General features: G+C 39.8%; 11 protein-coding genes across 19 annotated transcripts in view; 5 read left to right on the forward strand and 6 right to left on the reverse strand.

Moving 5' to 3' along the window:
- Window positions 1-1,071: 1,071 nt before the first annotated feature.
- On the reverse strand, window positions 1,072-5,763 carry emx2 (empty spiracles homeobox 2). The gene is made up of 3 exons (XM_023277123.3): window positions 5,045-5,763; window positions 3,739-3,923; window positions 1,072-2,276 (listed from the first exon to the last, which is right to left on the reverse strand). Exons 1-3 carry the CDS (start codon window positions 5,433-5,435, stop codon window positions 2,109-2,111), a joined length of 744 nt encoding a protein of 247 aa, XP_023132891.2. The 5' UTR covers window positions 5,436-5,763; the 3' UTR covers window positions 1,072-2,108.
- A 2,525-nt stretch (window positions 5,764-8,288) lies between these two features.
- On the reverse strand, window positions 8,289-16,698 carry eif3s10 (eukaryotic translation initiation factor 3, subunit 10 (theta)). 2 transcript variants are annotated; one of them, XM_023277080.3, is made up of 22 exons: window positions 16,530-16,698; window positions 15,847-16,037; window positions 15,625-15,761; window positions 15,328-15,491; window positions 14,824-15,023; window positions 14,385-14,593; window positions 14,131-14,302; window positions 13,873-13,977; window positions 13,626-13,724; window positions 13,417-13,533; window positions 13,124-13,309; window positions 12,304-12,651; window positions 12,113-12,217; window positions 11,926-12,039; window positions 11,713-11,835; window positions 11,470-11,623; window positions 10,927-11,108; window positions 10,471-10,565; window positions 9,922-10,388; window positions 9,671-9,791; window positions 9,384-9,562; window positions 8,289-9,050 (listed from the first exon to the last, which is right to left on the reverse strand). In XM_023277080.3, the coding sequence occupies exons 1-22, from the start codon at window positions 16,576-16,578 to the stop codon at window positions 8,866-8,868; spliced, it is 3,702 nt and encodes a 1,233-aa protein (XP_023132848.1). In that variant the 5' UTR covers window positions 16,579-16,698; the 3' UTR covers window positions 8,289-8,865. The 2 variants fall into 2 exon arrangements, with proteins under 2 accessions (XP_023132848.1, XP_023132847.1); XM_023277079.3 differs by having other exon boundaries at window positions 10,471-10,568.
- Window positions 16,699-19,215: 2,517 nt separating this feature from the next.
- On the forward strand, window positions 19,216-27,812 carry dennd10 (DENN domain containing 10). Its single transcript, XM_023277121.3, has 10 exons — window positions 19,216-19,374; window positions 19,457-19,511; window positions 20,714-20,910; window positions 21,519-21,598; window positions 21,679-21,827; window positions 23,560-23,671; window positions 23,753-23,853; window positions 24,015-24,122; window positions 24,205-24,299; window positions 24,388-27,812. Exons 2-10 carry the CDS (start codon window positions 19,466-19,468, stop codon window positions 24,553-24,555), a joined length of 1,056 nt encoding a protein of 351 aa, XP_023132889.2. The 5' UTR covers window positions 19,216-19,374; window positions 19,457-19,465; the 3' UTR covers window positions 24,556-27,812.
- sfxn4 (sideroflexin 4) lies at window positions 27,811-34,840 on the reverse strand. Its single transcript, XM_023277136.3, has 14 exons — window positions 34,671-34,840; window positions 34,493-34,558; window positions 34,366-34,422; window positions 34,252-34,278; window positions 33,264-33,318; window positions 32,679-32,704; window positions 32,538-32,591; window positions 32,404-32,466; window positions 30,292-30,360; window positions 30,092-30,182; window positions 28,524-28,639; window positions 28,358-28,443; window positions 28,154-28,271; window positions 27,811-28,077 (listed from the first exon to the last, which is right to left on the reverse strand). Exons 1-14 carry the CDS (start codon window positions 34,707-34,709, stop codon window positions 28,000-28,002), a joined length of 945 nt encoding a protein of 314 aa, XP_023132904.1. The 5' UTR covers window positions 34,710-34,840; the 3' UTR covers window positions 27,811-27,999.
- Window positions 34,841-37,549: 2,709 nt separating this feature from the next.
- prdx3 (peroxiredoxin 3) lies at window positions 37,550-51,958 on the forward strand. Its single transcript, XM_023277139.3, has 7 exons — window positions 37,550-37,644; window positions 44,805-44,916; window positions 46,035-46,176; window positions 46,342-46,477; window positions 46,736-46,839; window positions 50,137-50,302; window positions 51,788-51,958. Exons 1-7 carry the CDS (start codon window positions 37,609-37,611, stop codon window positions 51,836-51,838), a joined length of 747 nt encoding a protein of 248 aa, XP_023132907.1. The 5' UTR covers window positions 37,550-37,608; the 3' UTR covers window positions 51,839-51,958.
- LOC111573123 (uncharacterized) lies at window positions 40,894-42,731 on the forward strand. Its single transcript, XM_023277138.3, has 3 exons — window positions 40,894-41,544; window positions 41,638-41,696; window positions 41,794-42,731. Exons 1-3 carry the CDS (start codon window positions 41,501-41,503, stop codon window positions 42,540-42,542), a joined length of 852 nt encoding a protein of 283 aa, XP_023132906.1. The 5' UTR covers window positions 40,894-41,500; the 3' UTR covers window positions 42,543-42,731.
- Window positions 51,959-52,454: 496 nt separating the features above from the next.
- tm9sf3 (transmembrane 9 superfamily member 3) lies at window positions 52,455-65,476 on the reverse strand. Its single transcript, XM_023277135.3, has 15 exons — window positions 65,292-65,476; window positions 64,100-64,295; window positions 63,879-64,001; window positions 62,095-62,255; window positions 61,882-61,959; window positions 61,277-61,408; window positions 60,924-61,090; window positions 59,918-60,012; window positions 59,670-59,800; window positions 57,985-58,124; window positions 57,386-57,454; window positions 57,156-57,302; window positions 56,928-57,011; window positions 56,728-56,804; window positions 52,455-54,135 (listed from the first exon to the last, which is right to left on the reverse strand). Exons 1-15 carry the CDS (start codon window positions 65,382-65,384, stop codon window positions 54,068-54,070), a joined length of 1,761 nt encoding a protein of 586 aa, XP_023132903.1. The 5' UTR covers window positions 65,385-65,476; the 3' UTR covers window positions 52,455-54,067.
- Window positions 65,477-67,394: 1,918 nt separating this feature from the next.
- si:ch211-117n7.7 (Monoacylglycerol lipase ABHD12-like) lies at window positions 67,395-79,030 on the reverse strand. Of its 3 annotated transcripts, none has more exons than XR_002746507.3 (13): window positions 78,695-79,029; window positions 74,561-74,676; window positions 74,363-74,468; window positions 74,097-74,216; window positions 73,921-73,951; window positions 73,777-73,822; window positions 73,339-73,468; window positions 68,611-68,648; window positions 68,440-68,519; window positions 68,266-68,348; window positions 68,091-68,165; window positions 67,824-67,945; window positions 67,395-67,705 (listed from the first exon to the last, which is right to left on the reverse strand). XR_002746507.3 is itself a non-coding variant. In XM_023277113.3 (13 exons), exons 1-13 carry the CDS (start codon window positions 78,775-78,777, stop codon window positions 67,684-67,686), a joined length of 1,056 nt encoding a protein of 351 aa, XP_023132881.1. In that variant the 5' UTR covers window positions 78,778-79,027; the 3' UTR covers window positions 67,395-67,683. The 3 variants fall into 3 exon arrangements, 1 of the variants encoding a protein (XP_023132881.1); XM_023277113.3 differs by having other exon boundaries at window positions 68,087-68,165; window positions 78,695-79,027; XR_008604385.1 differs by having other exon boundaries at window positions 67,678-67,705; window positions 68,059-68,165; window positions 78,695-79,030.
- Window positions 79,031-84,475: 5,445 nt separating this feature from the next.
- On the reverse strand, window positions 84,476-93,502 carry mocos (molybdenum cofactor sulfurase). Of its 3 annotated transcripts, XM_023277096.3 has the most exons (15): window positions 93,051-93,498; window positions 92,871-92,960; window positions 92,703-92,769; window positions 91,950-92,594; window positions 91,769-91,845; window positions 91,415-91,614; window positions 91,191-91,307; window positions 90,724-91,104; window positions 90,460-90,622; window positions 90,239-90,326; window positions 89,722-89,846; window positions 85,454-85,550; window positions 85,169-85,310; window positions 84,964-85,068; window positions 84,476-84,856 (listed from the first exon to the last, which is right to left on the reverse strand). In XM_023277096.3, the coding sequence occupies exons 1-15, from the start codon at window positions 93,160-93,162 to the stop codon at window positions 84,752-84,754; spliced, it is 2,514 nt and encodes an 837-aa protein (XP_023132864.2). In that variant the 5' UTR covers window positions 93,163-93,498; the 3' UTR covers window positions 84,476-84,751. The 3 variants fall into 3 exon arrangements, 2 of the variants coding, with proteins under 2 accessions (XP_023132864.2, XP_054874835.1); XR_008604426.1 differs by lacking the exons at window positions 84,476-84,856; window positions 84,964-85,068 and adding an exon at window positions 86,159-86,250 and having other exon boundaries at window positions 85,173-85,310; window positions 93,051-93,502; XM_055018860.1 differs by lacking the exons at window positions 84,476-84,856; window positions 84,964-85,068; window positions 85,169-85,310; window positions 85,454-85,550 and adding an exon at window positions 85,726-86,250 and having other exon boundaries at window positions 93,051-93,502.
- A 4,976-nt stretch (window positions 93,503-98,478) lies between these two features.
- zgc:110045 (uncharacterized protein LOC664755 homolog) lies at window positions 98,479-111,921 on the forward strand. Of its 3 annotated transcripts, none has more exons than XM_035951383.2 (14): window positions 98,479-99,046; window positions 100,320-100,348; window positions 102,673-102,783; window positions 102,943-102,966; window positions 103,090-103,122; window positions 103,905-104,021; window positions 104,226-104,357; window positions 104,779-104,907; window positions 106,688-106,777; window positions 107,395-107,436; window positions 107,849-107,924; window positions 108,887-108,939; window positions 110,132-110,301; window positions 111,553-111,921. In XM_035951383.2, the coding sequence occupies exons 3-14, from the start codon at window positions 102,706-102,708 to the stop codon at window positions 111,587-111,589; spliced, it is 981 nt and encodes a 326-aa protein (XP_035807276.1). In that variant the 5' UTR covers window positions 98,479-99,046; window positions 100,320-100,348; window positions 102,673-102,705; the 3' UTR covers window positions 111,590-111,921. The 3 variants fall into 3 exon arrangements, with proteins under 3 accessions (XP_035807276.1, XP_035807275.1, XP_023132836.1); XM_023277068.3 differs by having other exon boundaries at window positions 98,480-99,046; window positions 110,631-111,921; XM_035951382.2 differs by lacking the exon at window positions 100,320-100,348 and having other exon boundaries at window positions 110,631-111,921.
- A 3,956-nt stretch (window positions 111,922-115,877) lies between these two features.
- The window catches only part of vwc2 (von Willebrand factor C domain containing 2), a 35,073-nt gene continuing 10,401 nt past the window's right edge, over window positions 115,878-140,549 (forward strand). The window contains exons 1-4 of one of the 2 annotated variants that reach the window (XM_023277116.3): window positions 115,878-116,374; window positions 130,112-130,844; window positions 132,224-132,353; window positions 137,015-140,549. The exon at window positions 137,015-140,549 is cut by the window's right edge and continues 4,442 nt beyond it. In XM_023277116.3, the coding sequence (XP_023132884.2) occupies window positions 130,191-130,844; window positions 132,224-132,353; window positions 137,015-137,037 (807 nt within the window). In that variant the 5' untranslated portion in view covers window positions 115,878-116,374; window positions 130,112-130,190 and the 3' untranslated portion in view covers window positions 137,038-140,549. The remainder of the gene's footprint in view (window positions 116,375-130,111; window positions 130,845-132,223; window positions 132,354-137,014) is intronic. The other variant, XM_023277114.3, reaches the window with a different exon arrangement.

Here is a 140,549-nt window from a genome sequence, read left to right on the forward strand (position 1 = left end):
CGAGATAGGAGTAATGAAGTTGTGGAGTCCGGAGATACAAAGGGCATTAACCTCATTAGCATGAAACCTTTTCTTCTAACTATTGTGGGACCCTTTCAATCCTCTAATCCCCCCTATTTCAAAGCTGGGTTTGTAATAAAGCTTTTAGGGTTTTTTTTCCCCCCAAAGCTAATGGTATTCTCTATAGATTTTTATTGCTGTTATAATCTATGGACCGATTAAGAATTCCCTATATGCCATGCCCCCCAACCTCCACCACAAAACAGCTCTTTTTACTTTATGAAACAATTAAACAAACACATGCACCTCGCACCAAAAAAATCCCTGCAGTTCGGTTGCATTCACAAGAAAAAAAATCATAATCCAGTTTAAATGTGTCAGATTTTTTTTAAACTGAGCTGCTGTGTTTATTGTTTTGTTTGTGCGTAAATAGGGAATAATTTCCTGCTGTAAATAACATCTTCTGAGTTGAGCCCACAGGCTCCTAAAGAGTCCTGTAATGTTCCCGTTCAGTCCAAAGTAGCAGCTTGCAGCATGATGGAGCCTATAAGACAAGATTTTAAACAAAGATCCCATTTTGTGGCACATTGCAACCTTCCCTTATCGCGTCGTGAGGGGTAGTCAGATTGTACTAAATTATGTCCAACCAAGCCCCCTTGGATCCGTGGATTAAGAGATTAAAGTGGACCACTGGGCAATGCATCCCCTTTCCCCCTCATATTACTCGCATGATAATTGCCCAAACTGATTTGCACTTTCACAAAAGCTTGTAGGGACTCTTTGTAGCTGGAGCTGGAGCAGACGCTGCAAGCCCCTGAAAAAAATAAAGCCATTGCAGTCTGTGTCAGAAACAAATGCAAGAGCGGAGGACAACAAATTACAAGCTGCAGCATTTTTCTCTTCATGTTTTTAAATCAGCCCCAAACTCTGGTGTCCTGACGCCACATCAGCAAACCCTCACTCTGCGCCCTGAATCCAAATTATTCTGCGCAAAATACAGATCATTTTGTCAGAGGCCTCCATTCAGCTGCTCTGTGTAATCAAAAGCCTATACTTTTACTGCGCGCAACATATTGATAAAACTTTATTGACAAAATATTGACAATTACATACTTCTTGGAAGTATACTTTGTGTTAAAATTGTAGCAAACTTAACACAAACACAAAATTATTTACATTCTGTAAAAGAGGGTTTAACAGAAACATTAACTTTTAGCATTTCTGTACATGGAATACGCTCAGTGCTTGGAGTTTTTTTTTCTGTCAATTCTTGGATTTAGTCCTTCATAGCAACTTTCTCTGGAGGGTCAAGTCCTGACAGAAGGCTGCATGGGGCCACAGCGACACATTGGTAAAGCTTTAGGTTAAAGGAATGTCCTGATACCTTCCCTTTAAGTACTTTATCTGTGGTCTGATTCACTTTTTAGAAAGTTTTTTTTCATCGAAAATCCACTTTTTGTTCTCTTTTCTTTTAAAAAAAACACTATAACGCAGCACCGCTACTTCATATGTTTTCACAATCACTTTTACACGAGAATCATTAATTAAAGACTGCACACTTTGTAAAAAGGAAGAAGCACGACATCTCTCAGTTTGAAAATAGAGTTAAAAACAAAATTGATTCTTTTTTTCTTCTTCTTGGTTTGATAAAACGTGTCAAATTAAAAACAACTACCAGGAAAAACTATATCATGCAATTCAAGTTTTACAAAAAAAAGCAGTTTGGTGTTTTGGTATCTTGAGTGGAAACGTTTGAAAAAATAAAATAATTTGTTTTGAAAAAAAAAAAAACTTCTGAAGTGCAAACGTCCAATGTGAATTGGAGAAAAATAGAATTATGTGGTGGTAGATAGGGGATTGTAGTGGTGGTGGTTGGTGCGTGGAAGGGTTCAGGTAGGTGGACTGAGACGCTGTCAGTCATATTTTCCTGGGTCATTTGGACTGACAGACCCGCATGGTGACAGCAGTGCCAGTCGGGTTTCTCTCACCCTCAGCTGCCGATCTCCGGAGATCTGAAATGTGACATTGGCTTTGTACCCTCTCACTGTCTCTACACGGCATCCTTTATCCATGTCCTCCTTCATTCAGACGCCTAAATAGTCTTTCTCTTAATCGTCCGAAGTGACATCAATTTCCTCTGGGCTCGCCTGTTTTGTCGCCAGTCTCCACCGGTTTATGTGATGCGATCCTTTCTTCTTCTGCTGAGACTCCGAGCCCTCCTCCTCCAACTTCTGTCGCTTGAACTTCGTCCTTCGGTTCTGAAACCACACTTTTACCTGAAGAGGCACAAAAAAAGAGAGAGAAAGAAACGAGGGGGGAAACCCGTATCAGTATCACAAGATAAAGCGCTATTGGTCAGTGCGTAAAACCACGCGTAAAAGGAGAATAGCAGGGCTGAACACAGGCAGGCAGTGCGGTGCAGTGGAAATACAAAGCTAAACTGACTTGCATTCGAGAAAACAACAGTCACAATTAAGAAAGATCAATTGTAATTTCAAGACAGCGTGAATTTAACACTACAGAGGCTCAAATGTTAACATAAGAATAGTTACTCAAATTAATAATATTAATTCACTCCAAGAAAATGCGTTTTCACCCTCGAAAACTTTAATAATACAACAGTTCCAGTTATAAACAATACATGCAACATTAAACTTTACAATAAAAATGGAAATGAAGTAAAGACAAGGAGCTGCGATAATGTAAAATATTTTTTAAATGGGCTCATAAACATCTGATGTCTGGGGAAAATTAAACGCCTCCTCTAAACTAGGTCAGAACATATTTCCACAATATTTCTGTCAGCATGTGAGCGTTTAAAGCATTAAAGCCACGGCCTCTGTGTGGATTGTTTAACATATATTTTCACACACACTCCTCTAAATCGATTTGTAATAATCGGACCGCCCCATGGTGAATTAACAACATCTAAATCGATAAATTATCTTCTCCTGCTTTGTTACTCTGCAGCCCTTTTAGCTCTTAAATGGCAACTGAGGTGCACTTAATAAGCCTTCAGTGGGCTAATTGAAGTAGGTGATGGTTCATTTCTCCCTGCAGCTCCTCCAAAGGCCCCGCCGTCCAAAGGAGACACAGCGGACAAAAGACAGCGGCTGATGGGCTCAAACAGCATCTTAAATATGGCAGGGAGAATTCACTGAACCCGCCCGGCTCTTTGTATCGTCTATCCCATAAAATGGTTAACTGGTTAATTTGCCCTCCATTTTGAAAGGCAACATTCTCCTCCCAAAACAAAGTAATTCAACCCCTCCTAAAATGAGGTTAGGCCCATACAATGACGGTGGATTTGGTCCAGCAGAAAAGCCTCTATCTTCGATTGACATGCATTTATGGACTCCGATTTGTAGAAACAATTTGGTGGCTGATTATTTCAAATGATTGTTTTCCAAATGATTTTACTCTTCTTCAGTTTCGTGCGTAAATGTGCAGTGGTTTGACAGCCGCCTGGTTATAAAGGTCTTCATTACGCACGGTGCAACGTCAAAAAAGCCACATATAGTCCATTTTATATACATGATGTGAGGAATATATTTTTATGATAACAAATTACACACTAGGAAGTCCAAGCAGGTGTGTTTTTGTAGCCAGAACGTCGCACAACACACTGAGAAGCAGCATAAATATAAACCCAAAAGCAAGCGCATCGTTGCCGTGTCCAGGTGAAATAAAGAGACAAAATGTGAGCTTAAATGTTGAGTAAAATTCATCTTTTCTTACCTGAGTTTCTGTGAGGCTAAGGCTGTGGGCGAGCTGTTTTCTTTCTGCTCCTACCACGTAATGGTTTTTCTCAAACGCGTGTTCGAGCCGCAGGAGCTGCGAAGGTGAAAAAGCTGTCCGGATTCTTTTGGGCTTTCTGGCCAGCGCGTTGTGCAAAAGGAAGCTCTCTGGACTCGTTTCATTACCTGGGAACGAGCAGAAGACGTGAATCCTTAATGCCTTTTTTAAAATCTCTATTTTATAATGGATATTAACATTTCCATAACAAACAGCAGGCCTGAGCACAGCTAGCCCTGAAACAATAGTCTCCTGAAGGCAACACTGGAAATATGGAATCATAATAATGTCTGCGGTGAAGCTGCACACCACTGAATAAAAGAAGATCATTTATCGAAAACGTGTGCATTTTAAATTCTTGCTTATTTTCGACTTTCTTCAGCTAATATTTGTCAAACCCTCCGCATGAAGCGAAGAAGGAAGCAAAACAAAGCGAGGTATAATCCTGGGCTTAATTAAATTAGCTCAAAACCTGCCTTTGTGGACAAAAACTAAATAAACAGCAGTCAAGAAGCACTTCAAAAATTAATTAACATTAAATTGCTTTAAAATATAACAACACTGGCTTTCATTTCTTAGAAAAAACGAATAATCACAAGTACAAATGCCATAAAACGAGCAACTAAGGCAAAAAAATAAACGATTTAAACATCTCAGTTAATAAAATTGAAATTTAATCCAAATTTACCACACCTAGGCCTTAAAAAATGACCAACAGCAGAATTAAATAACCATCCAAAATGTATTTTTTCTTTAAATACAAAAATGTTTAGATCTTTGTAGTTAGAATGTAAAATAAGTCCAACCCGCAGAGCAGCTAGATGCATTGTTTGGTTTTTAGTCGTGAATATAGATCATGTGCTAAATATGACCTGCAGACTAACAGTGTACAAATATGTCAGAATTTCTAGTGGTCTTTTTTTTACCCCTTCATCAGACACGCCAAGCAGCAGGCGGCTTCAGAAACCAAGCAACAATTATTTCTGTTCTCGGGATTGTTTTTCTTTCCTCTAAAATAAAAGAAAAAAAAATCACTACAACGCCGTTTATAGAGCAGAATAACTCTTTAAATAAGCGTCTGTTTTGCCCTTTAAGGCGATGAGCTTTAAAACTGTTCTACTTCGCATATTTTTGATTCCATCTACATCCTGCTGTCTGCACTGATGGAGAGAGAAAAAAAATCACACCACAGCAACTCGGCGCGTTTCGTGCGTAAAACTGAGCCAAACGAAACACTTCGATAACTTACCTTGAAATCTGTGTCCCAAGTACCTATATCTGTGTAATAACCAGGGGTAGAAAGTTGAAGGGTCCCTTTGCTGGCTGGCGAAAAGCGGATGCGGACTGTGTGAGGATGAAAGCGGGTGAGGGGCCAGAGCGTGCGGCGGGGCCACCGGGTGCACCGGGACGGCGGAGTTTGGCGGATGAGAGACCGCCTCGGCGAACACCAAGTCCGGGTTAGAGTAGACGCCCCTGCCGCCGGAGTGAAAGCCGTTCAGAAATGGGTTCATCTGGCCGGAGTTTGCATAGCTGAGAGCCGCTGGCCTGATGGGCTCCTCGGAGCGGGACGCCGGTACCGGATTATCCTTCGCCACTAAAGACTCTATAGTGAAACACCTCTTGGGTGTAGGTTGAAACATGGTCTGATAGTCCAGATTCCCCAGTTTAAGTTAAAGTTGTCGTAGGCGCTCTTGCTTAAAAAATACTCCACACCCAAGAAAGGGGGAAAGTTTCTGCGCAGTAAATAAGTTGGGAAAAGGCGGCAGTGTCGAGAAAGCCAAAATAAAAAGTGCTCGGCTACTCCCAGACTAATCCATGGATGTGATCGTTTTCCTCGCCGGGTTCGTGCAGGCAGATTTGTTAGTTCATGAGCCTAATTAGCTCTGCAGCCCCATAAACAGCTTCCTCTGAAGGCTGTAATGGCATGGTGATTGGTCGCTGCCGCTGCTGCTCGCCTTAAGGTGGAGAAGGGAAGACGCTTAAAAAGTGCGTCAATGGGAAGCAGGGGCGCGGAGAGGCGGACTCGAACGCGCAACACGGAACGGATTCGTCCAGAGAGGAGCCCCCGCGTGCATGCGCGCACACACAAATACGCGCGCGCTTACACACACCAACGCGCACATATCTCCGGGACATTTAACACATTCATCCGAAGCAGTAGAAAAGCTCTAGGTAGTCTGCTTATTTGCATTTAAGGCCTGTGACAGGTTCAAACTGATTTTTTAGAGTGTGTGTTGGCAAGTGATTATTTGTAATTACGCACAACAATGTTGCGCAAACATCAAATCAGCTCTATTAAAGTCTATTTTGGAGGCTGTGTGCGTGGATGATATTTAGAAGCAGCAACTTCATTGCGCCATCAGTCAGTCGGACTTCATTTGTTTCTCTGTTCTCTTTTGGGTTTTTCTCACTGGATGTTTGTAGAGAAATTTATTCCCGTTTGGTTCCTGCTTGTTTTCATTTTTTCCTTGAGATTCTATTAGGATAAGTTCTAAATTGAAGACTCTCTTTTATTCCTTCTGGATGAGATGTCTTGGAGGAGCGGAGAGGCTGTAGCTTAGATTTTAGAGCTATTTTTTTCTTGTCAAGTGTGCGGGACGCGACGGGGGAGACTGACAGCCAACATTCAATAAGAGCGTCGCACTGATGAGCCGCTGTGTTCCGGTAGAAGGTGTGAATGCTCAGGTGTGAGGTGTAGCCGTGTACCTGTGCGGCTGCAGGCTGGATCAGTGGCTGAGGGCAGCGACGCAGAGCTGCAGTCGTGGCGCACCGAGGGCCTTCAGCAACACAACACACACTCAGAGCGCACAGGCAGCAGACATTAATTGAAGCAGCTCTCAAACTTGAAAATTATCTACAGATAGTTGTGTTTGTATATTTCTATGAATCATTTTTATTTCTTTTTTTTTGTTTTGTTTGGTCGTTTAATGGAACTATAAGGCGATTATGACTTTTTTAAAAATGGCCCTGAATTCCCAGAAAAACAATTACATTGTATTATTATTATTATTATTATTATTATTATTATTATTATTATTATTATTATTATTATTATTGTCGATAACTTCTAGGCCTTTGGGCTATATTGCTTATTATTTGTGCGGGTAAGTTAAGGATCTCTATTTAATCAAATGCAATTTAAACATTAAAACAATCATTGAAAAGCTGCCAGAACACCGGCAGATGTGTACACGCATGTATATTATGTATAATGGAAATATTAAAAATCCAGATCACATCCTGTTGTTTTCAACACATTGAAGAATCTCGGTTGGATGTTTTTATTGTAAGTTCAAATAAACGCGTTGTATCTCCTAATGTCAATGTCTCAACTGTGAGACACATTATTATTATTATTATTATTATTATTATTATTATTATTATTATTATTATTATTATTATTATTATTATTATTATTATTATGGACTATCGTTGCTCATAAAGCGGCCCACAGAGGCCAAATTCAAAAGTAATTTGTTGTAATGAGACAGGAAGTTCAGCAGCATGCTTGGATGTTTTTCTAATTTTACAGCTCCAGCAGCTCATCACTGGTTTTATAATTCGCCTCCATTGTGAGCATCGCCTGCGTGTTTATGTGTCCCTGAGTTTTATGCACTCAGTTAACTGCTCATCATGAACCAACACACTCCTGCTGCGCTCACATGGAGCCTGTCTGCCCGCTTCATGGTGCTTCACTGACCTCTACTGGTGGCAGAACTACAGCTCACATCCTGGACCACAACAACGGTTAGATTTACTGTGGTCCTGTCCTGCTGCCAGGCCAGCGCATATAAAGTCAGAATCCTAATAATAATAATGTGTTTTGGTCACTGGATATTTTAGCTTCACCGTGCATGATGATGTAGAGTTTGTTTGACACAGGAAGGCTGTTTTCAGATTCATCATAACTAGTTTGGAAGCTAGTGTTGCTCCAAGTATGATGTGGAAACGTGTAGCACATTCAGAGTTGTCTTTCAGTGATGTTGGAAATGTCTTATGTCTTAAAAATAACATATTTTAGTGTTTTTCCTGGCTCCTACAATGTCTTTGGTGGACGTTAAACATGTTGCATGTACAGTGAATCTGTTACTTTGACAGAAAACTGAGCAGTTGCATCTGTAATATCTCTGGCAGAAAAAGCTGGTATGCGCTTAATTGTTGCTTTTAATGGAAAAACCGTAAGACATAAAAGTTGTCTAGTTGCTCTCTACACACCTAGACTTGACAGGCCTCCAGCTCAACTTAATACTAAAGTGTATTTATAAACAGGCATTTTCCTTCTTTTCTAATAAAATGTGTTCATTTTCAGTGTTGCTTATACATAGATGTTAGCAGAATAAGCTGTTCTTAATGAGTTTTTAATGATGTTCATTTAAGATAAAATTAACAAAGCCCTGGTGAGCAAACATCTTTATTAATAAAGGCTTTATCTGTACACATGCAACCTGGTTTGATACCGTCGATTGCAGCAAGATAGAAGCACACACTGGATATCAAGCGAGACCATTTTAATACTCTAAGCATGCACATCAAATTATAATTTCCACTAGTTCTTAGAGGTTAAGAAGCATCTTATATTTGATGAAGAGCAGAAATCATTGAGGCAGATGACAGATTTCTTTTCACTGTTACAAGAGTAGTTGTAGATTTGTGCTGTAATATAACATCTATGGAAAGTATAATTATTTAAAAGAGGCAGTTGGTGATACACTGAGTTTGCATTGAGCGTTGGAACAGGTACATTTGTTTTGAGTTTAGTCAGTTTCACTTTGTCACATGAGGTTAAAAACACTCCTAACCACTGGGGGTAGTCATGCTCAGAATTGTTTGTATGCAGTGCATTGTGGTCATTCAATGATGGTGCTTTAGGTGATGAGGAACTGCAGGAGTTCAAAATAAAGATAAAACAAAATTAATTTGCAGGAAAACTAGTCTACGAATATTGAATTCAGAGGAATAACACACAAGTATCAGAAGCTTACAGCCATTAATTCAATATTGTGGCCAACTGGCTGATGGGGTACTGAATTATTTTATTCTCAATCCATTATCATTAACTGGAGTGGATGCTCAGCGGCGGACAGTGGTCCAGCCATCATCGTCTGTCTCGTTCTTGGTGCGACGAGGGTTTTCTTTGTCGGAGCGCCAACCCTTCTCTCCCTCACCATCGCGCTCCCGATCTCTGTCTCTCTCTCTGGGCCGTTCCCTATCTCGCTCCTCGCGCTTATCATCACCTGCACGACGCCAAGAGCCACCTGGGGAAACATAAATGTTGAATATGACATAGCCAAGCAAGAACATGTTGACTGGACAAGAATAGTGACAGCTCAGAAGTCTGTGCATGTATGTGGACTAGTAGTTGTCTTTAAAGGAAACCTTTACTAGAAGTAGCTGAACAGTGACATCTGCTGGCTAAATTAAACACCCCCACATAGTTGTCTTGTTTACACCAGTTTTAAAGTAATGTATACAATTTTGTATGGTTAACTGGCCAAAAAGGACTAGAAGTTAGTCTACGGTTAAATCCCACCATTACTGATCTGAGGATTAACTAAACTAACAATATGTATGAATCCCACTCCGCTTACCATCGTCATGATCTCTGGGTGGACCTCTGCTTTCACGATCATCCCGGCGGTCTCTATCACGTCGGTCACTACGGCGATCATCACGGTCACGCCGATCATCACGGTCAGTGTCGTCTCTGCGAGAGTCCCTCCAGCCGCTTCCTTCATCGGTGCCTCCTCTTCTCCAGCCACCCTCATCTCTGTGAATACACAGCGATACAGATTTATGAAACACTGACAACTCACTAAAAGGTATTAGTAAAATAAACCAGCACTCTTGAAAGCTCTATCGTCTATCTGTCGTCTACCTCTGTGGACGACGGTCTCTGTAGCGGTCGCTGGATCTTTCCTCTCCTTCACCTTCGTCATCTCCACCACGAGGAGGTCCCCAGCTCTCCTCTCTGGCTTTCTCCCGCTCACGCCAGCCACCTATAACAGAACCATTCACATATTAGCTGGTTAGATTTTACATTGAAACACAGAGCTGCTATCTGTTTCTTAAATAAACCATTCTCCACATACATGTCTATTGCAAACAGCTGAAAGGCCACAGACTTACCAGGTCTGCCCAAGGGCTTCCAGGGTTTAGCATCATCACCACCATGACGTGGTCCATCATCCATGCCTCTCCTTCCACCTCTGTCATCATCTCCTCCTCTTCTGGGACCCCAGTCATCATCAGCCCCACGCCTGGGACCCCTGGAGTCATCCATGCCTCTACGAGGACCTCTGTCATCGTCAAAGCCACGTCTTGGACCACGGTCATCATCGAAGCCACGTCTCATGGGACGGTCATCATCTCCACCCCTCCTTGGACCACGGTCATCGTCAAAGCCTCTGCGTAGAGGACGATCATCGTCCATTCCTCTGCGTGGAGGACGGTCATCATCACCACCACGACGTGGGCCTCGATCGTCATCAAAGCCTCGACGAGGTCCTCTATCATCTCTGCGAGGACCCTCTCCTCGTCTGAAGGGCCCCTCTTTGTCCTCTTTGTCTTCGTCTCGGCCCTCCTGTCTCCAGTCCCTACGGAGAAGACAGGTGTTGTTGTAGCAGCCACTCACAGCTGAATGCAGTTAACAAGACAAAAGGAAGTACCAGCACTCACCTGTCAGGGACAGAACGACGCCACTCTGAATCGCCTCCCTCTGTGCGTCTCCTCCATCCTCCTCCTCCTCCTCCCTCTTCCTTCTCACCCCAGTCCTGCTAAAAAGCAAAACATATTGTTTAAAACACATTGTGTCATTACAGTGTAATCATTCCCTGATCCCACCCTATAAGTTTGTCCCTACACAATAAGACACTTTAACGTAAATGCAATTGAGATAATAGACAAGCATGAGGGCGTTTAAACTCAGTGTGTGAACTTATGTGACAACATATATGAGTTCTCCTCCATTACGGCTAAGTGGTAAAAATGAAAAATCTAATTTAGCACAATAATTCATGGAAAATCATGTCAGATCCTCATACGTACTTTATACAACTTCAGCTGATTGGTTGACTCAATGTAGAGTGTGTTGGCTCTGACTATGAGTTAAAACCTAGACAATTTTATTTGTACCTTGGCTCTCTCCTCTGGTGGGCCCCTTCTCTCCTCCTCACGACGGCGTTCTCGCTCCTCGATCTCCTGCTGACGAGCACGCTGCTTCCTCTCCTGCTCTTCAAGCTTGCGTAGACGCTCCTGGTACTCCCTCTCCTCCTCCTCTCGCTGTTCTTGTTCCAGGCGTTCGCGCTCTTCTCGCTCTGTACCAAAAAGTAGGAAAGATACTGAATTATACTCTGATAGAAAAAAGTGTGTGGCACACTTTAAGCAGCTACCATAATCAGAAAACGGTACCAATGATTAAAGTAGAACACATTTCCTGAACCCTTTCATGACTCTTGCCATATTTCGTTTACCACAGGAGCTCGTTCTGCCAAATGGAAAGTGCTAGGTGACATTTATTAACACAGAAATACTTAAGTTCCTCAAAAAAAAGTACTTAAGTTCCTTAAAAACAACATTTTATTTACTACTGCTATCTCCTGCCAGTTTTCAAATGCATATGAAATCCTGTCGTCATTTTAACTGGAGCAGTTGGATGACATGTTTTTTGAAAAGTACCTTTCTTTAGTTGCTCCTCATGAATGCGCTGTGCCTCCTCCTCCTTCTGGCGGTAGTAAGCATTACGCCTGTCCTCTTTGCGCTGCCGCTTCCTTTCTTCCAAACGCTTCTTCCTCTCCTCGACCAAGCGCTCTTGGAATGCTTTCAGTTTTTCCTTGGAAGTCAGAAAAGTGATTCTGAAACCACCGTTTCAATCATACAGGTTGTCAGCTGAAGCTACTGGGATGGATTAAACTATCTTACCTCATAAATGAAGCTACGGGCAGCGGTTATTTTTGACAGGAAGTTTTCTTTATCCTCCATCATCCTGGACATGCGCTTTTTGTGCTCGAGAGCCTTCTCCCGTTCAACTTTCATGTTGCTAATCTACAAGATAAAAGCAAATTCTTATATTCCAGATACTGTGTTTGGTGTATTAAAATTCTTTGAGCTAAACTTTTCAACTTGTTCACATACCCTCTCCTCCTCTTGGAGCTCCCATAGTTCCATGTCCTTGATACGCTGCTCCTCATAAGCTTTTTTGATAAGTGGAATCTCTTCAAGACGTTTTGCCCTCTCGAAGTAGTCAATCTGGAGACAAATAAAAATTTGTGCTCAATCCCCATCTCGACTACTGATAATTTAACACATTTCTCTCATTTACCTTCTTCTCCTGGTTCTTCAGACGCTCCTGAAGTTCCTTCTTCTCTTTCTCCAGCTGCTCCACCTGTTTAGCCATGATGAAGTCGGGATCCAGTTCCTCCAGGTCCTGTAAAAAGCAAACTTGTTAGTGTTGCCTGAATAAATGCATTCTATAAGGAGTCAATCAAGTTTTTTTTTTGAGCAACAATTTACCTCAATGTCAATATCCTTGAAGGCCTTTGCACCAAGTTCAGTCTTCTTGATCTGCTCCAGGCGTTCACGGACTGTCTTCTTCTTGATCTGCTCATGCTCCTGCATGATGCGCTCCTTCTCCCTCTCTTTGGCCTCTTGTCGCAGACGCTCCTCCTCAGCCTTTCGAACCTTCTGCATCTCAGCTTCTCTCTGTTCTAGCTCCTCCTTCTCACGCTGAATGTTCAGGCTCTCCAGGCGCTCCTTACGCTCTTCAATGGTCTGTCTACGAGCAAGGATGCGCTGGTGATCCTTGCGGGCATTTTTCAGATAGGCAGCGATGGCTTGCTGGTTTTGTTCATCACGCTCTTGCTGAGAAAGGGCAAAAACACCCAAGTGCAATTTAGTATTGAAAAATAAAAGCAGACAAGAGACCACACAGGAACAAGATTTAACCCTTGTAATGTCCTCCCAGTTGCCATACATTTTTTGCCTTCTAGGGTCAAAAATGGCCCCGCCTGGTTTGACTGTTATTTAAAGCATGTACAGTAGTATAAATTGTCAATCAAATTTGTGTTACACCTTTAGTCTTACTTCAGTCCAACCCATTACCTCAAGTGTTTCCCTTCATTTTGGAATTTAAGGCCAAATGGACCTTGTTTGCATAAAAGTATATAACGCCAAAAGATTTTATTTGGTGTCAGAATGACCCCAGGACAACAGCAGGGTTAATACTACATTAAGATGTGTGCATATGCCTGTTAGTATTGTATGTTAGTATGTGAAAAGCTTAAGTTCATCAGCTTGCTCTGGGTTCTGAGTTTCAGTAAGAGGATGAACTCACCAGGATAGAGGCAGGCTTGATGATTTGGATGGCTTTAGCCAAAGAAGCAGACATGGCAGTCAGCTGGTTTCTTATTTGCTCTGATGGCATGTTCTGCAGGAAAGGACCAACAGGAGCATCCTCCTTCGTTGAGTAGTTCAGGTCAGAACCAAAGCTCAGAGTTCGAGAGGTGTGGTCTATTCGAACCTACAAGGCAAAACAAAACCAAAGGTAACAATGCGTACCTCATCACTTTTGTTAACCAATCATTAGTGTCAGTGTGTCCCAATTGCATCTACTGATTTTAATCTTACCTGCAGATCACAGTGCCGTGCAGCATCCACGATGGAGCGCTCCAGCTGGAAGGCGTCCACAAATGGAACCAAAGAGGCCAGACGGCTGAACTCAATGCTTTGGTAGATCTGTGCAACCTAAAATAATGGAGGCAGGAAAAACAAGAGATATTGCAACTATTACAGGGGAATAGTTATTTAAGGAAGAGTGACAAGAAGAAGAGGTTTACCTGTTGTAAGAGTCTTAGGATGGTATTACTCTGCAGATGTGGAACATACTGTTGCAGATCTGCCTCCTTCTCAGCCTGGTCTCTCACCCAGTTCAACACCTACGTGGAGAATATGTTTGTTACTATAAATTAGTACAACAAATAAGTAGCTTTGACAACAAAATGGATATTCTGTAAATTGCAACAAAAATGGTGTATGTTCCTTATTATTAAACTATCTGCTGTCAAATGGTGCTGGATGTTTTACCTTGGTCACTCTTCCGCTCAGCTTCAGAGGATGAAAGTCTACCTCCAGCCAGTTGTAAAGTTCCTTCACTTCAGGTACTACATACTGCAGCAAGTTAAATCTCACCTAAAACACAAACATTAAAACAGTCATTCACATGTAATTATTTCTTAGGAGTCTTAACCAATGTACTTTGAGAAAATTTTTTGTACTCATTGCAAAAGAAGAATTCATGGGCATAACATAAAGCAAGTCTCCTCTTTTGTTCTCATAATGTACCATGTCATTGATGAGACTCTGGCGAGTTGGTGGAGACTGCAGGCCCAGGAGGGTGGCCAGCCTGCGGTGTTTCTCCACAATGATGCCATCCATGTCCAGCAGTCGAGCTATGTCAGTGCGCTCAGGGGTGATGGGAATAGACAGCGTGGCCAGCAGGACTCTAGTGGACATCCTGAAGATCAAAAGTAAGTGTTATTAACTATTTGTCTACTACCAAGGAAAAACTTCACATCATTTATATACGAACAACACACCTCTGCATCTCATCCTGGGTCAGATTCTTACGCATCTCCCTGGACAGGTGATAGAGCCGGTGGAGAGTACAGGCGTGGAAGAGAGCATTTCCAGATTTCCAGAACACAGTAGAAACCTTGTTGTAGTAGTTGGCCATCAGCTGGGGTTTGGGAGGCTTTTTGGAAAGAGCAAACAGGCCATGGATGTCCTCAACAGCCTTAAAAGCTTCCTGTAAAAAAAGAAAAACTGTATCAGTACCAATAATATCCCCTTTAATGTATCACATACATAATTACTATGAAGGAAACTGGAAGGACATTAAAGGACTATACAGGTGTTTTGTTTTTGTACAAGTTTACACAAATACAGTAAATATTACCATTGCATCTTTTCAATTCACTCATGACTACGGGAAAATATGTTTTATAAATGAAGTATTCTAGCAATCGGTTTACAAACCTGCCAGAGCTCCATGCTTATGGCGCTGTCCAGCTGCACCAGACGTGTCTCCAGGTGCATGGACTGGCTTTCAGGGTTGTTCAGATTGATGGCAGTGCTCTGGTTGTGGTGGCGCTGGATCTGACCCAGATGCATGCGCAGGTTGTCACACAGCTTGCGAAATTCTGCTTTACGCGTATACTGCAGGCAGAACTTGAAGGCTGCAGGGAACATGTCCAGATGTTACTTTGAATAAATTGCTAACTACTAAAATTTTATCTCAGGCTAAAGACTTCTTTAACATTGAGAATAATTGTTCCGAAGAAATTACAAATCTTATTTACCTTGGTTTACCCACACAATTTATTTCATTTGTGGCAGCAAAATGTATTTACCTAAAGCTTAATCAAATACCCCTTTTTTTGGTATAGTACCTTTAATGCGGCCTGGACAAAATCCTAACTAACAATGACAGATCATATGAAGACAACAAAGTACTTCATTTATTTTACAATGTGTCACTACCTTGCTGGGCAATGTCATGGTACAGGCGCTCCACTTTGGAGTTGTTTCTCAGCAGGTCCAGGCACTGGCGGTAGGACTCCCACAGGAACTTCACCCAGGGAGTGAGCAGCAGGCGATCAGTACGATCCTGAGTGTCCTCTCCACTCACAGCACTCAGGAGCACACTAGAGTCACAACAAATTCCAGGTCAACAAACCCTCAAATTTAAAAGACAGCAAGATGTCAAGTCTGGCTTTTGTATAAAACTACAAACTGCCCTACAACATGGTTGAAATCATTTGTTAAAATGTAATTTGCCTTTCTGGGGTCTGGATGTTGTCCAGATCCTCAATGTCCAGGACCATCTGCTGGGACTCCTCCTTGGCTGTCTCAGTCTTCTCCTCAGCAAGCTTCAGGTAAGCCCTAACCACATCCTCCAGAGATTTGATGTTCACCTGAAAGCAAAGATAGATTACACTTAGACTGCAGTATAAACAACAGTCGGATATGTGGAAACATCACAGAGTTTAGCTCACAGACCTGCTGGCAGATGTTCTTGTACTGGTAGAGACCCTCCTTGGCCAGGTGGCTTTTGCGGAGATCCACACAGAGCTCCAGGTATTTGAGCATGATGGGCTCGTGGATCTTCTGCCATGTTCGATGTTTCTTGCTCTTGATGACATCGTACAAAACATCCAAGGCTGGCTGCTTCTTTCCAACCTCAAGAAACTCTGTGTCAACATGTTATTAGGATATAAATAAACAGAAACCACGACCATAAACACACAGAACCCCTAATGTTTAGCAGCAACACACAAAAAAATTCTACAGTGTGCTCAGCTAAACCTGTGTGACTTAGGTAGGCCGACACTGCTGCTTTGTGAACGTGACATTAGTATGAACATGTTGAACTGGTAATATAACAGAAACTACCAGGCTCATTCAGTAATATTAAAACGCTGCCGGTGGTGTTAACGACTATCTAACAAGTACCTTCTTTCAAACGTATCACTGATTTCCTAACAGCCACAAAGAAGGCCAAGCCGCTTAGCTACACACTAACGCAGTTCAAGGAAAGCGATACGGCTTCCCCGCCATTCCGGCTAGCATTAGCAGTTAGCCGGCTTACAGCCTGCTTGCACTGAGGGACGAGGCTGAAGTCAGCTAGCTGGTTAGCATGAATGTGAGACGTCTGCGAAACAACACCCTCCGTTTCTACTCACCGTTCGCTCGTTTCAGAGCATTCTCTGGCCGCTGAAAATACGCCGGCATGTTGGTGGCGTTTTCGTGAAACTCAAACTGTGCTGACTTGGGTAAATTTTGACGATTTTCACCAGTCCATCCAAACCACGCACTAAACCGCGTCAACGGTGCTGGCTGAGAAAGGAGGAACCTCGTGAGCGGCCTAGCTAGGGTTGCCAGGTAAGTCTCGCGATATTTCACAGCCACAGTGGGACCAACACCAACAGACAGTGAAGTGAAGGCAAATACAGTTATGTCTCAATCAAAAATTAGGATAAATCTTGATGATTAATTATCCACATTTAGGGTCAAATTCGGGGTCATCTTTGAGTCAGCACTAAAATTTGACAAATACATTTGTTCCTTTTTCTGTCTAAATGGCTTGAAGATTGTGATCACTGCATTAATTCCCTCAAATATAGACTACGACTCTGTTTCATCTGCAGCTGGAGCAGGATGCTGCAGCTGGATGTTTCTTTTATCTTAGAAATTGATCTTGCAACTTGTTAGCCTGTTTGTCCTGTAGGTTTTGTTTGCTTGTATTTATTGAGTTCACAATTCCTGTTTTCTGTTGACATATTTTTGTTGTTGTCTTTCTTGACCAGCGCCTTGTCAGCTGCTAAATATATTGACTAGATATAATTACATTTAATATGCATACAGTGTTTCAGCTCTCTAAGTAATCGTTGACCGAAGTATGTCATTTTTATTTTATTTTTCATATTCCACACTTAAAAGTGTATTAATGTACATCCTTACACACATTAATATCCCGTAGCAACCATTGGTAACTCTATGCACCATCTGCACTAGTTAAAATGTTAATTTGCTCTCTCCAAGCATGTATTTAGTATATTTGAGCCCTTTGTTGACATATGGTATCAGTAACTAACTGATATGTGGCCATGGATTTCAATTCAGAAGTTTTATATAAGCAGAGTATAGAAAAGAAAAAAAAAATCAAAGGATTCATGCTGAATACATTATTAAAATTCAATAACATAACGAATTCAGAAATAACACCTTCCCAAACGGGGTTTTTAACCAATCTGGCAGCACTGCCAGAGTAAAGTTCCCGTATGTTCTGCACCGATGGTATGTTCATGAACCCCTGGGAAAAAAGACAGTATTAATCTATGTTGGCCTCAGATTTAACTGCATCATCAAACCAAAGACACGCAGCTCACAAGACACCAATCCAAAGAGTGATTTAAATGGTGTTTTCAGTGGTCTTGACAACAAAATCAAATACTTATATTTCTGAAGTAATTGCTGCATTTTTCAAACACTATCCTACATAATTTTGTTCATGTAAAGATAAAGACATGCTGTCTAAATCACCTCCAAACCTTATTGCAACACTCCTATTACAGACGTGATGCTCTAACTTCCATCCATCCATTATCTATACACCGCTTAATCCTCATTAGGGTCACGGGGGGGGGGGGGGGGGGGGCTGACTCGGGCGAAGGCAGGGGACACCCTAGACAGGTCGCCAGTCTGTCGTAGGGCTACATACAAAGACAAACAAGCACTCTCACATTCACACCTACAGGCAATTTAGAATGACCAATGAACCTCAGCATATTTTTGGACTGTGGGAGGAAGCCGGAGTACCCGGAGAAAACCCACACATGCACAGGGAGAACATGCAAACTCCATGCAGAAAGATCCCGGGAAAGCCGGGACGCGAACCAGGGACCTTCTAGCTGCAAGGCGAAAGTGCTAACCACTACACCACTGTGCAGCCCATGCTGTAACTTATGACATAAAATAATCAAAGGAATCTGATGCAGTTTGTTGGCTGTATTTGAAAATTCACTGCAATTTTAAAGTTAGTGAATCTTGTTTCCTTTTTGATAAATCCAGGGATATCAGGCATTATTTGCAAAAAGGACTATTCTATATTTTATGATCATTGTTCATAATTCATTGTAGTTTATAGTTAATTAGTTTCAGGGTTATTAAAATTGCCAAAAAAAAATCCAAACCTTAATACTGTAATCTGGATTATTTTGTGTAAATCTCTGAGTGTGTGGGTGCCAGGAATATGTATATTAGTCTGTACAGCAATTGAGTTATACTGACACCCTATATTTTTATTTTTTTTATTTATTTATTTATTTTTTTAATTCGCTCCAGTGCTCTGGAACAAGCTACCCCTGACTGTCAGAGCAGCTGAAAGAGTGCCTCAATATAAAAGCTTAAAAAAAAAAAAAAAAACACCCATGCAGACTGGCAGTTATATAATATTTTATAATTTATTTACTGATGTTTTATTGTCACCATTATAAAACATTTTATTTACTCTTCTAGTGTTTTACTGACTTTTTTCAATGTTTTATTATTGCTTTTAATGTTTTACTGTTGCTCTTTTGTAGAGCATGTTGTAAAGCAACTTTCTGTTTTGATAGGGCGGGTAGAAACAAAACTTTACTATTATTCGACAAGAAATTGGTTTTAACAAATCTTATATTGTATGGTTATCACTGAGTGTATTAGCTGTTGTGCAAAGACTACAAATTTGGCTGATCCAACCAGAAGAACATGCTCTAGTGTTAGTGCCAGCATTTTTTTTCTGGTATTTTAAAAATCTGAAGAACCATGAATGCATCATCACGGCAGACGTATGGCGGGCTGTGATTGGCTGTGAGCAGCGAGTCTCCTCCCACAATCCCGGAATAAGGAAGAGATTTCGCAGAGAGGAGGAAAGTCTGTTGACAGCAGAAATCACACCCAGTTTACAGACAAGTTTGAACATTTTCTGTCTTATTGAACTCACCTCGGATCGCACTGTGGTGTTTGGACCTTGCAGGAGCTTTCAAGGTAACTCACAGCTGCATTAGTGTCCACAGAGGAGCAGGCTGCCGGTTGGTCTCCTGCTAACTTGTGTTTCGAACTCTTCCAGGTATGGAATATGGCAACGACTGAAACGCAGTTCATGTTAAGCGTCGGGTTAATCGGTAAGTTTCGGTTCTCGGCTCATTTCTCTTGCTCCTTGGTTGGTTGTGAGGTGAAGTTTTCGTCTCATACCGTCTGAACCATAGACTTTATATACAGTCTATGGTCTGAACGTGCATTAGAGTCACATGACAACAGTGTGACCTGATAGCAAGGCTTCACTGCTGCTGCAAGTGTGACCCGAAAGCATCCAGACCACACTGGGATGCTGATTTGCTCCCAGAAAACCTTCACTTAGACTGTTTCTGTCAGTCCCTTGATGTGTTCAGGTTCATATACACTACCAGTCAAAGGTTTAGGGTCACCCAGACAATTTCGTGTCTTCTATGAAAACTCACACTTTTATTCATGTGCTAACATAATTGCACAAGGGTTTTCTAATAATCAATTAGCCTTACAACACCCTTAGCTAATGCAATGTAGCATTAGAACACAGGAGTGATGCTTGCTGGAAATGGGCTTCTACTCCTATGTAGATATTCCATTAAAAACCGTCCGTTTCCAACTGCAGTAGTCATTTGTCACATTAACAATGTCTAGACCAGAGGTGTCAAACATGCGGGCCAAAACCAGCCCAGCGCCAGAGGGTCCAATCTGGCCCACAAGACGACTTTGCAAAGTGTAAGAAGAAGAGACGACATCAACTGCAAATTGTAAATTTGTAGAACTGTAAATTTGAAATATTTTCAAGATCTTGACAAGTTGTTTTGATCATAAACTAAAATACTAGATTGTTCAGTTCCAGATGCCTGTGACTAAATGTTTTGTGCTTTTGTAGATACACTGTGATCTGGTGTCATAATATTGTTAAAACTGAACTTATTTTTCTTAAGATTTTCAGGTTGTTTGTAGTCTTTTGTTTAAAAAAAAAAAAAAAAAAAAGATCCTCAAATAGTAACATTTTCAGAATGTACTTTTTTGCACTAAAACAAACGTGAAAAGTTTGAAATTGTTGTTATTTATAGGTTATTATGCTGTGATTTTACTGGTCTGGTCCACTAGAGATCAAACTGGGCTGAATGTGGCCCCTGAACTAAAATGAGTTTGACACCCCTGGTCTACTCTGTATTTCTGATTAATTTACTGTTATCTTCATTGGAAAAAAAGGCCTTTCTTTTAAAAAATAAGGACATTTCTAAGTGACCCCAAACTTTTGAACGTTAGTGTTTGTTGCTCCTCTTTCATGTATTTTTTCTTCAACCAGAGAAAGATGTGAATGGAGACACATTGTGGGTGTGGTGTTATCCATCTGTGGGCTCTGAACTGAGGCAAGTCCTGCTCAGCAAGTGTTGTCTGACACAGGATAGCCGAAATTTCCACACCTTTGTCTTTGGTCAGTTCTGTCGTACCTGGTACTACATCACCACAGCGGAGGTGCAGGAACCTACAGCACTGAACAAGGTACAGCATCGTCATGCAGGGAAACCGTAGTCATTGATAAGTTGCCTTCAGCTGCAGATGTTGTTAACCATTATTTCCACTATTGATTAATCTGCTGATTATTTTCATGGTTAATCAAGCAGTTGTTTGGTCTATAAAATGTCAGAAAATCATTTAAAATCTTGATCAGTGTTTCATAAATTCTAAGATGTTGTGTCCAGAACTCAAAGATAATTTACTGTTGTAGAAAACCAGAAAATATTCAAATTTAGGAACCTGGAGTCAGAATTTAGATTTTTTTTCTTGAAAATTACTTAAACCAATTAATGGAAACTGTCAGAGCAGCTGATGATTAATTTGTTAATTTGATTGTTTTGTCCAGTGAGCTGCCCAAAACCCAATGTTATTCTAACTAGAGAAAAACAGGAATTCCTCACATTTAAAAAAAAAAAAACTGGAAGAAGCAATCGTTTGGAATCTTCTCTTAATAAATGACTTAAAAAGTTACTAGCAGAATAGTCAGTTTATATTCTGTTTTTAATTAACTGCTTCAGCACTAACCGTTTGTAGCTGAACATATTTCTCTGAGATATTTGTATTGATTTTTGTCTCTACTTCTCCTTTTCTAGGTCACTCATTTTTCCATAGCTGTTACAGCAAAAGACTTCAACCCTGAGAAGTATGCAGCATTCAGCAGAATACTCTGCAGGTACAGGTGTTTGTGAATAAGGAACTCTTTAATGGTCATTGTACTTCAGACAGCACTTGTACACTGAATTTGTTCTCCAGGATGTACATCAAACATGGCAGTCCAGTGAAGATGATGGAAGCCTACATCACTGTCCTCACCAAAGGAATCTGTCAGAGCGACGAAAACGGCTCGTTTCTCATTAAGGATCATGATGTTCGGAAAGCGTACTTGGCAGGTTCAATCAAAGGTAAGACATCATGTTTGTTAGAGGGAAAGATTTTACCCACCTTTGTCTGATTTCTCTCTCATCTTTACACAATTAACTTTTCACTGTCACAGTTGATTTATTGGTCATCCGAAGCACAATCTACTGTTTCACCATTTTTATTAATGATTTCAGTCATTTTTAACCAATTGTTAACTGGCTTGTCAAATGTGAAGTGGTCTGGCTTGTTGTCAGCTATCGGGTTTTTCCTGCATAGGAGGAATTTTTGGCAACCCTCCTAAAGAGGTTTTGGTTGCGTTAAAGGCAACTCACCATTAAAAAAATGATCAGAATTGAGAATATTGTTTGAGAATATTGGCTTTGTTCAATGGAGTATCATTTAGTCAAGCACATTTGACATTTCTGTTTAGGAAATGTTCAGAAATAACAGGAAAATACATAGGTTTCTTTCAAATATGGCAACACAGTCATTATCTTTACTCTACGGAGGCCTATCAGGCTTTCTTTTGTGTTTAGTCACCCTCTAACGGCCCTTCTGAGTGAGGACATCCCTGTATAGATGATGGTAAATCAAGTATCTTCTTTCACATCTTTTTTTACATGTGAAACAAGAAAAGCACTCAGAGAGCGCAGTACTCCGCCAAGGCTGCTCAGTCATTGTATGATTTCCGACGGATAAGTCCCGATAAGTCTGCAGCAGTGGATTTGTAGTAGGATCACAATCGTGATTGTCAGCAGGCAGCTGACGTAGTGTTCACTTGTTGTCATAGTTATAGTGACGCCATGCCGCTATCTTGCAATGATACAGAAATCTTTAACAAATCTGTGGATCCAGATTATAAGCCGCATCACTGCCAAAATCCAATCACTTGGTCCGTGTGTCATTTCTGACCTTCCCTGAAAATTTCATCCAAATCCGTTAATCCATTTTTGGGTAATGCTGCTAACAAACAGACAAATATACGCCAATCCTCACATAACTCCTCTGCGTTCCTTGGCAGAGTAATAATTGATTAATCAAGAAAATATAAGTAACTGGTAAAATTAGTCATTAGTTGAGGCCTTAAATCATGGTAAAGTAAGTTGAGCCTACGAGAAAGTATCACTAGTATATGTGAGTGTCGGTAGAGCTGCATCTAGCATTGGTTTTCATTATTAATTGCTCTGCAGATTATTTTTTGAGTAGTTGAGGAAGCATTTGGCCTATAAAATGCCAGCAGACAGGGGCGATCAGAAAGCTGAGTGTTTAGGGTGCATACCACATGAACACAAATGTCCTCAGCAGCATTTCCCTGGTTCATTTCCTGGCTTGGGATCATTTGCAGCATTTCATTCCCCTGCTCTCTTTCTCCACATTTACTATCTCTCTCCAATGCCACTGTAAAATCAAGGTATAAAAAAACTTCTAAAAAATGTCAGCAGATAGTGAAAAATGGCTGTCACGGTTACAAAATGTTAAGTAGAGGAATGCAGAAAAAGCAATTTAACGTTTGTCCTCACCTGTGAGATATATATATATATATGTATATATATATATATATATATATATATATATATATATATATATATATATATATATATATATATATATATATATATATATATATATATATGGGGACCTTTTTGCATCCAAAACAGCCAGACAACACAAGAGAAACTGAAAGTGGTTCATAAAACTGCTCTTGGCACACAGCCCAGATTCCTCCAGAGATAAAAGCTGGTCATCCAGTTTATTGTTTCCGCTCTATCTCAGATGTGGTGTCTCAGTTTGGCATGGAGACAATCATCCTGTACACCGCTCTGATGCTGAAGAAGAGGATCGTCGTCCATCACCCTCGGATCGAAGCGCTGCTGGAGTTTACAAGGTGAATTTAAGACTTTCATCACTACTTGGTGGTGGAGTATGTTGTCATATGTAGGTAAGTCTTTACTCTGTTTCTCCTCAGAGTTCTGCCGGCGCTGACCTGGCACAGGAAAGACTGGTCCATCCTCCACCCGTATGTGCACCTGACCGATGCTGAACTTGAGGATTTAAAGAAATGTCCTGGTGAGGCTGCCTCCTGCTGTATTATCTTAATTACCAGGAAATCTTTGTGCAGAGTTTCCTCCTCACGGCTAGAGATTAGCCACCATCTGTGCTGCGATTTCTGTGATGTAATGGTGAGAAAATGAATAATTTATACTCCAATATGTTGGTTTTCTCCACAGGATACATCGCAGGATTTGTAGATCCAGATGTCAGCAACAGATCGGACTTGTTCGATGTGTTTGTGAACCTCTCAGACAGTGTCATCACAGTATCCCAGAGTGCCAAAGGTACAGTATGTTCAGACGGAGAGCAGTATGTTTCTGGGAGTGCTTTGATCCCCTCATACTGATGTTCAGTATGTCACCACAGAAGCCATGGCGATGGGGAAGTTGCATAAGGAGATTGGGCAGCTGATCGTTCAGTCTGCAGAGGATCCTGAGAGTTCAGACAGTCAGGTCATTAAGGTGAGAACACTGAACTGTACTGTAGTACTCATTGGCTGTAAGAAATATTGTCCTAAATCTAACAAGATGTCCACATGTTCATTTACAGGACATTTCTGTCAAGACAAAGGAGATCCTTGCCAACCTGGTTGCCCTGGCTAATGAGTGTGAAGACTCTAAAATCACTCTGGAAGGTTTAAAGCAGCATCATTTCCCTCCGGCCACAGAGAACTTCCTCTTTCATTTGGCAGCTGCCGAGCAACTCTTAAGGATATAAACATGTTTTCAGGTGCTCCACTGCAGGGTGACATCAGTGAGCATCCTCTTCAGTGTAGAATTTTCGATCATTACGGTATGCTGAAAGCCACTTCCTTACAGCGATCTTAAAGAGAGGAAAAAAAAGTGTCACTGGCATCAGGTTTGATCAAGGTAGCTCTTGTAACAACACCGGGACCACAGAATGAGAGGATAAGCTTGACAGTATTCAACAATTTTATGGCTGACAAATTCCATGAAAAGACCAAAACCAAATGCATCCAAAGCATGATCTTCTCCGTACCATAGAGCTTCACTGTTTCCATAAGGTTGCTAAAGCACAACAACAAGCAAATGGCACATCTGTCAGTGTGATGAACTGGCCTCTGGACAAAAAGAATGAGGGTGAAGATTCGAGAACTCAAGGACAATACACAAACCATAGTGACCTGTCAATCACATGGTAGCTCTACCAGAAAGCACACTCTGAGTCAGTTTTACTCTAAACACAACCGTGATTTATTATATTCATAAAGTCTGGAAACAAGCAACTGAGACCATAAACTCATTGGGAAAATGTTTACGTAAGTAACAAATCAAATGAAAAGTAGGTTCATTTTCTCATAGGCTTCTATACAATCTGACTCCTTTTTGCGTTGTGAAGAGTCGCCTCCTGCTGGCTGTTAGAAAGAATGCAGGTTTAAAGGGATAGTTCGGGATTTTTGACATGAATCTCTATGGCATCCCTATCATTAGTAACGTACACTCTCACTGTCTTACCCCCGACAGTGTCCCGTGAGCCGAGTTCTGGTCCGGTTCTGGTCGCGGCGAAAGTAGTCCGGCAAGTTTCCAGGGTCACTTAAATAAAACGTATTTCTTCTAAAAACAGCATGTGTTCAAAAGAGTGATTTATTTGCATATCAACACATGTATCAATGCGCGCTGTCCTCCAGGCAGCGCGCATTGATTGCGCATGTGTTGTTGATATCAACACATGTACGCAGCAGTCAGCTGGAGGACAGCGCGCATTGATACGACGGGACAGGAAGTAGTGCCAAGTGATTACGTGGTGTGACTTTTTCGTGGAAATGGGTTTTGTGATGCAAATAAATCACTCTTTTGAACACATCCTGTTTTTAGAAGAAATACGTTTTATTTAAGTGACCCTGGAAACCTGCCGGACTACTTTCGCCGCGACCAGAACCGGACCAGAACTCGGCTCACGGGACACTGTCGGGGATAAGACAGTGAGAGTGTACGTTACTAATGATAGGGATGCCATAGAGATTCATGTCAAAAATCCCGAACTATCCCTTTAAGGCACTCATATTCAATCCACTTTTCAGACCTTGTCCATATGTAATCTACTTACCAGGCGACTCTCCCATAGCACTGTATTAATACGCAACTGAAAGTAGTTCCCTACAAATGCACTACTGGTTACTGTTTGGGTAGTGTTTTCTGAAGTCCTCAGTGCCCACCTGTTTAAGGAAGCTATAAAGCCTGCATTTTAAATCGCATATTTTTTCCCTTTCGATACATATTGCAGCTTAAAGTACACACAGATGCATTAATACAATTGGAACATATTACTTTGTCATAACATTGTGCCTTGCTCATATCCATTGCAGTCTCAGCAGCTCAAGTTCGTTACACCATGATGTGACTTTTCTCTGCTGCACAAAGGATTGTGGGTGAGAACAGACAGAAAAACATGCCGTCTTGTATACTGCAAAATGTGATGGGATGTCACAGGACATCCTGGTGTAGTTGGGATACTGTATTTGACATATTATGTACTGGGACACACTAAATCTTTATTTGACATGCTACATAGAGGCACCAATGTAATGGATTAATTTCAGTACTCATAATACCAGACTGTTTTCAGTAGGGTCCAACAGACTTTCTTTGGGCTGACTGCTGCAGACATAAAGATGAACCAGCGCAGTCTTGGTTGTGGTCTTTTCATAGGATTTGTTGACCAAGCTACAAAACAATGCAAGTGTCATCCTCCAACATGGGCAATAAGGAGCTACAGTTTTTGTCTGCAACATTGTGAAGTAAAGACAAATGAGCTGATCAGCTGGTACATCTGCCAGTGTTTTCCAGATGTTCTCTCCACAGTGCAAACCTCCAAACATCACAAATCTTGGATGAAATCAGTGGGTGCTCACTGTGAAGAGTCTCACCCTGATGCACCACCGTTCAAAAGTTTGGAGTCACTTAGAAATGTTTTTATTTTTGAAAGAAAAGCAGTTTTTTTTCAATGAAGATAACATTAAATTAATCAGACATACAGTCTAGACATTGTTAATGTGGTAACTGACTATTCTAGCTGGAAACGGATGATTTTTAATGGAATATCTCCATAGGGGTACAGAGGAACATTTCCAGCAACCATCACTCCTGTGTTGTAATGGTACATTGTGTTAGCTAATGGTGTTGAAAGACTAATTGATGATTAGAAAACCCTTGTGCAGTTATGTTAGCACATGAATAAAAGTGTGAATTTTCATGGAAAACATGACATTGCCTGAGTGACCCCAAACTTTTGAACAGTAGTGTATATCTGAAATAACCCAAATGTGACAAGCACTTACTATTACTGAGTTAGTTGATAGAAACTGCGTTGTACGTGGTTATCGGATCACAACTGCAATAGACATTGCACACGTGTTTTTTTTGCTTTGTTTTTTCTACGTGTCACATCTGTATTGTACTAATGACAGTGCCACACAAGTGAAATACAAGGAAACTGTGTTGTGCTATGAGACTTTTTCAAACACTTTTAGAAAAAGGTTCAAATGGTTGATGTTTCACTCATCAAGCTTCACTCACCAGCCTCTTTAATAGGTGTGAAATGTATTTCAGTCCAGTGGAACAGCTGTGCCACAAATTCGACTTTGACTTTACTTTTTTGTTATTATTGAGGCCATGGTGGGTGGCAGCAGTGTACTGGACTGTATTACATTGAAAAGTGTTCCTAATATTTTTAATTTCATAAGTGTACCTATTAAATTGGCCAGTGAGTGTATGTTGCATTATATGTCTCACTGTTTAGGGTCTGTTTTTTATTCAGTTAGATTCCTGTTGAGTACATTTTCTGCCACATTGCCAAACAGATGGTTTTGTGCCAAAGTATTTCAGATCTCAGCAAGAATATTACAGAGAAACGCTCATGTAACTTTCAAACTAAATGTATTTTCATGATGTAAGATTTGCTATATCTATAAATACATCTAATGTTCCAACTAAATAAATTTACTATCAAAAGTAGCCTCTCCCTTGTTTTATTAGTTAAATATCTTTTACACAAAATATCTCACATGAATACTACATCTGATGTTTGAGTCTGTTACACATATCAAACTTTTTCAGCCGTATGATGTTACAGGAGGATTTTACTGTCATGCTATCAGTAATTGCAGCATGTGTTGTGGTTCATTGTGTGTCTGGCTGCTCCTCATAGTCCTCTGTGGTAGAATAACCGTCCACCAGCTGCTCTGTCCTGCAGCTCCTCCTCCAACATTTCCCTCTTTATCTGTAAAACAAGGTCAGTGATAACTGAGTTCATCATGAGGAAAACATAAGAGGCGAGCCGAGGACCCTGAACTCACCGTTCCCAGTTGTGGAAAGAGACTGAATGAGACAGGAACCATCAGGCCCAGGACCAATGCAACACTTATATGCCGGAAAGGAGCAGCCAGCAAGGAGTTCCTCTGGAAAAGTCTTGTTCTGCAAATGAAAACATATTCAGTCCAACCTGACAGGGATTTTTAAACAGGAGGTCTTACACTGAACTAAGTTTAACAGTCACCAACCTCTTTAGGAGCAAAACCAGCAGATTAGGAACAGCAGCAGTCGTACCAAACAGCGCCGCTCTAGATAACGCAGTTTCCCTCACAGCCTGATAACAGAAAAAAAAAACTTAATATGGCAAGTTTTTAAAGACAAGATTTACTGCTGTCCATTTAGTCCATTTGAAACCTTTTCTGCTGCTGCTTTAGAGATTCCCACAGGATTTCCATTGCGGTCGAACACTTGGATCCCAGTTTCTGACTCCTCACTTCTGATAGTGAACACACTGAAGAAGGCCAGAGCAGCTGCAGAGTTGCACAACATGTTAGTGATGGAAGCTTGCCAGTTAAGAAAGGAACAAAAGTTAACAAGAAATGCACTCAGAGAGCGCAGTACTCCGCCAAGGCTGCTCAATCTTTGTACCATTTCCAATGGCTGAAATCTTGAAAAAATTTGTGACGGGAAGCATGGCACTATAGAATGTGGCCATTTAATATAGATGTACCCACAAACAAAATGACCTTACGCTGAGCACAAGCATGTGTTATGCATGTGTATGTTATGTACGGATACCGAATCGGGTGACCTTAATATGTAGCGGGCGGCAGGAATTGATGGGACTCAGAAACACCCCCGCAATTTAATCAATTGTTCCTTGTATCATTTCCGATGGATAAGTCCTGATAAGTCCACATCGGTCGATTTGTAGTAGGATCGCAATAATGTGATCATCAGCAGGCAGCTGATGTAGTGTTCACTTGTCATAGTTACACTGACTTCGTGCCGCTATCTTGCAATGATCCAGAAATCTTGAACAAATCCATGGATCCAGACTATAAGTCGCATCACTGCCAAAATCTAATCACTTTGTCCTTGTGTCATTTCTGACCTTCCCAGGAAATTTCATTCAAATCCATTTGTCCAGTTTTGAGTAATGTTGGTAACAGACAAACAGATGGACAAACGTGCGCCAATCGTCACAAAGCTCTGCAGCGTTTCTTGGCAGAGTAATTAAACACTATATTTTTTTGACATCAGGGTGAATGTATAATGTATAAACAGGGGTATTTACAACACTACTTATGCCGCAGTATTTTAGTTTTTATGGCACCTTATTGGAGAACTTATATAAAGAGCCTAGGTGTTTTGGATTCTTCTTTTCAATTATATGTGCAGATCAAATCAGCAGTCAAATCCAGATTTTACCTAAAGTCAAAGCCTTTCCTTTAAAGATCTTGAGAAGCCACTCCCAGTTTTATTACATCCAGGCTAGACTATTGCAGTTTGTTGTCTTATCAGAGTGAGTCAGGTATTAATATCCAGGTTACAGATGGTTCAAAATGCTTCAGCTGGGATCCTGACTGGAGCACATTTCATCTGTCCTGACATCCTCACATGGCTACCTGATCAGTCCAGGACTGACTAGAACATTTTGTTACTCGTTTAGAAGTGCTTGAATGGATTAACTCCAGCTAATCTGTTAGATGTGTGGTACTGTGATGTCTCAAGTTTAGATCAGTAGACCAGCATCTCCTCGTGGATCCTGGATCCAGACTGGCATTTAAGGTTGACCAGATTTTCTCAGTGGCTGCTTTTTAAATTTCCAATCAAAAGCATGTTTTTACTTTACTAGTTTTCTGGTTTAAGAAGCAATTTCAATGTCTACCTAGGTGTACTGGTCAGCATTATGTTGTTTAAATGATCTCTATAAAAATAACTGCCATAACTTGACCTGCCTTTCTGAATAAAAGCCTTACCTGAAAGTGGGATTGGAAATAATGACCTGAAGAATGTCTGGACTGCTGGGCTTCTTATACCGAGTCGGTTAATGAAAATCTGAGGAAGGGCCTGAAACACAAAACACAGGAAATTTACAACAACAACAAAAAGGCAACACTTGGCAAAGTCATTACTTGAAAGATTGCAGTAAATATCAGCACAACCAGGTCACACACACCCCTGCACATGACGTGTACGAAGCTGTTCCAGCGATCAACAGAAGCTGCTTCAAAGACGCTTTCTTGTCCTGGTGGTGGGAGACAAAGACAGATACAGTGAAGCACAAACAGGAGGAAAACTTTACATTAAGGACAGCAGCAAATGGAGAGTAATGAAGCATTAGGCCGAGGGACACGGACGGAGAAAAAGTAAAAACAGCACAATCAGTATTCTCAATTAATCAGGAATAAAAACTATTAACAGGTTCAAGAACTTTCATGAAGCTACAGACTCAGTGTGTCTGAGTTCAGTCAGCAGAGAGTTCTATAGTTTGAGGCTCTAACAGCAAAAGTCCAATTTTTGTTTATCACGAGCTCAGTCACCTGCAGGGATCCATCTGCAGCTCTCAGTGATGGAGAGGACACATAATAGAGATGTATTCAGGAGCACAGCTGGTTGAGGCCTTTTAAAATCAATTCAAAATCTAACAGGGAGCCAAGAGCTGATGTTTCCTCTGGTAATGAGTAGAATATCGGTGTGCTGGATCAGATGGATATAGTGACGAGTTCAAACAAAGAATAAATAAAAGGATGTACAACTTTTGATAGATCACAGAAAGAACCTAATGTCAGATGTAATCTTAAGCTGAAAAAAGCAAGAGTTAATGTGTTTGACTTATTACCACAAGTTTACTGGCAGTCTCCTTAATGTGTTAACCATCTCATTATCTAACATCTTGATGTATGCTGCCTGTCCAAAAAAGAAGTCGCACATGCTAATATTTCATTGGACCACTTTTAGCAACACAACACTCATACGCTGTGGCATCGTTTCGATAAGCTTCTGCAATGTCACAGCATTAATTTCAGTCCGGAGTTAGATTAATTTTCTACCAAGATCTTATATTGATGATGGGAGAGTTGGAACGCTGCACAAAGTCTTCTCTAGTACATCCCAAAGATTCTCAGTGGGGCTGAGGTCTGGACTCTGTGGAGGTCAATCCATGTGTGAAAATGATGTCTCATGCTCCCTGAACCACTCATTCACAATGTGAACCCCATGAATCCTGGCATCATCATCTTGGAACATGTCCATGCCATCAGGGAAGAAAAACTGCATTGATGGAAAGACCTGGTCATTCAGAATATTCAGGTAGTCAGCTGACCTCATTCTTTGGGAACATATAGTTTGCTGAACCTGACCAACCTCAGATCATAACCCTAACCCCCACAGGCTTGTAGGCACTAGCCATGATGAGTGCATCACTTCATCTGCCTCTCTTCTTACTCTGATGCACCCATCACTTTGGAACAGGATAAATCTGGACTCATCAGACCACACGACCTTCTTCCATTACTCCAGAGTCCAATCTTTATGCTCCATAGCAAATTGAAGCCATTTTTTTCTGATTAGCCTAACTGATCAGTGGTTTTCTTAGAGCTACAGAGCTGTTTATAGTCCAATCCCTTGAGTTCCCTTCGCATTTTGTGTGGAAATGCTCTTACATTCACTCGCTATAAACATAGCTGTGAGTTCTACTGTTGATTTCATATGATCATCATCATCTAAGAGTTTGTTCTGACCACGTTTGTTCTGTCTTATCATGCATGTATCAAATTGTGTGTTTTATGGTCCTTACCCCCCACCCCCCACCTCTCTACCTCTTCCCCTCTACCTCCATCCCTCTATCTCTACCTTTCTACCTCTTCTGTCCCTCTCAACCCGCCCGGCCAGCAGGCAGATGGGTCCCCCCACATTAGAGCTGGGTTCTGCTCGAGGTTTTTTTCCCTGTTAAAAGGGTGTTTTCCTTGCCACTGTCGCCTTTTGGCTTGCTCTGGGGGTCAGGCATATGGGTTCTGTAAAGCGTCTCGAGACAATTTGACTGTAATTGGCGCTATATAAATAAAACTGAATTGAAATGAATTGAATTGAATTGAATTGAATTGAATTGAATTGAATTGAAAAAATTGTTGCAGCTGAAACATATCCATCACTGCAGTAATTATCCAATGGAAGGCTTTTACCTATTTGCTTCGTTAAATTCAGGTGACGATTTTTTTTTGGATAGGCAGTGTATTTGGGGATTTCGTTTGTATTTTTATGTTATTGACATGTTTTGAAGACATCTTACCTGCTCTGTTGAAGAATTTCTGTTGGCGTGGTTGAACCCTGCACAGTAACTCTGCAGCAAAAACTGGAAGAACAAGTTATTATATAACATTAATGCTTCATGTTTTCGTTAATATGATGAATGTGCTTCATTACCTGCCAAAACAGAGCCGGTTTGACGCTGCTTTGTGGCAAAAGGCTGGCAACAACCTAGAAAAAAATGTTTTGTTTTTTTTAACAACCACTATTGAGGACAAAGGATAAAAGTGACGCTTACGTAATGGATAACACACATACCAAAGGTGCAGCTATTGGCAAAAATGCTGGATAGAAAAGGACAGACATAGAGGCATTAAAATCATAACTCTACTTTGAACTGTGACTGTGATACTACATGACACAGTTATGAAACACATTATACCCTGTGTGCTATGTACATGTTTTGGGGTTTTTCCTTGTTCAGAATGGTCCAGAAAGAATAACAGAACTGACAGGATTCTATTCATTTTCTTGGTAAATTCTCACTGATTTTGCATTTTGGCACTGGTGATATTCTCTGGCTAAAACTTCTTGTGGGTGGCTAAATTACTCTATGCAGGAAAAGCTTAAATTGAATACATAAGTAATTTCTTATTTCGATAGGAACACATCTGGCAAAAGCAGCTCTTTGCTAACTGAACACAGCTGAATAAACCTGTCTTTAAAGCTCTTAAGATGCTTTTCTAAAGTCCTGTTGACTCTACCATTATAGTTTCTATAACAACAGTTTAAACAGCTGTAATACTACACAAGCTGCATGAATTCATTGTATCCTAAGTTCATTTTAATAATGAATGAAAACTATTAAAACATTTGGAAAAGCCTTCATGTTACAGATGTTACCTGGAGGGCGGAAAACTAGTGGAAGTGCAGCACCAGAATCAGCGTGGACAGACGACTGTAAACACAAAGTAGCTTATTAAACTCTGTCAGATCACATCTGAACAACACAGCTGTTAGAGAATCAACATCAGAGGAGGAGGAAGTACTCCAGTTATGTACTCATGTAAAAATACCAACACCACTGCATAGAAATACTCTGTTACATGCAGGTTAATGTCATGCAAGTAACTGAAAGTTACATTTGTTTACAGCCCTTGTGTCAATGTTGCTTTACTTGACTACAGAAAAATATCTGAATAAATACACTACTGTTCAAAAGTTTGGGGTCACTTAGAAATGTCCTTATTTTTGAAAGAAAGGTAGTTTCTTTTCAGTGAAGATAACATTAAATGAATCGGAAATACACTCTAGACATTGATAATGTGGTAAATGACTACTCTAGCTGGAAACGGCTGATTTTTAATGGAATATTTACATAGAGGTACAGAGGAACATTTCCAGCAACCATCACTCCTGTGTTCTAATGCTACATTGTGTTAGCTAATGGTGTTGAAAGGCTAATTGATGAATAGAAAACCCTTGTGCAATTATGTTAGCACATGAATAAAAGCCTGAGTTTTCATGGATAACATGAAATTGCCTCGGTGACCCCAAACTTTTCAACGATAGTCTAGTATACAATAGATGAGAGTGCAGTGCTGTGTAATGTCACTAAAATGGTGACCCAAATAAAATCCACCACCCATTAACTTGACATTAGTACACTGGGCTGTGATACACACACACACACACACATATATATGTGTATACAATATGTGTATACAATACAGGGATTCTTCGTTAAGCAATTTGAGCAAATAACATGACGTCCCAGTAGCTACAGTGGTGATATTACACCTTGATAAATTATTCATGTTTACAAAGAGAAATATTAGTGAGTTCTCATTCATTCAGAGACTAAACCCATGTTATTTCTGACGAGACTTACAAGTGAGAGGGTCAGTGCAGATTCATCCTAGAGGAGGAAACAGACCAGAGAGACGTAAACAATCTCCAGCAGGTTTACAGCTGACTGATCACTGCGTAGTAAATATAATCTGACCTTTTTATCCTGTGGCTTTGAACTTCCAATCAGAGTGTGGGCTTTTTGTATTTCAGGCTGAGGAGAGCAGAGTCACCAGTTAAACGTCAGGTTTATTCTACTGATCTCTGCAGCAGCTGCTACTTACATCAGAGGAGAGCAGGAGGGTTGGATCAAGCAGATTAATCCACGTCTGGAGTCGACGGAAGAAAGACTGTAAAGAGGGAAGGGTGCAAGTTACCACTTACAATATTAGAGGAACTACATATCTTCACTGTCACCACTTTCAGTGATGATAACCTGCATGTTAAACTGTGTGAACTCACCCGACCCTGGTCTCTCCAGTGCAGCAGATTAGGATCCATTAGAACAAACACAACATTTATTTTTCATACATTAAATCACTGACAACAACAATACTGCAGTGCAAATCCTACAAACATGATTTTCTCATGCTGTTGAGGTCATTTAGGAACTCCTTCCGCCTTCAATCACGTGTTCAGAGTGGGGGAGGCGGGGAGCTTTATGGTGCATTCAGGGACGTCGGAAAAATCAGAGGCTGTCATTTCTGCATGCCCAAGCTGGCAGGTGACATATGATCAACACAATATTTTACATGCAGCAGCTTCTAGTTGTTGTTTTCAATGCAATCACACCGACAAACTTTTGTAGAGGAAATATCTTTTTTTCTAGCAACCATTGCGACGTTTTATTACAGCTTGGGTTCAACACTTACTGGACAATGAATATAAATGAGTATAACCACTTGAGACACCATCAACTTATTACTGCTCTATATTCTAACGAAAGGAGAAGAACTTAAAGATATGAACTGTTCCTAACAAGCATTTGACATTAGTTGTAAATGGTGTAGAAGATAGAACAATGACCACAAAAGCTATGACTGAGTTAAGTTAAATAAAGAAAGAAATATAATTATCATAAATTACATGAATGTTCATAATCAAGATGTGCATCCTAAATTGTTTCAGATTGTGATTTTGATTCCAAATCGATTCCTTGTTCAGCTATTATTCCTACGGGACTTGGCAAAGCATTGGATAGCAAAAACTAGATTTAGAGACCAATGCAATGAAATAAGACAAAAATATCAGATGAGTAATTAAACTGATGGAAGGTGATTAAGAGCTGGTACAAATCAATGAAAACAAAACATAAACAGTTTCACAACCTCAAAGCCTGATTTATTTAGAAAAAAATGGCACATCTTTTCCATATATTTCCAATAAGTGGACATCAAGCTAATACTTTGTACTGTGACTTGTGGGCCATTCCAGAATTTGAGGGCATTTGATCTTTAAAGTTTTTTGAAAAATTAACCTTCTCTTTTACAATTTTCTGCTACATATTTATCAATAGTAGGTAATAAACTATCAAAGGCCTGATTGGCTGAGCTTGGTAAAATTTGTATTAGATGTTTATTTGTTGTTTGCTAACCCCACTCTAATCAGTAACAGGGTTGCTATCCATGCTAAAGTTGGCTTTTTCTCAGAGTAGAAGCTAGATATTTAGCTAGCTGTTACTGATAAACAAGAGGACAAACTAACTGATAGAAAACAGTCAAGAAAAAAGTAAAAAAAATATGTCTTATCCTGATCAGATGAATACCAGGGTTACATGAGGTAGAGTGAGACATTCAGTCAAGGCTGACTTTATGAAAATATGGAATATAGAAGAGAGGAAATAGCTTTGCTCTACCCATTCTTTTGGGAAACTCATGATGTTAATTTCATCTATCATGTGATTCACTGTGTTCTTCTTCTTCTACCAGCTAAAAAGGTTATGCTAACAGAGTTGTTGTTGGGACACACGTTCCATGCAAAATAATTATTTAAAATATGGGTCATCATGTAATTGTGGGACTTTTTGTAACATAGTTGACAGGTATCATAGTTGACATTTTTGCTGCCTTCAGACCAAAAATCAACACATAACTATAACCAAACACCACAGAGCATTTTCACAGAAAGATTCTTCTAAATATTTGATATACAGTTGAGTAAAATTGAAATTGAAGGCTATTTATAAAGATATTGTAGTAAACCTGTTGACATGCAATAAATTCACACTTGACTCACACTACTTTATATTAAATAACTCAGAAAGCCTTGGAGTCTTGCAAGTCTTTTCTTCAGGAGGAAATGACATCATGTGGAGCAGGTCATGTGATCTGGAATTAACACACTTCTTTGAGAGGTGTTTTTGTAAAGGGTAAGTTAGTTGAAAGTGATTTCTCAGACACAGTTACAGTTTGTTATCTTCCATATAAAATTTGAGAAATTTGATTTCCTAAAAAGAAATGCCTGTCATGATTATCTCAACTTCATAAAAAGAACACAATCAAAAACTGCTTTTGAACAAACTAATTTTATTATTGTTTAGTTAATTAGAAGGTGGTTGTTATTAAATTTGGACAGTTCCAGTAATTTTTTATTCATAAATGATTGCTTCCATAATAAATAATGATGAAATTTGTAGAGACATGATCATAATGAACATAAAAAACCTTAGTTGTTTTTTTTTTTTTTTTACTTTTAATGAAAATGTATTCAAGATACATCCCATGAACTTCAAAAGTCCCTCAGTCATAAATTGACCCATATTATGTTGATGAAAAATAAATGTTCCCACAATTACAAGAGACATCAATGAAAAAAATAATACCAAAAAGGGGAAATTTAATTTTAATTGTTTTATTTGAGATTCAATTTGGTCACTAGGGGGGTGGGACAAGAGAAAATGGAATTTTAGGGGGAACTCCAGACTGATTTGGTATTTTTAAAAATATTTTCAAATATTCTTTTCTCCTAGTTTTTTTTTTTTTTTTTTTTTTAATAGATTTGGTCTCAGGAAAAGTAAATTTACACAACAACTGCATGTTTTAGCATTTTGTACATGGATTATTTGAAATTTGGTGTGTGGGACGTAAAATGTCCTCCAATTCTCTTGTATTGTTCTGTTTGGCGTCAAGTATCATTCATAATAGTTTTGTCAACATCATGAGGCGCACCTGAAGGCAGCATGACAACAGAATAGCCCTGCGGTGCTATTTTATTATATATATATATATTTTTTTTAATAAATAAAAAATTATTTGGTTTACATGTTTGAGAAGTCGAACTAGCAGAATAACAAAAACGAGAATTCATTACGTTAATGTTTTTTTTCGTTTCCTGTTTCAAGGATTTACGTCGAGCACGTGCATAAATGACGCACTGACCGCTTCCAGTGACATAATCCAAGATGTCGGCCTCCATCGGAACACTGCTGAGGACTTCTGTAAGTAAAACTTCTTTCAGAGCAGCAGCTGCTCTCCGTCCGCTCCGTCCCGCAGCGCTCATTAAGCAGTAACCAGAGTCCATAGCAAATATCGATTATTAATTCTTCTGCTCGCTTAGCCGCTGTCATGTCGTCTGTGTCGCACATTTGAACCGACTGTGGTGCCAAACCTCTGGTCCGCGGCCGCAGCGTGAGACGAAAATGTTTTATAGGAAATACTCGAAGGCTTTTTGTCTCGTTTGTTTTATTACTTCAAACAAAATTAACAAAATAAGTATCTGTTTGGTGTGGTTATAGATAATATTTGGTAATATAACAATTTTCTATCCATATAGAGGGGGCATACTTTAAATGTATTGGAATTATAAGGCATCTTTGAGTAAACTTCAAGTATCATTTGAGTGTCCTGGTTTTCGGTAATCAAAATATGGTCGCCCTAGTGTTAGTGTCATATTTCGTGATGCTTTTGACACTTTTCTCTATGAAAAAAATAATTCATTTCAACCATATAGTTATAATTTCAATAGCAGTAAAGAGTTTTAACATGATCTAAATCCTGAACTGGCACTTTTAAGTGGAATGCAGCCATGGTAACATTAATAATGTGGCTTATCTGCACATGCTCCGTGTTCAGCATCCTTTTATATCATTTTGTCACAAAGGAACGTGGAACTAAAAACACACAAATATGTACTATTTAGTATTTCTAGTATAGACAGTTGTGTAATGGAAATATACAGGGATTTTCATTAGAGGGCTTAAACTACCTCTTTATGAAAGAAATAAATTACTCTACAGTGATTAGAAGGAGTTTTTTAGTGGAGTGGATATGCAAGAAAATTTAAAAAAAACTATTAAAAAGCTGAAATAAACAATTCATAACCTTTTCATATAAGGAAACACCAGCAAAGGCATCTAAAATGTGTTTTTTTGTTTTTTTTTTTTTTTTTTTTTTTTTTTGCTTTGTATTCAGAGCTGATTTTGCATTAGTTATCCAGAGCTTTGTGGTGCTCAGTTAAATGGCTAGCCTGCATACTATTAATCTGAGTGTCTGGTAAATAATAGTTTAAAAGATAGATCTTTTAATAATCCTTTACAGGAAATTACAGTGCCACAGTAGTTTCAGAACAGACGTACCACCACTCATTTCCTCAAATAGCTTCCATGCTTATTAAGTTTTGTGCATTGCAAAACCTTATAGCAGTGGGCATAAAAGACTTCTTGTACCTCTCAGATTTGCACCTTGGTGCAATCAGTCTCTAACTGAAGCTGCTGCTATTGACCACCTTCAGGGCGTGGAGTGGGTGTGTAGGGTTGGTCCTTACTGACCACAGTTTTTTGTTAAGCCGCGGCCACTTAGCCGGCCTTCCTAATCAGCTTCTCCAGTCTGTTTTTGTCCGCTGTGCGGGTGCCTTCTCCCCCATCAGGCCACCACTGAATGGTAGACACTGCACGGCAGGGGTTGGCAGATGTTAAATGACCTTATTCTCCTAGCTTTGTCCCTTCCTGTACTCCACCTCCATATGACTCTTCCAGTCCAGTTCACTGTCGAGCTGCACACTGACGTACCTGTGGTTTGTGACCACCTCCAGTGCCCCTTATGGTGACAGGTGTTGGTTGGGTCCTAAATCGGAGTAAATTACATCATATCAGACATGCTTGTCTTGTAGATTAGTCATAAAAAATAAGAGCCATGCAAGTTTTATTCATGTATCAAGCAACATAAAAGTGAATATAAGCCATGTCATTTATTTGCCGTACTTTACATTGTTTTTCTGTGATGTGTCTGTTGTACGTGTGCACATTGCAATGTCAATCCTGAAACAATATGGAACAGCTCTGAGATGATGTTTTTCTAGCTTAGAGCAATTTTTTGATACTGACCAGCACCAAAATAAGACTTTTTAAAAAGTTATTCTTAAGCAGTTTTATTAATTGCAATGTAATTTACTCAAGTATACTGGGACATTTTGTTTATCAAAAGCTCAGAAATAAGAAAAATGCAGAGATCTCTGTTATGTAGGGTAACATAGACTCACTACTTTTACTATACATTGATTGATCAAAAGAACCACAGTCCAAAAATGTGCTGTAGTTAATTGATTATTCTAAATTTGCCTGTAGGTGTGAATGCAAGAGTGATTGTGTGTCCTGTTTTAAGTTATTCTGTTGTTTATCACTGTGAAAGCACTTTGGTCACCTTTGGGCTGTTGTAAAGGACTATAGAAATAAACTTTGATTGATTGATTGATTGATTGATTGATTAATTATGCTTACTGTCATGCATAGTCTCCCCCAGGGCTGAACATTTAATAGAAACATTATTCAAAATCACAATCCAAAGCACAGGAGCTGTTATTTCTTGATAAATGTAAACAGTTTCACCAAACACCATCAGAAATGAAGCATTGTGATGGTACAGAGAAGCTCACAGACTACAAATCACATTCTCCGGACATTGGGGAACATTATTGTTCAGTACAGACTGCAGCAAAAACACATCTTATTTATTTTTGAGTGACATGAATTGTAAAAATTTCCATTCCCACTAAAATTGCAACTCATATTGCAATTTCAATGTCTTTCAAAAATAATGACTGATTTTTCTTTGCATTTTTGAGTCCCAGTCACACTCCACAAGCCAATTCTGAGCCACAAAAACCTGGTATACAAGCAACAACAGCCCACCTATAGTATGTTACTGTGCTATGTGTCAGTTTGTCCTTTGTGTGAAGAAATTTTCATTCTTAGATAAAGGCATGGACACGTCTGTCTGTAGCACCATATCTTCCTTTGTCCAGTTGGATAAGAGAGTTTACATACTCGGCATTCTTTCTTTCTCCTGAAGCCAGCCGCATACATGATCACTTGTATTCAGAGATGGGGAGGGATGTGAGATACACATAGCTGGTTTATGCTTGTATAAATGCAGCCTTTTATTGAGAAGGTTTTCACAGTTAAGGCTGCTTCTACATGTGTCAGCTTCTGCTGTTGTTCTCCATTTTCTTTGGCTGAGCTTTAATAAATGCCTCTTTGTAGGACATCTGGAGTCTCCTGTGAGCATTTCCAGCCCGATCTAACCTGATAACATTCTGCATTTATATCAAAAGCCTGCCTATACTTTAAATTGCAAAGACTTGGTTAGAGGCCACGAGTACTATTGATTTTTGTTTTATTGCCAACAGAGCTGCAGTATTATTACTGACACCTGTGTTATGAGGCAGAATGTCTGCTGTGAAAAAGACCTGTTCAGAACACAAACTGAACTCAAGAGGGTCATTTTTAAATGAAAGAAAACAGCAGCTATTCATGACCTTGACCAGGATTCATCATTTTTATTTTTGTAAGTAACTACTCAGCAGAAAGCAGCAGGACGGAGTGGAGCGGATTACTGCCACTGCACAGGAACTAAAGCTACTCCTTGTAGCAGACGTTTGCAGTCACAGAGGAGGAAAATAAGAGCATAGTCAACTAATGCAATCTTAAATTATGGATGACAGGCAAATAAAGGAAACATGCACAATACTGCACTGCACTCACATAGAAAACGCAAACTCTCATTGGTCCGCAAGACTCCTGTTGTTTTCTTTCTTCACATTTGAGGCACGGGAAGAAGAAAAGGGTGATAATCAAGCAACAAAATGAACTTACTGTTACTGGATGTTGAACCACTCCAGGCCTGGATGGAGGTTACATAGAAAGTACAAAGGTGAAAGCTGTAGTTCACAGACATGCTGAGGAGTTCAGTCAATCAGCAGCCAATGATGGACACCTGCACGTTGTTGCCGTCTTTATCTGGGATTGGCTACAGAGTATTTGCTTTCACCTTTAATCTGCACTCTGAAAGAAGAAGAGAATGGTTCAGCTGACTAATAAGATGGCTTCTTGGAGCTTTGCAAGGTATGTGATGCTTAAATTTTTTTGTGCATTTATTTTTTACTTATTCTGTACTCGACCGCTTTTAAATTTTGACCGTTCTGTTTTACTTTGCAGCCAGCTGCTCCTCGTTGCTCTGCTAAGCTGGACAGTCTGTTGCTTCCCTGCTAGAGGAGGTAAAACTACAGCTTCACTGAGACTCTACAGAACTGAAATGTTATCGCATTGTTTCTTGCGCTATTAAATTTTACCACAAACATTATTTCCCCTTAGGCTCGGCCCAGAGTCATTCTTATAGGGACGTGAATCCTGGCTTCCCTCCTCCACCCACTAATATCCATGATCCTGCTGTTTCATACCTGGTGGATCGACGTCATCCTCCCTCTGGCTTCCCTCCTCCATCCAGTAATCTGAACAGCCCTGCTGTCTCCTACCTGACGGATCGACATCATCCTCCACCCAACTTCCCTCCTCCACCTACTGATATGAATGATCCCGCTGTTTCATATCTGGTAGATCGACAAAACCCGTCTGGCTTCCCTCCTCCTTCCAGTAATGTGAACGGTCCTGGTGTGTCGTACCTGGTGGATGGTCCTGTAACCTCCTCATCAGCCTACGTGGAGCCCGGACCCGGCATTCTCCCTGTTCCCCCTGTATATCAGGGAGGAGAGCGTGAACGCTTTGCAGGAAATGTTGAGCACGGTAACTCAGAAAGGGAAACTGAGGAGCTGGGCCTTCTGCGTTCCCCTCGTCATGTGCAACGCATTTACCAGGGAGGCGAGTTGAGTAACTACGCATTCAGCTTTGAGCACGGAAATTCAGAAAGGGAATCGCAAAATCAAGGTTTCAGGCCAGGGCCTCCTTTCGGTGTAGCTGAGCAGCAGAGTGGATTCACAACTGGTGGAGGCCTCATGCAGTCTCTTCCACGGCCCTGGAGACTGTCTCCACCAGGTGACTTATACTTCTTCCTCACTGGTCCAGCTTCCTCCTGGCATACTGTCCCACTTCCGTACAGAGCATGAGGCTGGCAGAGATCACTGGAATAGCAACCATTATGAGAGACACAACATCCAAATTACTGAAAACCCAGGCACTCCTGGTGGAGTCCAGCAGCAGATCAGCTACTTTCCCACAGTTTAACAGGACTCCTGCTAAAATGAAATGTGAATAATAAAACCTACGTGGAAAAAAAAAAACTTGAGTTTGCAGTGGCTTATTTAAGGTCAATGGAAACTTCAGAACCTTCTTTAAAAACTCATGGGAGCAGAGCCTCTGTATTCATGTTTGAACATTGGTGTTTGTTGTTTTGTGTTTTTTGCCTCTCGACTAAGAACTTGGTAGCAAGTGTTAAATACAATTCTTACCTGAAGGTGGCACATGCTGGCATGACAGCGACTCTGCTTGATCACAACCACAGAGTGATGTTCTTTTCACCAAGTCACTGAAACTAAACAGTAATGCGGGTATAGAATTAAGCTCCAATATAGTCACTACTACTTTACAAAAAAGGCAAGGGTTGCATGTGTGCCTGATCCAATAGTTGCTCTTTAGTTGGGGGGGGTGGGGGCATGAGGCCCAGGAAGTCTTCGTATTAAAGCTGAGTGCAGACAATCGATGTGGGTAAAATCCTGGATTATTCAACATACTGATCAGGAATTGATTCATTTCTACTTCAGTTAAAATACTGCTCATTATGCTTTACTGTAGACTTAGTTGTTTTAAATAGTAATAAGTTGTGGGGGTCTTTCCGAGTCCCCTCAATTCCTGCCACCCTTTACATATTTTGGACACACGATTCGGTATCCGTACATAACATACACATGCATAACACACGCCTGTGCTCAGCGCAAGGTAATTTTGTTTGTGGGTACATCTATATTAAATGGCCACATTCTATAGTGCTGTGATTTCTGATCATCAATAACTAATCAACAAATGCTGCATTTCTGACAATGCCATATGGGGGAATGAACAGCCTCTCTGAGTGCTTTTCTAGTTAAATTTTTTTTTTTTTACATTTACAATATCATTCCTCAACTTCTTGCATCTTCATCCTTCTCACTTAAAATGTGAGCAGAGGAGGCTAAGAACAGACAAGTTGAGGAAACCGCCGACAAAATGAGACCTTCTTGCTTTGAAGTCGTAATTTAAATGTGACGTGTGGCTCAGTTGCATCTTCTGTCCATAGTTTTCTTACTGCTCCTGTATTTTGTTTTATGGCAGATGAGCAGAGCAGTGCTCATAGCAACTGAGAAAATGTTAGAGGAAGGCCATCTTTTTTATGAAAAGACATCTGCAAGGGTCACGAGGAGGATACACCTGTTCATCCTCACTCACAGCTCCTCCAGGAGCCTGCTACCTCTAGATGCATTTTAGTAATTCAGAAATCCCTCAAGATGGTGGTTATGATTGATTTCTGGTTCAAAGGCTGGAGGACAGAGGAGACAAGGAGGCTCTAAATAGAGAAATGAGATGAGCCTCTGGCATTAATATGCATTAGTCTGTTTTTTTGATATATATATCTATATATAAATGAATGCTCTTTCACTTGAAGACGAAGTGCATTATGTTTTTCCAGGGTTGTCTGTACTTAGCCTTAATAGCAAGCAAGACTTCTTCGTCCCTGTTTTTAGTCATATCATACAAAAAAGTAGTTTTAGAAGTTAAAAGTAGTAGCATTATTGAAGTGTTGTGGTTATTAGGTAGTATTTTAAAATAGCAAATATATTTTTAGAGCTATAAGGTATTGCTATTACAAAAATTATAAAGTTTTCTTGTATATTCAATATGTACAATGTAAAATCTCTCAATAAAGACTCAGAGAATGAGATAATTAATGGTGCTGCTCTTGAAAAAGGTTAAGTGTATGTTTTTATCCAGCCTGGAGAAACCGCTTGTGTCCTTCCTGCTGCTTCATTTGCAGCCGTTCGTTAAAAAGACGCTCTTTTGGGAAGGTTTTCTTTAGCAACCCTCGCTAAGTGCCTCGGTATCTTGCATTAAGCATCATCTTCGCTCACTAGATTCTGTAGTGGTAGCAATGAAAGAAAACTATAAAAAATGTTCGAGGGAGGCTATCTGTGGAGAAAAACATCTCAAAGTAGTATGAACTGAATGAAACACCCATTAGTTCGTATCACTTTAAAGCAGATTCTTTACTACGTTTTAATCATCCGGTTGAGGACACAAACAATGCTGACAGTTTGGAAAAGAAGTTCTGATGAGTTTCTTAGTATTGTTCCAGTGTATTTGTGGATTATTCATGTTGAATTGATGTCTTTTCCTAGGCTAGGGTTGCAGTAGGAGGGCTGAAAGTCGCAGCAGCAAGTCAGCATGGAGCCTGTGGAGCTGCAAGAGTCCTGGCTGCTCCTGCACTGCAGAGATCCTGCTTCTCCACCAGTAAGGACACAACCAGTCACAGAGCATGTAGTCAGAGTGTCACAGAAACAGGGAGACTGTCAGAGATGTTTTTGCCATTTCCTGCTTTATAGACCAAATCATTAATTGCTCAATCAAGAAAGTATTGGCAGAAAAAACAATGAAAATTTGTATTTTCTGGCCACAACACAATTTAAATGTTTATTAACTTTCTATAGTATATAGTCCTATAGACCTCCTGTATATAGTCTTCTACATGGTATTTTAAAAAAAAAAGCTGTATATAATGTTATCTGCAATTTTTGCACTGTTTTTTTTTCTTATTTATTCTTGCACTGCCTTTATACTTTTATACTTTTTCTTTGGAGCTGCTGTAACAGTTAACTTTCCCCACTGTGGGATCAATAAAGTTTATCCTTATCCTTTAAGTGTTTTTATCAATGTTTCTCTGTGAGGATAAAAATAGGATAAAATAACTGCATAAAAACCAGTGAATGAGAAAGTGTGTCCAAACTTCTGACTGGTAGTGTATGCTGTAGATAAAGTAAAAGCTCATCTTCAGATTTTAGCTGCAATTAATTTTAGAATATTTAGTGTTTTTCTGTTACTGTTATATATCACCTTGTAGGAAATATATGAAATATCGTGTAAATTATTAAGATTGATGTTATATGGTAGTTTTTTGTTAGCTTCTAATGAGATTTTTCTTGGACTCAGCTGTTTAAACCACAGAATTTGACTCGATGTGGTTCTATCGTTACAATTCAATTAAAAAATATCTGCCATTAACACAACAGTGCATTGCCCCATCCGGTTAGAAAATGACTCTTGCTAAAATACTGAATGTGTAGAAACTGTTCAGAATAAAATCTGAAATTGCAGTTGCATACAGTTGTTTTCTGAAATGTTATCTTTACTTTATAAAGAGTTGCCACTGTGGTGTCTGTACGTCACACTGCAAGAACTTTGATATTTCCAAGCTTTGTTTTTATTTCTCGTGCCAAACTTTACATGCTTGACAAAACATGCATCCAGAAATACATTTACAAAGGTTAAACATCAAAAAAACAAAAAAGAAATGCACATATCTAGAGCTTGTCCTGATAAATGAATAAATGTTATTTGACTTCCTCTATCAGCCATGTCCAGATGGGCCCCTGCTGTCACTCAGCCTGCTCCTGCTTTCAAGGCCACAGCTGTCCACAATGGGGAGTTTAAGGAGATGAGTCTCGCTGACTTTAAGGGCAAATACCTGGTTCTTTTCTTCTACCCTCTAGATTTGTGAGTATTTATGAAGGGGACATGCATAATGAGATGAAGTCAGTAACGTGAACGTTAAACTTGATAAAAATCATGAATGAACATAATCATCAACCGTCTGCAGTTATTATTTTGTGATTTTACTCACAGTGCCTGTCGTTTTTCTCTGTATTTCTTATGCTGCAGCACATTCGTGTGCCCAACAGAGATCATCTCGTTCAGCGACAAGGCCAACGAGTTCCATGACGTCAACTGTGACGTGGTGGGAGTGTCTGTGGACTCTCACTTCACCCACCTGGCATGGATCAATACTCCACGAAAGGTACGCCTCTTTACGTGCAAATTATTCAGGAACAGACACACGGGGCTCACGGGTTCAGCTGGGTCCGCCTTTGAAGTAGGACGTTCAAGAAACCTTTCGTAAATGACTGACCGGAACGTGTTGTTATTCTGTTCGCAGCACGCAGCTAAAAGGATCGGAAAAGCAGTAATTACTAGAGGTCTCCTAGCTGCAGTATGAACTGTATGCAGCAGCTGTGTCTATGTATTTACCTGCTCTTATTTCATGGTGTGTTGTCAGGCTGGAGGTTTGGGCAACATCCACATCCCCCTACTGTCAGACCTCAACAAGCAGATCTCTAGGGACTATGGGGTGTTGCTGGAGGGTCCAGGCATCGCACTGAGGTGGGTGATACGGAAATGTACCTGTTTTACAATTGTAAAGACTTACTTCAGTGAAAATCTTTTTTTAAAATCTCCATATCATGTCTATAAAGTGGTTTTATGTGCTAGAAAATATGGCATGAGTGAAATTAGCGTCAACACCACAGCCCTAAAAACAGATCTAGACAGTCGGGGTTTCATATGTAACAAACCTGCTCGCACAGTGGAGCTTTATGTATCATTAATCTTCATTAAAATTGGTCTCTGGTTCAGACATACCACCTCCAGACATACTACCAGTTAAAAGTTTGGACACACCTTCTTATTTAATGTTTTTTCTTTATTTTCATGACTATTTACATTGTAGATTCTCACTGAAGGCATCAAAACTATGAATAAACACATTTGGAATTATGTAGTAAATAAAAAAAGTGTGAAATAAGTCAAAACATGCTTTATACTTCAGATTCTTCAAAATAGCCACCCTTTTCTTTGATTTCTGCTTTGCACACTCTTGGCATTCTCTTAATGAGCTTCATGAGGTAGTCATCTGGAATGGTTTTCCAACAGTCTTGAAGGAGTTCCCAGAGATGCTGAGCACTTGTTGGCCCTTTTGCCTTCACTCTGTGGTCCATCTCATCCATCTGGATTGGGTTTAGGTCAGGTGTCTGTGGAGGCCAGGTCATCTGATGCAGCACTCTATCACTCTCCTTCTTGGTCAAATAGTCCTTCCACAGCCTGGAGGTCTGTTTGGGGTCATTGTCCTGTTGAAAAATAAATGATGGTCCAATGCTGTATTTTCAGGACTGTGGATGGACAGGAGTTTAGGTTATTTAACTGACAACAACACAGCCAACAACGTTGTCCAAATCCCTTACTGCAACATTAACTCTTAGACTGTTGCAACCGGATGGGATGGCATGTTGCTGCAGGATGCTGTGGTAGCCATGCTGGTTCAGTGTTCCTTCAGTTTTGAATAAATCCCCAACAGTGTCACCAGCAAAGCACCCCCACACCATCACACCTCCTCCTCCTCCATGCATCACAGTGGGAACCATGCATGTAGAGACCATCCATTCACCTTTTCTGCGTTGCACAAAGACACGGCAGGTGGAACCAAAGATCTCAAATTTGGACTCATCAGACCAAAGCACAGATTTCCACTGGTCTAATATCCATTCCTTGTGTTTCTTGGCCCAAACAAATCTCTTCTGCTTGTTGCTTTTCCTTAGTAGTGATTCTCAGCAGCCATTTGACCATAAAGGCCTGATTGATCAGTCTCCTCTTAACAGCTGATGTAGAGATGTGTCTGCTACCAGAACTCTGTGTGACATTTATCTTCTGGGCTCTAATCTGAGGTGCTGTTAACTTGAGATTTCTGAGACTGATGACTCAGATGAACTTATCCTCAGCAGCAGAGGAGACTCTTGGTCTTCCTTTCCTGGGGCGGTCCTCATGTGAGCCAGTTTTGTCATAGCGTTTGATGGTTTTTGCAACTGCACTTGGGCATACATTCAAAGTTTTTGCAATTTTCCGGACTGACTGACCTTCAGTTCTTAAAGTAATGATGGACTGTTGTTTCTCTTTACTTAGCTGATTGGTTCTTGCCATAATACAGATTCTAACAGTTGTCAAATAGGGCTGTCAACTGTGTACCAACCTGACTTCTGCACAACACAACTGAACCTTGACAAGGCACACCTGTGAAGTGAAAACCATTTCAGGTGACTACCTCATGAAGCTCACTGAGAGAATGCCAAGAGTGTGCAAAGCAGTAACCAAAGCAAAGAGTGGCTATTTTGAAGAATCTTAAATATAAAATGTGTTTTGCCTTATTTCACACTTTTTGTTTACTACATAATTCCACGTGTTCATTCATAGTTTTGATGCCTTCAGTGAGAATCTACAATGTAAACAGTCATGAAAATAAAGAAAAAACATTAAATGAGAAGGTGTGTTCAAACTTTTAACTGGTAGTGTATATGGTTGAATTACGCCAATATTACAGTTTGCCATTATGTAGCTTGGAGTAGATTTACAGTGTGTGAGCAGAGTTGCAGGTGAGCTGGTGTGCTCAGCTGCCATAAATAGGGAGGTTGGCCTGGAGAAATAGACAGGGACACTACATCTGTGCATACTAATGAAGGAAAAAGCTGTGGAGTTGTATCTAATCCGTTTTATGGTAGGAAGGGATTATCTCCATGGAAAAGGACTGTTTTAGTGGTTTAATTAATGACAGGAGAGGATTTTAATTAATAAAAATACAATTTACAAGAACATTATTGTCTTAAATACAATAATAATTTGTTTATCTTCACACTGACACAACAGTAATATAACTTAGTGGTAATTTGCAGTCAATACAATCCAGTAGAAAAAGAGTGCAGCTCTGATAAGAACCACAGGAGAATCATCTAATTACTGCTGCTATTACACATCATGTAGCTAACGTCACTTTTATCTGCCACTACCTAATATAGAGAGCATTTGATTTTTTTCGTATTTTTCTTAAGCCAATTCTGCAAGACTACTGTATTTGATTTTTATTCTTTTTTAGAAGGCCCATCCACATTGCTTTTTATTTTTTGCCAGCTCAATCTGTGCAGCCTTTTCACATAAGCTCAAAGTAAAAAGGAAATATGTCTGCCATCTGTTAGATGTGACTTTAACAGACAACGTATTTGGTGAAGTTTGACAATGTCAGTTTTAATTTTCATCCACTCACACCTCTGACGCTATATTAGGAGTTTTTCATTAATGCCTTAAGAGAAAGAAGTCAGAGAAAACACTTAACGGTCTCTATCAGCTGAGCTCAGTGAACTTTCAGTGAACCAGTAGGATTTGACCTCATTAAAGCTCAGAGTTCAGCTTCAGAGATGCTGTTTATTTTTTATAATTATATAAGTTAATTCCTAGGGTTGCTGCTGCTGTTCCTACTGTTGGGGTTTTCATATATACAGAACTGATTGAGCGTGGCTTTAATTTTCTGATTGCCTGTGTGATAGTGTTTTGTCTTTCATGTGTTGCGTTATTGTTAAGGAGAGCTGCAGCGATTATCTGATTAGTTGCCAGCTGCTTAATTACTCCCTGGCTATTATAATAATCAGCTTAAATCATTTCTTTAGAAAAAAGTCTATATTCCAGCTTATTAAATGTTAATATCTCATGGTTTATTTCCTCTTTTATGACACCAAAGTGAATATCTTTTGGCTGTAGACAAATCAAGACATTTTAGGACATTGTCTTGGGCTTTGGGGAACAGTGATTGACATATTTCACCATTTTCTGTGTATAATGTGTATCTTCTGTTGCTAATAGGGGCCTGTTCATCATTGATCCAAGTGGCACCGTGAAGCACATGAGTGTGAACGACCTGCCGGTGGGCCGCTGTGTGGAAGAAACCCTTCGTCTGGTGAAGGCCTTCCAGTTTGTGGAGACTCACGGCGAAGTTTGTCCGGCCAGCTGGACCCCTGAGTCCCCAACGGTGAGTAACCCTGGACTCTGTGCACATATCAGTCCATTTCTCCGAACTCCTGAGTCAGACCTGTGTTTCTCTCTGTCAGTTTAATTTCATTAATCATTCACCTGGAGAACGTGTGTTCAGGAAAAGCAGCCTGGAGAAACTGCTGCTTCAAATTGTGCACAAGACCTAAGGTTGTAACCACATAAGGAAATATGTCTATGACGTGGATTCCTATAGTGTGACTCTGTCCTTCACCTTCATTATACTAAAGTAAAATTAGCTAATATTTATCCTTATGTGAACCCCACATCAGGGGCATCAGATGGCTTTGTTAGGTTCAGAAACCAGAGATTCTAATTCAGGACCTGCTTCTTACTTGGTAAACACCGGGGACACATATTCAATACTCATAGGTATTTGAGATCCCCCTCAATCGATCACAGCTGACAGAAACATTTGGGGTGTTTGCTGAAGAAGCTGACCATCCACAATATAAATGAAATGCTATGGCCTTTAGCTCTCTGTTTGCTAGATGACCAATTTTTCCTAAGTGGAAAGATGAAACACAGCCCTGACTGGATTAGAGATCTAACGCAGTGTTTACAAGAAGAGAAAGTTCGATCCACTCGGATGGGATCTACTGATAAATCCCTTAAGACCCAGCGGCCTTTCATCTCACACATCAAGAACTGGGCATCTTGAGGATGATTGTGTCTGAAATGTGCAGCAGGTTTGGTAGTAATACAGGGTGTCTATAAAGTCCCTTTACAGTTTTAAGAATTTATTACAAAGGCAGTTGATGAGATATCTTAACCAGATTTGTTTTATTGTATTCAGTGGTTGTCAAAGTTTTTCTACCTCATTTAATACACCTCTATATGGGCACCATTAGTTGCACAAAGCACATCAAGACGGTACTCAATTTCTTGCCATGTTCGCTGTAACATAGCCTCATCAATGGTGGCAATGGCATCAGAAATCTTTTGCTTCAAGTCAGTAATGTCTCATATCATTGTTCAATACATGATATCTTTAACATAACCCCATAGAAAGAAGTCCAAGGGAGTGATATTGGTGGCCAAGGAATTCTCAATAAACCATGATACACGTTGTGCCTTCTCTTGAGGTGTAGCCATATTTTAGGGTTTCATTTAACAGTACCTCTTTCACCAAGAGGATACCTGAAACATACAATTTCAATGTGATTACAAACTTTAATAAACACTGATTTCAACAAAACAAATCTGGTTAAGATGTCTTATCAACTGCCTTTGTAGGAAATTCTTAAAATTGTAAAGAGACTTTATGGACACCCTGTGTATCTGTTCTAGGTAGCATGGTGTAAGTTAAGCTGTGTGATCACATTTTTATATATTCAGTTTCTTGTTTTAGTGACATTTTTGAGATATCAGCTTAAGTTTCCAAAATGGAACAAAAGCGCACAAGTTTTTGTTAGACGGGCCCATTGGACACTCATTAAGTTTGTCTTGTCTGTTTGCTCTTCAGATCAAACCAACCCCAGAGGGATCGAAGGAGTACTTTGAAAAAGTCAACTGAAGATTTCATCAGCTGCAACAGTAAATGATGCAAACCTAAAAATAGCTCTTCTAGTTTATCATTTATAAGATTTACTCAAACACAGCTGAACATACCAATAAATCTATTCTTTATAAGTGACAGCTCTTTGTCTGGATTAATGTTCTGGTTTTCACTTTATGAGCTGTGGTTCTGACTAATTTATGGAAACCGCTTTTTCGCAGCAGCTACTTTCCTGACTCCATTAACCCTCCTGTTGTCTTCGTTTATGGGCACCAAAACATAATGTTTGTCTGAAAAAAATCCAAAAATTCAGCAAAAAAATTCCCCAAATTTCTGAAGATTTGCAAAACCTCCAGGAAGAAAATTCCAATACCTCCTTAAAAGTTTCCCTTAAAAGTATTGCTTTCAAAAAATGCCCCAAATTTGGAAAGAAAATTCTTGTAAATATTTTCAAAAAATGAGTAAAAATCTTCCAAAAAATCCTAAACATATCTAAAGTGATTACATATATATCAGTAAAACTTCTATTTTTTAAAGAACTATGACTGTGTGGTCCTGTGACTGTAATACTACCATCTTGTAGTAATTGCAGTACACTATCATTCCCATCAAAATCAAAACCACACTGAATAACCCCTGTACATAAACATGTTTATTTTCTCTTTTTACAGCAAGTTAATATGCAGGTTCAAAATGTCTAATTAGACATTGGTACACAACATGAGGTGCCAAACTCAACTTCAGTGGGGGAGAACTGGAAATTAGAAAAAAAAAAAAGGCATTGCCACTTCTCATACAAGTAGGGTACATACTGTATTTACACAAAATGGAAAAAAGCGTTTGAAACACTCCGCAGCACTGTGTGTGGTTATGAAAACATCTACGTTTAAGTGTACATAAACTTCACTTTGTACAGTATGTTTGCAGAAACAAAGCAACTGCTTCATTCCTTCTGACATTCACAAATGATGTTTCAGGTTAGGCAACAGAAAGGACATGAGGGACATGGCTTACCAGAAGATGTAGAGCCTTTTTAAAGCTTTAAATAATATATGAAATCAAAATAAAACACGTCCATAAGCAGGTCTACAAGTCATCAAAATGTACCTTTTTTTTTTTTTTTTTTTTTTTTTTAAAATTTTACATTTTGCGACTGAGAAGATGCTCACAAGGAGAAAATAAAAACTGACAGCGCTGACAGAAGTGGAATTTGATGATCAGATGGTTTGGTGAAAACTTCATGCAATATCAGGCAAGATGTAACAGCGCCACCAGCCCCACCCCAAGCACCAAACAAACAAACAAAAAAAAAAAAAAAAAAAAAATGTCATTTTTTTGTTTTCAACTGAAGGATTCATTTAAAAAAAAACACCCTGTAGTAAATCTGTACAACGAAAATACATTTGGGATCTACATCTAAAGGTACATTATTAAGGTTATATACACTCCCCCCCATCCATATATTATCTTTACAAGTAGACTTCATTCAAACCCAAACATTAAGAAAACATAAGACTAAACGGGGAAATGGGACCAGTTCAAACATCCATTTAAAAATCAGTTCTTACTGTACCCCAACTGTGGATCAGTCCCTCTGCTCTTGTCTGTACAGTAAACTACAGCAGGACTAAAATCTCATGTTGACTGGATGGATTGTTGCAGTAACGGGGAATTAAGAATTGTCAAAATGGGGGGAATGATCATTGAATGGTGACAGTTTTCAGATCAATTTTTGCAGTGGAAGCAAATAGGAACAAACTACTGTCATGTGTCGTAAAGATATTTTGACTGCAAGAATACAAAATAGAAATCAAGTCAACACGAACCCAACTCTCCAATATTCTGACACAACAGAACAAAGGCTTTCAATACACTTAGGCCTCTTCACTGAAGAGAGCTACACTATTCCATCAATAAACATTTATGTTCTCTGGTCTCAGGTGGGACTGGGTTGGAAACGAGAAGCCATGTCAGCCTTTAACATTTGCCCAAACGTTTGTTTGTTTGAAAGCAACTGATAAAAACAGAACCTTGTGTTTGATATCTCTTCCACAGATTTCCTCCTTGTTCACTTTGAGTTGCGGCGTTGAATTTCATTCAGAAAATGGAAAAAACTACATTGTACAAAGTGAGATTCTCACAATCTCTTTGCAAGAAAGAAAAGTATTAAAGAATGACTTGTGCCTGTCGTCTTTCAGAATACGCGTAGGCAAATCCGTTTACATCCCTGTGTAGCTGCTTCGCTTCTTAGTCAATTTTCACATTTGTGTAGATCTTCCTCACAAAGGCACTTGTTCCCATGTAACCGACGGCACCTGGAAAGCAAAAGTGAGATTCTTTTAGGATGACAGTTCCACACTCTGCTCTTACTTTGCAGGTAAATCCGTCAGAGGACAGAGTGATTACTGGTGAGGGTATCCAATAAAGGTTTAAAGCAGGGAAAAGCTCATCTACAAAATGAGCAGTCAGACACCAGGAAAACCCAGGAGGCACCATGTTAGTAGCTGGTACAGATCAGAGAAAGCTCCACAAAGGTGCTCTGAGGTACATGGGTGTCAGCCTTAGCTTATTACTCTTTCAGCTGAAAAATGAGTTTGGCTTGCAGCTGGTGGAGGAAAGGAGACTACTTAACTGCACTTAAAGCTGAAGAACTGATGTAGAAAAAGGAAGTTTCTCTAAAAAGGTAATGGGCTTCATGCAAGAGCTACCTGTATGTACAGAAGTGGGAAATACGATAGAACTTGTAGCATTAACACATTTTTGCATTTTGAGTGGGTCTGAGTCAAATGCAGTCTGCTTTACTCCACAAGGGAAAACACTTAAGACGTCTGGCACCTTAATCTGAATGAATTTGGAGTTTAACTTCATCATCATGTTTTGTTTTTTTTTTAACAGAGAAGTCTGAACACTTCAGATTTTATGGAATGTTTTAACTCAGAGCAGCCGTCTCCTGCACTTATACAGCGTTCAGAGGAACACTCCATTATGTACATGACAGCATAACATCATCTGCAGCATAAAGACCCTTTCAGACATGAACTGACAGCATCGTAATGTGTTGGTTTCACGTCCGAACGAGCACTAAGGTCACTTTTCTGTAAAAGTCAAAAACGTAGTAGGTCAGATCTATTAAACATTTAAATATCACTTTCAAATTGGATCAAGTCTGAAGTCAGTTGTAATAACAGACAGGCACAAGGGTCCAGTGTGGTCACAGAGACAGTTGCTCAGGTGACTTCTACTGTCTTTGTGGTAACATTATTACTCCGCCAAGGAACGGTGGAGTTGGGTGACGATCAGCGCTGGTTTGTCTGTCTGTCAGCAACATTACTAAAAAAAACAGACCAACGGATTTGGATGAAATTTCCAGGGAAGGTCAGAAATGACACAAGGACCTAGTGATTAGATTTTGGCAGTCATGCAGCTTATAATCTGGATCCATGGATTTGTTAAAGATTTCTGACAAGTGAACACTACGTCAGCTGCCTGCTGACGATCACATGATTATGATCCTACTACAAATCCACCACTGTGGACTTATCAGTCAGAAATGATACAAGGGACAATTGATTAAATTGTGGGGGTGTTTCTGAGTCCCATCCCACCCGCTACATATTTAGGTCCCGCGATACGGTATCTGTACATAACGTACACAAGCATAACACGTCTGTGCTCAGGGTAAGGTCATTTTGTTTGTGTGTACATCTATATTAAATGGCCACATTCTATAGTGCTGTGATATCTGCCACAAATTTTTTCAAGATTTCAGCTGTCGGAAATGATACGACTGAGCAGCCTTGGCGGAGTACTGCGCTCTCTGACTGCTTTTTTAGTTGCCACTTTTGTCATCGACTTCTATACTTGTTTTGTGAATATTGATTTTAGGCTATCCACTGGTATTTGGACAGTTTGATATACTTGGTAATAGTTTAGGTTCAGTCCTTTGTTAATTAGCAGATCCTTGAATCTTGATGTTCAATTTGGTATGTATGGCAAATATCATCTCTGTCTTGGCTACGTCTGAATGAAAAGTCAATCATCTGAGTGTATGCCGTCATTTTACTAGACTGATGACACCAGCAGTGGTATGTATCCCATGTGTGAAAAAGGATTAATATTTCCACATCCATCTCAATGACTTTCATGTCCCTTTGACCACTTCCTCTCTGTATCATACATTGCTTTAATTCAGTAAGCCAGTTTTTAGCATCTAACTTAATGTTAAGCATTCCCCGTTTAATTCTGTCACACTACAAAGCGGTTCCAATGATATATTGTTGCCAACTGCTATAATATTTCCCCCATGGCTGCGAACACTTCTACATTTGTTAGGTTTCCATCTCCTGATTTTTGACTGCCAGAAAAATAATCCTTCTTGCTCTTGGGTGACTTTTTTTAATTAAACTGAACTGCAGTTTATGAGGCATTTAGTACATATTTGTGTAGCTAAAAGTACAAGCAAACTGCAAAGGAAATATTGAGAGGTTGAAGAGAAAATTGCAAAAATGTTCTTGCACAAAAACACTGAAGGACTGCTACTAATATTCAGTTATCAGCTTCCCAAAATATTTGTTTTACATACACTACCAGTCAAAAGTTTAAAAAAAAAAAAAATACTGAAGATTAACTTTTTTTTTGTTTACAACATAATCCATATGTATTCTTTTATAGTTTCGATGTCTTCAGTATTAATCTACAATGTATAAAATAATTAAATAAAAACCATTGAATGAGAATGTGTGTCCAAACCATTGACTGGTAGTGTTTGTTAAGCACTGAAAACTAAATCTGATGTTTATAAAACTTGAATTTTATTAATAATTGCCTGCTTCCAGTCTCTGGGCTAAGCTAACAGTTTCCCACTGTATCTGGTGTTTCTGCTAAGCACTAAATCAAGCAGCACTCACCACACATGATTCCTAGGGCAGTGCTGAACACAGCCATGTAGCCAAAGTAGAAGGATGTCTGAAACAGCCCGTACATCCTGAAATACAAAAGAATAAAACCATTGTAGTTTCCCGACATGATCTTGCTTTTCATTCATTTTAATATGTTTTTGCCTCTAGTGGGATTTCATTAAATTAGATTAATAAAGTCTAATACTCACTTGGTTTTGAAGAAATAGTAGTAAAAGGAGTACATGTAAACGTAAACAGCAGTGGATGCAGCAGAGAGGAAGCTGGTCCACTGCCTGGAAAAAAGGGATCAGAAAAAAAATTGAGGTCAGTATTTTTCCCCAGAAACATCTACGCACATTAGTAAATGTCAAAAATGTTAGTAGGATGAGAATGCGTTTACTTTGTGGCTTATTTTTCAGAGATCTGAGTAGGCTTACCATCTGTAGTCCTCGGCGTTGAGCAGGAAGTACGTACACACGATGGTGACGCACACAGTGACGATGCACAGGATGACCAGGACCAGCATCATGAAGCCATACACGTAGTAGATTTTATAGGCCCAAAAAGACGTGAAGATGAAGTACCTGACAAACAAGTTCAGAAAACACGTCAACACATGGATCAAACTGCAACACCCAAAGCCTTCAGTGTCACTGTATGGACTTACATTTCTATGAAAATGGAACCGAATGGAAGGATTCCTCCAAGGCACACGATGACAGCCGGCTCCATGAACCTGAGAGAACACAAGATTGGACAACTGACTGCATATCCATGAGTGTTCATGTCAGCTTCGCCCTTCAGGCTAAGGATACATGACTTACTGTGTTATGAGAAGGAAAATGTAGGCAGATTGGAAATGTAAGCAAAGTCAGACAGTGGCCTTAAGTCACTTCTACCTTTTCCTTTTGGCAGCAGGCCACAGTGTTTGGCACAAGGTTGTAAATGTTAATACATCCACAGTTTATTGCTTTGCTATTTTTTATGACCTGAAAGAGTTTCTGCAGACAGTGAAGCCATTTTTACATTTCAAAGCTGACTAACACTTGAGAACAAGCCCTACAACACTTTGTATTTCATGTATTAAGTACAACCTCCTCACTGCACAGTGGCCAGTTTCAACCCAACATTTTCAGAGTTTTGTTTAATTTACATATTGTGCAGTGTCTGAAACTTTGCCTCAGTGTCACCAAGAATAATTCCTCATAATTGACCGCCCTCAGAGGTTAATGTGTCCCTGCCTTTGTCACACCACACCACACCTACCATTTCTTCTCAGGGATCGGCCGCGGCACAGCATTCACTCGGCAGGGAAAGTTTGGCTGGCCGGACAGATTCCTCCCCAAAATTGTTCCCACAAGGTTTAGTGGCAGAATGACGAAGAAGCAGATACAGCACACGGCAACCTGCAGAGGAGACAGAATTATTCATTTTCAGCAGGGTGGTCTGTATTTACAGCCAACAACCAGGCTGTTTTCACACCCTTCATCACTTATTTCAGCTGTCCTTTAACTGTGTCCCAGAAATGTCTGGGACACAGTCCATTAAACACAGTCCGTTTAAATCGTTGTAAGTGATTTCTGACTCTCTCATATTATCAATACTTACAGTGTGATCTTGAGGTACAACTCCAACACTCATTTAATTAGAGTTATAACAAATCCATTCATGCTGGTGGTTATTATCTGATGACCTTCAGATTTGGCCAGAAAAAAATGAAAATTTCCCCAGATTGTTTCCAGGTCTGTGGAACAAACATGCTTAGCTGCTGCAGTAGGGACATGGCTTTTTAATGGTGTCTCTTCAGGACACTTATTTGACACTTATGATTGATCAACTGTTTGGAGCCAGCAAACAGCTGTTTGTAATTACAGAAGAGTTAGTGAGGAAAGCCTTTGCATTTTTAAAAAATTACTGTATGTTATGTTAAACATCTGGCATTAAATGCAATATATGCACAGTTAGAAAAGTCAGTGTGATGAAATGTCATGCACCGAACAGTTTCTATACTGTTCTCATTACTTTAGTTGTCCGTCTCCTCCACAACTGATTGCACTACATCATACAACTTCAACCACAGCACAACACAGGCCACAGATTTACTGTAAGCTGCAGACATCAAGGTAGGGCTGGGCGATAAATCGATTTTATCGATTAATTCGACTTTGTACTTGATGTCAATTTGTTTTAATGAAAATCGATTTTCTCATCAACATCCGCCACCAACGCCTGCCTGCTGGGTTCCCGTAGTTCAGTGTGTGTGATGTAATGGCACGTGTCCACTAGATGCTATTTTCCTGCACGGCAACGCACCGCATCTGAAAATCGCACAGACGGCGGGTGGTCACTAGCGGACCACAACATGGTCACATGACAGCACTGAGCAATAGCAGGCCGCTACGTAGTCATGTGACCGAGCTTTTAGCTGGACAGTCTGGCAGACAAGTCGGATAAAAACAGTGGGTCAGCCGCAAATTTTCCCTTTTATTTCAAGAAACACATCCGCGAAAAGTATTTCTGAAAGCATTTGAGGCGAGAACTAATCTGCAGCAGCTGAATCTGTCCTCGTTTTAGGTCACCGACGCCTAGTTTAGAAGTTTGAGGACAGTTTCACGATGCGTGGGATCTCCGCACGCCGCATTCAATTTGCATTTTGTAGAAGTCATTCTACATTATGCAAATGACTGCAGCCCTCTCCGGGTAAACACACCGGATCGCAGCGGGAAACGCACCGCAACCGGACCAGCATGCCACATGCAGCGCATTTCCAGCTGCGACTCTGGTGTGCTGAGATTAGGTAGGGGGTGAAAAAAATTCGGATAAATCGTAAATCGGGATTTTTTGTGAAAAAAATCTGATTTTTTTTTTTTAGGCTATATCGCCCAGCCCTACATCAAGGATGTTTTTCATAACTGTTTTTTTCAGGGAGGCGCTGCTGTGTAAAAACCCACCATGGTGCCAAATGGGATGGCTCTGGAGGCGTGGTAGTAGATAGCAATGAAGTTGATGAAGAAGGCAGTTCCACACACCATGGCTGGGATCATAAAGGCCCCGATGAACATTTGTTTAATCCATCTCCTGCCTATACGATTCAGACAAAATCCAAAAAAAAAACATGAGATATTTAACAGCTCTTGAAAGCTTATATCACAGTAAATGTCTGTGTCCAAGAATATGGTGCATGTACTCCATTTATTACCTCCTTGTTTTGCATACAAACTTCCCCCAAAGTAGCCATTGACAGGAGAGGTTGCAGCATACACAAAAATGGCTGTGCTCAGCATGGATCCTCTCCTGCAGAGAACAAAAAAATTGTATGAGCTGAGCAAAATAAAGATCATTACTCTCCTACTGTGTGGGCTTCACTCGCTTTGAAACTGGTATTTCATATTTCTAGTAAAATCTATCTGCAACATAATTGCATATAAAGAAGTTTTTTCTTTGAAAATAATCCCTTTCTGCCTTAAAATAACTATCAGGTCTGTGCCTGTCTCTACATCCACCCCTACAGCACTTGCTGCAGCTCAAGCACACAAACTTGCTACACTACAGAATAGCAAATTGAAATACTGGAGCAATTTATACATACATCTTCAAACTGAAACTGAATCTGAAGAAGACTAATGATGCAGAAAGTTTCACTCTGGAAGTAGACAGGACTGGTTCCTTAGGTTTGTTTCCTATGAAACCCAGACTGTTTGAATATGTGTTTTTGAGAGGAAATGCTCATCTACGGCGGCACTGACTGCTTATTTTACTCATATGCGGGAAAACACCATATGGGTATGTTAACAAGGTAAAAGCTTAATTTTTAATGGAGGGGATCTTTGAGATGAATTTCAATAGAGAGCTGGATTTTTAAAAAAAACAAATCACTCGTTTCCTTCACAAGATCATTACATTCTTGTCTTTGGTTTTCCCACATTTGTACACAAATACTTCTTGGACAGCTTTTGCACTTTCTACCTCCAGTCAGTCTAACAAAGGTTAGTCTGACAGAAAACTCAAATGTGGGCAATCAAAGACCTCAAAATGAGTTTTTTCCTAATGGATTACATATTTGTTGTTTAAATGAATGATTACAGCATTATCAAATTTTTGTATTCGTCAGACTGGCAAATCAAGCAATTTTACCTTCTGAAATTGTATCCAAAAAACAGTGCCAGGTATGTGACCTGAACACCACAATTATAACAATCACTCACTCTGTATACAAATCCTCAACCATGGCAACAATGATGACAATGAGGGAGACTGAGAAGATCTGGCAGCCAGAGCCGATGAGCGAAGAGAAGATCAGCGGATGGCTTGACGGCCTAAACACATCTCCATGTACCTGCTTCCAACCGTACTCGTCTCCAAGGTCTCTGTCCTGTTGATACACAAATTCATTATGTAAACACACAATTTACTACAATTCAAAGAAAACAAATCCTAATTATGTCTGTGTAGTTTCTCATTCATCCAGGTCATGGTTATCCAAAGTTGTAAATCCTAATTATAATTCTATAAAAAGCACTGTGGTCAGTTACAAACTTCTAAGTGAATTAAAACTTACCATGTCATCCATCTCCTCCTCTTTGCTGTATCTGGCATAATCCTTTCTTAGTGTTCTCATAAGAATCATGGACACCAGACCCACCAAGAAAATGACCATCATGAAGGAGTTGAAGATGGAGAACCAGTGGATCTAAAAACAAGAATTAAAAATGAATCATTAAATTTATTGAAAATAAATACACAGAACTAGAATGAAAATAGTTGCTCAAAATGTTTTAAGGTATTTAGAGCCACAAATAACATTTTGTAAAAATCCCTGCTTTCAGTGAGCTTAGCTTCATGTACAAGTCAGATCAGCAGAAAAAATCATTTTCATTCACTGACTGTGTAAGCTGCTGAATTCTAAGTGTCACTTTTCAAATCAGTCAAACTTTCTTTCAGAGAGTCCCATTGGATTCCTGCCGCAGTAGCAGAAGGACAAGAGAAGTCAACAAAAAGTTACCAGACAGGTCAATTACATCATACCTGCCATGGTACAAGGCTTGACTTGCTCCTTCTGAAGGGTTATATACAAGTGAGCTGTTACAACAAGACAGCAGTGTTCTTGTCTGGCATGAAGAAGCACTTGAAAGACCAAATACTCAAATATAATATTTGACTCACCCTGTGCTGAAAGAAGGATGGATCAAGGTACTTGTCGAATCTGTCTTCAAACTTTACATCTGACTTCTTCCATTTTACCTGTGAAAGGAAAGGTTATTTTGCATTGTATACGGACTACAAATAAATGTGTTGAGATGACAAAACATACTACAGACATAAAATCCGTATTTCCATGTAAACACAAACCACTGAGGGTGGTCATTTTGTACTTACCGAATAGGACATTGCGATTCTTGTGTTTGGAACGAGTCTGACTTTGCCTTCACTAGTTAGATTCACATCAACAATTCTGTTGCCGTTGAAGCCAATTTCTAGTTTCTTATATGTCCACAGGTAATGATCCTCTCCATTTTCATCAGCCTCACCAACAATACCTTAAAAAAAGAAAAGACATGCACTGAATTAGAGATCTGGTCCTTACAGAAGTGGTCAAATAGGCAGGAGTCTTTTATAACAATAATCAGTGTCTGTGTAAAGGTGACTTGCAACGCTATGGGTTAACTTTGCAACAGCATAGCTTGTAATTATCTGGTACACTGAGTTTTTTGGCTGAAGCTTCTGTGAAAGTTCATCCCTGAGCAAATCAGACTAATTCAAAACAGTTGCCTTCAATCAAGTCCATGTTATTTCAGGTCTGTCTGAGAAAGGTACATGATAAATTTATTGTTAGCATAGATGTAATGTTAATGCTCTTGTATTTGGCTTTGCCGCTTTATTGAGTGTGACTCAGATTCTGATAATAAAATAGTTAGGAAATATGGAAGAAATGCACACTATTATTCTGGATCACCAATTAATATTCACAAGCAGTGTTTCTTTCCCGCAGCATTATAACCTTAACCAGGTGAGCTAAATTTAATTCAAGTAACTGTAGTTAAAGTTGCTGCAAGTGTGTGGAGTCTGAGCTGCAAGCTTTTTGTGAATAACTCTGACCAAACATCTCACCTTCTCAGACATGATAAGCATACTGGTTCAGTTACTACACTGGCAAACCGGATCTTAGGCCAAAGTCCATATTTATTTATTGGGATTAAAGCATTAAGATTGTAACATAGACCACAGAGAAATGTCTGAGTAAATATCAGCGCCCCACCCACTACCTACAACATCAGTTGTGTCATGTTTAAGCAGCTGCAGGGGTGGCAACGTTGTACAAACTGCTACCACGTATGTGAGTGATCACACCGACAGCTTGTTAGAGTGACATTCTTAAGAAGAGTAAGTAATGAGAGGTGAATAGTGAGTCATTAATATCCTCATTAGGGAGCACTCCACGGTCAAGCTTTTTCAAACAAGTGAAGGCAACAATACTGTAAGGTGTTGGGTTGCACTCGGTGACAAAACCCTATGTTTGATTTGCCACGTTGAACTGGTGTCACACGCCGATACATTTTCATCAGAGCCAAAACCAGGAGTGTCATACAGATTGAATTAAATCAAAGTAACTCCAACAATTAAGTTTATACTATTATATGTACTATAATTTGAAAATGGGGTTTAATCTAATCTGTTTTTTTAGCAGCATCTAACATCAAATATTCATCACTCCACATGAAAAAAAACTGTTTGTGGGGAGAACACACGCTGAAACTATCAGATAATAAACCAGAACACTGCACTTTTCAACAGTTTCTCAACAAAAACTGTTCAGTTCACCACATTTACTGACTCCAGTGCCTTTCAGAAAGCCACTTGATACGTAATAACAGAGTATAGTTACACCCCTACTAGGCTTGCCAAGACTGAATGGACAGGCCCACCCCTGAATAAGACCTGGTTTAACTACTCCAACCTCAAGATGAAGAGATCAATATACAAGATGCCATTGTCACTGTAACCCCATGAGATCAGCAAGTTGTCTATAGAGTAAATAAATACCTCAAAACTCTCACAGAGGACACAAAGCGACAGAATTACCAAGTGATAGGACAACTCTCAACACAGGACAAGTGCAGAAATCAACAGGTCTTTTTAATAGAAAAAGTAGCATCACTTACCCCAGATAGGCAGGTCATCTATGTACATCTGGTACCAGTAGTGATTCTTTATAGCATACACAAAGGCATCCCGTTTGGCTTTGTCCAAGTCGATTTCACAGTATGTTGTCTGCATGACTTCGTCTATGGAGATCATAAATACCACATTTTTTTATTAGATATAGGAATGTGACATGTGGATTCATTTGTGCTGAACAGGTGAAAGTGTAACAGTAAAATACCTTTGAACTTTATGTCTAAGCCGCTGAATTCCAACTCCACTCCCTGCAAAGCCTCTCCGAGTGTTTCATGGTAGTGACTGATGGTCTTCTTAGAACCCGCACAGAAGGGCAAAGAGAAATACTTGTATGTCTCCTGTCGGTTGTGGTAAGGCCCCACTGTGTTCATCCATAAAACTACCTCTTCCTTATCTGTGTACTGCATAGAAAAAAACGTGAAGATTGTTACTGTGAAATGCGGCATACTTGCGCCAGTTCTGCAAGTCCTACTGGTTTCACTTTGTATATTATGAATGACTTTAAATACATGCACACATTAACAGTTATAACACAGCTATGGCAACATATGACACAAGAGCTTAAAGGAATGGAAGTAGGACTTGTTGAAAGTAACGCTACCATCACTTTTACACTTAAACTGATTGGTAAAAGGAGAGCTATTACATTCAAACCCATGCGAACAAATGAAAATGTAAAAGACTTGGTTAACGCTGTCTGCATCCGGGAAACGCTGTAAAAAGTCATACAAGTTTGCCATGTTTGCCAACAATCGAGGAAGTTAACTTTAATTCAATACCCGGTCACTTATTTACCACCTTTCACGTATAATAAAGACATATTCCGTGAAAAGAAGATAGTATGATACACCTTATAACCTTTGTAACCAGTTATAATTGAAGCGCCTGGGTCTGACAATTGCAAAGAAGGTAGAAAAAACACTTGGAGGCCCTGACGTTTAACCGGTGTTTCAGCTAAATCGTTTACATAAATCGTGTTTTTAAGATTTGGCTGAAGGCTAAAAAGCTTTACGTGATCATAAAGCGGCTTTGATTGTGTCGAACAAGTAACTAACGCTGGCTAGCTGCTGTCTTGAGTGCAGTTTCCGCCGGTGCTCAAGGAAAGCTTGTGAGCACCAGTGTGCTAACAAGCTAGCAGGCAAACGTTAGCCATAAGCACTTAGGCCGATAAGTGGTGCCAAGTTAGCTAGCTAATTGAATGTCTATGTGTTTGATAGCTCGCCAAGTGTCGGTATGTAACTCAGCAGGCCGAGTTGTGAACCCTGTCATGTCTGTATTTGTGTTTTCTGGGCTGCTGCTAGCCGTCGCTGCTACAGTTAGCAGGTTATACAGAGCACAAACGTCCATTATTTTCACGGCTCCCCCTTTTCTATCGGCCTCTCAAACCGCTGTCTTACCGTGTGGTCATGTTCGTCTGCGTGCACAGGTAATAAAGAGCCCAGGATAACGAGAAACGCCGCCGCTGCCACCTTCCACCTTGACGATCCCATTATTTTCGGAGAAAGTATGCAGAAAGATTGGGGATGTTAGCTTTGCAGGGCTATCCCACCTTCTTCCTGGTTGTATGACAGAGGCAATTTTTAGGGATGCTCTCGTACGCATATGGCGTAAGAGCTTCATGAGCGCTCATCGCTGGCGGACTGGATTGGCTGAGCGGAGTCACGTGGTGAACGCCGTCCAATCGGCGTGGAAAGCGATAGAGTCATCGGTGAATAAAGACACTCTGTCGGCGCACCGCCAGCAACCTTCAGCCACGTCATCCGACTGCCAAGACTGGAGCTTCACCTTTGACAGAGCTGCATGAAACATGATCACCGCTCAAAACAAGCAGCTCCATTCGCTGTCTGATCACACTCTTCATGGACCAAAGTTGTCTCAACAGTGTGTCACTTTTAATGCATTGACATGTACAGGTTAAAGAATACTCAGCAACCTCAACGTGCTTCTACATGTTGACATTGGAGTTTAGTGTTGCTCTGTATAACTTTTAACACAAGTTAACTTTGGATTTTAAAGTCAATTTATTAAGCATAGATAACAAAGAATACATCTCTCTGATTGCAAGACATCTATAAAATCTCAAATATTTATGTTCTCTTCTTACAGCCACAACACCCAAATATCATAAGTCAACATTTCAGCTGCAGCGATTTTACAAATCCGATTTTCTCTATAAAGACACACTTTTACAAAAGATTAAACAATAGCAACAAAACAAACACTGTATTCAAAAGGAGACAGATTAACTTCCTTGATTTCGCACCTGCCTCTGTGCTTCAAATACTGTCATTTAAAATCAACAACTGTGAATAAGAGGCTCTGGTACTTGAAAAGCATTGTGACACCAGAATACTCTTCATAAATGTAAACGCGTATCAATCTACAATAAAAAGTTAAAAGTTACATCTCCTCAGCTACACTGACTTTCCACCTGTTGAGACACAGTCGGCTACACATTAGGATTTACAGAGGAGGCTTGGTTCACATTAAGTCAATACGTTTGCGTGGATTCATCCAGGTCATGGTAGTTCCAAGGGCTTCAAATAGAAGGACTTCTTTGGTTCTTAAGGATTTTTTGCCTCTCATCCAAGTGACTTCCTCAGTTCTACCCAATTGGTGGTGAGTTCCAGGTATTCATTATCACCTTCAACTTAGATGACTCAAGGTGTTAATGGTGGCGAAACCACTTAGGTAGGGATATCACGACTGCACTCTATGTGTCTGACAGGTGAGGATATGTTCTGCTCCATCCCTTAGTGATGAAGGCCCTTGGATGAGAGGTGAAATGTCTTAAATATTCAAAAACAAGTCTAGTTCCCTTCTGTTGAAGCATGTAGGACACTGTCAACATAATTAGTGTCCCTGAAGTCAGAGCCCAAGTGAGTTGATTTTGCTTTACCGTTAAATGAGCATATCCTTTAGATGTTTTACACAAACACATTTTGAAATACAGAAGTTTTAAATGCAAATAATGTGACTATTCTGTGGTTGCTACAGAGTTCCTCTCATAAATGTTCTTCAGATTTCTGGCTCAGTGAAGAACCTTAGTGTTTATAGAGATTCTTTCAGTCAACTTTAAATTGTGACTGCTTTATTCTGAATTTCCTAGAGGTGAAGTGGTGTTGGATGAATTCGGCAAGGTTACAAGTTTTTTAAAATTTCCAATTAAGTGAAAATGTTAAAACGTGTTTCTGAAGCAAAAAGACAGAGATGCTGTAAGTTACTCATTGACAAAGGATGCAATTAAACTGCACTTATAGGTAAACAGAGATTCTCTGAACTTATCTAAATGCTGTCTTTAGTCAGTAGTCAAAGCAACATAATTTCAGACTTTTTTTTCTAAAACTGCACTTGTGATAAGAGAGAAAACTACTCTCCTTGAGTTATTCTGAGCTATCACTGTCACCTAAACACCCGAAGCCTTGGATTAACAGTATGATTATGTGGTATTAAACAGTAGATGAGCATTAGCATCATAGAACAGCAGAGGGCACCTACTGTCTTATCCTCATTACACTTCAAATTTTAATAATAACAATGATAAAAATCAGCAGTTAACAATCTTAAACAATTGTCATTCACTTAAAAACACACTTTGCAATCAATTCCTGAGTGGTATTTCCTAAAATAACAAACATTCAACACATTCAAAATTACATTTTCTGGGTTCATAAAATACATGACATATTTATGCAACACAGTCAGTATACAAAGGAAATCAATTAAAAGAGATTAAATGAAAAAAGTGCAGCTCATCTCCAGATTTCTGCTTCAGTCATTTTTCGGACATCACAACGACAGCACAAACCTCCTGTAGAGGAGACATGATGAGTACACATGCAGAAATGAAACTGATCATTAACCAGACACAGATTTGTTAAGTATAGACAGTAATTAGTTTAAGGACTGTCACTGAAATGTTTTCTCACTTTATGATGTCGGGCAGACGGGGGTCTCTGTATAAGCCGTTGTGTAGATATCCCAGAGAACCCTCAAATGTCACCAGCTTCACTCGCTCTGTAGTCTGGGCACTTGCTGCAACCTCATACATCTAGGAGAGTAAAGGCAAAACAGTTCAGTAAAACTAAGACAAGAAAAGTTCCTAGAGGAGACACTTAATCAGTTAAAGCTATAATGCAAATACTGCTTTCAGTTTATATTAACTGAAAAGTAGCCGTCTGTGCTGGAATACCTGCTGAACAATCGGAAGAGGAACCATGTGATCGTCCTCTGAATGAAGGAAAAGTATTGGACTTTTCATTTTCTTCAAACTGCAAAATAACAAAACCATATCAAGACATTGCATTTTACTAGTTATACCAATAAAATTATTCATCAGTTAAGATTCGACTGTTTTGTATAACAACTTACTTCTCTTCAGTAGGAAAGACAACTTTATTTTCTGCCCATGGTTCTTTGAAAAGGTATCCAACGCCTGGGAATTTCCAGTAATACTTTAAACACAAAGAAATAAACAATATAGTTATGTGTGATGCAAGAAATAAACACACCAAATATGACAAGTTTTAGGTTAGATGAGTCTACCCAAAAAAAAGGATTAATTGGAATCTTCTGTCGAGCACTATTGAATGCACCTTCCAGGATCACACCATCGAAAACCACACCTGAAGAGAAGAGGAAACAGTCATCGTACTGAGATGTTGGCAGTCACATCCTTCTATATTTCTGACAGATTTCACTGATAGTAAAACCTACCTTGCTGAACCATTTTGACTGCAGTGTTGGTGGACACTCTGCACAGAAACATAGAGCAACATGTTCAGTTTGTCTGGTTTGCATGTCAGCTGTTAGTGATGTTGGCAAGTTTAACGTGGCTGGATCCCTGCAGTGCTTTGTGGCAATTTGTTTAATTCATACCATAAAAATGAATCAAATAAAAAATGAGTTGAAAGTTTTGTTGGCGATTTTTAAAATTAAATCACAAATAGAGAATTGTCTCTCGATTTAATTTTTAATTGTTCAAGTTTTAGTTTGCTACTTAAGAATTACATTTTTGAACAAAAATCAAAAATTACATATACACCACCAGTCAAAAGTTTGAACATACCTTCTCATTGAATGGTTTTTCTTTATTTTCACAACTATTTACATTGTAGATTCTCACTGAAGGCATCAAAACTATTTATGAACACATACACTATATTGCCAAAAGTATTCACTCACCCATCTAAATAATTAGAATCAGGTGTTCCAATCACTTCCATGGCCACAGGTGTATAAAATCAAGCACCTAGACATGCAGACTGCTTTTACAAACATTTGTGAAAGAATGGATCGCTCTCAGGAGCTCAGTGAATTCCAGCGTGGAACTGTGATAGGATGCCAGCTGTGCAACAAATCCAGTCGTGACATTTCCTCGCTCCTAAATATTCCACAGTCAAGTGTCAGCTGTACTATAAGAAAGTGGAAGTGTATGGGAACGACAGCAACTCAGCCACGAAGTGGTAGGCCACATAAACTGACGGAGCGGGGTCAGCGGATGCTGAGGCACATAGTGCCAAGAGGTCGCCTACTTTCTGCAGAGTCAATTGCTACAGACCTTCAAACTTCATGTGGCCTTCAGATTAGCTCAAGAACAGTGCTTCAGCAGAGAGCTTCATGGAATGGGTTTCCATGGCCAAGCAGCTGCATCCAGCCATACATCACCAAGTGCAATGCAAAGCGTCGGATGCAGTGGTGTAAAGCACGCCACCACTGGACTCTAGAGCAGTGGAGACACGTTCTCTGGAGTGACGAATCACGCTTCTCCATCTGGGAATCTGATGGACGAGTCTGGGTTTGGCGGTTACCAGGAGAACGATACTTGTCGGACTGCATTGTGCCAAGTGTAAAGTTTGGTGGAGGGGGGATTATGGTGTGGGGTTGTTTTTCAGGAGCTGTGCTTGGCCCCTTAGTTCCAGTGAAAGGAACTCTGAATGCTTCAGCATACCAAGACATTTTGGACAATTCCATGCTCCCAACTTTGTGGGAACAGTTTGGAGCTGGCCCCTTCCTCTTCCAACATGATTGTGCACCAGTGCACAAAGCAAGGTCCATAAAGACATGGATGACAGAGTCTGGTGTGGATGAACGTGACTGGCCTGCACAGAGTCCTGACCTCAACCCGATAGAGACTGAGAACCAGGCCTTCTGGTCCAACATCAGTGTGTGACCTCACAAATGTGCTTCTGGAAGAATGGTGAAAAATTCCCATAAACACACTCCTAAACCTTGTGGACAGCCTTCCCAGAAGAGTTGAAGCTGTTATAGCTGCAAAGGGTGGACCGATGTCATATTGAACCCTATGGATTAGGAATGGGATGTCACTTAGGTTCATATGCGAGTCAAGGCAGGTGAGCGAATATTTTTGGCAATATAGTGTATGAAATTATGTAGTAAACAAAAAGTGTGAAATAAGTAATAACATGTTTTATATTTTAGATTCTTCAAAATACCTACCCTTTGATTTGATTACTCCTTTGCACACTCATGGCCTTCTCTCAGTGAGCTTCACGAGGTATTCAACTGGAATGGTTTTCACTTCACAGGTGTGCCCTGTCAAGGTTATTTTGTGGAATTTCTTGCCTTCTTAATGTGGTTGGGACCATCAGTTGTGTTGTGCAGAAGTCACGTTGGTACACAGTTGACAGCCTTATTTGACAACTGTTAGAATCCTTATTATGGTGGGGTGGGGCGTTCTGGTGGGGGATGGGGTGGGCGGGCTTGGGGTTTGGGTGGCGGGTGGGTCCTCGTGCCCCAGGCCGCCTCGGTCGGTCTTGGCGCACTGGAGGTGTCGGTAGCTGCTCCCTCTTGTTCTCTGGGTCCGCGTGGTTCACGGTGGCCCCGGTGGCTCTCTGGGGGCGCCGCCCTGTGGCTCCTGCGGCCCAGGGGGAAGGGGTGCCCTGTTGGCTTAGCCCTGCCTTGCCGTGATTGCTGTTCTGGGCTTCGGGGTCCTTCACACTTGCATGTTTGATCAGGTTTCGCAAGCTCCTGCCGAGTCCCATTGTCAGCGATTGATCGGACTCGCCAGAATGTGCTGAGACTCTCTCCAGAGTCTCTACCCTAAACTCATTCTCTCTTTCACTAGTATCCTCTTCCAGCCTATTCTATTCTATACTGTCAAGACATCCACAATTATGGTGTTCAGTACCGTTTGTTTATTTATTTATTGAATCTCTTTTTCTTTTGTGTTGTTTTTTGTTGTTTCATTTTTTTCTGTTTCATTGATGGGCAGTTAATAGTTGGGAATAACATACCACCTCACACTCTTTAATTGTGATAGCACCACCTGTTAGTTTCTATCCCTGTTCGTCCTGTCCAGTCTTTGTTTCCCTTGTACATCACTGCCCTCCCTGGCTCATAATAGGGAATTCTAATAAAGAATGTCTGCTTAGCTTTCAGGGAGGGCTGGTGATGGTCACACACATGCACTAAATATTAAAATATTTGGCTGCAAGACTAAAATATGCCTCAGTCTCATATAATGTTGACACCCCTTTTGTGGAGTTAAACAATGAGAATAAATGCAGACAAAAAAAAAAAAAAAAAGGTGAATGGATGGTCTCTACATGCATGGTTCCCCCTTGTGATGCATGGAGGAGGAGGTGTGATGGTGTGGGGGTGCTTTGCTGGTGACATTGTTGGGGATTTATTCAAAACTGAAGGCACACTGGGCGCCTGTATAGCTCGACGCGTTGAGCGGGCGACCCACGTACAGGGGCTGGTCCCTGATGCAGCTGGTCTGGGTTCGAGTCCCGCTCGTGGCCCTTTGCTGCATGTCTTCCCCTGACTCTTCTCCCGTTTTCTGTCTCTCTCTCACTGCGCCTATCCAATAAAAGCCGATAAAAGGCCAAAAAAGTAACTTTAAAAACAAACAAAAAAACTGAAGGCACACTGAACCAGCATGGCTACCACAGCATCCTGCAGCAACATCTCATCCCATCCGGTTTGAGTTTAGTTGTACCATCATTTTTTTTTTCAACAGGACAATGACCCCAAACACACCTCCAGGCTGTGTAAGGGCTATTTGACCAAGAAGGAGAGTGATGGAGTGGCGTGTCGGATGATCTGGCCTCCACAGTCACCTGACCTAAACCCAATCCAGATGGTTTGGGATGAGATGGACCGCAGACTGAAGGCAAAAGGGCCAACAAGTGCTCAGCATCTCTGGGAACTCCTTCAAGACTGTTGAAAAACCATTTCAGGTGACTACCTCATGAAGCTCATGGAGAGAATGCCAAGAGTGCGCAAAGCAGTAATCAAAGTAAAGGGTGGCTATTTTGAAGAATCTAAAATATAAAATGTGTTTTGCCTTATTTCACACTTTTTGTTTACATTATTCCATATGTGTTCATTCATAGTTTTGATGCCTTCAGTGAGAATCTACAATATAAATAGTCATGAAAATAAAGAAAAAACATTAAATGAGAAGGTGTGTCCAAACTTTTGACTGGTAGTGTATATTGCACATTTATATTCCTATGTTTTGCACTTTTGGTTTAAGTGTCAGCCACTGACCACCCCAGTAGCACAATCACTGTAAGTATGTAGCACATCTGACTACACAATAATTTACTGCTACCATATTCTCCATGAGTTTGGAGACATATATGAAAATTATTCATAGACTAAAGCCACAGGCCAGTGTAATGTTGTTCAAATTATGGAGTAGCAGCCTTCAAATATTTTTTGGAGCATGACTCTCCTCCCATTCATGAAAGAAAGACAACATTATTATAGTAATGTTATATAAAATATATAGTTTGCAGCATTTTAATAGTACTTAACACCTATAAAGTCACTCATAAATTATTGTGAGGTCAGATACACTACGTTATATATAAAGTGACTGTGCCACTGGGTCTGTGTCTCACTGTAGGCTCCCTTGGGTGCTAACGGTGCAGTCTAACCACAAGTACAAAACACAAAAATGCAAAACTAGGACACTAAGTCATTTTTTATTGTGTACAAAAATCTAATTCTGAAGCAACATCACAACCAAAAACAATTAAACGCTAAACTAAGAGACAACTATTTGTGAAAACCACTTGTGAAATAATTGCAATAAAATGGACAATGAAAGTTTAAACTCCATTTTTTATTCGATTCATTTTCATGATGCAAACTGAGCAATAAACTGCAAAGTGTTACAGACGGCAGCTGTGTGCTAACCACTTCAGTCAAGAAGATACCATGTATTCTACTGATGACAGAAGCCGATATTTCTTTTACCTTTAGAAAAAGACTACGCACCTTTGGAAAAAAAAATGCCATTGAAGTGTAAATGTCGCAGCCTAATACCTCAGAGTTAATTATAGTCAAATGATGAGCATGCAATATCTATTCAAAACAGTTGCTACAACAATAACCTGTGTCATTTTTACTTGTATAAAAGTGTGCCTGCATGAGTAAAATGCAGCAGATCGAGAGTCTTTTCTTACATACCCAGTGCCAAGAGAGTGTCCCCAGAAGACGACTAGGCTGTTTCCACTGCGTGCTTTCACCCAGTTGTACACACACAGGGCATCAGTGGTCAGACCAGCTTCAGTCGGCTCCCCAGTGGAGTCTCCAAAACCTGCCAATGTTTCTTGCATTAATTCCTTCTCACTGACAAATAACGCAGCTGCTGTTCACTGCCACAAGGTGGCAGTCACTAAGAGGAAAACCTGCACTGACACTGACCTAAAGTTGAACTGTTGTCTTTTGACTGCCTTACAGCAAATAACTCATCAATCAAAACTATATTATTCTACATTGATCATGCGACTGCAAATGATAGTAAATCATTGTAAGAAGGATGTACATTACAATCAATATGGAGGCAAAGGAGCACAGAGATGGAAAATATGTCACTAGAATCATAAATCTTTCTCCTGCACCAACCTCTGTAGTCAGGCACCAGCACGTGATATCCAAGCGCACTCAATACCTGTTGACATGTAACGTTTATTTGTCATCAGAATGGCAAGCAAGTTTTTCATATCAGACCTCCAGAAGATTAATATGTTTGTGTTGGCGATTACTCACTTTTGCCACTCCCACCCGATGAGTGGCTGCCCTGTAGGAAAGATTAACAAACATAAGTGCCAACAAATCATGTTATTCTAAAAAAAAAAAAGAACATAGAATATGTCCAGCAGTGTGGAGCCTTTACTCTCCGCATTTTCACGAACCAACTGCAATAAATGCATTATTTATCATACCTTGTGCCTGTGTTCCCGTGAAGATATATGAAAACTGGACTTCCATCGCTTAAAGCATTCTCATACCATGGTAAGTCCTTCCCTTGTGCCTCTTTCCACCGACTTTCAGGAACAGTGTACCTAAGCCAGTTCAAAACAATGCATCGCTTAGAGATACAGCTGATAATGGGATCATTAAAAAACAAGCATTGTCCTTCGGTATAAGTCGTTTAATATCTTTGTTAGGAAAACAGAAGGAAAAAAAATTTCTCTTGGCTTATACTCACCATACACCGAGGGAAATTCCCTCCTCTGATGTTAAGTACATGTTGATGGTGTGATTAAGGGAGAGATCAGCAGGTCGGCTGAGGTCAACAAAGAACGGCACTCTGACTACAAACAGGGAAAGAAGAGAGGAGTTTCTTTTCTGGTGAGCAACTGAGGATTTACAGTACGTCCAAGAAGCAGAGAGGATATTCACTCACCCCGGTGAGTGTAAACAAAGTGCTGGATTAATTCTGGGAGCATTATGTAGGAGACAGGCACCAAAATGAAGACAACAAAGAGGACCAATAAGCCCCTTTTTAGCCCCCAGCGGGACCTAAAAACAAGCAGAGAGAGAGAGAAAAGTAATGTTACTACTGACCAGTGTACTACATGAAGTATCTTGTGGAAAAATTATTGTGTTTGAATTTTTAGAACTAAACCAAACACAACCAACTACAGTAGTGATGGACGATTACTGGCAACATGATTAGCATCGTACAAAATGAACACTGACAGGCATGACATTTTTCCAGTTTTGTCTGAATAAATCTGGTATATTTTAATGTTGAAGTAGTTCTCTTATTTTTCCCGGTGAATGTGTACATTTCCAAAACGTATTTTATGTCTGCCAGTGGGCCATTACGTTAAGAGCAAGTATAATAATATGGTAATTCCTCTCCATCAGAGACTTGATATTCTCTGCAATTAGGTGGAAAAATATGTGCATATATTGGCATCAGAATTCAAAAATGAATTTGAAAATATTGGCATATTTGATGTAGGCAACAAGCCAATATCATGCATCCCTGACTATGAGCACTATGCATCACCATCATGTAATTTCTAACAATTATAACTGTTAATAATTGGTGCGCTACTTTGTGCTATTTGTGCAAGCGTCACAATGTTAAATCAACACGACAGCAACACTGGAAAACTTTTTGCTCCCACCATCCCACTTTATCCACTACATCTAACTTTAGTTACACCTCTGCAGAAGTTTAGGATGACTCAGCAAATGTGAGGTGTATCAAGTGCGAGGAGGGTGAGTGGATGACTTTGTTTAGTGGTGCAAAAAGAACCACCTGCAGCAGCGTTCAGGCAAAACCTGAGAAACAAATGTCAGTCCTCAGAGAAGCACTGAAGGCACTGTGAACCCAGTGCAGCAGATTGCACAAAGGAATGTATTCTCAAACCCGCTTGCATGAACTGAGCTGCTCCGCACATGTCCTACCAGGATGTGGTGGCAGCGTTAATATAGAAACATTAATATGGAAGAGAAGAACTGAACGATCTAATCAAGAAGGCAGGCTGTCGTTGGAGTCAGTCTAGACTCCCTGGAGGCAACGGCAGAAAAAAGGATGCTGTTCAGACTATTGCCAATTAATGGACAATACATCCCACCCCCTCCATTAACACTCTAATCAGCCAGAAGAGCCCTTTTACTTGGAGACTGATCTCTCTACATGGCTCAAGGGAAACATATAGGAGGTCATTTATTCCACAAGCTATCAGACTGTCTAGAGGTAACACCTTTACATTACCATTCCCTTGCAAACCTTTTCTAAAAAATATGTTCAAAAGCTCATATTAGATTTTTACTGAATGCACAACTGCAGCATGATTTAATGCAACCTTCGGCTTACTTTACTCTAGAGAACAGCTGTCTGCTCATTTCACGCAAATGTTTTACTAATATAATCAATGTAATTGTAATACTTTACTATTCTGAAAATTCCTGGTACTACTTCGTAACACGTTACAGTAAGAACATGTTTTCCATTTAGATTTCTTGTTCATCCGTACATTACATACACAATGTATATTTTAAATCGTTTTATAATTTACCAACATGTCTATATGATGTGTATTACATGCTAAAAGACATATCACACATGAAATAAACAGTCAACATCATGGTTGAAACTTGAAACTGCAGTGTACTGATGACAAACTCAAGGGTTCAAAAGCACAAATATAGACTTCCAGGGTTTCATGTGGAACAAAAGTGAGGGACCAATCCTGTCAACTTGCAGGGTGGAGATTTACGTGTGGTTATTGCAGCTGAATTATTCCAATAGTACGTCTTGCCGCTGTGCAGCATAGAGTATTGTTACTGTGTTTAAGCAGAGCCATAGTAAGATGGCGTGCTGAAGCAGTGGTTTAGAGGTAAATCTCAGCTATTTTAAGGCAGTAAGCAGAAGTAAAACTTTGCAGTAATATGTAACCGATTGACATTGATGAGTGTTCAACAAGTGGACGGGGATTTAAAATGTTAACTCTGTGAACCACTTGCAGGTTCAGATATTTAGACCAAAGTACAGGAAGGTTATACTAGATGCATTTAATATTCGCACTGCACATTTGCTCCATGCCCTCTCCTACTCTACATTGCCCTATTGCAAGTTTGCCTACATCTATCTTTCGGTCTATTTATCTATGTCAGGGGTGTCAAACATGCATCCCGTGGGCCAAAAACAGCCCTCCAGAGGGTCCAATCCGGCCTGCGAGACGACTTTGAAAATGTGTAAAAATTACAGAGAAGACACTAACTGCAAATTGTAAATTTCTAAAACTATAAATTTAGAACAATTTCTAGACCACGACAAGTTGCTTTGATCATAAAGTAAATACTAGATTGTTCAATGTTCTTTTGTCATTTTGTGTCTCATTTTTGTAATAGTTTGTCTTGGTTTTGTTGTTTTTTGTCTTGTTTTTGTCTCATTTTTGTAATAGTTTGTCTTGGTTTTGTTGTTTTTTGTCTTGTTTTTGTCTCATTTTTTTGCTGTATTCTCGTTTTTGTCTCTTTGTGTTTCCTTTTTGTCTCAATTGTGTTTTTTTGTCTTAGTTTTGTCATGTTGTGTTTTGCTTTATTCATTGTTTTGTATCTTTTTTTGTCGTTTTGGGTTTTTTGTCTCGCTTGTGTTTTTTGTCTTATTTTCGTGTCTCTTAGTAACTTTTTTGTCAAATTTTTTGTCCCTTTTTTATTTTGTTTCATGTCATTTGTCTCATTTTTGTCAGATTTTGTCGTTTTCGTGTTTTTGTTGGACTTTTGCCATTTTGATCGTAAAGTAAAATACTATTGTCCAGTTTCAGATCCCTGTGACTAAATAAATGTTAATAAATGTTGTGTTCCTTTGTAGACACTCTGTGATCTGTAAGTTGTAATGTGTAAATGATAAACTGAGGCATAATATTGTTGAAACTGAACAGGTTGCTCATAATGTTTAGTGTAAAAAAAATCAGAATGTGCTTTTTGCACTAAAACAAAGGAAAAATGTAAAGTTATTTATAGGTTATTATGCTCTGATTTTGAAATCTCATTGGACTGAATGTGGCCCCTGAACTAAAATGAGTTTGACACCCCTGATCTATGCACTAAGCCATAGTCTACCATAAGCATGGTTGCTGGGATGTCACTCCCATACATGTCAGACATACAATCACACTCGCATTCACACCTACGGACAATTTAGAGTTACTAATTAACCTCAGCATGTTTTTGGACTGTGGGGGGACACGAACCAGGGATCTTCTAGCTGTAAGACAAAAGCGCTAACCACAGTGGTGGGTATATACATAGATTTAAATTCAATTGAATGGTATTACTTTTTAAAAGTCGATTTGAGGGCTTCATCCTCCTTAACCCTCATGTTGTCCTGCGGGTCAAAATTGGCCCGTTTAAAAGTTTGAAAATGTGGGAAAAAATATATATTTTCACAGTGAAACTTCTGATGTCCACATGTTCAACATTTTTGGTAACTCTTTGAACATTTTTTGGTGGAAAAAAAAGAAATGTTGGGGGATTTTTTTGAAATAAAACTTTTAAGGGAAATTTTTAAGGAATTATTGGAATTTTCTTCCTGAAGGTTTTGCATATTTTCAGACATTTGGGGAATGTTTTTGCAGAATTTTGGGATTTTTTTCAGACAAGGAAACAATATTTTTTGGTGCCTACATATGAGGACAACAGGAGAGTTTATATTCAGAAGACGTCCACTGTTGAAAAATACATTAAATCTCCGCCACAAATTGATGCAGAAAAGGCACAAATTGTTACATGAACAACCACCAGAATGCACAAAATTGCGTTTGAGGAAGAAGACGAGAAAAACCCGACTTGTATAGCAGACCTAGGCCACTGTTTGTGTGTTTAATGTTCAGCCGTAATGTACACCTATGCTTCTATACCTTTAACTTTACAAAGTTATGACAAAAGTTATGCTAAATTATTCCTAACAATGTTTAACTTTGTGACTTGACCCTTAAACGGCATGTTCAACTGGGTAAACTACTCTCATAACCATTAAAGCTAAAACAAACATTGTAGTAAGGTAGCCGCTGTAACTTACGGTTCCGCCTTCTTCCTCTGGGGTCTCCCGGTTCTCTGGCCGTCCCTGGCTGAGCTGTCCTGTTTACCGCTTCTCCTCTTCATCCTTGACCGTCGGTGCTATCTGACAGAAATATAATGTGATGTGAATATAACCGTCCTGCAGTCTAACTGCACCTTTGACCAAGTCTGATCGAAGTGCAGATTTCCTAGGTGGGTTTTAAGGTAACACCGCCTCACTGATCACAAAACACATTAAAAACAGCACACACTGCACTACATCTAAGTATTTATACAGAATTTATCTGCACCATTTCACATATATAAACCGACACGCAAATATACCAGTCTCTCTCTCTGTGTGTCTCATACATGAGCAGTATAGAATGAGGAAACTCACTGGTCACCCTTCAAAGTTCAGACGAGGCAATAACTACGAACAGTCTAGAGGCGGAGATATGACCCCAATAAAAGGTATTTACCCCTCTCAAAGACTTCACCTTTTTTTTCTTTGTCTTGGTCAGTATAATTTGCCTTTTTAGACAACAGTTTCTAAATAATAATAATAATAATAATAATAATAATAATAATAATAATAATAATAATAATAATAATAATAAGTTTCATGTCAAAGTAAAACCAGTTTTCTACAACGTAATGTCTATTAATTAAAAATATAAAAATTAAAATAAGTGATTGCGTAAGTATTCACCCTTATCAAGTCAGAATTTAGTAAATGCACCTTTGGCCACACTTGAAGCACTGAGGCTGTGTGGGCAGATCTCAATCAGGACATTGTAGTTTTACAACATCCTTTGCAAAACTGCTCGAGCTCTGTCAGAGTAAGGTTACTCTAGAACATTCACCTTGTTATCAACTGAACTTCTCTTGTAGGTTCCTGAAGACTTTTCACCTCTCACCCAGAATAAACAATCACTTCAGGTCACATGACTAGTGGCTCATTAACAACCCAGGACTCACAGCCTTCAGGTGTGAGTTGTTGTGAAGCCAGATGATCCGTAAACAAAGACAGCAATCAGGTGATGGGGCACATCAGTTTACTGCCATGTTAGAAGTGGCTCATGATGTTAATGATGGTAAAACTTTCTAGGGAGTGATCTAATCACTGCACTATTGATATTAGGTAAGGGATTTTGCAAACCCCCTCCTCTGTTTAGAGAGAGCTGTTCCAGTTTGACACACATGGCTTCCTTCACTCCTTCCAAACCATCTGTCCTCTCTGTCCAAAATGCAGACATTGCTGTCCTCAAAGGAATGTCCTTTATCATTCAGATGCAGTGATTATGTTTTCTGTAACTCCCCATCAGTAAGTTAGAACTAAAGAAGCCTCTTGGATGAAAGTGAGACGTCTTCAAGAACCTATTGGAGAAGTCCAGTTGATTTCTACTAAAGCTCTATGATTACCATGACTGAAAATCTACATAAACACATTGTCCTTCAGCATTTTCTTGTATTTTGTCGCATTTATTTTACGCTGTACCTTTAAAAGCCTCCCAGGGTCTGCTGCTTGGAAGCATCCTTGCATTGTGACGCTGCCACTGCCATGTTGCGCAGTGGGGAGAGTGTTTGTGATGATGTCCACTGTTTGGTGTCCAGCTTACATATTGTCTACTCTGATGGCCAAAAAACTCCCCCTTTGCTCTCATATATATATATATATATATATATATATATATATATATATATATATATATATATATATATACATACATATATATATATATATATATATATATATATATATATATATATATATATATATATATATATATATATATATATATATATATCACAGTTTTATTTGATTATTGACTTATATTAGATGTGATCTTTGCATACTGCAAGATTTAACCCTCTGAAACTCAAGCATTGATGTTACTGATGTATTTTTTCCGTTTTAAACTGTTTTTAAGAAAATAATTACACTTTTTAATTTGGGGGATTTTTCAGGATTTTGTGAAAATGTCGCAAAATTGCAACAGTCTTAGTGTATGCAAATATTCCCATTTCATTTTTAACAAAGTCCACAGATGATTTGGCATTGATGATTCAATAATATCAAAATATGTATCTTACAATGAATTGTACTAATATGAAATTTTTGAATACACCACAGTAAAATGCTAATTAACTTAACAAGTCAAGACTGTAATTACAATCCATGCTAGAATGCACTTCCACACAATAAAAAAAAACTGTAAGAAAATCATTTTATTATAAATTTCTTTTTTTTTTTTACTTGCAAAAGTGGAATTTTACTATATCAGTCCTCTACAATTTGTTCATATCTACATTTTGGACTTTGCTTCAACATCATAATGATTGCTGATGTCTGAGGACTCTTAATTGGTAGATGGCATTCTCCTTTGTGTCTCCTTATATGTGAAACTGAAGGCAGCAGTTTTTTTGATTTGTGAAGCACAAACGCTTGTTGCATGTGGTTGATGTACAGTACCTGTTAATATACTGTTAATCCTGTCCAAAATTAATAGGGTTAACCTTTAACCTATAGATAGATAGATAGATAGATAGATAGATAGATAGATAGATAGATAGATAGATAGATAGATAGATAGATAGATAGATAGATAGATAGATAGATAGATAGATAGATAGATAGATAGATAGATAGATAGATAGACAGTACGGACACTGTATATTATTATATAGATGGCACAATTGATGTATTTACTCATGACCCTACTCATTTAGTTGTTTTTTCCCAAAAAATTCCCAAGTGCTGTTCAACAGGTCAAGGAATTTTTATCATAGCTTTTCCAAACATCCTAGTTTTATTTTGGATGCTTACATCATTTTACTTAGCACACAGAAACAAGACTATTTAGCAACAAACAAAAACTACCAGGGTCATTATTAGCCCCCTTGATCCTAATAGTCAGTTGTGTTTCCTTTTTGCTGTCGTTTGTTGTAGTTTGTAACGAGTCCATGACATCTCCCGAGGAGTCCCAGCCAGTTCTTCTTTGGCAAATCTCTCAAGCTCCTCCAGATCTGTTGGTCTTCTGGAATAGACTCTGGTCTTCAGCTGACTCCACAGATTTTCAGTTCCAGTCAGGGCTTTGTGCAGGCCAGTCAGTAACGTTCACTTTGGTCTTCTGGAGGTAGATCTTCAACCAGGAGCGACATATGTTTTGGGTCGTTGTCATGTTGAAGACAAAGTGACGACCCAGACCCAATCTAGCAGCTGACTGCTTGAGATTTTCTTTCAAAATCTTCATATGTCCTTCTTTTTTCATAATTCCTTCAACCTTGACAAGATTCCCAGTTCCAGACGCACTGAAGCATCCCCACAGCATGATACTGCCACCACCGTGTTTAACTGTGGGGACAGTGTTCTTTGGGTTCTACGTCTCTCCCTTCTTTCTCCAAACATAAGGAACATCTCTATGGCCAAAGAGCTCTAGTTTGGTCTCATCTGACCAAAGAACACATTTCCAGTATTCACAGTCTTTCTCCAGGTTGTTCTTAGCAGACTCCAGCCTGGCTTGAAGGTGTCTCTTCTGTAGAAGTGGAGGGTTAGGGTTCAGTCTTCTTTGACACTACAATGCCTGACTTGGCTAAGTCATTATCTAGTGTTTTGGTGGTTGTTCTAACATCTTTAGACACATCTTTCACATGTTTTCTTTCCAGAGAATGAAATCTTTGGCTTCCTACCTCTGCCAGACTTGCTCTGTACTGTGTGGCTGTCTTTGAATTTCTTGATATTTCTCACTCCACTTTTTGACACTTGGAAATGCTGGTAGAACTTTGTAGACTCTTCTCCTGCTTTGTAAGCATCAACAATTCTTTTTTCTGTTTTCGTTTTTGTCATAGTGCTTTCTCAAATTATAGCTCAAATACTTAATGAAGTTTTTATACTGTGTGTAAAGTATAGGACAACCCCCAGTTTTAACATGATTGATTGCTTGATTACAATCTGTGAGCATTACAAAATTAAAGTACATGATTGCACAATGGTGGTTTGTGCTTTGGTTCAATAAAAAGGCCGGTTCTTAAGGGAGCTGATAATTTTGACCCTGGTAGTTTTTGTTTTTTGTAAAATGATTTTGTTTCTGTGTGCAAAGTAAAATAATGTAAGCATCCAAAATAAAATTAGGATGTTTGGAAAAGCTGTGTTAAAAATTCCTTGATCTGTTTAACAGTACCTTTTGAAAAAAACCCTAAAATTTCCTAGGGGGGCTAATAATTTTTTCTTCATCTGTATTATACTTTTAAAAAAATAATGTGAATTTTCTATCACTAAACATCTTTAGAATGAAGAAAAACAATACTGTAGGTCAAGTACTTGTAAAATTGTTGAAATTGTTCCTAAAGAGAGAACTCGGAGGTCAGTGGAAGACATGTTGTTTGAACTTGGAATGTGGTATGTCTTATAGTATTAAAATTTTCCTGTCAAAAATGCTGCAATTTTGCAGTTCAGAGTGTGGGGTGCTGGGATATGTAGTGTTTGTGTACATTCAATCAGAAACAGGTACAGCTAGAAAGCCTTAAAAAATGTTGTAATTTTGCAACTGTGCCCTCAGAAGGTTAAATGAATTGTGCAATGCCACGGTTATGTTGAATGTGACGGTTTCACAAAAAAGTGATAAAGCTGCCAGTGTGGAAAGGCTATCACATCCTAATGTACTTATATTAACCCAATGTACATTTTTTTCCCACTTAGGTTTGGTCACCTGAGATGGTACCAATATCTGGTCTGGCCCATGGACTATTGTGGTCGTTTGTAGGCCTGATAGTGACTGGGGGTTTGAGCCAGCCACTTGGCTAAGCTGGGCCCAATATGTGTCCTGGTGTCTGGGAGGTGTGTGATGTGAATCCTCTAAAGGTCTGCTTTTGGATGGCTTTTTCCTGATAACACAAGCTTCACACCATCCTGACTGATCTTGAAGGTGTCTTCTTTTAATGCTGAACATCGGGCGTGGCTCCTTGGTGTCTCATAGTGGCCCCGTCTCCAGTCTGTGACTGAAAATAGATGAAAATCTGCTACTTCTCTGTCTTAAAGTTGATTATGGCTGGTGGATCCTGCACATTACTTACTAGCAATCTATTTTCAATCATACAAGTCTTTTTTTGTAAAGAAAATTTCACTGTTGAACAGCAATACAATGGAAAAAACTTTTTAACGTGTGCGCAGATATAATAAAAATTACACTGTCTGAAATCTCACGGTTTCTCAGGAAGTTTTCTATCCTTTTTAAAATGAAATATTTGCACAAACCCAAATGATTTTGGTTTTGATTACACGGATAGGCAGACAATGCCTCTTATAGTTTTGTTTGAAAATGTTACATACAAATAAATACTGCATGTTTTTCATGAGCAATTCTTATTTTGTACATTAAAAAAGCATTGTATTTTAGTCTGCATTTGCCAGTGGCCCATCACAATAAAAGTAGACAAAATAATGTTTTAATTTCACTGTAGGAGAGACTTGATTTTCTCAGCAACTAGATGAAACAAACGTGCATGTATTGGCATCTGCCATCAGGTAAAATAAGTCGGGCAATACTGGCATACTGAAAATCAGCAAAAATCCAATATTGTGTACTCCTAGTAAGGAGAATATAAAGAGTGCTGATTTTACAGAGATATATATGTTTTCGTTTTCTGGCAGCAGTATCAGTTTTGGTGTGTTTAGAATACATAAAGCTCTGTGGGAATAAACAGAGGAATAAACAGAGGAAGATCTGTCTAGGATGGACAATTATGCATCAAGTCTGACGTTCTGGATCACATAAAAGGAACACAAGCTATAATTTGGTCATGTAGTTAATATTATGCAACCCCTTTATTGCACACATTTTAAGAACATCGTTTGGGGGGAAAAATCATAATTCTCATACATTTCCCATCAAAATAGACTAAATATGTTAATGTACAATATGAAAAGGGCACATGAGAGGACACAAGTGCTGCACAGACAAAAAAAGAGAAGCATCTACCAAAACTCCCCACATGTGATCTTTAAGATGTGAAGTGGAGAAATTTGGACTAAAAATAGTCACCAAAATGAATAAAGAGGATGTTGGAGATCAATACTTCAAGAACTGTGTGGCTCAGGCTGTACATGGGAACCAACGGACAGAACAGTGGCTGCAGCAGAGCTTTCTGGAAGCTGATGGCTCAGGTACACACCAAAAGTCACCTAAAAAGATCACAAAATGCCAGAAAAATTGATTGCTCTTGTCATACATGTGCAATTTATCCCCCCATGGCATCTACATGAAGGATTAGTAACTGTTTTTGACTGACCTTCCCGGTGCGAGCAGCAGACAAGGACATTAGCGGCTCTTTTGTTTTAGTCCCAGTGTCCTGGTCTGTTCCAACCATCTGGCACCTTCCACATGGACCTGCAACCTTTGGGTTAATCACACAGGGAGCACATTGATTTTAAAAAAAACAAACTGCTTTTAATGCATTTGAAGATTTAATTTTTTATCTCAAAGCGTCAGCTCACCATGAATCGAGTGCTGCCAATAATCAAGTGTGACCAATTATCCTCCTCAAATGGTTCTACTCCAGCGATGACTAAATTGGCTCGGAAGCGGCTAATGACATTCTGCCTGTCAAGGAGCTGATCACCCTCAGAATCGTCCTGCCTGAGAGAGGGAATGTGGAAATTGCACGTTTTTCTGCCCGCTCCGTAAATTATCCACTGTGATGTAAATGTAAAGGCGTCTACACATCCTGACTATTTCACTGGAGCATTGCATATTTTGAATAACATATTGTGTGTTCAAACCTGCTGCTCATTAGTTTCTGAATGAGCTCCACGCTGGCATGGTTGATCATGAGATACTGAGCTTCATTCACCAGGGAGAGGGATGAGGAGGTGGTTGCTACAAGGGAAGGATTTTGTAGATTACCCCAGTGATTTGTTCCATTTAAGAAAAACATTTTTGATTTATAATGTGAGCAGACTGCATCCTCAACAAGTCAGAAAAATAAGCTTTTGCTGTAACACAGATGGTGGAAAATGTGTGATATAGGTTCATTTGTCTGTATGGATCAAAATGTGCACTCACAAGTCAACATTAATTAGTGTTAACATGAGCTAGTGGTGGGTGATATGGATAAAATCCTCACTGTCTACACTGCTCAAAGCTGCGTCCTTGAAAAGCTCAGAAAATGAAACAATGACAAGTGACAATTGATTTAACTTCATCTGAGAAATGTCAAGAAAGAGCAGCTACTAAATGGGGCTTGTGATGAGATTGTCAAATATCAATATGTACTACAACATAATGACTATTCTGTAAATTCAATTGAAAAAAACTATTACGATAGCATCTGGCTCATCTAGTGAATGAAAGACAAGAGGGAAATTCATCATGGAGGCAAAAATTCTCAGTGAATTCAATAATGCCAGAAAGCAGCCCCACTTACTTACCTGAAACATTGCCAGTAAAGACCTATCAGAGTTACAGATATTAAAGATTTTACTCACGAGGTTTAGTTCACTTGTCCTGAGGAGAAGTGCTCGGCTGTAAAAACGGTTGCGTAAAGTTCCTTGTGACTCTGCAGGGAGCAGACTAAAACCTGAGAGAAAGGCCTTGATGATGTCATTGGTGGTATCTCACGCTCAGTTACAAATGATGAAAGACATTCACCAGTCAGGGAGGATTACATGAAAAGATTGATCCATTGCATTATGTGAAATGAAGGATGTAAGAAATGTAGCATTTCTGGAGCTTAACCCACAGCACAGACTAAAAGTCAGGAAATTCTGGAGCCTTGCAAAGATAGATTTAAAGTAGAAAGGTCAAAGTCTTTGCACCAGGGGAGGAGATACCCTCATTTGTAGTCTCGAAGTTTAGACAAGCTCACGAAACACTGGATACTACATTTCCCATAATGCAACTCAATAGCACTATATGTCTTCCTTAGATGTATTCAGGAAAATAGCTTTGAGAGCCCTCCTGGTGACAGTGATAGGAAACATACTGCAGGACCATGCATTACTGAGCAAATGGCCACTGATAGTAATGTGCAAGAATGAGGGAACTAAATTGTGGCCAAACATTAATAAGACATGGAAACTTGATCAGTAAAGTGTCACCACAAGATATGACATCAGTTCACTGACAGTACTGTGAATTGCTAATATCACACACAACGCTTTGATAAGTTTGATTTCATTTCATTTCATTTCATTTCAATGTTGTGATGAAGAGTATTCATATCCTGTTGTCTACTGTTGTTTAGAAACCACGGAAAGCAGTGTTTGTTGTGTTTAGGTACAGCACTGTGATAGCAGTGAAAAGAAGGGGAGGAGATTGATAGACAGACAGACAGAGCACTTACTGCAGTCCATTAGTCTGCTTGCTTTTCGTGGTTAGAAATTGGGCATATTCTGCTTTTCCCTCATTGTAGCAGTCCACATACAAATGAGAGAGAGGGCAGCAGACTGCAAACAGCTGATTCTATGCACCTTTCCCTCGTGACTTTGGGTAATTATTGTGAATAATCTAGTTATTAAAAAATAAATCATTCTTTGTCTGTGATGACATTTTTGTGTAGTTCTAGGTATTGTCCACTGTGCTCCAGCCACTGTGGATTCTTTGGTGCATTCTGTGACTTTATCTCCACTTTCCCACTGGAACAACCCCCTGTGCTTGCAGGACATTCTGATTAATTAAGCATTACAAATAGTAACATGCAGAGGCTTCCATATCATATGATAAGGTGAAATTGCCTGACAACAACCATTTATTCACCTCGCAGTTTCCTCATGCTTATTAATCAATATTACTGAAAGTCATGGCTACACAGTAATAAAGTTGCGGGCACTACTTCATCATTTAATTCCCACCAGCTGAGAAATGGAGGCAACATTGGACGGACCAAAACTGCAGTTCCTCAAATGCCCACTTGAGGCTGGTACCAAAACTGAGCCAATCGCCATAAACTATCCATTAATCCATAACCTACACTACCAGTCAACAGTTTGGACATACCTTCTCATTCAGTGCTTTTTATTTATTTATATTATTTTCTACATTGTAGATTAATACTGAAGATTAACACTTTTTTGTTTACAACATAATTCCATATGTATTATTTTGTAGTTTTGATGTCTTCAGTATTAATCTACAATAATAAAAACCACTGAATGAGAAGGTGTGTCCAAACTTTTACTAGTAATGTATGCACTGCTTGATCCTCATTAGGGTCACAGGGCTGGAGTCTATCCCAGCTGACTTAGTGCAAAGGCAGGTCTACACCATTGACAGGTCACCAGTCTATCACAGGGCTACACAGAGACAAACAATCATACTCACATTCACACCTACGCACAATTTAGAATCACCGGTTAACCTCAGCATGTCCTTGGACTGAGGGAGGAAGACGGAGAACCCAGAGAAAACCCACACATGCACAGGGAGAACATGCAAACTCCATGCAGAAAGATCCCAGGCCGGGACGTGGCAAGGCGACAGTGCTGACCACCAAATCACTGTGCAGCCCCTTACCATAGACCCCAGTGTTAAAATGTCCAAATTTAATGTGTTTACAGCCTGGTGCAAAAAACAGTTAGTTCATTTTCCTGATTATCTAGTGAACTTTTACATAGCTCACCTGTTTAAAATGTGCATATTTACTCCGCCAAGGAATGCAGCAGAGTTATGTGACGATCAGCGTACGTTTTGTCTGGCTGTCTGTTTGATAGCAATATTAGTCAATGGATTTGGATGAAATTTTCAGGGAAGGTCAGAAATGACACAAGGACAAACTGATTAGATTTTGGCAGGGATGTGGCTTATAGTCTGGATCCATGGATTTAATGAAGATTTCTGTATCACTGTGAGATACCGGCACGGCGTCACAGTAACTACGACAACAAGTGAACACGTCAGCTGCCTGCTCACGATCACATGATTGCGATCCTACAAAAAATCAAAAGTTGTGGACTTATCAGGACTTATCAGTCTGAACTATACAAGGAACAACTGATTAAATTGTGGAGGTATTTCCGAGTCCCATCAATTCTTGCCGCCTGCTACATATTTAGGTCACGCGATTTGGTATCCATACATAATGTACACATCATAACACACGCCTGTGCTCAGCGCAAGGCCATTTTGTTGTGGGTACATCTATATTAAATGGCCGCATTCTATAGTGCCGTGATTTCTGCCACGATTTTTTTCAAGATTTCAGCCACTGAAAATGATACAACTGAGCAGCCTTGGTAGAGAACTGCGCTCTCTGAGTGCTTTTCTTGTTAAGGGTGTGGTCTCTTTGACTGGCAGGTAGCAATCATCATCAAAACTGCTCTTCAAGAAAACTACTGGTGATGTCATGGAGGGTTTGTCGATCTTCATATGCTCTGTGCAGTTCAGGTTCTAATTTTATTGCATTTTACTTCCAGGTGCTGCTATTTTTGCTGATTTATTTCTTTGTAAAACTTGAATGCTCATAAATGAATGTTTTTATTATTTTACTAACTTTGCTAGTTGCCCGTTCTGTCTGCTGATATAAAATCTGGTGTTTGTACACACGCCCTCACTCTGTAAACAACAAAGCGGCTTAAACCGCTCCACAAAACACAATTCCAGCATGTCCTGTGCATGTTCGAGCTTGTGCGTGCCCAGGCTCATGCATATGATAGGTGGAGGAAATGGGGATAAAGGAGACAGTGGGAGCGAGAGGGACAGTAAATCTGTCACATGTAAACTATTTAAATGTGCTCACTCTTTCTCCCAAATCACCCTTTAAGCATTTTAAAAAATACCAAGCAATTTCTAATCTACCTGAGACACACACATACCTGGCTGAGAATCACTTGTATACATATTCATAACTACAGATTTTTTTTTTTTAAAAATTAACAATACAAATTCAGTAAAACCTGAAAATATGGCATTTGTAAATTCCAAGGGCCCAGCAGGAGGGAGTGCAAGGTTACAGCTACAAGCACCACACCATTGCTCATGTACACCACGACAGACAAATGCGGAGTGAACAAAGAAAAGCAGGGCAAAGCAGGTGAAATGCTTATATATGTACCTCCGCCAAGCCTCTTTTTCATTTCTCGGGTGAAATCAGGTCTTTGTCTTATCAGGCGGCACGGCTGTCCAAGGAAGTCTGAAAGCCACGATGCAGCCTCGTCCCCACAGTCGACAGTCTCCACCCTGGGGGAAGGAAGAGGATTATATTCAGGAGACCCCGGGGAAATCTACAGAGTTTTGATGCTTTTTACTATTTGGTGCGACATCTAATCCAAGAATCACTGGATGAATAGCTTTTTTTAACCGGTGACTCGTCATGTGGTGATCTGTCAGAAGAGATTAATATCATCTCTTGCTCATTGTTTTTCCCTTAAAAAAAATTGGTAAGCAGAAGGAATTTCATAAAAAGCTGCGAGAGAGAGGCCTTATAATGCCATCCACTGAAAAAAAGGTAGCAGGGAGAACAATGCAGGGAGAGAAAGCATTAATATGAGTGGAAAATAGGGAACAAATGATATGTGTCACAATATTTCTAGCAGCTGCTGCTTTCAGATGTCTTAGCATTGCCAGCTCACCTGTCACCACAAACTTTACTGTGACACACCCGAATGCCTGTGTGCAATTGAGTGTTGTTTTCCAAAGGAACCGAAATGGTATCCATCCCTGTAGGGCAACAGAAGAAAAAAAGAAAGACGAAACTGCTCTAAAAAATTTATAGCAGAAAATCCGAGTGATTGAAATTTCTTTTGTTAAGCAGTGTATTTATTCTCAGTGAGCCGTGGACAGACCGTCTGACCTGATGCCTGCAGGAGCAATTTGTTTGAGGGAAGGTGCACTTGTGGGCGAATGAGGCATAAACGTGTCTCTCTCTTCTGACTCAGGCACACGCCGTTTTCATTCACCACCATCCAGCCTCTGTCGTACAGTAAACCCAGCGGTCCCACCGGCCAGTCGTGGACCTGTATGAAGAACAGCACGGAGTCAAATCAAAGCAGGTAGAGTGAAAGGAACAGAGAGGAGATGGGGACAGAAAAAAAGAAGCGAAGGAAAGTGCTCAAACCTCATACGCTCCACAAGACTTGATGGGATATATGTAGATGTTGGTTAGAGTATAAGCCTCCCCATGGCTGTTTGAGTCTCTGTGTCCAAATCCCTTCAGTGATGCTTCCGTGGGCTTCTTTTCCTCTACTTTATATATTTCTCCATTAGTAACTTTTATTAAAGGATATTCTTTGGAGGCCTCTGATGCTGTTGTGGCTGTTTTTAGCTTCTGCATCCTCTCTTGGTCCACCGTGACCGGTTTCTCTACGAAGCACTCAGCAACAAAGTTCAGGAACTTTTGACAGTCTTCAAATGTTGACATGTAGCCAAAGGACACTCGAATTGATCCGGTCGGCTGGCCATCCACTAGGTCGATGCTGTCTCCGCAGACGTGGCCAGCCTTGAAGAGAAAAAGACAGTGCTTCATTCTACCAACACATGCCCCTTAACAGACCTTGACATTTTTCCTATTCTTTCATCGCTCACCTGCAGGTTCCTCTTCATCTGCTCGTTGGTGATCCCAAGGAAGGATTGGCAGGCCCCCGTGTTGCAGAAGCAACCTGTGCGCACATGAATATTGTACAGACTGGCCATTCTGTCTACCTGAGGGCAACAGAGGATTTGCTATAACACCTACCAGTATTTTGTATGCATAAACATGTAATACTTAACTGTTATGAAACATAAATAAATCTCATTATCACATGCACCTGTGAATACCCAATTATCTGTCCATTAGAATCCATGAGGTTGAAGTTCAGAATTGCGCCCTGTGTGATCGGACTCTCAAACTGGCCTTCAGTGTACATCTGAGCCACCGGTCTCCCGTTGCCATGGCAAAGACTTGACAGCAGCACGTATGAGTAGCGTGCCAACCCGAACGTGTGCTGCTGGATATTGTGCATGCTCCCTGAAGGCAAAAAAATTGGGATAAAATTGGAAACATTTTTGGTGTTAACCTGAAGCAGATTATCATCATGAAGAACCAGCATATGCATTCAGATTGTGCTATTAAATGAGGGATTTAGTGTTCTTCTGTGAAATAATATGCTCTGTCACAGCACCTGTGATCCTGTAAAGAGCTTCAAACCCGTGATTTACAGCGATGATGTCCAAGAAAGCGACAGTTCCATCTTCAAATCTTTATCACGGAGAAAGAAAACATTGCATTGCGGTATAAAAATACAGGGAAGTGTGAATTCTCCACGAATATGTAGGATTTGACAGGCTTGTACGGTACTCTACCTGTCAGAAATGTTTGCCGCCTGCACATAATAATCTTCTCCTGAAAGGTAAGCTGCTGCTGTGCCTCCTCCAAAATAAGTCTTTTTCAGTATGCCTGCTGCGTCGTTGCGGACAAGAAGGGCCCCCAGACCTGTAGGGAAGCCAAACATCTTGTAGAAAGAGATGGAAATGAAATCAGCGGGGCAGTCCTGTAGGTTTAGAGAGGAACAACTGACATAAGAGGCTGCGTCGAGCAGCACAAACCAGCGGCCTTGGTGGTCACATGCTGGGTAAAGGCATCTCGCTTGGATGCTTTTCACATGGCTAAGGGGGTACCTCCTCCCAGAGAAGTTGCTTTGTGCTGGGTAGCAGAAGAGGTGCGGTGTCTCGCAAATAACATCTTCACCTTGAGCCTCATCTTTTGATCTGTTTTCCAATTCCAGCGGGGAGACAGGCAGGGCAACTACCCCCTGGCCAGAAGTCAGCCCTCTCATGCCAACTACAGAGGTATGGCTGTCTGTGAGGTAGCAGAAGTGACTCCCTGCCTCGCTCTCAGTTGGTGGCCTCCAGGGAAAGCTCTCAGCCACTAATTTGAGAGCGGCTGTACAACCAGAAGTGAAAATCACAGAGTACTCCTCAGGGGTGGTGTTAAAATGCTGCAATACCCTGTAAGAAAATGTTCAGATTTTTTGACTCATTTAAATCCTTCAAAGCACCATTCAGAGGAGTCATTGGCCTATTATGGGGGCTTCAGAGGGAAGGCGCAGACTTTACCTGTATCTCACCCCCTCCACAGTGTCGTGTGTCAGTCTGCTGCTGGGGTTATGGCTGTGAGGGTTTCCTATTGGGGGGAATAAAGACTTAAAAGCTTTGGATTTTACAGCTGAATGAAAAATGACCACATAAAAATAATATCAGATGATTTTATATGGCTTGTCTCACCGTAGACATTAGTTGAAATGTCCCTGCAGTAGTCCCTGACCAGAGACTCTGGGTACAGAGGGGCTGCTGCATGGTCCAGGTATGTAGCGCCTGTTGACAGCACCACAGCAGCCATGTAATGTAAGCAGTCAGACAGCGACCGTCCTGTCACTTCTGCACAACATCCAACACGATCATTACCTTTAATCCGTCTGAACTCCTGCTCGATCACGTCTGGGAAGTTTCCTCCATAACCGTAGTGACTCCAGAGCTGCTGGAAAGTTTCAAAAGTGCAAAGTTGGTGGAAATCCATCGATCGCTTCCAGCTGCAGACAGCTACAAAGAGCTCCGCAGGGCTGCTGTAGTTTCCAGCATTTCAACTCGCTCCCTCTTGTACTGATTAACTCTACCGGGGTTAAAAGTCGGGTGATCGTCAGCTGGCGCTCAGTGTAAAGAAAGGGAGGACGGTTCCGGTGTTGACATGAGACAGAAGCGAAACTTTTCTGCCACTGGACACTGAGCTGACAGTAAACCGCAAATCTGTTGTAATAACTGGTTTGTATCCATGTCACAAAATAGCTTTGAACCCCCTTACATTTAGTCAGCTACATCCTGGGTATGTTTTTTTTTAAAACTACGGTTGTTTGGTAAATCAGGATAAGACGCCCCCTGTGGTAAGAAGCCTCCTCATGATGGTAGACTGTATATGCTCATGATCACTAAATAGTTAGTTTTAAAGGGGAGGTGGGGTGGGGGGTCAAAAGAAGTGATTTTGACGTAAGTTGATGTAGCATTTTGACATTAACTAGAATAAATAATAATGAATAACGAATTTAACTGGAATAAATACACTAACGTTCAAAAGTTTGGGGTTACTAAGAAAAATCCTCATTTTTGAAAAAAAAAAACATTTTTTTTCCCAATGAAGATAACATTAAATTAATCAGAAATACAGTGTAGATAGTGTTAATGTGGTAAATGACTATTCTAGCTGGAAACGGCTGATTTTAACCCTACTGTTGTCCTCATTTACGGGCACCAAAAAATATTGTTTGTTGTCTGAAAAAAAATAAAAAAAATCTGCAAAAAATTCCCCAAATTTCTGAAAATTTGCAAAACCTTTACGAAGAAAATCCCAATAATTCCTTAAAAGTTTCCTTCAAAAGTTTTATAATTAAAAAAAGAAAAACAAACAAATTTGGCAAGAAAATTCTAGTAAATATTTTCAAGAAATTGAGTAAAAATCTTCCAGAAAATCCTAAAAATATCCAAAGTGATTACATATATATCAGTATCACTTCTAATATTTTCTTTAAGAACATTCACATAAAAATGAATCACATTTTTTTTTTTACATTTTTTTTTCCACCAAAAAAATGTTCAAAAATTTCCCAAAAATTTTGAAATGTGGACATCAGAAGTTTTATTCTGAAAATACGTTTTTTTCCCCCACATTTTCAAACTTTAAAACGGGTCACTTTGACCCGCAGGACGACACAAGGATTAATGGAATATCTACACAGGGGTACATTTCCAGTAGCCATCGCTCCTGTGTTCTCATGCTGCATTGTGTTAGCTAATGGTGTTGAAAGGCTAATTGATGATTAGAAAACCCTTGTGCAATTATGTTAATGAAAGTGTGAGTTTTCATGGAAAATGTGAAATTGTCAGGGTGACAGCAAACTTTTGAACGGTAGTGTACATACACAAACTTTTCAAACAGTTAATGAGGGTCAGGTGGAGGGTTCTTCATTAGTTTCAACAAAAAATAACATACTTTTCTGTAATATGTGAACTTGTAAGAGTAGACATCAGTGATTTTCATTTCTGTAGAGCAAATTTCTGATAAATCATATGCTCCATCGTCTAGTATAGTAATATAATAGCTACCCAGCAACAAAACAACACGATTATCAATCTGAAAGGCTAACTAGCTAACTTTATGTTAAGATAATCTTGTTATGCTATATTAGCTTGCTGCAGCACTAGCCAGCTAGCTTCCGTGCTTTGCTACTATTAGATAATCATCCCTGTTGATTTTTTTTGTCAGGAATCTAAAAATGAATGATAATAAAGTTATAACGTTTGTCCTAACCCATCAAGTATTGACAATAATCAGTTATATTAAGAAAAAATCCAACAGTTTTATTGGAAATAAAGTAGCTATATTAGCTTGCTGCAGCACTAGCCAGCAAGCTTCAATGCTTTGCTACTCAGATAATCATCCCTGTTGACTTTTTTTTGGTCAGGAATCTAAAAATGAATAATAGTAAAGTTAAAATGTTTGTCCTAAACCCATCAAGTCTTGACAACAATCAATTCTAAAAAAAAAATAAAAAAATTTAAAAATAAACATTTTTATTGCAGTTGATGTAGCTTAGGTAGGCTAATAATCTAGATGTTTGGAAGTATGTCATAGAATTTAAAACATAGACTGCATATAAAGTTTATAAGCTTTATATACAGTCTTTGATTTAAACTGTAGTTACTATATTAACTTCTGGGTATCTATTCTATTATAATTACTGGGTACAATGTGACCATAAAACCAAGAAAACTGGATGTTACAGAGAAGGTGCAGTAATGACTCCTGCATCACTTAAAACATCTGGTATGATTTGCCTATTGGAGCAAGAAGTATTTCAGATCCCTTACTTAAGTGAAAATACCAATAAGACAATCTAAACATAGCGTTCTAAAAGAACTTCATTAAAAATTAAAGTCCTGCATGAAAAATCCTGCAGCAAAATTTAGTTTAAGTATCAAAGTAAAAGTTGAGGTTTGGTCCCTCCCACTGATATATTATTATTAATGGTAACATTAAGTTAATAACAGTGATACATCAGTGTGTCAGCAGCATGTTACTGTTATAGCTGCTGCAGTTGGAGCTAGTATGAACTATTTTATGTCCAATTTTATATACAAAGACAGCAGATAAATCTGAGGATGCTTCAGCTGATAAATTGGAGAGAAAAGAACAACAAAGTTCTGAGAAAAAAATCTTTGTTTTCTTCTTTTTTCCCCCTGTTTTGGTCTTGTTCTCTAATCTTTGACTTCTGCTGAGATGTTGGATCATTTGAACATTTATTGAAATATAACCATGTGAAGAGTTGAGAGGGAAAATCACTACTTACTGGAGCTGTTAACAACTCAGAGACATCTGAAATGTAAACCCAACTGCTTTACGAAAAAAGCCAAACAGAAAATTGAACTTAAGTACACTACTTGAGTAAATGTAGTTACTGTCCACCATTGGATTTCAGTTCAAAATGTCCTTATTACCGGCAAATGGACAAGCTTTAATGTTCCTTTATCATTTTTAGGGCACTTAATATAGCTATAGGGTGCACATGTTCATTTACTTTGGATCAAAGGCCTGGGGACATGTATTGTCAGGGATGCTGTCAGCCTCTGAAGACTCAGCTGTTGTTCATCTCACCAGCAAACTCATCCCACCCTGTATTAGTAATAGAATAGATGCCCAGGAGGTAAATACAGTTGAAAATCTATGAGTTCTTTCCAAATATTTGAATTATTACTCTGTAGGTCATGCATACCCTGTAACAATAAAATAGGTATCAAGCAGTTCAACAATAACTACAGAATAAGTTTGTTATTAACAAAGATTACACTCTAACTCTGGATTAATACAACATACTTTGCAGGCTATAATCTAAAGTGTTACTGTAGAAAAGACAATAATATGTCTATTTATGGTTTTATACCATATGTATAGGAATAATGGAAGATTTGCAGTTTGTTATTACACGATTTTAGAACCTAAAATCTTATTTAATGCATTTTTAATATTCTACGTGGTTTAAAATAAAAGTCATGACAAATGTTTCATTACAACAACAATCTTAAAAATTACTGTTGTAAATAATGTTATATTTACCAGATTCCATACTGGGGTGTGTATTCTCATAAAAATACAGCCATGGTTGCTGTAAAAAATGTATTGGATGTAAATTAAACTGTCACTTTGACTCTATTTCGAAATATATGTGGTAAATGTGTACATATGGTTTGAATATTGATAAGCAAAATGCACTGACAGATAAACTATGGCCGTTATTTTTATACACTGCCGTTCAAAAGTTTGGGATCACCCAGACAATTTCATGTTTTCCATAAAAACTCACACTTTTATCCATTTGCAAACAGAATTGCATGAGTTTTCTAATCATCATTTAGCCTTTCAACACCATTAGCTAACACAAAGTATCATTAGAACACAGGAATGATGGCTGGCTGGACATTTCCAAGTGACTCCAAACTTTTGAACGGTGGTGTATTATGGGATATATTAGAGTTTTGAGTTGGTTATGTAAGACTTCTGGAACTGATAATGATAATAATGAAAGAAATATGTAAAAATAACTGTTTTTCTGTAAAGGTATTTATTTAAGAGTCCTTCCTAGACATTTGAAATGTACGCTGTTATCAGTAACTATAACCGGTTATTACACCAGCAAGTCTGAGGAATCACTTCATTCCTGTTATATATAATCTGCCTTCTGCCCTCACTGACAAACAAGGTGCATGAAGGAGGACATTAATCAGAAGTGACTGGCACTCAAAACGTCATTAAAAATATTGATTAGTTAGCATTAATCCTGTCTAATGATTACTCTATGCTAGGCTGGCAGACCTGAAGACTGTTAGCAAACCACATGATGAAAGAACTATGTGTATACTAGTATGTTTATATAGGGAAAGTTATCACAGCTACTCTGTAATGTCAGTGTCCTCATGTTTTCAGGTTTTTCCTAAAGACATTTGAAATCTACTCTGCTTTCAGTAACTGTAACTGATTACGCCGACAAGTCTAGGTAATAACTTCACTGTAATCCAATTACATATAATCCCTGACTCTTTAATCTCACTCACACACAAGGTACACGAAGGAGAGGAAATTAGTCACAAGTGATTGGCATGAAATGCCAGATCATCTCATGGTCTTGAAAAGATAGAAATAACTGTCACATACTTAGTCACATGCTATGCCCTTGACAACTTCCATAGCATTGTTGTGGCTATAAAACTTTTTGCAGTTCGGACAGCAGAAGACACGGTGTTATACGCATTTTATTTTCCTCGCGTGAACTTTTATTGACCTTTATTCTTTAACCTCTAACTTAACGTTAACCCTGAAGAATCCTTTAAAAAGTTAACAATGTCAGAATACCTACACTTTCAAGAATATCTTAATCTTTCTGTTCTTCTGAGGACATTTGGAAGTTGTATTGAAATCCTAGCTGAGAAGTGAATGTAATGTGTCCCGCTTAGATGTCTGATAGATGGCCATGAGGCTCACAGCAGCCGTCATTGTCTCCGTGCAACGCGCTGAATAGTAATTAAATATGCCACTTATGCTCCACTGATTCATTTCCCTCACAATTTTGGGGCTGAGCTGAATACATTTTTCTGTGCAGAAGGGCTGTATTGTATCCAGTATGGCCTCATTACAAGGGCAGAAGGGCTTGGTGTGGGGGAGGGCAGAGGCCGTGAGGGGGGAGAAGCACCCCATGAAGACATTGTGCTTAACATCACTAAATACCTCAAACGCCACATTGTCCTTTCCAGTCCTCAATTAGTCGGGTTGCTTGTACAAAGCACCGATTTCATACAGGGAGATTTATTTTTAGAGAAAATCTGGCCCTGTGCAGGCAGGAAGCTTTCTGAAAATCTAATGAAGAACACAGCAGTCATGCAGAGTTGTTAGTCACAAAGCAACATCAGTTAACAGAGCTTCTCTTCACTGTCTGAGTTTTAGATGACTGCAAAAGGCTAGACCTTCCCGGGTTTTTTTGTTGCGGTGCTGCAACTGTAGCTTGCTCTATCTGTGTTGGACGGTGTCCAGGCGAAGAGCTTCGCTGCCCTGCCCTCAGGTCTCTTCAGCTTGTGGATCTCCATGCGGAGGAACGCCTCTTTGGTGGCTGTGACAGGGAGAATTAGGCAAGAGATGCGGGTTCACTTGCCCTGCGTAGGGGCTTATCTTGGGCTAAGCTGAGGGACTAATAGCAAAGCCAGCCTCCGCTCCAGCCGGTCTGAGGGCACAGGGAGCCATCTGTCCACTCTGTGGATAACTGACAACAAAGGGGGCAAACATTGAACACGGACTACAAATTAAAAGGTCGTTCATTTTGGAGATACCAGACATAAAGAAGAGGCACAAGTATTTTGTATACAAGGTCAGTAATTTATGCTAATCATTCTTGTTGCATTACAGGCCTCTCACTAAGCCAAAATGGCATTCTTCACTGATCAGTTTTTACTGGTAAAATAGTTGTACACTACAGTAATGTTGGAGTTCAGCCAGAAACAAAGTTGAAGTTGTTTACTTTTAATGGAAGCTAAATTTATAATGTGAGGCTTTGTTCTAATGCACGACTCCTGACTCTTATTGAGCTGGTTGTTTTTCTGCACTCTGATGTGCTCTAAATGCATTTGTTGCACTGTTCTCTTCAAAGCTAGTTAGCATTAACACATTAATGCAGGCATGTGATGAATCTCCAATAGTGTAACCTTTGTGTGGAGGGGGAATGCCATGCTGTAAGGCCTCATGCTTAGAGTCTGATATGTGGTGGCTCACAAATAGCTATGAATAGACATTACTTTAGATTTTACACAAGTGATTGCTGTTGGGTTTTTAGACATATTTAGTTGTAACAAATTTAAAATATATGGAAAATTGTTTTGGCTATGGTCTGTTTTAAAGCATTGTGTCCAAACTAAAGCACAGCTATATGTAATAATCTTGTAAAATGCAATAATTTTATCATTATAATTTTTATTTTCAGAATGTATCGACATTCTTTGTTTTCCCCTCAAGATTTGAATATATTTTCAAATGAAATCCTTCAAGTAATCCACTTAGACATTGTTCTCCATTTCCCTCAAGGATTACTGCCCTGTTTTTACTGTCTGAAACACACTTCTGCCTGTCAGTGTTGTGGGAGTTGAGTTCCTGTAGATTATCTGTTTTATCGTGTCTACTCGGCGGGTGCTGTTGTGCACCAGCGTTTTGTTCGGAAGTCTTGAGTGGGTGCTGACGTGCTAGAGGTGACAGAAATGGGTCAAAAGGGTCTTAGCATTAACTAAACAAATCCCGGCCTATAGGATTAGACAGAGATGTTTCTGTTTATTTGATGTATTCACTGTATCTTTATAATGATACACAGAGGGGAGAATAGTTGTGTCTCTTGTTAACAGAACGACACCCTCCACGTATTCACGATATTGCTGGGATTAAGTCCTTTAGCTCAGTCTGTCTGGTATTATCAACACTGGAATGTGCTAGAACAATAACATATTGTAAGCATGTCTCAGCTGCTGGAAAACCCTGTTTTATTTACTTGTCATCGCACTGATATTACCACATTTCAAATACTGACTGAACTGTGTTATCATTGGTAGCATGCTTGACTCAAACCCACATTTATTTTTGGTCTTTTTTTTTTTTAGGTGTGATATGGCGGCAGAGTTTTGTTTGTGTGAGTATCTAAGCTGGGGCCTATGGGATGGTCAGTGATCATGTATTAAAAGAATAGTTTGGGGAAATATGGAGCTTTATTACAGAGCATTATCTGTCTATAGATAGCCTACATATGAAGTTGCTGCCTGCTAACTTCACGCAGCTGCACACAAGGTCTGTCAACCGGGTGAAACAGCTAGCCTAGCTGCAAAGGTCATGAACTCCTTGGCTGGGTGCAGCAACTCCTGTGGTGCACCCAGCCTGGCAACTTGTCAAAGTTCAAAGCTAAGAAATAGACTGGCACATAAACTCCTGCAAAACCACAACGTGTCACTTTTATATGTAAATTTTGCATTGATTAGACACAACTGTGGCCCTTTTTTCAAGTCTTAGTGCTAAGCTAACTAGCTTCTGACTGCTGCTTCATACAGACATGACTGTGGTATCAATCTTCTCATTGTACTCGCTACCAAAAAGCAAATAAAGTGCATTTGTCAAAATGTGAAATTATTGCTTTAAAAAGTCATTGGTCATTAGTCCTCCTGTTGTCCTCATTTACGGGCACCAAAAAAAATATTGTTTCTTTGTCTGAAAAAATCCAAAAATTCAGCAAAAAAACCCTCCAAATATTTCTGAAAATTTGCAAAACCTTTAGGAAGAAAATTACAATAATTCATAAAAAAATTCCCTTAAAAGTTTTATTTTTTAAAAATCCCCCAAATTTGGCAAGAAAATTCTTGCAAATATTTTCAAAAAATGAGTAAAAATTGTCCAAAAAAAAATCCTAAAAACATCTAAAGTGATTACTGCTAATATAATATAGCGCTAATATTCTCTTAAGAACATTCACATAAAAATTAACCAAAAATCAAAATTGATTTTTTTGTGAATGTTCTGAAGAAACATTTTTAACATTTCTTTTTTTTCCACCAAAAAATGTTCAAAGATTTCCCAAAAATGTTGAAAATGTGGACATCAGAAGTTACACTGTGAAAATATTTTTTTTTTTCCACATTTTCAAACTTTAAAACGGGTAAATTTTGACCCGCAGGACAACATGAGGGTTAAAGTCCTTGAGTAGGATTGAATTAAACTCTGGATTAACTGGTAACACCTCATGCACCTTTGCCAATAGCGTGCCACTGTGTTCCTTCAGCAAGCAAATCTAAGGTTTGCATTAAGGTGTGAGGTGAAGCTTCACATGTGGCCACTCACTCAGTAACTCCAAACATCAAGCTGTCTCTTGTTAAATGTCTTTTTTCCATTTAGATTGTATTGTTTATTAGTTACACATTTTTTCATCTTTATCAAGCCCAGCGTTAGAAGTAAATGGAATAGTCATTCCTCAGAATCATGGTGATCTAATGAACACTGTGACCTTGGTCCCTTGCAGACTTGAAGTCTTCTCTCGGTCTGTAACGGCGCAATAATCTGCCCGTCTTCCACTGCGTCGAGACATTCTTTATTTGTTCTGCAAATACAAAGAATTGGATACGCGGCCACAACAGAGTCGACATTGTGTGGCGTCAGTGTGATATTAAGTCACACTCACATCACTTGATCCTCGGGCCTCCACAGCACAAGTGGCTTCCTTTGTACCTTATCTTATCCAAGAGTCACACAACTTGTATTTAGCTGGAACTAAAGACACAGTCCCATGTGAAGATTGCACCTAGTGATAGGCTTATCTCCCCCCGCTCACAACTACACGATCAAAAGACAAACAACAATGGTCCATAACTCATTAGAGACCATCTGTCCCCCTGATAAATTCTCAGAAAAAAATGGCATTTGGCCTATTTTTGCTGCAAAAAAGTGACTGTTCTAACTTTGCAGAATTTTGTGCTTATTCACCATTGTACTTAAGCTAATGATCCATGACATTTTCAAGATGAATCTCTACCACAGATGGATTTAACAGTGGTGATGCAGCTTACACCCACTTCATGAAAGCTTTTACATCTGCTTTGTCTGGTGGGTCTTTCCCAGGAAAATCTTGTTGATCACAGTAAATCATGCATTTCACATTTCCTGCAGCTGCAGCAATTTGACTGTAATAGACAGAAGATGAAGGGTGTCTAGCATGAGGAGTGATAATACCACAATCTCTTGAATTAATTCATCAAAATGAAGTATGGTGCAAATGAATACAAAACGGTTTTGACTTAAAATAAAGCTCAAATACCTGATGAAGGCCTAACACACTGATGCATTGTAAATGTACAAATATTACAGCAGTAGTATTTACTTGCTGATTACCTCAGCAATTTTACACGTAATTTCCCGAACCACCTCAAGTACCAATGCACTTGTTACAGATAGGCAATCTCTTTCTTTTTGCAGAGTGTTGACTTTAAATCTCGGGAAACACAGAAAATGTCTGACAAGGAAGAAATGGCTTCAGATGGGAGTTTAAACGTTACGCTGACGCTGAGGCTGTTGATGCATGGAAAGGTAATTGAGAGATGTGTAAATGGTTCCAATAATTTTGTGTACTTTTGGAGTAATAGCCTAATGGTCTGATAATAGCATGTGATTGCGATTAAAATGATTACATCCTGCTCTGAATGTGAAAAGCTGTGTTCTCAAAGACTGTTACCTTTCCATTTTCAGGAAGTTGGCAGCATAATTGGGAAGGTAGGATAGATTTATTTTTACAATCCTTTAGCCTTTATTGACTCTTACTGCTTTTTTTGTGATTGTCTTGTTGTATTGTTACTGTAAAACTAATCAAAAAACTATTTTCCTTTGTGATTTCAGAAAGGAGAAACAGTGAAGAAAATGAGGGAGGAGGTGAGCATTTGCTTGTGTTAAAAAAAAAACAAAAAAACCACACATATCTCATGTTTTCTGGCAGCTCAGTTACAACTAGAACAACAAAAGCACTCAGAGAGCGCAGTACTCCGCCAAGGCCGTTCATTCCCCCATATACCATTGTCAGAAATGTAGCATTTCTTTTTAGAAATGCAGCATTTGTTTATTCGTTATTGATGATCAGAAATCACAGCAACATAGAACTTGGCCATTTAATATAGATATACCCACAAAAAAAATGACCTTGCATTGAGCACAGGCGTGTGTTATGCACGTGTACATTATGTGCAGATACTGAATCGTGTAACCTAAATATGTAGCGGGCGGCTGTAATTGATGGGACTTGGAAACACTCACACAATTTAATCAATTGTTCCTTGTATCATTTCCGACGGATAAGTCCCGATAAGTCCGCAGCGGTCGATTTGTAGTAGGATCGCAATCATGTGATCGTCAGCAGGCACCTGACGTAGTGTTCACTTGTGGTTACAGTTACAGTGACGCCATGCTGCTATCTCGTATACGACAGAAATCTTTAACAAATCCGTGAATCCAGATTATAAGTCACATGACTGCCAAAATCTAATCACTTGGTCCTTGTGTCATTTCTGACCTTCTATGAAAATTTCATCCAAATCTGTTAGTCCGCTTTTGAGTAATGTTGCTAAAAGACAGACAGACAGACAAACCAACGGCAATCATCACATAACTCTGCCACGTCACTCCTTGCCGGAGTAATAACTGTGGTTTTGAGTTTCCAGAGTGGCGCTCGGATCAACATATCAGAGGGATCATCTCCTGAGAGAATAGTTACCATCACTGGACCTACAGAGGGCATCTTCAGAGCTTTCTCCATGATCGCACAGAAGTTTGAAGAGGTACAGATAAAACCAGATGTGCAACAAACTCCACTGCAATTAAATACTGTTTGTATTATGTTGTGTAAAATTTAAAAATTTGTCTTAAGTTCTTTAGGAAGCCGATTGCAACTTTCTTTGGTCTTATCTAACAACAACAAAAAACACTCAAATACAGTCAACACTGCAAAAAAAAAGCCAACATATTTTTGAATCCTCCCCCAGGATATTGCAGCAGCAATGACAAACAGTAACGTGACAAGCAAGCCACCTGTGACGCTTCGCCTGGTTTTCCCAGGGAGTCAGTGTGGCTCACTGATTGGCAAAGGAGGCTCAAAGATCAAAGAGATCAGAGAGGTAGGACTCTTCTTTTTTTGTTTTTAAACAGGAAGTCTTTTTTCCTGCACCGACACAGGGACAGGAAACCTCCTCCCCGGTGCTCTGACACCTTGAGTATCAAACATTCCCGTCAAACTTCACTTGTTTTTCTCCGCCTTAAAATGTGTATGTTTTTTTGGTAGCTGCTCATGAAAATCCCACTGATTATGCCTGCAAGGATCGGCGAAGGCTGAATACACATTCTGAATGGACAATATTTGTGTGTGCCTCTTCAAATATTGGAGCACACGTTGCTATTTGGCTTGCAGCTGCTCCCTGCATGTCAAAATGTGTTCAGGGTAATTTGTGGGTACTTGAAACAGCATTTCAATTTGGATGATGGTGTGCTCTTTTCAGCAATAAATAGGCTTTGTTTCTTCTCTTCTCTGGTGATGTTAAGACCACAGGCGCTCAGGTTCAGGTGGCAGGAGACATGCTGCCGGACTCCACGGAGAGGGCTGTCACAATCTCCGGCACTCCACAGGCCATCACTCAGTGTGTAAGACACATCTGCTCTGTGATGCTAGAGGTAAGTACTGTCTGACAGCAGATGATCTTCACATTCAACAACTCCATTTAGGCGTCAAATATGTCACATTCATTTAGGATGTTATGGAAGGTATTCAGTGGCACATTTGGGATGTTTTCAAGGCTAAAACTCTGCAGTTACGTTGCAGTGACTGGTCATTCAGATGGTTTATAATGGTGGTTCCCAACATTTTTATGTCTGATGAAAGTGAAATATATTATTTAACAAATATACACGACCGTTCAAAAGTTTGGGGTCACCCAGATGATTTCATGTTTTCCATGAAAACTGACACTCTTATTCATGGTGCTAACATAATTGCACAAGGGTTTTCTAATCATCAATTAGCCTTTCAACACCATTAGCTAACACAATGTAGCATTAGAACACAGGAGTGATGGTTGCTGGAAATGGGCCTCTGTACCCGTATGTTCCATTAAAAATCAGCTGTTTCCAGTTAGAATAGTCATTTACCACATTAACAATATCTAGACTGTATTTCTGATTCATTTAATGTTATCGTCAACACTTTGCATTCAAAATAAGGACATTTCTAGGTGACCCCAAACTTTTGAACAGTAGTGTATAAGTGGATACTGATACTGTTAAAATAATTGTTTCCATACATTTGAATTATCAGTGTTTAGATATTTTGGTCAGATTGTCACTCATACTATACTACCACAGCAACAGCATATTTCACGCACTGTCAGCTAGAGCTGCAACAATTAATCGAGTTGTCAGCTATTGAATTATTCACAGCTATTTTATTAACTGACATTTTGACTAATATAAGAAAAAATTTAAATGTTTCCAGCTTTGACAATTTTAAGACTTTGCGGTTTCATTATTTCTCTGACACTAAACTGAATACTTTTGGATTGTGAACAAAACAAGACATCTGCATCAGTGACAGAGCCAGACAGTTTTATAGGGTGTCCAGGCAGAGATCATTACTCACACTGGGCTCATTATTTGTTCTGCACGGCAAATCACTGTAGACCAAATAATCAAATTTAGTAGTTTTATCATTTTGATTTTTTGCTTATGCAGACATGACTGCCATGTAAATGTACACTATGATCATTCACATGTAATAAGATTTTTTAATGCATCTCTCCATTGACTTCAAAGGAAATTTGGAACAGTTGCTCCAAGTTATGCCCTGTAAATTGTTAATATTACAGTTTATATGAAATTAGGATTGGGCTGGACGTCCATTTCTATGAATATATGCATATTCGTCTAACAAGCATCACTTTTGGTTCTGTGGAGACTTTGATCTGAGGTGCATGTAGCCACCCTGGAACACCCCTTGGTCCCACCCATGATTTAAAGATGTCATCTTGGGCTTTGGAAAACACTGATTAACATTTTTCACCATTCCCTGATGTCTTATCAGTCAAACATCTAACCAATTAGTTGACATTGATAAAAATCACTACTTGCAGCCCTATGGCTAACTGTAGCATGTGGTTTTATTATATTCCAACAACCTAGCAGCGGTATAAGTTTGGATTTCTGTTTAGTAGCCACGTGAACTCTTTTTATTGTGGCGAAAAAAACTCACTATATTCAGCTCTGCTCACAGTTGTATCATGGGTTTCTTTAGCCCAAGGTTTCGTGTAACTTTCTCAGCCGATGAAGGGGCATAATCAGATTCAGTGAATGCAAAAAAAAAAAGCATATAAAATGCATCAATGCCAGTGAGAGTTCTTCTCTCGGCTGTAACTGTGTATACATTTTTCTCCCTCTTTGGTTTGCATGTCTGTTTCTCTAGTCTCCACCAAAAGGAGCAACTATTCCCTACCGTCCCAAGGTCATACCTGCTGGAGCCCATGCAGTATTAGCACCACAGCACTCTGCACAAGTAAGTAAACATCTGGGAGTTATTCACTTCAGCTTGTGAAAGGCAACTGAACAGGCTCTTTATTTCGTGGGATCTCAAGCATCACCCTGATCATTAGGCTGATCATGTTTTCACCACTAGAGGGACACATCTGTGTAATTATATATAAGCTCTTCATACTGTGATCTTGTCACCAGAGAGATGAGGCAATGGCCACACTAGCAAGTATTCAGCCAAACTGCAATGTGACAGAGATAAGAATAACTGGCATTTACATTTTAATAATTCCCTTGCAGTGGGAGACCTGAGTGATGTTGTGACTAAAGCCCATGTTCTCCATGCGCTGGCTAGCCACTGTCCTGAATTTGGCACAGTCTGCTCTGACCTATCAGACATCTGTTTATGTTATTGGATTTCTTGCCAGTGGTCAAAGAGGGAAAAAAACAGCAGATGACATTTAGATGAAATTCCACCAGATCTATACATATTAGAGCTATGGAAAAGAGGAAAGGATTAGATTTTCACTGTGCTGAGTTCACTCTTCATACTCTGTGACAATCTCATCTTTCAAGTAACATGTTGAAGCATGTCTGTGCCGCCCCGTTATATAACTACATCTCATCTTATATTCCTTTCAGGCCTTTGCAATTCCTGGACAGTATGCTTTTGCACATCAAGATGTAAGTATTTTCATCCGAGTGACTGACATCCGTTCTAATGACTTGCTCCTGCCCACTCCTTCCAAGCCACCAATACGCCCTCTATATACCCTTCTTTGCAAAGATGAAATGTCAGTAAGCCTGATCGTTTTACATCATTAACACTAACCCACAGTAGCAGCATGCATTGATTGAAATGGAAATTAATATCTTAAGAGTTTCCGATCAGTTGTAGCTGTGTAGTCAGAGATTTGACTGTATTTTCAGATGACTGCTATGACAAGCCAGCATGCTTTCAGAGGAAATGAATCTCTTCACACTGACACCATCTGTGATGTTTGTGAACTTGAGATTGGCTCTGTATTGTAGTTGTCAGCTCCTCTGAAATAATCCAGTTTGATTGGTTAGCTCTAACTTCCTTCCTACCCTGCAGTTGACCAAGCTTCACCAGTTGGCTATGCAGCATATCCCCCTCCCCTCCCTTGGGCAGAGCAACCCTACCTTCCCTGGTACGTACCCACGGCTCCCCGGGGAAGTCCATCTATCCCTCTGTCTTCACTCCTCTTCGAATCACACCATCAAAACACCCCTGTCACTTCAGCGAGGATCAAGGATGTCTCCATTCTCTCAGAGTTTACAGACTCTCACAGGTTTTTTTAGTAGAGGGTGGCTTTACAGAGATGTACATATAACAAAACTGACCTGTTATGCTTTACAATGCATCTACTTGTACCAGAAAATAGGATGAAAAACAGAAGAATATTGAAAAGGATAGTGATGTTTTAAGGTAGAGCCACCAAACCATTTGATTATCAACAATCTCGAAAGTTCATCGCTGAAATATTTATAAACCAAAGAGAATATTTGACAGACTGAAGCAGACAGAATGAAATACTGAGAAGAAGCAGCAGCTGTCTCTGAGAGGGAAATGTGAAAAATGACAGAAATATTTACAGTTTAGTAAATATTTAACCATTTCTCACTGTTTCTCGCATCCCTTCAAATTTTTAGCTCCATTCGCCCAAATTCCCTCTCCAAAAAACAAATCCTAATCTCTCAAACCTCCACCCCTCCACCTCAGCAACATTTCTCCTCCACATCTAACATGGTCTTAGTCAGACCATCCCTCACCTCAACCACCCCACATACTCATATATTCCGCCACAACTAACTGAGCAGAATACATAACATTTTAATTACGCAGGCAGGACTGATGTGACAGTGATGCTTATGAACAGTTAAAAAGCAGCTTTTCTGATAGTAGCAATATGAAATATGTGCATAGAGAATATGTAAAAACTGTGTATGTGTTTGTAGAGAGATTTTTTGCCATATGCCATCTTCATGTTCTTAAATTAGCAGTGTAACAGTGATAGTAGTGAAGTAGACAAAGTAGGGCAACTTGTCATGCCATGAAAGTGGAAGCCATTAGTGCCATGCTGTTGTTAGCGCTCCTTGTCCTACTTTGCAGGATTGGATGCATCTGCCCCCACAAGTTCACAAGAGCTGGCAATACCTAATGATGTAAGTGCTACATTGTTTGTGTTCTTCCAGCACTAAAACCTGCACTGATAATCCTCATGCTGCTGACTTCATTAAAACTTTCTAGGAGGACAGCTATAATGAGGAATTTTTGGATACAAATGCTTCTTAGCTACAGAAGGCAATTTATTCTGTTCATAGTACACATGGTAGTGTTAGTGGTAGCAGTGTTAATGAAAATTACAACATAAAAAAACAGTGGACCACCAGTAGAAGACAGTTTTAAAGGCTTTTTAACAATCTGTTAGCTATGCTGTTTTAGATATAGACAATACTGTTTCCATCTGTATACATTTCTAGAGAATTACACATACTGTAGTACAACCTAATTTTTGCCTTTATTTTTTTGAGTAATATACTTATTTGCTTTCTTGCTGACACTTAGATGAGTAATGTTATTAGCCCTCTCATGTTTGTACAACAAACATGAAGCTCCGGCCAGCAGCCTCAGAGACAGGCAAAGGACACCTACATCTGTCACTTTTTAGCATTCATGTCATAGCTTGTGTGTTTATGCCTACAAAAAAACACTGTGTAAAAACTAATTTCGGGGTGGACTGTGTGTCAGACTATTTCTTGGGCAAGAGCAGTGTCTTCCTGGCTTCATGCTGTTACCAGGCAACCAAATGAGACTCTAGGAAGTCACTGTCACTGTAGCTCTTCCTAAAACCAGTCAGTTTATGCAATGCAGGAAACAAACAAGGAAGATTTTAATTATTGAGCTGTAGAGGTGCTGGTAGGTGGATTTTGTTAGCTTCAGACAGAGTCAGAAAACTTGTTATTCCTGTTCACTCTCCATCATATTTGCCTCATACATATAAGAGTGGGATCAGTCTTCTTATCTAACTTTCAGCAGGAAAATGAATAAACATGTTTTCCAAAACAGTAAACAGTGTGCTTACAATAAAACAAAGTGCTCTAATGATGATATGCAGATGGTCAGTTTTCATTTTGTTTAATTTTTTTATTTGATTGGCATAATGCACCATGGGCAGGATTTCCGTTGTTACAATAATGCAGCTAGAAATGTTTTATTTTTTTGCGGAAAACCACCAGGTTGCTGAAGTGCTGCCATCACCATGGCTTCCAGATTATGTTTTGAAATGTAATTCCTAAAAAGCATAGGAACATGAGCTGTTTTGTGATTTGCATGTTTCCAATCCCTCCTTCCTAGTTTATTGGCTGCATAATTGGAAGACAAGGCAGCAAGATCAATGAGATTCGCCAGGTCTCTGGAGCTCACATCAAAATTGCCAGCGCCACTGATGGCTCAGCCATGCGCCAAGTCACAATCACAGGCTCGCCAGCAAGCATCAGCGTGGCCCAGTACCTCATCAACGCCAGGTAAGACATTACGCAGGGCAGCCACGTCCAGCAGGGCTTCACATCGCAGCCTGATCATAAGACAGCAAAACACCATGCTATTGTATGAGGGCAGAGTTACTGTGTTCAGGGTGAGGCTGGATTTGTTCCAACTCACTGCTCCTTTCTCTTGACAGCATTAAAATCCTGATTGTCTCTGCTTTTTAACACATTCCTTCTTTGATTCTTGTTTTGTCCTCTCTCTCACCTCCCCTCTCCTTTGTCTCACCCCCCTCCCCTTTTCATTTTTTCACTGTCTTCTCTTAACCCAACACCATCTCAACCACCCCTCCAAACATCACGACCTGCAGCTTAGAGATGGCTAAATACACCATGCAGGCCGCTTCCTCTGCGACCCCAGTTGATCTCAACATGAGCTTCTCTCAGTCTGCTCCCACTGCCTCCACTGCTGCTACCTCTATGGCCGTCCTGGCGGCCACCACCCCAGCCCCCACCACCATTAACGTCCACTCTCCCTCCACCTTACCAGCCATCCAAAACCCACACTACGCCGTCCCCGTTTCCAGCCTTCTTGGCATGAAAACTCTCCCTGTCCTGGCTGTCCACCCAGCAGCCACTTCCAGCCTAACACAGGGTTTATCCCCTTACACCGCAAAAATGCCAGCCTCCGGCGTCAAAAAGTCAGAGCGGCAGAAGTTTGCTCCTTATTGATGCCTCCTTTTAAAGTCTAGTCCACGTAGGTGGCTGATAGGACATTATTCAAAGATGGCAAATTATTTAATATTAAGCATATGGGCTTAAAGATAGCTTACACCAGTGTGTAAGTTTTGCCAGCGGAACATTGTTTTACATAAATCAGGAAGATATTAGATGCAGACTGAGCGGATGGTAGTATTAAAACATGTCCTCATTAATTAAAAGAGGCAGCAGAGGTGCATATTAACTCAGTATTATCTTATGGACATGCATAACAATTAATGTGCGTAACTCAGGCTTGTATTAGTATCCATGGAGATGGATTCATGTTCCAGAGCTTTATATGAAGACTTATTCCAGGAAATGTTTTTTCCATGATGCAGATATTGGTTTAGTTTTTCTATCTGTCTATGTAGTCTTTGTTAGAAAATGGAAACTAGCATTAAAAGATGTGGTGCTTTGTTGGCAGCAGGCTGTTAAAATCTTTGTCTTGTACAGTAGAAATCAGTGTGTTAAGTATTTTTAACAAGGATTGCTCCACTCTTCTGTCATATTTCCCCCTTTCTTCCACTATAGGCTCTCATCAGTGCTAACAGGCTTGGGTGTTCTGTAGTAGCGTTGCACTGTTGCAGTTCTGATGGGATTATCTTAAAGCCACATTGGATTCTAGTGGATTTCACTCTACACAGTAATCCTGTAGAGCCGGACTGGCCTAACTAACTCATTTACTGGTTCTGTACACAAGCTTTTTTTTGTTTGTTATATTCTACAGCCTGAACAAGTGGAATGCTTCAACTGTCAGCATCTGAAATGGACGCTGATCAATTCTTTTAAGAAATGTTTTATTCATGTGTTTCTGACGTGGGTCCATCCCCCAAACAATGCAGATTTATAATATTTGTTGATGAAATGACTCTGAAATAAATGGGACTTTTTATGAATGCAGATTGGTTGTTTTCTTCTAATTCTGTCGGTGTTAAAAGTCACTTATTTTTCTGCTCATTTTCTGACTCCTAAATATAAACACTGGCTGTGAGGATTTATCTTCTGTTTATTCTCGGTTCGGAGCTTGAATTGTACATACTACACATTTACACTCAGCTGGAATTGCAGTTAATACCTCAGAAGCTATTTGTTTAATGCATTATGAATCAAAGTGTAAACAGTCATTACTTTTTTTGTATAAACAAAATATTTTAAATGTTGAGTTTGTTCGACTTTGTATACATGGAACTGAATAAGGCATCAGGGGATGTGGTGTGATGTTTGTTCAGTTTTCACATTTAATTGATGCAAATCTCATAAACAAACATACATTTATACGGTTATATTTGTGGTTTTTCTCTGATTTGTGTAAAACTGAAGCCAGACATCCAGCATAGTGGGAGACTAGCAAATATACTTTTATCCTTTACCCTAATGTTTTTTTCCCAAGTGGAAATGTGCCTCTGCAGCCCTGCACATGTAAAACATTAAACAGCAGTGATGCTGAAATATAGAAGACAACAGAGAGCAGCAACAGCAGACATTAGCAGTATGCAGCATATAGAGATTTTGGCAGGTGTTCAAAGACAACTCTGCACAAAGTAGTCCATGGTATTATGGATGTTGTTTATTGATGGTAAAGGGCACAAAGCTCCTGCTCAAACAAACTTTTCTACTTGCACTCTACTGGAAAAACAGAAGCAAACCTGGACTAACCTCACAGTAAATATTCAACACATGCTGTGGCAAAATTCTCACGGGTCCCCTAAAAAGAACAACTTAACCTCTAGTTGTCCGCTCAAGCATACCGCTAATGGGCAGGTGAGGTACAGTGCAGTCACTCCTTGTTTCTCTATGTCCCTGTAGCTCTGTCCCTCTTCACCCCTTCCCCTCCGTAGATCTGACTTCACCCATTTTCAGTGCAAAAACCAGGGGGTGGGCACTTCTGTTCTGCCTGATCCGTGGAGTATGAGCAGCGAGCCATGTGGGCCATTTCCACGGCGGGGCTCAAAATGCTGAAGTGGAGATAATCAATAGTTAATGGAGGCAGAAATGTAATGACAGTGAAGGATGACATTTCAACCTCGGGGAAGGTGTAGCTGCAGAGAACCGTGCTGCATGTATGCTGATGTGCGCCCAGGGCAGTTATGAGTTCACAGCCAGCTTTTAATGCTATATTAATGATTTCCTTTTTCACCCCGACACAGGCAGGAGTGAGGGGCCCATTTTAGGAGCTTGCTGCCATCATGCAGTTTTGAAAAAGCCATTTAGAGGTAAATAAGTAAATAAATAATTTTTCTTTTAGGAACATAATTACTTGAATATTTGTGGCAAATTGGCTGGTTGGGGGCTGTCACTCACTCCCTAATGACAAATCACTGCAATACTCATGCAGACGTACATGTCTGTGGTACCCAATTGTACTTTTTGACCTCCTTATGTTTTTCACAGCATTTCTATGTGGCAGTGCTGTTACCATGAAGCTTAAGAATTATATAACTTGAACTAATGATATGTTCAAGATTATATACAGTAAATACAGAACACATGCTCTCACAGTTCTATAATTCTTCTCAGATTTATTTCTGCAGTACTGATCTTTGATGTCTATTGTGGTTAATGTTTTTGTAAATCTCCTGCCCTTTGATCTCAAAGGAATTTACAATGGGTTTTTTTTTGAACAGTAGAAAGTATTGGTGATCTTGAGACCTTAGAATGTTTTTTCCCCATCTACTGCATTCCTGTGATATTCCCTTTTTTTTTTTTTTTTTTATTGGCTTGTTTTTATGAAAGCCAGTGGCAGGGTTGAAGGTTGCTCATGTAGGTCTGGAAGCTGAGGACACTGAGGTCAAGTTTACATTTTCCCAGTGGAGGAAGAGGTAAAAGTAGCAAAACCACTGAATAAACTACCATTATAGCCTCCTCCACAGATAATATAAGTCCTATATATTAACTTGTAAAGCAGCATTATGGCAAAATGGCATTTTTAATGTCAAAGCTGTCATTGTAGGCAAGCTGGTAAGATATTAACATATAATGTAGCTGGCTGTGGTGGAGCTCATTCTTGCAAACACAATGGTAAAGTAGAAATAAATGTTATTAGAATGTCCACAACTGAATCGTCTCTTCTAGTGGTAATTACCATACACAGAGAAAAGAAAATTGGAATACTCATGGAGGAGTAAGTTTATTGAAATAGTTAGAGGCTGGTGTATTCTTCTTGTAATGATTTTGTGAGATGATATACTATTTGGTGGTTTAATTTTATTACACAAAATGGCATCATATTTGGTTGCTCCTTGTATGTTATTATCCAGACGAGCAGTGTGGCTAAGTTAAATAGCTCAATAAACTGAATTAGAGCTTTGTCCAGCATCAGGTTAATATATACTTGTACTACTATGTTCTATGATTTAATACTTGCTAAACTTACAATATTTCTATCAACCTGAATTGTATGTTATTTGCTAATTGGCAAATTTTAGCAGGCTAACAGGCTAAACTAAGATGGTGAACTAGGTACCTATATTACCTGCTGAACATTGTGAGTAGCATGTTAGCATGAAGGCGTTAGCTCTCCACTCAACTGCTGTGCGTAAGAATTTATCTGCATTTATATTTTACTGTTGACTAATGCTGTCGGATAAATGTGGTGAAGTAAGAAGTACAATCTTTAAGCAAACATTTGCAGAATGTTCCCCAAGTTTTCATTGTTAGCTTGGTAACCCACATGCTGCCTAGTTATTTTCCATCAACACATTTTACAGCACCGCAACAAAGAGGAACTCTTAGGTAAGGGCTCTGTAGATGTCAAGACTTTAAGTCAAGGGTATGGACAGGTTTTTTTCCTAAAAACAAACTTTGTATTGACATCAGGAAAACGTTCCAAAATCACTGCTGAGGAACGTTAAAGAGGTGCAGTGAATGTTCCCCAGAACTTCAATGAATGTTGGCAGAATGTTCAACAAATGTCAGTTGTTCACTGAGTAGGCTACATGTTGTCTAGTTACTTTCCAGCGCAACATTTTATGACAGTTCTTCAGAGAACATTTCCTGAAGATTCCCTCAAGATTTCTGTTATCTGGGCTGTGTTTCTCATGAATTGCAACATTCTTGTACAATTTTAAGAAAACTAACCATCAGGTAACATTCCTTGAAGGTTCTCCGAAGGTTTCTTAAAGGTATTAGGTTCAGTTTATTACCCCGCCAAGGAACATTATGGAGTTATGTGGCGATCGGCATTGGTATGCCTGTCTGTCTGTCTGTCTGTTAGCAACATTACTCAAAAGCAGACTAACAGATTTGGATGAAAATTTCAGGGCAGGTCAGAAATGACACAAGGACTAACTGATCAGATTTTGGCAGTGATGCAGCTTATAGTCTGGATCCACGGATTTGTTGACGATTTCTGTATCATTGCAAGATAGCGGCACAGCCTCATACGACTATAAGTGAATACTACTTTAGCTGCCTGCTGACAATCACATGATTGCGATTCTACTACAAATCGACTGTTGCAGACCACATATTTTTCAAAGATTTAATCCGTCGGAAATCATATGACTGAGCAGCCTTGGCGGAGTACTGTGCTCACTGAGTGCTTTTCTAGTTTTAAATGTAACTCCTACATCCCAGAAAATTTGTTTTTCAAAGAATAGTGTCTACATAACATGTTTTTCTTTTGAGAATGATTTACAGCAGAGTTTCATCGTTCATTTTGGTAGTAAACAAATAACAGCAGAAATAAAAACTAATAAAAAGATCTTTTGTAGGTGGATATGTATAAGGAGGGAGGGGTGTTGGGGGGCTCCTGAGGCACATTACAGTAACAATTATCTACAAATGTAATTCCCTGCTTTAGTCTTCTCTCATTCGGCACCAAATTACCCGGTGACCAAAGTGCGTCACGGAAACGACTCCTTAATTCGACCTAATTAGGTGAAGTCGTTAATCACAGCAGTGTGTAGTTCACGGACCGGCCGGTGCAGCATCTACCGGCTCTAATTGACCGCCTGTTGTCTGTCGCTGCTCCATCTAGCGGCCGTGACGTCGGAGCGCTGCTGCCTATTTTCTCTTTCCATTTATTAAATTATTTTTCCCACCGTCTTTCTTGTCACCGTGAGAAAGAAAGTGCCAGTGAAGAGCAGGGGCATCAGCAGCTCTTCCAAACAACGGAGCATCGCCGGAGACGGAGCGCTTTCACTCACTGCTACGATTAAAGTTGAGCGCGACACGCTGATGACCTGCGAGCATCCTCCGGGGAAAACTGTGCATTTGACTGGCTTAACGAGCGTCAGTTTCCATCTCCTCACCACAGATCATTTGTTGCTGACTGAGCTCCGCTGTCCTACAGTCCGAAAGCTGTGTTTGAAGCGGCGCACTGACGGATACGGACAGACTCCGAGGATCCCAGGTGAATCTATGTTGCTGTGTTGGGTTGCAGCTTTGTCTTTATGCATGTCAGTCTGAACTGATTGAGGTTTCATGTCAACTTTAGTTTACCGGGGATTGACCGCGCTTGTAATTGTGTGCATTTCACAGTGATTTTTACTCACGCAGTGTTACAGTAAAGCTACCCTGCCTGCCTCAGCTATTAAACTGCATCTATCACCAAAACCTATGCAAATGAGCTTGATAGGGAAAACTAATGCAGATTGTTGACACCTGCTGAAAAACAGTGTCGCACCTGTGGAGGCAACATGGTTGTTAGAGTAAATGAGCTGTGTTGGTGTTCTTGGTGTAAATAGGAGTGAGGGTTTTCATCAGTGGCTGCACAAAGACACTTTAGGGAGCAACATTCAGTCAACACAGGCTTTAACAGCAGAGCAGGCAAACCCACAATACACTCAATTCAGCATTTCATAAATTTATAGTATCCTGCCAAGGAGGTGGTTGAATGGGGTGTCTCAAATCTGTTTTTGGAAAAATGCAGCTGCTTGTTTTTCTAGTGAATGCTGTTCACTAAATGGGACATTTCTCCACATTTTTGTTTAAGTATCACTCCAGCTGTGATACAGAACAAAGTGAAATTTTCTGCTTGTCCATCGTTGTCATCTCATCGTCTCTTGTTCTTTCTGATGAATGTAAAAAAAGAAAAGAAAAAAGAAATAAATCTTGCTGACTTGCACTCTCCCCTTTAATACATTTCCTGCCTCAGACTTTTCCTGGCAGGCTTTATGCACAAAAACCCACCTTGTTCCGCTGCACATAATCTTAAGATTATGTGACAGTTTTGCAAGGGCCGTTGGTTTTGCGTTGCATGTTTAGGCAAACTTTCTTCTGATTTGGGTCACTCGTAAGATTTACAGTCAGAGGATAAAATTCAATTAGACAGCCCTGCAGCAATCTTTACTCACTGGCAGATGGCTTAATACTCTTGGATCCTGCCTGAGTGTCCCTTATTGCTCTAATTGGATTTCATCATTTCACACTGTTTATCTGTATAAAAATGAGTTTTATAACGTGGCATCATTAATTCAATACTTCCTCAGCCCTGTCAGATCCCAGCCCACTAGCCAACTCTGTCGAAACATTTCACGTCTCATCCCCCGTGATCTGCTTTGTCATAAATTGAAGTAGAGCTCGATATAAATTGTTGCATTCTCGGTGTGTCGTTGAAGGCATGTTGGGACGCTGGCACAGAGTAAGTGGGAGAATGTGTAATGTGAAATACATGATGTGCACGCAGTGGTGAGGGCATATTTGTCTGTCTGAGTTAATTCTAGCCCCAAGGAGATGGTTTTCCTCTCAATGACATCCACTTTGATTTTACAGAGGGACATTTGCAGTGATTTTATTCTCCAAGACAATAGGAATGTCAAGTCTGCTTGTTTTGCAGGCTCGTTGTCAGCCTTACACTGTACAATACCAGCCTTAAACAAAAATCAAAACAAGGAGGAGGCTGCTGCATCACTTTCTCCCCCTGCTATCATTTTCTGTCACCGTGAAGTTTTTCAGTCAATTTGCAAATTAGACTGTTTATTCTTTCAAATGCCACTCCTATTAATTCAGACTAAATGTTAATTAGAAATAAACAATCCAAAGCATCTTTGCTTGGGTGTGGAAAATTCCTGGAGATGAGAGCACCACCTCAGTACATTTTGGTCCTATTTATAGTGTTATTGTGTAAGTGAAACAGCTATCAACCTGCCTGGAAGAAACCTTTCTGAGTGACATCAAAGATGAAAGCTAGAGGGAGGTCAGCCTTTACTCACTTAACCGCCATGGTTTGTGCTGCTGTTGAAGCCCTGCCAATTCAATTTATATGAATAACAGTATCTTATTAGTCAAGGTGGAGCTAAAATTGAACTCCGATCTCAGGTTGTTGTGTCAGGACTTATTGTTCATAGTCGCTGTGCTGTGTAATGAAAATGACAATAATTTATGAGTCATAAATCAATGCGATGGTGAGCATCAGTGAAGCGTGAACTAACAGCCAGGTTGAATCCCTGCTTGATTAATCATTGTTGCTGCACCTCAGTGGTCAAACCGACTATGTTCAGTAGCCTGAGATGTAAACAGAACTCTGCTCTTCGACAGAGGGATTTATTACTACAGTGACGATAACAGCTGAGCTGCTCCTGCAAACACTGAGGCTAATGCTGTGTTCATTCACGCCAGTGCAGGAAGCCACAGCAACATTTAAATGTCAGGAGAAAGTGGGGACGTCGTCACTCCTTAGAAGTAACAGCACAGGGACCGGCTGCATTTCAGTTCTGCAATTTTAATGTTGGAACTGAAAAACAAAATCTTACTTTATTATTGGGAGATAATTAGAATTCCCTGCAGCTGCATAATTGCATGTCCAAAAAATATTTATTGTATAGCTGATGATTGATTTTAACTATGTGCAGAGAATTAAAAGGCACAGCACCACAACAGGTGACACTGAGGAGGAGGAACACAGTTTTAATATATGGCAAACTCAGGTTGTGTTTTTATGAAGGTTTGGCCACGATGGATCTGTGAAAGCTGATGCTTTCCTCTTCTTAATACACTAGAAATGAATTTTGAGCTAACTTTGAGTATCTGTGAATTTGACCTCACTTATCCCCAGAAATTCAATTTATTTAGTGTTTTCCCCTGATGTCTGAATCTTTATTGAAAGACAACCCAGACTGCTGCTTTTGAAGACAGACTAAAAATACATGGAGATTTTTTTAAAAAAAGGGTATAAAATATATCTATTTTTACATACTGTTTATATAATTGTGGTCAGGGAAAGTACACTAAGACAACACAATTATCTGATATGTACAATCTCAAACCATGCTTTTTTCCCTCTAAATTGACATTACTTCCACATTGCTTGGTTGTAAAAAAAAATTAATAATTTCTCTTTTTTTGCCTTTAAATTTTTTTGCGACCTTGTTAAAAACCAATTAGTAGAAAAGTCCCCCTTCTCTTTGCTACAAAGAGGTAGACACATGTAATCAAAGTGAAAAAATACAGCAGTGTTGATATACCAAATAAGGAAGATATTACAGTTTTTCTCAATTGATAAGACACTAAATTCCATTCACTGTACACAGCCACCAACTGACTGCACACATTTCTCAAAAACAGGACACTGCTGTCTAAATTTTGGACACTATTCATGGTTTGCACACAGTTTCCAAAACTCTTGCACTCTTTTTGCAAAAGACTGAACATGTTTTTTGCTCATTCGAACACACTTTTTCACTCATAGCACACATTTTTTAAAAAAAAGTGAACACTAGGAAGCAGAATTGGGACACTGTTCCAACACTACTGTCAGAATTAAGACACAACAGGTCAAAACTGAAAACACTTTTGCCAATGAACTGCACACTGTAAAACCTGCTGGGAAACAGCATTAGCTGTTCAGAATGCAATCTGTTGTTAAGGTCAGCAGATGGTAAGGATGGTGCATAAAGTAAATGGTTTCAGGTTTACTGTGGTTTACTTTACATGTATGTAAATGTTGTTTGTCACTTCAATGACATGTCTATACTGTAACAATACAAGCAGTCAGAAATGTTCTCAGAATACTGTAAAAAAAATCTAATGCATAATTCTGGTTCACAAGTGCTAGTAAAATTACAGAAAGTGTACATGACTGACTTTTTCTGTGTTTGGTTCGTTTGTTCCAGAGAGTTTTTCAGTTGGATTCTGATGATACACATGAATACATCTGGGACAATGTTAGTTTCCATAGAGAACTATTGATTTGGGAATGTTTCAATATGAACTTCAAATTATTGTGGTTTTTCTGCCGCCATATTCTCCATTTCTGAATCCTATAGAAGAATTCTTCTCTACATGGAGGTGGAAGGTGAATCTGCGGCAGTCATACTTTGGGAAATCTCTTGCAATCGATATTGGCATGTGGTGATGTTTCTACTGATGCATATCAGTGCTGGATCAGACACACTAGGTCTTTCTTTCCAGAGAAAACATAGCTTGAGATGTTGATGTTGATGTGGTCTGACCAGGCTGAAAGAATTGATGCAGACGTGGTGTAAATATCTGCATACTGTACTGTGTACAATACAGTTATGTATTTTTTTTTGTCTAACATTATTTTTATTTTGTATTGTACAGTCAAGCACTGCAATGGCCTCTGATTCATTTATAGGATGCATTTGTGTTTAAGTTGTCATTTTTGAGGACTGTATTATTTTTTTTACACTTCATGTGAAAACACAGTGAGAGAGGAGTGTTTTGTATTTAGCAGTGCAGTGTCCTACTTTTGCTTCCTGTGTCTTAATTTTGAAAACAAAGTTCAAATTTTGACAATAAAGTGCGCTTTTGACACAAGTGTGCAGTGCTTTGTGACTTGTGTTCAAATAAGGAAAATAGTGTGCAGTGTGTTGGGAAATGTGGGCTATTTTTCAGGAACAGCGTCTTATCAATTGAGAAAAACTGTAAAGAACATATGAATATTTTTTCATTTTAAGTGGTGAAGACACAGTAGTGTTGAAGTGTTTGTCTGTTTGCCGAATTAAAGGCTGTGAATTTAGCAGCTCCCCTTTTTGTATTCTGAAAATTTAGGAAATTTTGGGTGCCAAAAGGTAATTTATGGATAACAGAATACATTACTGTAACCTTATTAATGTTTGGGGTCAGTTAAACCCTTAGAGGTGTGATCCACTGACAGATAAACAAACCTATAATGTGCAGTAGCAGAAATCCAAATGCACTTATCTAAGATTTAGCAGGCATAGTGCAGTATAAAATGTACTGGCAACGCTGCTCACTTTTGTACAGCTCTGTACTTTTTCTGTTTGTACTGATGCATGTGTAACAGCTGTGCTCTTAGAGACCTCAAACAGAAACAGTTTTTTGAAGTGGGCGTCTGAAAAATGTCATCGGTTCAAAATCAGGTTTGTAAATCAGGCTGATAAAATTAGCAGCAGTTTTAAAGTGGTAAAACCCTTATAGTTATAAAGCCTTTAGTATATTTTGTAGGCCCCATATTTAAGCTACCATATAACACATACTATACGTGGCATACAGTATACATGCTGTCATGAGCAATCTGTAATTCTAACACTAGTTTATTATGATTAATTGAAGAGTTTTTTTCTGATTCTCAGTTCTAATGCTGATATATTGTATTCCATGAAAACATGCTTCCTCTGCTGTTGAGTTTCCAGCTGAGTCTTTCCTGCTGTTTGACCTGTCAGGTCAGAGTTTTGAACTGACAACTTTGTCGTTGATGGTCAGTGTTTGCGGATCATGAGCTGGCTGGCTCAGTGGTGGAGGAATTTCTAAATAATCATTTAGTTCATTTAAACTCTTGTACAGCTCAACCAGTAAACTTTAATCGTGCTATCAGAGATGTTACATATATACGGTATACACTACTGTTCGAAAGTTTGGACACACCTTCTCATTCAATGATTTTTATTTAATTGTTTTATACATTGTAGATTAATACGGACGACATCAACTATAAAAGAATACATATGAATTATGTTGTAAATAGAAAGTATTAATCTTCAGTATTAATCTATAATGTACAAAATAAAACAAATAAATAAAAAGCATTGAATGAGAAGGTGTGTCAAAACTTTGGTAGTGTATGTATTTAAGATTCTGTGGTCATTAAAACCACCTGCCTAATATTGTGAAGCTAAAGCATCTCTGATCCACCGAGACATGAACTCCACAGACCTCTGAAGGTGTCCAAAACTTTAGCAGCAGATCCCTTAAGTTAGTGGCAGAGAGTCTTATCCTGCTGATAGAGGCCGCTGCCGTGAGGAGATACTGCTGCTATGAAAGGATGTGCGTGGTCTGTGACAGTGTTTAAGAAGCCGGTATGTCTCAAAGTAACGTCCACATGATTGAATGACCCAAGTTTTCGAGCAGAACTTTGCCTGGCACATCACCCCGTCTCTGCCAGCTTGACCTTTTTCTGAAGTGCATCCCGATCCATCTCTTCTCCCAGTAAATGATGCACAGCCGTCCAGGTGATGTAAAAAAAAAAAAGTGATTCATTGGGCCAGGCCACCTTTCTTTATTGCTCCACGGTCTAGTTCTGACTCTCATGTCTTCCTTGTAGGTTGACAGTGGACAGAGATTAGCTTGAGCAGCCCGACTGGTCTGCAGCTACACAGTGAGCTGTGATGAACTGTGTGTTCTGACACCTTTCTGTCTGCAGCATTAAGGTTTACAGAGGTTTCTTCTGAGGGATCAGATCGCCTGGGTCAGCCTTCATTGCCCTCACACATCAGTGAACCTTGGGCCTCCATGACCCTGCCACTGGTTCACTGGTCGTCCTTCCTTCGATCACTTAGAAGCTACAAAGCCCTACGTGCCAAGAACTCCCCACAACAGTTGTCTAGCTGTCAATATTTGGCCCCTGATGAAGTCATTTAGATTCTTCAGCTTGCACATGTATCCTGTTTCCAACACATTACCTTCAGGAACTGACTGGTTACTTGCTGCCTAAAGTATCCCACCTCATGACTGGTGCCATCACAACAACATAATCAGTGTTATTAACGCCTCCAGTCAGAGGTTTTAATGTTGTGGCTAATGGGTGTATATTGGACTCCAGGGATGTGTACTTGGATTACAGCTTCTGCTTGCGTCATTATTTATTAATCAGTCATCAGTTTAAAAACGGTTGCATAAACCAAATGGAGGTTTTGGTTGTCTTGGAGTTATGATCATGCATGTTGAACAATGAGAGGCTTTTTGCAAAGTTCTCACAACTGGTTCAGTCCAGCTCATTACGGTGCAAAACAAACTACGTGTGGTTGGATTTTAAAATTTACAAAAAAAAGCTGACTGATGTTTTGATTTGTTCTGTTTTGATAACTAGTTCTGTGTTTGAAAAACACACTGATGTGAAAACGAAGAAACCGCATCCCCATTTAATGTGTGTGGTCAAAAAAGGTGTCTGTTCTTTAAGGCACAAATATACAGCTAATTTCCCAGTGTTATTAAGTGTTTGTTTTCCTGAGATAATTATTTGACGCTGACAAGTGTTAATTGGAGAGTTGTTTTTCCACTTACAGAGCTGTTTGTTGTTTTGTTTTTTTGCTCTGAAGTGGCTGTTTAAATGTGTCACAAGTGCGAGTGAACTCAGTGATGTTAGTTTATATAAATGATGCTGTGAGGCTGACTGACGGCTGCGACTTGTAGTTAATGTGAGGTTTTGTTGTGTTTGGGTGCTTTTAGGTCACACCTGTGCAGAGTGCATAACTGAATGCAGCATCACTTTTTAAGCTGTGCTGATGAGAACAAAAAGCTGCTACATCAGGTTCCCATCCTTAAAGAGAATACAGAAGCATTGCTGCAATTTATCACACATTATGGGCTCATTACACTCAAATTAACACCAATAATTTGGCTCTAACTGTCCATAACACAAGCTTCTACCCAATTCTGCAGAGACATATAGACAGTGATTGTATAGTATCTGTCTGTCACTTCCTAGTTGTGTTTCATTCCTGCATGCCAGAATTACTAGGAAGACAGCAGTGAAGCAAAAAACAGTGGAATTCTTTGCAGAGTTGTAGGGCAAAGATAGATCCACGACCTTTCACCAAATGGCGTAAATGCAAAGCTATAGATATAAGGAATTTTTGCTGTCACTTGAACCTGAAGAGTGGAAGGGAAAAGAATCTACAAAGGCATCTTGAAAATGTTTCACAGAAGGCATTTCAGTTAAAAGGACATATTTGTGTTTCAATTTAGTCTGAAGAATTTTATGACATTGGGCGCACATTATGCTGTGTGGCGAAGAATTAATTAGAGAGACATTTAGAAAAGATGTGATCTGTATTGGCAAGATGGCATTAGGATGTAATGACTGTGGCAAACAATTTAATTTGAAGAGGTTGTAAAAATTGGGTTGTTGCGGTTTAACAAAATGAATGTTACAGGATACAACTTTATTTTTTCCTTATTGTCAACAAATGCAATCAAACACCCGACAAATTAGGGTCACTGTAGGTAAAAAGATAATATATCCTGAAAAAAAGCAGAGAATACCTGAAATTAAAGTTGTATGATTACAAGAAAGGGCTTGGATATACTATGACTTATAGAAGTCAGTTGACTGGTTGAATATCAGATTAGATTTTTTTTTTCTGATTCTTACACCGCCAAGGAATGCGGCGGAGTTATGTGATGATCACCATTTGTCTGTCTGTCTATCTGTTTCCAACATTACTCCAAAATGGAATAATGGATTTGGATGAAATTTTCAGTGAAGGTCAGAAATGACACAAGGACCAAGTGATTACATTTTGGCAGTGATGCGGCTTATAATCTGGATCCACGGATTTGTTAAAGATTTCTGTATCATTGCGAGATAGCGTAACGGCGTCACTGTAACTATGACAACAAGTGAACACTAGGTCAGCTGCCTGCTGACGATCACATGATTGCGATCCTACTACAAATCGACCATTGCAGACTCATCGGGACTTATCCATCGGAAATCATTCAAGGGGGTGGGGGTGTCTCTGAGTCCCATTAATTCTCGCTGCACGCTACATATTTAAGTCATGTGATTTGGCATCCGTACATAACGTACACATGCATAACACACGCCTGTGCTCAGCACAAAGTTATTTTGTTTACGGGTACATCTATATTAAAAGGCCACATTCTATGTTGCTGTGATTTCTGACCATAAATAACTAATATAGAAATGCTGCATTTCTATTAAAAAAAAAAATGCTAAATTTCTGACAGTGCCATATGGGGGAATGAACAGCCTTGGCGGAGTGCTGATCTCTGAGTGCTTTTCTTGTTGGTTTTGTTAAGTTTTTTGAACTTATTCCAGATAAAATAAATGAATTTTAAAATATACTGACCATAGCACTTTTTGACTGGTCATCTTGTAAATTTTGACATGAGATTTAAATTTTTACTGCATATTTTGGTAATTAGACTCCTCAATTATTTATAATTAGTGTCACTAACTAACTAAAATCACTTGACTCCTAATGAATAAATAAACTTTGAATATCACAAATTTACAAGAACAAAACTTGGATATTCTCTGGAATGCTAAAGTCAAAAGTTTTTTTATTTGTTTTGTCAAGGGCCTACATCATTTCACTTCGCGAGGTCGGATCATAGTGACTCATTGGTCGACTCATAACCCGTGGGTGGGTTAGTCGACCTGCAGGTCGAGTGGGTTCAGGTCCAATAGGAAAAAAGCTGCATTCTGACTAAGTTATAAAAAACTTACAGAAACATTAGCAATAAGTGAGACTGTGGTTACTAGTTCACCATCCACCTTCTCCTTCTTCTATCATCTTTCCGGTGCCTCAATCACACAGGCACTGGAGTATGCAGGTCCTCATATTCCCTGACTGTCAATAATCTGCATCATCGAACTATAAAGTCACCTATATCTATCACACATTTCTGAGAAACTAGAGCAGAATTCCTAAGTGAGAAGTAGAAACATGCAGCCACAAAAGAGCATACGGATCACAGGGACACATTGCCTGTAGTATTCCTATGATATTCTTTTAATACTTCTTTGATCATTTAGTAGTATCTGTGAAAACACAGCCCAGACCAAGCCACAGAGATATGAGACTACAGATAGTTTTCAGCCACAACATTAAAACTACCAAGAGGTTGGCTGTAAAATATTGATCAAATTGCTCCAATCTAATGTTCTCCTGAGAAACTTTGGATCCTGGCATTCATGTGGACGCTACTTTGAAAACCACACTGCCACATGGAGCCAGCACTCTCTCAGCAGGCCAGTGGAATCTGATACTTCACAAAAACTGTTCAGAACTCGCTCAAGAAATACGATGAAAAGCCTCAGGCACTAACATGAACTGGAACAAGCCCGATCCATGGAGGCCCTACCCCAAAGAATTCACCATTATTATATGAGGCAGGCGGTTTTAATGTTGTGGCAGACCAGCAGACGTTTGCTGCAACCTGGGAGAGGAGCAGGTGTGTGTCACTGTGCTCAGCTGCTATAGTCACAATCCCAGGTCGTGTCACTTAAAATGGCCCTGCTCGTAATTTTTTTGTGAGGAGCATGTGAAAAGCCTGCCTGAATAAACTCAATCTGCTGCATATAATTTTAAGGTTTATGAACTCACTGATTTATAACACATGGACACTATTAAAAGATAGAAAGAATATAACTGGATATAAGGAACTGTAGCATTAAATTGTCACAGTTATGGTTAAGATGTCCTGCAATGACATTTTTTTTCTCGTAAATGTATTACTTTATCATGTTGTTAAATTATATTACCCCCTCTTCGCTGTGTAGAACTTTTTTTGACCTACAATGGCCCTAATGTGCTGTCGTCATATAAAAACTAATTTAACCAATAATGCATAAGTCTGTTTTTCAGCATTTTTAGATTTCTCTGGCCAGTTCGTTGCTGTCAGAAGTAATCCCCCATTGATTCCTGCAGGAGACAGACATCTTTAAAAATCACAAAGTAGTTTCTATTTTTTAGGGGTTGCAATTTTGTAAATCAGCAGGTCGAGGTTTTATAGATAAGTAAATAGTGCAGTTGTTCTGCAGTAATGGTGATGGGGGGGTTGATTTTTTTCTGTGTTTGTTATTGACTAGGTACAGAAGATACAGATGAGTGAAAAACCAACATAAAGTGTCTTGCATTTGGTCACCACGTGCCACCAGAGCAGCTTTAATAAACCTTGGCATTGGTTCTCCAAGTCTCTGAAATCTACTGAAAGGATGGATATTTTTCTTGGGTCTCATTTAGTGCTTTGATGATGGAGGTGCAGAGCGCTGTCTAACAGGTCAGGCTAAAATATCTCATAGGTGTACAAGTGGGTTGTGATCTGGTGACTGCAAAGACCTTAACCTACGATTCACATCATTTTTATCAAACCATTCAGTCTCCACTGCGGCCTGTGGATGGAGCATGGTTAAAGAGACCACTCCCATCAGGACAGAAATGTTTCATCACAGGATAAAGGTCAGTCTTCCCTCTAAGGAAATGAAAATCAAGCATTCAGGTTTTTCCTTTAATTTGTCACTGTATTCTGGTCAGTATTAGAGCTGGTAGACTACAGTTGGCATAGTAAGATCTAGCACATAATTAACAAATCATCAACAAGTTATTTCAATGAACAGAAGGGCTTGGTAGTGTTTGCCAAGTGCAATTTTTCATGTTATATGTCCAGATTAGTAAAATACACCTACTTGTTACACTTTGTAGTAGAATTTCATGTTCACTCTGCTATGGTTTGGTGTAAATTTTAGAACTTAAGGTGAGAACTCACAGACAGGTACACAGGTAGGTGCGATCAGGATTTCTTTATTTGATAATCTAACCAATAATCTGCCACAAAGGCCAAAACTCACACGAGTGGGGAGAGGGAGGGGGAGAGGGCAGCGGGCTCTGGGGACTCGGCAGCGGAGAGGCACACGTCGGCGCTGGCGGCGTGAGTCGGATCCGGAGTCCGGCAACTGGGGCAGGGCTGGTCGGTGCAGTCCGTGGGTGGAGGGCACGTCCTCTGTCTGGAGGCCTGTGCTGGGGAGAGACTGGATTACCGCCTAGTTCCTTGTTCCGAGAAGACGCTGCAGCGCTGAGCCGCGGAGCAGCCAGTCTCTCCCCAGCCGTCCTTGGGGAAAGGACGGAGACCCCTGCCGCCCTCTGAGGAAAGGGCGTTGTGAGTTTTTGCCAGAGTGGCATAATTGTTATTTTTGAGAATAAAACCTGTTGACTGTGACCTACCTGCCGCCTGCTGTGTTTACACACACACTTTGGGTTCGAAATCCTCCCTGTACCGTGACACACTCAGGGGACATTCTGGCATACATTTGCTATACTTGTGTGAAGCCATGAGCTAATCAACCTACCTCATCATTAGCAGGCAAAGTTATATGGACACCAGCAGCTTTTATACACTGAGAGAAGTGGGGCGCCTGTGAGACCTACCACTCAGAGAGTTGGATCACACGCTGCTTAAACCCTGATAAATTTGGCTCAACATAATTAGTTCTTTTCGCCTTTTCGTGGGTTTTGTTGATTGAGAGGATTTTATAGATGTATTGGCAGCCTTGTCCTTTAACATACTGTGATACTGTGGCTAGTTCGCTCCCTGTTGCCAATCAGCCTGAGGGCCACCTAGAGCTCAGTTCTGACGGAGAGCACAACAGCAGCATCAGCAACAGTATTAGTGTGACAGCTAGTAACAGCTGTTAAGGTGGAGAGGTGAGGCTGAGAAAAGCCAAATGAGGTCCTTTTACTAATGAGGCTTGGGATCATCTCTCCCTCTCTCTCTCCCCCTCTCTCTCCCCCTCTCTCAGCTGCAGCAGTGTTATCGGTATGCACCTCGTTCTGCTTCCTCTGAGTTCCACAGCAGCTCCAAGGATTCTGCCTCAAACATAGCAATTCAGCTAAAACACTACTCAAATACCGTTGGTGTGCCAGCAGTCAATTTCTGCCTTTTTCCCTCAGAATGGAGCAGAATTCATGAATATCAAAACGCATGACTTGAAACATATGGAGAGACTTTGGTTTTCTAACCGTCAAGCAGCATCCATGTGGCTGGTTATCCCTGCATTATGTCAGCACTGTGTGTTACCACATGCCTAATTGCCTACTGTTTACTTACTGCTTAGTTTCTCATCACCTGCCGTTTAAGGCTCCTAATCACCCAGTCGGAAATGAGCTGTCTTCATTGACGCTGATAAATTAATCAATATGGTGAACTATTCTTAAACAAGCACAGACGGGATTTTACAGTTAATTGTCAAGTCGGTCGATACAGAGTAACCCCCCATTCAAAATAAGCTGTGAAAGCGAACACGACTGCAGCCCGCTAAACGGAGCTCAGCGATGACACCGAGCATTTGGTGTGAGGGAAATGAATGGAAGTAGGACACCGAACGCAGCAAAGCATCATAGCAGGCATTTGAATTTCAAGATGCCGCAGTAAATCAAGTTAAGCAGGAAACAAAAAACAAAAACATTGACTACAGCTTTTTCAAAAATGTGCAGCCTCTGCAGTTGATCCTGGGATTTTAGTTGACTGAAGCTGTTGTATATTGACTTCTGACACAGTGCTGAAAGCTGGGAGGAAAGTGATGTGCTTTTACTTCTGATTAAAGTAAAAATAATGAAATATTCAGTGGGCCCCTTTCACAGACAGTTTCAAGACACCTGCACTTCTTTGCAAAAGCTGAAACAGATTTGTCTTTATTTTGAAATTGATATGGCTACTTCTGTCAGCTATAGTAAATTCATCTTTCCAGACTGGCATTATGTTCTATTTTCAAATCAATTTCCTCTTTGTACAGATGGCTGTGATTCATTTAAAAAAAAGCAGACATCGATCTCGATTCTTTGCTCCGTAAGAGGAACAAGAGCTTAGGAGTGTTAGATTCAGGTTGTTCTTTGGCCATTTTCCTCTTACTCAATCAGTGCTGGGACCGATTGATGCAGGGAAGTGTTACAGTATGAAGCAGTATCGATTTCCCAACATGGCCCTGTGAATACTCCCCATCCTGATGATCCAATTCACTGATCCTACAGGCTTGCATCACACTCAGCGGGATGTTCGGTTGACATGATGAAGCAGTGCTCTGAAGTCTACCGAATTTCCTGCGCTGTTCTAGAGGCTAAATGAGACAAACACCACACCTGGGATAAAGAAGTGACAAAATACCTGCTGAGCGCATAATGCCAGTTTAATTTTCTCTTTCCAGATGGACTGGCTCACACCTGAGATGTGAAGTGTGTTATGTGAACCAAGGTGTTTTCCCACCTCGCTGGTGGTGGGGAGAGATGCTGCACTCCGTTGCCATGACAGCAGAAGTTCTCTTTGTTCTTGGGTTCCTGATGAGCGGCGCTCAGTGTAATCCTATAGCGAGCGTACCAGTGAGCCGAGAACGCCTGGAAAGGGTGTTGACCCAAGCCAGGGAGGACAAACACCAGGACAAGCAGAGCCCCGAGGAGCCAGTGGGATATGCCGCTCAGCAACAGCAGCCAGAGGTAATCAATGCTCTGGGCCCCAACAGGACTGCCGTGAGCCGCGCCAGGCCGAACCTCACCTCCCAGGCACGAGGATCTAAAGGCGGGAAGTCCCAGGAGCTGTGGAGCAAACAGGACAGCCTGAACCAAATAGACGAGGGCCCTACCAGTGACGTCACGCTCTCCCTGGACGCCATCGACGAGTATGCCTACCCAGACTACAGGGGCAAAGGCTGCATGGATGAGAGTGGCTTTGTGTTTGCCATCGGCGAGGAGTTCACACCGGGCCCTTCAACTTGCCCTTGCCTCTGCACAGATGAGGGCCCTATGTGCACCAAGCCCGAATGTCCCAAGGTTCACCCTCGCTGCATTAAAGTGGACACTAGCCAATGCTGCCCTCAGTGCAAGGAGAAAAAGAACTACTGCGAGTTCCGGGGCAAGATCTATGCCTCGCTGGAAGAATTTAAGGTGAGTCCCATTAAGTGCGTTCACTCTTTTTTGACATGCTCAAAGTTGAAAGAAGTGCTGACAGAACACTCCTCGCCATCAATGGAGTTTATCACAGGCACTACACAGAAACTAGTTACCTTGCCTTGCAGCATGGAAGTGAGCAGGCAGGCAGATTTATAATGGCAAAGGTCAGCACTTGTCTTTTTTCTCACACAACGCCAGAATATTACCGGAGGCTAGATTTAGCAATGCAGTTTCAGCAGAGTGTTTCCATATTGAGTTTGTTGAAACACATGATAGAGTTACAGTTATAGTAATGTTACAACTGCAGAGCGCTCTGCTGCATGTGGGTGTTTTAGAGAGAAGACACAGAGATGCACTTGCAAAATCTTTAATTTTTTATCTTCTGGCACTTCATTTAGCAGCACCTAATGCTCCACTTTACATTGGCGAGTCTCTCACCAGGTGGTTAAGGCTAATATGGGATTTCTTCCTACACTCGTGGTGTAGCTGACAGCTCTTTGTCAAGTCTCTGCTTAAGGAAATCTACAGAAATCTCCACTTCCACAAGCGGCGTGCATCAACCTTTGTGTGTGTGTGAAAGGGGTGGGGGCACTTTGAAACTAAGCAACAGGCAGGTTTTTATGCTTGATTGCAACATTCTGGGGCATTGTGCTAAGTGCTACCTCTCTCCATTTTTCACAGTGGAGTGCCATGCGGAGGCGCAAGCCTCTGCATCTACATCAAAGCTGGTAGAATTAACCTTTGCTCTCTTGTTAAGACTAAAGGTATATGACTTTATACAAGCGGCTACTAAATGAAACCTTTCACGGCATTGTAGACACTGGATGTAATTCCAGCCGTATACTGCCAGTCCCAGCCTTTGTCCCACATTTGTTCTGTTCAAGGTACACAGGAACGCTCAGATGACCAAGTCATTTCTAACTCTGTTCACGCACCAAGGAAATTGGAAGCATCTTTCTTTTGTTTCCCGTTCCTATTGATTTCTCCATATCCTCTGATTGGAAAGTGAAGTTCAATTTTCGACTCAGCCTTCTCTAAAATGAGGCACTCATTGGCAATGAAGTTGAGAAAGATGGGATTTCCCTATAGATGTAGCTTTGTGACACTGAATGCACACACTACTAAACAGGCCAGACAGGGAGGATTATTTGTTTGTGCATTTGTGTGTGTTTGAGAGACAGAGATAGCTGGAGAAAGATAGAACAGCAGAAAAAAATAAAAGATTGAGACAAACACCGAGGCAGACAAAGAGCCAGAGACAAAGATAGCAAGAAATTAATTAAGAAGAGATGACTCTGTGTAGTCTGTGTACGTGTATCTGTGACTGAGCTGCTTGTGAGGGTGTTAATTACTATTTCTTCTCGGCTATCCAGGTGTCTCCATGTGAGAAGTGTCGATGTGAGCCAAGCGGGGAGGTGTTGTGCTCCGTGGCAGCCTGCCCACAAACGGAGTGTGTGGACCCCGAGTACGAGCCAGATCAGTGCTGTCCCATCTGCAAGAGTGGTGAGTGGAGACGATTTCTCTCAACAAGGCTGCGGTGAACACTTGATCCCAGTACAACCAGCCTTACAGTGGCGGCCGCTGTGTAGCACCACTACAACAGACTAGTGTTGAATGTTTTTGCTCAAGGGCACCTCGATAGGAGTAATGAGGGCAAGGTAGCACGACATTCAATTCGCTTGACGCAAAGCACGCAGCATTGCTGCACTGCAGTGTGTGCAGTATCTTGCCACATCAGATTGGATCTATTTAGATGAAGTCACACCAAAAATATGGTTAATGAGTTATGAACCATGGCTTGTTTTTGTGTAAATCATTCCCTCTTGTGTCCTTCTCAGTTTTAATTTCATGTAATGATTCGTTTCATTCGATGGGGGCTGCAGCCTATGTTCCATTTTCAATTTTGTTTTCAATTCAGTTTTATTTATATAGCGCCAATTACAGTCAAATTGTCTCGAGACGCTTTACAGAACCCATATGCCTGACCCCCAGAGCAAGCCAAAAGGCGACAGTGGCAATTTGAGGTAGGTTTGCTTTTTGTGCTGCTGGGGGTTTCGGGTTTACGTTCCCGTTGGTTTGAGAGCTTTGGCCTGTCTGAGAAGAAGGAATTCTGCGGCTCAGAGTCGATTATCTGAAGTTCTTTCGGATGATTCCCGACAGCATGTCCTAGATTATGTCCCCTTGTTTTCTTGGTGTGACTCTAATGCAACATGGCAATGTCAGCAACATTGCTTCCTTCAGCAAAAAGAATGATGACTTGCGATATGTATCTCTGACTTGGAATCTTAAAGTGGCGCAGGCTGCCTGCTATAAACTAGAGCAAACAATCTGCAAGAATCCACATGCTGTAAAAATGCTTTGTCTGTATGAGCTGCTTACTAAATGACAGTATAATTTTTCAGTGTAGCTGCAATCAAGACATCTTGATTTTCATGCGGTTTGTCAAAACTTTTGCACGTTAAATGATGTACACAAGAGAATTAGAAGAGAAAGACTTCTCTTCGTCTTGCAGCAAACTTTATTCTCTAAAGAGATATGAAGAAAATACATCAAGATGATAATTTAAATGGATTAAATACACAAAATGTCCACCGTATCCAGCCTCTGACTCCTATCTATGCACTTCATTATAATTATACCCAGAATATCCCATTAGGATAATTCGTGTATCATTATAAACTCATAAAACAAATGTAATGAATGCTCACGACTAGTTATCAATCAGAGGTGGTCCCACTCCAATTAAAAACCTGTCTCACAACCTTCAGAGATAACGAGTCACAAAAATTCGTAGTCATGCAGGGTTACTCACTCTATTAATATTTGCCTGTTGTAATCTTGGGAAATACATGCTGGTCCTTTGTTCCCGTTTATTTTATTTTTTTTTTGCTGTGCACCCACTTTTTATATATGCACATATTGATCATGCTGAGATTGCTTTGTACAGAGTTTGGGCGGTGCTCCATATTTTTCCCTGTGAAATGCCCAGTGGATTTGCTTGGTTGTATTTGTAGGCATGTCAGTCCAGGAGACAGATGTAGATGCAGTACAGTATGCGCAAAGATGTGGCAGACTGACGACAGTGTGCATCTGTATTCAAAAGTCCCACAAAATCCATGGGCTCATTCAGCCGATAAGGATTTTCTGTTTTAAGATGGCATCAGTCCCTATTACCATAAGATTACCACACATTACCATTCAATAAACGGAGTTCAGTATGTTAAAGACGCCAAGTTACCTGACCATAACTAACTCTGTTACACTCTGAGTTAGAAATACTTGCATCAGTGGAGTCCTTTGGGATTCTGGGGTTAATGGGTTACTACACTGATTCAAATATTAACATAGAAAGTGCTACTCAGGATGCAAAACCGTTGTAAAGTTGCTTCTGTGCTTTTGGAGGAGCTTCCTAAATTGATGACTCAAATAACATCGAGCTAATATCATCATGGGCTGTAGATTGTTTATAAAGATTGACAAACCCTCCTTGACATCACTCACAGGTTTTCTGAAGATTGGTTTTGAAGCGTGGTGACTTCGCCCATCTCTATCTCGACAGTTCGTGATTCCTCCTAACCACCAGCTAATTCAAAAATGAGTAATAAGTGTAGTGTTGAGCTAAATACGAACATGGGAACATATCTGGGCCACTGACTGTCCTATGACAGCACACACCTGCCACTCAAAGCAGCCAAGCCCTTAATCCTGCATAACTTTAAGCCTTAGTACAATTTAAATGGGTAAATTATTTAAAAATTAAGACTTTGTTCAGTTATCATGAATCAGTAAATAAGCTATAGAGACCAAAACTATTGCTTGTTGTAGGATGTAAGCATGTTTATTTTTGCTGTAAATTTGGACATTTTGACATGGGGGTCTGAGGAGCTTGATTCATTTTTGTAGCCAGCCTCAAGTGGCCACCATTGATAATCGCAGGCAACTATCTGTAAGATGACAATATATTGGGTAATTTATATTCATTAAAAACAAAAAGAAAAAAAAACACTGTGAAAGGATGAATGACCATTTGTATAAATATAGATTTTTAATGTGGACATTTTTCACAGCTTGTTTTTTCTAGCTGACATGTAAATGTATTTGATTTGACTAGTTATTTATTATTTTGCAAAACAAGGAAATTACAGATTAAACAAGAAAAATAACTCAGAGAGTGCAGTACTCCGTGAAAGCTGCTCAGTCATTGTATCATTTCCGACAGATGAAATCTATTTATATAAAAAAGGACCATGCAGTGAGCGCAATTGTGTGTTATGCATGCGTACGTTATGTATGGATACCGAATCACATGACCTAAATATGTAGCGGGGATGATGGGATTTGGAAACACCCCCACAATTTAATCAGTTGTTCCTTGTATCATTTCTGACGGATAAGTCCCAATAAGTCCGCAGCAGTTGATTTTTAGTAGGATCGCAATCATGTGATCGTTGCGTTCAGTTGTTGTCATAGTTACAGTGACGCTGTGACGCTATCTCGCAATGATACAGAAATCTCAGAAAGCTTATAGTCCATGGATCCTGACTATAAGCCGCATCACTGTCAAAATCTAATCACTTGGTCCTTGTGTCAATTCTGACCTTCCCTGAAAATTTCATCCAAATGCATTTGTCCATTTTTAAGTAATGTTGCGCACAGACAGACTAACAGACGGACAAATCGTCACGGAACTACGCTGCATTTCTTGGCAGAGTAAAAATCTATTGCGATTAAAATTGCAGTTAATTTTTTACAGTGTAAAATTAGACTACAACTGATTCACTTTGATATAGATACTTGGATGCATGCTGTTCCTGACATCATTACTGATGTGTGGAGGTAAAGTATTATAAAATCAGAGCTTAAAGCAAAAAACTTGTTTTTTTGATTGCAACTTTTATAATGAATGAGTAATGATGTATAAAAGCTGAACCAAGTACTTCTATGAATTCTGAGTATGAGAAAGTGAAAAAGGTGAGCAGCCCAAGTCAACAGCCATGGTGTAGTTCACACACTGAGCAAAACTCTGAACTACCTCAGTGGTTCCACTTATGATTCAACCATTAATCTGTGATGACCTTCCAAACCAACTCTCAGTCACCTGTCATTGTCTGTACGAAAATGAACTGGTCTTTTTTTGTACAGAAACAGAAGCACCCAAAATAGCTTCTTCCACTTTGCAATTCAATGAAAAACATTGTTGAGTTGCATCATGGGGACTGAGTGACTTTTTTCTGCAATTCTGAGTAATTTCATCTTTCCTAAAGTCCTTCAAATTCATGGAATTGAAGTAGTAAATTACTGGAGCGTCCCTGCTAACTCGGTCGTATTGTTTCCTCTCACATACACCTGTGTGACACTTAGCTAAAATTAGAAGTCTGTTCCTTCGTCGTCATGCAGCTTCTGTCAGCTCGGTCTTACACTCTGTTAGCGTAATCTGGAAGGAGCACAGTGGTATTTATGAAGAGGCAGAAATAGCCTTAGGCAGCATTTACGCCTCGTCCGTGCAACAGTCAGGCTACAGTGTTTTTAATGCTGCAGCAGATGAGATTTTTATGTATTTTCAGAAATGTGACAATCATTTTGACTCCGTTTTCACTTTTCTGTGCCTCCTGCTGGTGTTTTCACATATTCCGGATAGCTGTGAATATCAGAGCTCCAACTGTTAATTAGATTGAGAATCTTTGTACCAATCTGTGTTTAACAGCCTCTTATTGGACGGGAAATTGTTTCTGGCTGTGATTTCATGAACACGGCTGGCGAGGTTGTCACCGTGTAAACACGAGGTGTAAACATTCAACATCTTTGTGAGACTCTGCATGCTGCCGGTCACCTTCCACCTCCTGGAGAAAATGGAGGCCTTCGTCAGGGAATAATCAAAAACATGTTTCCTTTAAGACTTAATTGCAACATGATTGCATTTGCATTTGCAGTTCATTTCACATAAGACTTGACACAATAAAGTAAACACAATAATGTGCAAAAAAACTACCTACACACGGGTTACCTTATTAAATAATTGGAGGAATTGCTAATTGGATGTAAACGGAAGTAAATGAGACATCAGTTTAAATAACATCACTGATCTTCTTTCACGTCGTATCAGTATCAAAATGATTATACGTTGGATTTAACTTTGTCTTTTATTCATGATGCTTCTTTGCCAGGTATTGCAGACACCGTGATTTAAATGATGAAGATCATCGATTGTCAACTCCCATCTCGCCACCGTTGATCATGCTGCACTCAATATGAGACAGCTCCAAAGTGGTAGCTCCATGATGAAACACACTGATGATGTAAATTAAAGTTACTGGGGGTCGTAGAAGAGTTCCTCCTCTGGTTCTGTTGTTTGTCTCGTCTGCAGATGTTGTTTGAGGTGCAGGCAGATGTTAAGACCTCCCAGGATCTCTGCTGCATCTGAAGTGTCACATCAAAGTTCAGCTCATTAATGGCAAAGAATCACACACTCATCCAGATGTGTAACACCACCAAAAAGGAAAGAAAAATGGATCACAGAATCTAACAGTATGCACTGAAAAGTATTTTAAAAAGGAGAAAAAATGGAACAAACGAGGCGAAACATTGAAACATAAGATCTGTAAAGAGAAAAAAAAACAGCTTTTTTATTCAAGTCATCTCTCCTGTCTCTTATCCTCATTTCCCAGCAAACAGCCCTTTTCCTCTTCACCATTTTCCTCACTATTGATATAAATCACAATGAAGTATTTCAATGTTTGATAAGTTCATCAATTATGCACAGGCATTATCTTGGCCTTTTCAGGCATGCAAAATCAATGCTTATGGCAGAGCACCCTGCCTCAGATGTGTTATTCAGCCTGTATGCAAGGAGACACTTGGGGAAGAGCCAGGGGAGGAAGATGAAAGTAAGAGGTATCGCTAACATCCACCCCAGACAGTTGTTCATGAATATCAAAGAACAGCTGTGAATGGACGCAGGTTCTCATCATTTTTTACTCATTATCTTAAAGTACTGGAACACATTACAATTAAATGGTTTCATACCCTCTAAAGTTTGTGACTATCATTCGCTTGCTGCCATAAAGTTTAATTAAACAATATTGATTCATGTAAAGAACACCAAGTCAATATGAGTCAAAGAGAGAAAACATATTCTCTACACTGGAGTGTTTTTTTTTTCCTGCTGCCAATATTTTTGAGGCGTTTTCCTTCTTCTTCGACATATAGGTAGAGGCATTGAAGTGTGTGTGCCAAGTTTTGTCTCACTGCGTCTGCTTTTGAAGAATGCTTAGGCAAAATAAAAATCAATGCAGGCAGGAGAAGCCTCTCTCTCTCTCTCTCTCTGTCTCTCGCCGGCACCTCGGCCACAGCTCCCTCCCTCTTGTCCTTTGCTCTTGCAGGGTATCGCCTTGGCAACGCATGAGGAAACAAGTGTGGCTCTTCAAGACTCAGACATTAGGGTCAGCACTAATCTATGGGGGGATGTGATAAACACTGAACTGGAGCCAAAATCACTTCAAACAGAGCAGCACGAGACATGGTAGCCTGGTTGCCAAGAGGGATAGAGACTCACTTAAATTAAGAGAGGGCCTTTTAAGATGTGGCAGGTTTTTTAAAAAGGAACACATCAAAAAAACACGAGTCAAAGGGAAATTGTTTATAGGGATGTAAAATGATGTGGTTTGCCCATTTAAAGCATCTTTCATCTCATGCTGACAGCACAGATAAGGAATAATGCAGCAAACAGAGATAGCCTCAGTCAATGAATGCAAAAATTATGCTTCTTTATTACTGAGCCCCATACTCCTTAGTTACTGTTGCTATCTAGCACTTCTCAAACTATAATGTAGCCTACAATTATATCAGTGGCAAATTTACCTCTAACTTTCCAGTCATTTTTGAAACTAATTATTAGATTGTACACAGAAATTTATTTTGTAGGAAATTGTCTGTTGATAACTGTTGCTAATCTGTTGCAAAATTTCATTTTATGGAACCATTAGCATTAGTGGCCAAAACCTGTTTTGCACTGATTCAGTTTAAAACAACAGCAAAAACATGTTTAAGTTCCTCATAGTGTTCTATATAACACTATAAATGAGGTTATAAAGATGTAACACACACACACACACACACACACCCATACACATATATATATATATTTTACAAAATCAAAATATATATTTATATTTTCTAACGTTCAAAAGTTTGGGGTCACCCAGACAATTTCATGTTTTCCATGAAATCTCACACTTTTATCCATGTGCTAACATAATTGCACAAGGGTTTTCTAATCATCAATTAGCCTTTCAACACCATTAGCTAACAATGTAGCATTAGAACACAGGAGTGATGGTTGCTGGAAATGTTCCTCTGTACCCCTATGGAGATATTCCATTCAAAATCGGCCGTTTCCAGCTACAATAGTCATTTACCACATTAACAACGTCTAGACTTTATTTCTGATTAATTAAATGTTATCTTCATTGAAAAAAACAGATTTTCTTTCAAAAATAAGGACATTTCTAAGTGACATCATACTTTTGAACGGTAGTGTATTCGTAGATCTGATGAGTTTGGCAAACATAACCTTACAATAAACTTCCCCAAACTAAAAGAAGAGCAGGAAAGAGCTACAAACAATATTCTAATTTTACCTGTTGGCTTTCCTGCTGTATCTATTCCTGATGACTTTCTAATTAACTCTCTGAATGTCAAAACCAGCAAGCAGGTTTAAAAGTCATGCTATCTTAAAATATCTCTAAAATTACACCGTTTATCAGATGGTTAAACAAATTATGTGTGGAATGCAGATCCATCAGGTAAATTAACTAAATCTAAGCTTAAAAAGCCATCAAAATCACTTTAATCTACAAAGTGATTTTGATTCTACATCGCACATTGTTCTACGTGTCACTTTTTAAAAAATGGAAAACCTGTTGCACCAAATTCTGTAATAAAAAACAAAAAAACCAAAAAAAACCCAGCAAAACTAAGAAGCCTTGATGAGAAGCCATTCATGTGAAAAAATTCAAGGACTTTTCAGGTGAACTGCAGGCATATGTTGGACACAAGGATGGAAGCAGTGTAGAGCGATTGAAAGGAAAATGAAACATACTTGATCAATAAAATAAATGCAGCACAACTCAAACAGTATACAGAGGAGCAAGCTGTCAGCAAGTTGTTGGAAGTTACACTGAGCATGGAGAAAGAGAGTTGGTGTGCAGAGTAGTGTGAACAATGCTTAGTTTATAGAAGTTGTAAAAATGTAAATAGAAAAACCGTCTGTAGTACATAGAGTAACCTATTTTTCCCAGGTTTGGTAACACTTGGAAAAAAGTTGTACATGCTGATTCAGAATTTTGTTAACTTTGGGAAATGAATACTCAATTTAACAAGAAAAGCACTCAGAGAGCGCAATACTCCGCCAAGGCTGCTCATTCCCCCATATGACATTGGCTGAAATGCAGCATTTGTTTATTAGTTATTGATGATCAGAAGTCACGGAAACATAGAATGTGGTCATTTAATATAGATGTACCCACAAACAAAATGACCTTGTGCTGAGCGCAGGCGTGTGTTATGCATGTGTACGTAATGAATGGATACCGAATCACGTGATCTAAATATGTTCCGGGCAGCGGGAATTGGTGGGACTCAGAAACACCCCCACAATTTAATCAGTTGTTCCTTGTATCATTTCTGACTGATAAGTCCTGA

Source organism: Amphiprion ocellaris, chromosome 16 (genome assembly GCF_022539595.1).
Source record: "Amphiprion ocellaris isolate individual 3 ecotype Okinawa chromosome 16, ASM2253959v1, whole genome shotgun sequence".
Classification (NCBI taxonomy): domain Eukaryota; kingdom Metazoa; phylum Chordata; class Actinopteri; family Pomacentridae; genus Amphiprion; species Amphiprion ocellaris.

What these genes read in the sequence shown, in the direction of transcription:
- emx2 (XM_023277123.3), bottom strand. Translation starts at nt 5,435, where the DNA reads ATGTTTCAACCTACACCCAAGAGGTGTTTCACTATAGAGTCTTTAGTG. An exon ending in CTTGGGACACAGATTTCAAG is followed by an intron (nt 3,924 to 5,044) that starts GTAAGTTATCGA and finishes GCTCGTTCCCAG; the next exon opens with GTAATGAAACGAGTCCAGAG. An exon ending in TTAGCCTCACAGAAACTCAG is followed by an intron (nt 2,277 to 3,738) that starts GTAAGAAAAGAT and finishes GTGCCTCTTCAG; the next exon opens with GTAAAAGTGTGGTTTCAGAA.
- eif3s10 (XM_023277079.3), bottom strand. Translation starts at nt 16,578, where the DNA reads ATGCCGGCGTATTTTCAGCGGCCAGAGAATGCTCTGAAACGAGCGAAC. An exon ending in AGAGTCTCATCAATGACATG is followed by an intron (nt 13,978 to 14,130) that starts GTACATTATGAG and finishes TTTGTGTTTTAG; the next exon opens with GTGAGATTTAACTTGCTGCA. An exon ending in TGAAGAACCAGGAGAAGAAG is followed by an intron (nt 12,040 to 12,112) that starts GTAAATGAGAGA and finishes ATTTGTCTCCAG; the next exon opens with ATTGACTACTTCGAGAGGGC.
- dennd10 (XM_023277121.3), top strand. Translation starts at nt 19,466, where the DNA reads ATGGCAACGACTGAAACGCAGTTCATGTTAAGCGTCGGGTTAATCG. An exon ending in GGATTTAAAGAAATGTCCTG is followed by an intron (nt 23,854 to 24,014) that starts GTGAGGCTGCCT and finishes TTTTCTCCACAG; the next exon opens with GATACATCGCAGGATTTGTA. An exon ending in AGTATCCCAGAGTGCCAAAG is followed by an intron (nt 24,123 to 24,204) that starts GTACAGTATGTT and finishes ATGTCACCACAG; the next exon opens with AAGCCATGGCGATGGGGAAG.
- sfxn4 (XM_023277136.3), bottom strand. Translation starts at nt 34,709, where the DNA reads ATGGATCCTAATCTGCTGCACTGGAGAGACCAGGGTCGG. An exon ending in ACTGGAGAGACCAGGGTCGG is followed by an intron (nt 34,559 to 34,670) that starts GTGAGTTCACAC and finishes CCCTCTTTACAG; the next exon opens with TCTTTCTTCCGTCGACTCCA. An exon ending in AACCGGCTCTGTTTTGGCAG is followed by an intron (nt 32,467 to 32,537) that starts GTAATGAAGCAC and finishes TTGTTCTTCCAG; the next exon opens with TTTTTGCTGCAGAGTTACTG.
- prdx3 (XM_023277139.3), top strand. Translation starts at nt 37,609, where the DNA reads ATGTCGGCCTCCATCGGAACACTGCTGAGGACTTCT. An exon ending in TTCTTCTACCCTCTAGATTT is followed by an intron (nt 46,177 to 46,341) that starts GTGAGTATTTAT and finishes CTTATGCTGCAG; the next exon opens with CACATTCGTGTGCCCAACAG. An exon ending in GGACCCCTGAGTCCCCAACG is followed by an intron (nt 50,303 to 51,787) that starts GTGAGTAACCCT and finishes TTTGCTCTTCAG; the next exon opens with ATCAAACCAACCCCAGAGGG.
- LOC111573123 (XM_023277138.3), top strand. Translation starts at nt 41,501, where the DNA reads ATGGTTCAGCTGACTAATAAGATGGCTTCTTGGAGCTTTGCAAG. An exon ending in GCTTCTTGGAGCTTTGCAAG is followed by an intron (nt 41,545 to 41,637) that starts GTATGTGATGCT and finishes TTTACTTTGCAG; the next exon opens with CCAGCTGCTCCTCGTTGCTC. An exon ending in TTGCTTCCCTGCTAGAGGAG is followed by an intron (nt 41,697 to 41,793) that starts GTAAAACTACAG and finishes ATTTCCCCTTAG; the next exon opens with GCTCGGCCCAGAGTCATTCT.
- tm9sf3 (XM_023277135.3), bottom strand. Translation starts at nt 65,384, where the DNA reads ATGGGATCGTCAAGGTGGAAGGTGGCAGCGGCGGCGTTTCTCGTTATC. An exon ending in GAATCGCAATGTCCTATTCG is followed by an intron (nt 61,960 to 62,094) that starts GTAAGTACAAAA and finishes TTCCTTTCACAG; the next exon opens with GTAAAATGGAAGAAGTCAGA. An exon ending in TACTATTTCTTCAAAACCAA is followed by an intron (nt 56,805 to 56,927) that starts GTGAGTATTAGA and finishes TTTGTATTTCAG; the next exon opens with GATGTACGGGCTGTTTCAGA.
- si:ch211-117n7.7 (XM_023277113.3), bottom strand. Translation starts at nt 78,777, where the DNA reads ATGAAGAGGAGAAGCGGTAAACAGGACAGCTCAGCCAGGGACGGCCAG. An exon ending in GGAATTTCCCTCGGTGTATG is followed by an intron (nt 74,217 to 74,362) that starts GTGAGTATAAGC and finishes GAACTGGCTTAG; the next exon opens with GTACACTGTTCCTGAAAGTC. An exon ending in ATCGGGTGGGAGTGGCAAAA is followed by an intron (nt 73,823 to 73,920) that starts GTGAGTAATCGC and finishes ACATGTCAACAG; the next exon opens with GTATTGAGTGCGCTTGGATA.
- mocos (XM_023277096.3), bottom strand. Translation starts at nt 93,162, where the DNA reads ATGGATTTCCACCAACTTTGCACTTTTGAAACTTTCCAGCAGCTCTGG. An exon ending in CATTTCAACTAATGTCTACG is followed by an intron (nt 92,770 to 92,870) that starts GTGAGACAAGCC and finishes TCCCCCCAATAG; the next exon opens with GAAACCCTCACAGCCATAAC. An exon ending in GAAAAAGAGGCTTGGCGGAG is followed by an intron (nt 85,551 to 89,721) that starts GTACATATATAA and finishes CTTCCCTTGTAG; the next exon opens with CAACCACCTCCTCATCCCTC.
- zgc:110045 (XM_035951382.2), top strand. Translation starts at nt 102,706, where the DNA reads ATGTCTGACAAGGAAGAAATGGCTTCAGATGGGAGTTTAAACGTTACG. An exon ending in TTGGCAGCATAATTGGGAAG is followed by an intron (nt 102,967 to 103,089) that starts GTAGGATAGATT and finishes TTGTGATTTCAG; the next exon opens with AAAGGAGAAACAGTGAAGAA. An exon ending in CACCACAGCACTCTGCACAA is followed by an intron (nt 106,778 to 107,394) that starts GTAAGTAAACAT and finishes TATTCCTTTCAG; the next exon opens with GCCTTTGCAATTCCTGGACA.